The sequence below is a fragment of the Natator depressus genome, chromosome 2, assembly GCF_965152275.1.
Source record: "Natator depressus isolate rNatDep1 chromosome 2, rNatDep2.hap1, whole genome shotgun sequence".
Classification (NCBI taxonomy): Eukaryota; Metazoa; Chordata; order Testudines; family Cheloniidae; genus Natator; species Natator depressus.
Window position 1 is genome coordinate 244,270,273 of NC_134235.1, and position 121,896 is coordinate 244,392,168.

Consider the following 121,896-nt stretch of genomic DNA (forward strand, 5'->3'; position numbering starts at 1 on the left):
AGATGGTAGCTGTATTTGTGTTTGCAGATGAGATTACCCAGAGTTAATGCAGAGGAAGAAGAGAAGATGACCCAGGAAAGACCCCTATAAACACCCCTACAGAAAGTTGGAGGGGAGGAGATAAATAGGATCCTCGAAGGGCATGTTGAAGGAAAGATTAGCGAGAAAGGAGGACAACCAGGAGAGGACAGTATTATATGTGCTTTCACAGTATTTTTCAGATCTAAATGTTCACTCCCGAGTATTCCTGGTAGAGCATGATTTGCTTTGGGTATCAGATATGCTGAATACTTGGTTACTTTTAAGTGCCTTTAGTGCAGGGGTGTCAAACATAGGGCCCGCAAGCCAGATCCAGTCTGTGGTACAATTTCATCCAGCCCGTAGACTTCCTGGTGATCTTAGGGCTTGTCTGTATGACACTGGAGTCAGTATGACAGGGGTGTGGTTTGTAGAATGCACCAGTGTGTTATGCTGTAAATCTCCCAAATAGAATCTGATAGTGTGCATTGATGTAGTGCTGTCTCAAACAGGACGACATCAAGCTGCGATAAGGAACATTCAGTGCATAGCAGCAGGGTCCACATGGGGGAGTTGTAGAGCACACCACTGTGTTGAAATCTAAATCACACCTGCATAATCCAGACTTTGGTGCAGCAATCTAGCAAAACTTTGCATACAGGTGTAGAACCAACTGGTTGTGTTTAAGAGGTGCTGGAGAGACATACGTCTTGCGGAAGCTGGTAGATTTGGGTAATGGCAAATGGCACTGAAGAGCACTTACTTGATGGCTGCTCAGTTAGATACCCCAATCTGAAAATCAAAGAAAAGGAAACTTCAAATGAGTCAAAGGATGAATGCCTATTGTATCTACTGGACTGGCAGACTGATTTTTAAATAGAAATTTTTTTTAAAAAAGGGAAGATATTTTTCCTTCTACCCTTTCCTTTCTTCATTCACCTTGTGACAAGTGGCCATCATGTTTTTATCCAAGAAAAGAAAGATAGATCAAGATTGTCATGAATTTCAAGAGAGAGGGAGAATTTCATATTTCTTTGTGGGCATTAATGGAAAGCCCATGTGCTTGATTTGTAAGAAACAGGTAGCTGCGGTAAAAGAATACAACAGTCAGAGACATGATGATGCAAACCATGATAAAAAATATAAGTACCCAGGAAAGTTACGTGAAAGTAAATACTCTGAATTAGCACACTCGCTGAAAAAGCAGCAATCAGTGTTTACTAATTCTCATCATGTAAGCGATGCTGCTGTTAAGGCAAACTATATTATTGCCCATGAAATCCCTGTGTCATTGAAATAATTTTCTGAGGGAGAATTTTTGAGGCACTATATGCTAAAATCTCCAGAAATAAAGCGACTAACTTTAGGAAATATCAGCCTCTCAAGAAACACAATTTTCTGAGAGAATCAAAGACGTATCTGAGAATTTCAACAGTCAACCCTGGGACAAAGCAAAGTCCTTTGCTGCTTTGTCCAGTTGCAATTGATGAAAGCACAGATGTAACTGATGTATCTCAGCTAACAGTGTCCATTCATGGAGTTAATGAGAACATGGGCTTAGCAGAGGAGTTTGTAGAACTGGTGCCAATGAGAGACTGCAGCAAATTACCTCTTCAACAACTTGGAGGAATATCTGAACAAATTGCAGGTGGACTGGACAAGTGCTGTTAGTCTGGCCATAGTGGCACCATCAACGGTGGGCAAGAAAGCTGGAGTTGTGACAAAACTGAAGGCCAAATTGCAAACTATCAACTATAAACACACAGTTTAGCAGCTTTCACTGCATTTTACATCAATATGCTCCCTGTAGTAAGACTTTGAAAATAATCATGTGAGGATGTGGTTAAACCTGTACAGTTTATTTGAGCTAGAGGTCTCAAACACCAGCAGTTCAGCCAGCTGTTGGAAGAATGTGACATTCATGGTGGACAGCTATATCACATTGAAATTCGGTGGCTAAGTCAGGGAGCTGGGTTGAAGCACTTTTTTGAATTCTGTGGGGAGATTCAATTTTTCATGGAACAGAAAGGTATAGCCCATAGGGCAAGCTTGCCTATTATATTCACTGGTTTGCCTTCATTATATTTAGCTGCTCTATTCAGCTGTAACACAAGAAACCTACAGGCCTGTATCCTGTAAGACATTAGCTTATGCATTAGCATAGCTTAAGTAGGCCATAACCCTTGGCATAGATAAATGGCCTACGGGTTACCTGTAGATGCTGGGAACTAAGGAGAGCTTGCTCAATGGTAGGAGTTAGAATGTACCAGTCAGTGCGACCGCAAGAAACATGGAAGTAATGACCACAAATCTGCTTAAGCAAGAGGTGACTGGTATGATAATGAGCTAAGATAGCAGTTACACGTGTTAACCTATGGAATAAGTACATCTCAATACTATGCGGGTGAAAAGGCTAAATGTTGGCATGGAGGACTGAGCATGAGCAGATAATGCTCAGGTCCCATAACAGAGCAGCCATTATGTGATCTGGGGGCTTGTTCTTTTCTGGGCTTCTTCCATCACTGTTTGCTTTCTACTATTTGACCCTTTAACTCACTGAGGAACTTGGACCATTGGACACCATGGCATGCCAGAGACAGGACTGGCTCTTTTGTCTCTTTACACCAGGTCCTCAAGGAAGGGCATGAGTATGCAATTCTAAGCACTTATGCAAAGAATGCTACCACAGATAACCCCAATATTGTATTATCGCTACCTTTTTATGTATTTTATTATCTCTGTCGTTTTGGGGCCTTTTCTGTCTTTATTATTTTAATAAAGATATCTAGGGTTTTACTTTGCCCTCAGTGTGAGTGCCCTTGTCATCCACCCCAAAATCCCCAGAAGATATTGAACTCCGTAGCATTAGTTCCGTGTAGCCTGATTCTGGGGTAAGAACCTTATCACAGTCAGATCAATTGGCCATCGATCCAAACATTATTAAGCTTAAAAAGGGTCAGGCAACAAAGGGAAAGATGTCACTGAATTACAGGACAATGAATGGCTTCAAGACCTTGCTTTCATAGCAGGTATTACGGAGCACCAGAACTCACTCAACACAAGAAAGCAGGAGTACATACAAGTAGTCACAGAATAAGATGACAACATTCATGCCTTTGAAATTAAGCTTCAGCTGTGGGACAAGCAACTTTCCCAGAGTAACTTGACACATTTTTCCACCTTGAAATCACTACATGACACTGTTGGGACTCAGTGTGGTGACACCACAGACAGGTATGTTGGCAAAATTGTTAAACTGAGAAAAAAATTCAAGAATGGTTTTCTGACCTCAGGAACCATAAAGGAGAATTTGCAGTTTTCAGCATGCCATTTTCTGTCAACGTGCATGATGTACCAGAGGAGCTCCAAATGGAGCATATTGAACTGCAGTGTGACACTCTGTTGAAAGGCAGGTTTTCCTGATGTTGGCGTTCAAATTTTACTGATATCTGGAATCAAATAATCCCAATCTGAAGTCCTTTGCAGCAAGAACTCTTTCCATGTCTGTAAGTACATGTGTGAGCAAGTATTCTCCATCATAAATATCAACAAATCTAAACTCAGATAAGTGACACCCACCTGAATTTGAATACTCAAGATAGCCACAGCGTAGTCATTTGCTCCAAATGGCGATGTACTCAAGCTAAGAGATGCCAGGTATGAGGGAGCAGTCATATTATAATGGTGGGGCCATATAGACAGCTAGCCAGAGATGGACAGATACACATTACTTCAAAATTAGCCATATTTGAAACTGAAGCACAGAGACCTAATTTTACCTATGCTGACATTAACAATTTTGCAAGGATGGCCTAACGAAAAAGCAGAGTTAAATTCCAAACTGAGAACTTATTTAGGGAGAAATTAGTTGGGAAGGTAAGCTTGCCTGATAGAGGGGGGAAAGAATATCCTTCCAGCAGCGCTGTGAGGAAAAAAATGTTCCCTGAACTATGTAGATCAAAGTAGATATTTAAAAAGATAAGCAAAGGTCACAAGTTGTTTTGTTCTAGCCCTGGACAAGTGCTCTGATGGCACAATAGCTTATTCTGAGCCATATGATCACTTCCAAAAAACCCAAAGAAAGATGTTGATGCTGAATCTGGAATCACACAGTGGCCACGGAAAAGGCTTGGTGATGCTAATTTGAATTTAATCAAGACTCATTTACTGAAAAAAAATCTATTTGAAATAATTTGTAATAAGTGAAACAGAACCAGTTACTTGGAGAACTTCAAGTAGCAAAAATTGAGTGGGAGGGAAGGAATGTTGGTTTAATGACTCCACTATGGGAGAGGCTATGTAACTAAGATGATGTAAGAGTGTGAGCAAAGCTATGCAAATAATGCTTCATTTTACAGGAAGAAGAAAGTGGAATCTGGTCCCTTCCTCTCTGTATTCTACAGTGTGCACCACTACACAGTGCATCCCCTAAATTGGGTAATAATGTAGGAAGCAAATAGTCTCTGACCTGAAGGTCAAAGTCACTTGCATATTCAGAGCTACTGTTCCTGTCTTCAAAGTACCCACAATGTATCTATTTCAACCTTCCTTCCAGGTTACCAGGATAAGAACAGAACAGACCTTTAATGGTCCCATCTGGAAGATCTTAGGTTAAAGATTGCATATTTCATATATTATATAGTCTCCTTCAATCTTTGCAGTAGCTGCAATTGGTGGGGGGGCCAGCTTTCTGTGTAACTCCCCATAACAAACTGGTACACATGTGTTTTGATAGGCGATAGACTAATCCTCTTCTTGCTTGAGTGGTTTCTCCAATTTCTGCTGTCTAGCTGACACATCCCTTTGGTTTTATGGAAGTTTTTTTTGCTTTACTGATTTTCCCTCAAGGGAAATCTCTGAGATCGGCCTTTACCATAAGAAATATCTTCTCCTCTTTTACTTATTTAGATAAGCTATACAATTCCATTAAATGTTGCTATTGTTAGGATCTTTCTAAAGATTGCTTCTTCTGCTCTTGATTTCAGAGATCTCATAGCACTGTTGTAGCACTGCTTGGCATGGTCAGCTTGAGTTGGATTATGTTTTATCTAAAACAGAAAAAGACAGCTTAAACTGCTTTTATATGGGCACTTAGGGAGCCTATATTCTAGCCTACATTCTCAGCTGTAGCCAATAGGCACTGGCTGTACCCACAGAAGGCCTATAACATGGCACACTAATCCTCCTCTATACTGGCCTGGTTCCTAGAGTTTTTTAGATTAGCCTTAAGGCTACTTCAGATTATGTTGTTGACCATAGCGTCAAGGGGCCTCCGACTGCTGGAACAGAGTCGAGTTCTGGCCACGCCTTCTTTCTTTCAGTCACACTCCCACCACTGGGGGAGGAGGGAATTGCTACGCTGACCAGGGACTTTGGTAACACTAGGGGAATTCTCATCTGGTTGGATCTGTTGGCTTTACAACCCCTTTCTGCCACCATATCATAGGAAAGACCCAGGCCCAATGTATTCAGCATGTATAGATATGTTTGGGCTTCTGTTGACTACATGAAAGATCTAGTGGAGAGAGAACCCACTAAAGACTGAAACGATACTGGTGGGAAGAAGGAATCATTTCACAGAACTTTCCTTTTCTTTAACATCCTCTACACTGGGCCAGGGTCTTTCCTAGGATATGGTGGCAGAAGGGGCTGTAAAGCCAACAGATCCAAAACTACAGTGATTGGTATAACAAATACCTTGCTAGACAGAAAGGATTAGAAGATGTGCATTACCAGAAGGATGCACTAGATCACAAACAGACATCTCCCACCTCTATTTTCTATGACTTTGTGTTTCTATGATACTGAGAACATCTGCTTCATTCTTTTTATTGCTAGAAGTGGGAAGCACCTTATATATCTTTCCTAAGCCATATGATTTACGAATCTATATCCCCATGTGATGGCACAGGTTCATGTCACGTTATTTTACTATGTTTGTCCTACATACTAATGAAACAGACTCTGCCCCAAAGAGCTTACAGTCTAAATAGATGAGAGCTCAAGAGTGGGAGAAAGGAAGCAATGTTATCCTCATTTTACAGATAGGGAACAGAAGCATAGAGAGGTTAAGTGACCTGCCCAAGGTTCACACACAAAGTCTGGGGCAGAGTCAAGAATTGAACTCAGATCTTCTAAGTCCCAGCCCAGACTCAACCCCAAGACCATCTTTCCAAATTGTGGAGCTGTTCAAACATGCATGGCCCAATGTGGCCTTATATCATATCACTTGTTGACTCCACGTTCCCCAGCTTCAATGAATTTCTCACTTTTTACTTCAGATCTCTGAAGATCTGATTCCTCCAGAGCTCCAGACTGATAAATTCCACAGCATTGAACCCTTAGAAACTGCAGAAGACTGAAGTTGGGGGCAGGGAGGGTGACAACAGATCTGGTTGTAGACTTGATGTCTGATGTACTATTGTACAGCTATATCAAAATAAGAGGCAGATATGACAGAATGTGAAAGGTTCTTGGTGGATGCCAAGAAGAGATTTTTAGCATCGATTTAAATCTGGAGTCTCAGGAACATGATGCCATGGTTACTGAAAGTAAAGCAAACCACGGCTTTATTTATGAGCTCAAAAAATTGAACAGAGTACATTAAACTCAGTGGAGCAAACCAGCTCTTTCTAGGCTCATAAATGATAACAGGGCTTAGTTTTTACTAAATCAGTTTAAGTTAACTAATCCCAGTAATAAATTCCACATTCTGAGGCAATCCAAATTGGTTTGAGAAGGCTGGTTTATGTTAATGTGGGTTGACAGGATTTCTTAACTATTGCATCTGGAAGGAAGCTCATGATTTAAGTCACTGAATGCTTATCTATATTAGCAGGAATAGCCCAGCAACTGACATATTGGAAGAGGGGTTTGTCTAGTTTTGTTGCAGGTATTGCACGGAATGCAGTGCATAATTTAAACTGGAAGAACGTAGGATCTTTCATACAATGTGTCCATAACAATCTAGGTTATGTTCAGTGGCATCTAGAGTTCTTCGTCAGGCATTCTGTATTATTTGTTACCTAACGTAACAGTTCTGTTTGTCTGTCAAAATAAAACAGCACCCTCAGGAGTGAGATTTAGCTTGATGGCCTGTTTAACGTTCGTCTCTGTAACACATGCGAGGCCTTGTCTATGCATAAAGATTGTACCACTACTTCTACCGTGATAGTGAAAGCAATACAACCCAAGAGTGGACGTAGTTATACTGGTATAAAAATGCTGATACTGCTCTCGAATATTCCTGTAAATTTAGTAATAAAACACCTTTAGACTGACACAACTGCTCACATGAGGGGATGTACTGCTTTAATTTTTGGTAAATTGAATAAAATAAAAACCAGCCCGCTCCCTGAAATAGTTAAATTGATACAAACACTGTATCAATCAAACCCTAGACTTCTCCACATGCTTTCTAGTTTCTGAACCTCCTACTGCTGTGAAGAATGGCAGAGACTACACAACCGAGACAAATAGGCGGGGGGTGGCGGGGTGGGGAGCATCTTATTTTTTGGATTGAGAAAGGTTGAGGCATGTTCTGTAAGAAGATTATTTCTTCATAGTTATTATTTATTTAAATCAACTATATGTCTTCCTAAAAAGAGATGCTCTAATTGAAACATAAGCTACTGGGCTAGATGCAGGAATTAATAGGTGAAATTCTATGGCCAGGGTTGTGTTCCAGAGGTCAAACTGGACCACAGTGTTCCCTTTCTGGCCATACAGATCTTTTAAAGTGTGTATAAATCAGGATTGGAGCCCCATTGTACTTGGGGCTGTACAACCACAATCTCAAAGGGTTATGTTAGGATATAGATATTCAGGCCTGTCTGTAAAGGCCTGTACTCTAAGAATTTAGGTGTATTCTTATAACTTGGCTAGTTATAGAGGTATAAAAGAAAGAATCAAAATCACTGTCTGCTGGTGTAAGAGCTCTCTCTTACTGTGACAGTCTGAGGCCCTGTTCTCAGGCTAAGGCCTTTGGCTAAGCAGCAGAGGCAGCCATAAGCTGGGAAGCGAACGGTCACATCGTCACATTCCAAACCAGTCACTTTGAAATAAGGTGCTATTGGGCTGTTGGGAATACACTCCTGTCCTGATAATGCCTGTCACCTCCAGAGAAAGGGAAGTGCCTAGAAGATGTAAAAGGAAACTTAGTCTGATAGCATCCTGTCTGGCAAGAACTCACTTATCAATAGCTGGGATGTGAAATCCTCACTTCTGTATTGTTTTGTCATTATAGTTCCCACTTTGCTATTGTTTGTCTGTATAATCTCTGTCTGGTTCTGTGATTGTTTCTGTCTGCTGTATAATTAATTTTGCTGGGTGTAAACTAATTAAGGTGGTGGGAGATAATTGGTTACATAATCATGTTACAATATGTTAGGATTGGTTACTTAAATTTCAGTAAAATGATTGGTTAAGGTATAGCTAAGCAGAACTCAAGTTTTACTATATAGGTTGCAGTCAATCAGGAAGTGGGTGGTGGGGGGGAAATGGGAACAGGGAATGGGGGTGGGGAATTGGAATCATGTTTTGCTAAGGGGGGGATGGGAACAGGGACACAGGTAAGGCTCTGTGGTGTCAGAGCTGGGAAGGGGGACACTAAGGAAGGAAACTGGAATCATGCTTGCTGGAAGTTCACCCCAATAAACATCGAATTGTTTGCACCTTTGGACTTCGGGTATTGTTGCTCTCTGTTCACACGAGAAGGACCAGGGAAGTAAGTCGGTGAAGGAATAAGCCCCATAACAGGTTACATTCTAAAGCCCACTGAGAAAACCCCTCTTGACTTCAGTGGGCTTTGACCCAGGCCCTTAGGGGTATCTCTACACAGCCATGGCAGCAAGCCTCTCAGCCTGTGTTGATAGGGTGCATGCAGCTCAGCCTAGTGCTCCGAAAGTAGCTGTGTAGGCAGCACTTTGAAGTTGCAGCTTGGGCTGGAGATCAGGCTCTGAAGCTCAGGCCCCCTCCCTCAGCTTCAGAGCCCGAGCCCACTTCCAAGCGCTGTCTACACAGCTATTTCTAGAGTGCGAGCGTGAGCCCAAGTCTGTTGACCCACAAGAGGAACCCACAAGAGTTCGGTGGGCTGTGTTGATGTACCTTAAGTGCCAAAATTCAGTTCATTTTATTAACATCCCCTCGCTTCACGCAATTCCCATCAAGCATGGCACGGAACGGCACAAGGAGAAAGGGAAGATATTTCATAAGAACGGCCATACTGGTTTAGACCAAAGGTCCATCAAGCTCAGTATCCTGTACTCTGACAGTGGCCAATGGCAGGTGCCCCAAAGGGAATGAACAGACAGGTTATCGTCAAGTGATCCATGTCCTGTCACCCAATCCCAGCTTCTGGCAAACAGAGGCTAGGGACACCATTCCTGCCCATCCTGGTTAATAGCTATTGATGGACCTATCTTTCATGAATCTATCTTGCTCCCTTTTGAACCCCGTTATAGTATTGGCCTTCACAACACCGTCTGGCAACGCGTTCCAGAGGTTGCCAGTGCGTTGCGTGAAAAAGTACTTTCTTGTGTTTGTTTTAAACCTGCTGCCTATTAATTTCATTTGATGGCCCCTTGTTCTTGTATTACAAGAAGGAGTAAATAACACTTTCTTATTTACTTTCTCCACACCACTCATGATTTTATAGACCTCTATCATATCCCCCTTAATCTCCTCTTTTCCAAGCTGAAAAGTCCCAGTCTTATTAATGTCTCCTTATACAGGAGCTGTTCCATACCCCTAGTCATTTTTGTTGCCCTTTTCTGAACCTTTTCCAATTCCAATATATCCTTTCTGAGATGGGGCGACCACATCTGCATGCAGTATTCAAGGTGTGGGCATATCATGGATTTATATAGAGGCAATATGATATTTTCTGTCTCATTATCTATCCCTTTCCAGATGATTCCCAACATTCTGTTCGCTTTTTTGACTGCCGCTGCACACTGAGTGGATGATTTCAGAGAACTATCCACAATGACTCCAAGATCTCTTTCTTGAGTGGTAACAGCTAATTTAGTCCCCATCATTTCATATGTATAGTTGCAATTATGTTTTCCAATATGCATTACTTTGCATTTATCAACATTAAATTTCATCGGCCATTCTGTTGCCCAGTCACCCAGTTTTGTGAAATCCTTTGGTAGCTCTTCGCAGTCTGCCTGGGACTTAACTATCTTGAGTAGTTTTGTATCATCTGCAAATTTTGCCACTTCACTGTTTACCCTTTTTCCAGATCATTTATGAATATGTTAAATAGGACTGGGCCCAGTACAGACCCCTGGGGGACACCACTATTTACCTCTCTCCATTCTGAAAACTGACCATTTATTCCTACCCTTTGTTTCCTTTTAACCAGTTACCAATTCATGAGAGAACCTTTCCTTATCCCAAGACTGCTTATTTTGCTTAAGAGCCTTTGGTAAGGGACCTTGTCAAAGGCTTTCTGAAAATCTAAATACACTGTATCCCCCTTGTCCACGTTTGTTTACCCCCTCAACAAATTCCAGTAGATTGGTGAGGCATGATTTCCCTTTACAAAAACCATGTTGACTATTTCCCAACAAATTATGACAGGTTTTAGAGTAGAAGCCCTGTTAGTCTGTATCCACAAAAAGAAAAGGAGTACGTGTGGCACCTTAGAGACTAACATTTATTTGAGCATAAGCTTTCGTGAGCTACAGCTCACTTCATCGGATGCATGCAGTGGAAAATACAGTGGGGAGATTTATATACACAGAGAATATGAAACAATGGGTGTTACCATACACACTGTAACAAGAGTGATGGTAACATGCATTGTTTCATGTTCTCTGTGTATATAAATCTTCCCACTATGTTTTACACTGCATGCATCCGATGAAGTGAGCTGTAGCTCACGAAAGCTTATGCTCAAATAAATTTGTTAGTCTCTAAGTTGCCACAAGTACTCCTCTTCCAACAAATTATGTTCATCTATGTGTCTGACAAATTTATTCTTTACGATAGTTTCAACCAATGTGCCCGGTACTGAAGTGAGGCTTACTGGCCTGTAGTTGCCAGGGTAATCTCTGGAGCCCTTTTTAAAAATTGGCATCACATTAGCTATCCTCCAGTCATTTGGTACAGAAGCTGGTTTAAATGATAGGGTACAGATGGCCGTTAGTAGTCCTACAGCTTCACATTTTAGTTCCTTCAGAACTCTTGGGTGAATACCATCAGGTCCTGGAGACTTTTTGCTGTTTAGTTTATCAATTTGTTCCAAAACCTCCTCTAATGACACCTCAATTTGGGAAAGTTCCTCAGATCTGTCACCCAAAAAGAATGGCTAGGGTTTGGGAATCTCCCTCACGTCCTCAGCCATGGAACCTGATGCAAAGAATTCATTTAGTTTCTCCACAATGGCCTTACCGTCCTTGAGTACTCCTTTAGCATCTCAATCATCAGTGGCCTCACTGGTTGTTTAGCAGGCTTCCTGCTTCTGATTTATTAAAAAAAAATTTGCTATTACTTTTGGAGTCTTTGGCTAGCTGTTCTTCAAATTCTTTTTTGGTCTAATTATATTTTTACACTTCATTTGCCAGAGTTTATGTCAGAGTTTAAGTTGAGCCTCTATTATGGTGTCTTTAAAAAGTTTCCACGCAGCTTGCAGGGATTTTACCTTTGATACTTTACCTTTTAATTTCTGTTTCACTAACCTCCTCATTTTTTGTGTAGTTTCCCTTTCAGAAATTAAATGCTACAGTGTTGGGCCGCTGTGGAGTTTTCCCCACCACAGGGATGTTAAATTTAATTATATTATGGTCACTATTACCAAGAGGTCCAGCTATAGTCACCTCTTGGACCTGATCCTGTGCTCCATTTAGGACTAAATCAAGAATTGCCTGTCCTCTTGTGGGTTCCAGGACTAGCTGCTCCAAGACACAGCCATTTAAGGTGTAAAGAAACTTTATCTCAGCATCCCTTCCTGAGATGATATGTACCCAGTTAACATGGGGATAGTTGAAATCCCACATTATTATTATTATTACTATTGAGTTTTTTATTTTTATAGCCTCTCTAATCTCCCTGAGCATTTCAGAGTCACTAACACCATTCTGGTCAGGTGGTCTGTAATATAGCCCTACTGCTATATTCTTATTTTTCAAGCATGGAATTACTATCCAGAGAGATTCTATAGTACAATTTAGTTCACTTAAAATTTTTTACTTCATTTGATTCTATGCTCTCTTTCACATATAGTGCCACTCTCCTCCTCCCCCGCCCCCCACATGACCTGTTCTGTCCTTCCGATATATTTTGTGCCCTGGTATTACTGTGTCCCATTGATTATCCTCATTCCACCAGGTTTCTGTGATACCTATTATATCAAGATCCTCATTTAATACTAGTTCATGTATTTATATTCACCTCCAGAGGTGACTCCAGGTGCTTTACAAATGTTTAAAAACAAACAAATTCTGTTTTATAGATGAACAATCTCAAATTTACATTTGAAAGAAAACGTAAATAAATATTACCCACACAACAGCATTTAATATTAAATGACTAGTAAAGTGGCCTCTTACTTAGAAACTACATTGTTTTTTGTTGTTTTTTTTTTGTTTTTTTACACACATTACCATAAGTGTGCGTGATGCTTTACAGAACATGGAAAAAAGACAAGGGATAAATTCTGCTCTCAGCTACATTCATGTAAAAATCAGAGAAATTCCACTGAAGTCTATGGAGTTACTCCAAATTTAGGGTCAACTCTGCCCTGAAATGTGTGTGCCCCACCAGCATGAAAAGGAGTTGTGCACAGATGTAAGAGTAACACCAACACCTAGTTCTTACTACAGTGTTTTTCAGGGTAGAGGAGACAGGTGGCCCATTGGCTAGAGCACTAGCCTGGGACTCAGGAGACCTTGGTTCACTTCTCTGCCCCACCACCAGGGCAAATTGCTCTTCGTGCCTCAGTTTCCCATCTGTACTTTCACGATAATGGTACTTTTAAAGGGTGTAGAGTTAAAAAATATTAAAGATTGTGAATGGCTCAGGAAATGGGGGCCACACAAATACTATAGATAGATCTCAAAGCCCTTTCCCTTTACAAAGGAGGGAAGTATCACCCCTGTGCTACAGGTGGGGAAATGGAGGTCCACTGACATACTCAGCATCACCCAGAAGGGCAGTGACAGAGTCAGGAATAGAATCCCGAGTTCTACAATAGTGCTATACCTCAGAGGGCAGAATTTAGCCTTGAATGCAAGTGTGATTGGGGGTAGGACTGGTTGAAAAGTTTTTCAGAACAGTTAGATGGAAAATTGTGTCTGCTTTCCATGGAAAAGTTCATTTTTTCAACCAAGTATTTCAGACAAAAATCTTTCAATTTTCGAGTTGCTGCTGAAAACTCAAATTTGCATGGAAAAATTTTGGATCGGTTCTCAATGAGAGCAGAATTTAGCCCAGAAATGGATCACTGAGTCCTTTACACAACAGCAGCAGCATGAAGAAACCACATGAGTATGGTGAGATCCAAATATCCACGTTTACTAACTATATACACACCACATGCAAGGTCAAGATACAAATATACACAGCGGCTCTGGCTGGCTTCTAAAGAACAGAACACGGTGAACAACACTGTGAACTTGCAAGGAGCCCACTGAACTCAGTGGGGGGTTGATCTGCACTGAGCTCACTGTAGGATCGAGGCCTACCTCGGAAACATGCCCTGCATGTACCACCATACTGTCAGCCCCACACGTTCAAGAATCGTTAGCCAGAGCTCTACATTGTAGCATTTTATTTGCTTTCTGGTTTTTGAACCTGTAGGGTTCATGTTTCCAAGCTTTCCTCCAGAACTATGAGGGTTAGAAACTCACTTTTTAAAAAAATTAAAGCTGAGAACTTTCATGTAAACACGTGACTCCAGGTCTCTAAGATAAACACAGAGAGCGCACACACGCGCAACACATCACTGTTATGAAAATTCAGTCTAGCCTTTTTTGGCCAACTTGCCCTTTCACCAATGATGTTAAAAGACTGTGAGCAGCTCCTCAGATGTCACGAATGAACATTGCTCCACTGACAAGCTGAGGATCTGGTCCTGATTGTACAAGCTCTGGAGAAGCTGGCTGTCCAGTAGGTCCTTTGGTGGGACAGATTCATTAGAGGATCTTCCCTGGGCCCATTCCCACTGCTGCATAAATCTCTTGCCATTGGATTGGCATCACGTTCTCACAAAGTGCATGGGGCCTGTGGTCAGACAGCAGTCAGATGGCTCTGTCATCTCCCTGTAAAGCCATCATTCCTCAGAGAAAAGGATTACCTTTTTCTGTAACTAGTGTTCTTCAAGATGTGTTGCTCATGTCCATTCAACTTAGGTGTGTGTGCTTCTTGGAGTGGCATGCACATGCCACGGTATATACGGTGCTGCCGGCTCCCCCTCAGTTTCTTCTTGCTGGAAACTCCAACCGTGGGGAAGGAGGGTGGGTTGTGGACTGGACATGAGCAACACATTTCGAAGAACACCAGTTACAGAAAAAGGCAACTGTCTTTTCTTCAAGTGCTTGCTTATGTCCATTCAACTTAGGTGACTCCCAAGCTGTACACCGTGAAGATGGGTAGGAGTTTAAGGACGTGTAGATTGCAACACAGCTCTGCCAAATTCAGCGTCATCTATTGCTTGCTGAGTGATGGCATAATGGGCCGTGAACATGTGCACTGAGGACCACGTCATGGCTCGACAGATGTCCTGGATCAGGAAGTGTGCCAGGAAGGCTGCCTGCGCTCTGGTCGAATGGGCTCTGACGACTAGTGGCGGAGGGACTCCCACCAACTCATGGCACTGCAAATGCAAGAGGTGATCCCACTAGAAATCCTCTGCGCCGACACCTGGAGACCTTTCATTCTATCAGCTGTAGAGATGAGAAGCTGAGTCAATTTACAGAAAGGCTTTGTCCGATTTAAGTAGAAAGCCAGGGCCCTTCTTACATCCAAAGCCTGAAGGCACCAGTCTCATCGGGCTTAGGACAGAAGACCAGAAGGAAGATGTCCTGGCTCATGTGGAAAGCGGACACCACTTTGGGAAGGAAGACCGGATAGGCCGGAGCTGGACCTTGTCCTTATAGAAGACCATGTATGGCAGTTCTGAGGTCAGGGCTCACAGCTCAGAGACTCACGTTGCTGACATCACTGCCACCAGAAAAGCTACTTTCCATGATAGGTGAAATAGGGAGCAGGAGACCAAAGGCTCAAAGGGCGGGCGCGTGAGCCTGGACAGAACCAAGCTGAGATCCCACTGAGGGACCAAACTTGTGGAAAAAGTCTCTTAAGGCCTCTGAGGAACCTGACTGTCACGTCATAGGAGAACACCATCTGTCCCTGGATTGGCGGATGAAAGGTGGAAATGGCTGCCAGATGCACCCTAATAGAGAAGTGTGCCAAACCCTGGTTCCTCAAATGAAGCAGGTAGTCTAAGAGCGACTGCACCAAAGAATGCGAAGGGGAGATGCCCCATTGGGCTGCCCCACAGGAGAACCTTGTGCACTTTGCCAGGTACGTCTGCCGAGTCAAGGGCTTTCTACTCTTGAGGAGGACCTTCTAGACTCCTTCCAAACAGGCGCGTTCCTCAGGCTTCAGCTACGCAACATCCATGCTGTGAGGTGGAGGGAATGAGAGGTTGGGTTGCAAGAGTCGACTGTGATCCTGTGATAGCAGGTCTGGACAGTTCAGCGGGGGCCACGGAGGGACCAATGCCAGGCTCAACAGCGTCCCGAATGGGTACTGGCGAGGCCATGCCAGGGCAATCATGATAACCTGAGCCTGGTCTCTCAATTTTTGCAAGGACCTTGCTGATGAGCGGAATTGGGAGGAAAGTGTACATCATGCTTCCTGCTCACAGCAGAAGGAAGGCATCAGAGAGGGAACCCTTACCCAGAACCCACCTGGGGCAAAACCTGTGACACCCCTTTTCTGCCTGGTGGTGAACAAATTCACTTGGAGAACTCCCCACCTCTGGAAGATCATGCCAGCTACCTCCGGGTGGAGCATCCACTCAGGTGAGAGGCAAAATCCCTGCTTAGGTGATCTGCTAGCAGGTTCTTAGGACCCGGAAGGTGACACGCTTCTAGATGGATTTTGTGGTTGATGCAGAAGTCCCAGAGATGAAGTGCCTCTTGGCAGAGGGCCGAGGATCATTCTCCCCCTCGTCTGATGTAGAACACTGAATCTATGTTGTCCGTCAAGATGCTGACCACTCTGCCCGACAGGTGAGGCAGGAAAACCATGCATGCCCTGTGCACTGCCCTGAGCTCTTCAACATTCATGGTGTAGCCTCATTTCCTCTGGGGACCACATACCCTGTGTCTGGAGAGCGCCGAGGTGTGCCCCCTAGCCAAGGTCTGAGGCATCCGAAACCAACTCGACTGAGTGAGGAGTGCTGATGAAGGGAAGTCCTTCCAGGACTTTCCCAGGGTTGGTCCACCATCGCAACGAGGTAAGTACCGTCGCGGGGATGGTAACAACCTTCTCCAGGTGGTCCCTGGACTAGGAGTAGACCGACACCAACCATTGCTGCAGGGGTCGCATCCGGAGCCTGGTGTGGCCCATCACATATGTTCATGCTGCCATATGACCCATGAGGCTCAAGCAAACCCTGGCCGTGGTCAGGGGAAATGCGGAGACTTTCCCTATGAGGTCCATCAGTGCCCTGAATCTCTCCAGTAGCAGGAATGCATCCGATGAAGTGAGCTGTAGCTCACAAAAGCTTATGCTCAAATAAATTTGTTAGTCTCTAAGGTGCCACAAGTCCTCCTTTTCTTTTTCCAGTAGCAGGAACATCCTGGCGCAGGTTGAGTCGAGCACCACTCCAATGAACTCTATCCTCTGTACCAGAACTAGCAGGTTTTTGTGTCATTTAGCAAGTAGCTAACAGCATCGCGACATCCCTTTGGATCTAGAGCTGCCTCTGACTAGCCAGTTGCTGAGGTACAGGTAGATCTGGACATCTGAGGTAAGCAGCCCCCACCGACATGCACTTGGTAAATACCCACAATACTGTCGCTAGGCCAAATGGGAGGACCGCATATAGATAGTGGTTGGGTCCTACCATAAACCAGAGGAAGCGTCTGTGTCACATCGCCATCTTCAAGGGAAAGTATGCATCTTTCAGATCAAGGGTGGCATAAAAGTCTGCCGGATCCAGGGAGGCAATGATGGAGGCCAGGGAGACCATGCAGAACTTCAGCTTCGCTAGGAAGCGGATCAAGTGTCGCAGGTCTAGGATAGGTCACAGGCTGCCATTGGCCATTGGGATTAAAAAGTAACGGAAATAGAACCCCTTGTTCCTGTACGCCGGAAGAATGATCTCCACCGCACCTAGCTGTTGTAACCCCTCTAGCCTCCTGTGCGAGGAGACTTTTGTGAGAAGGGTCCCTGAAAAGAGGGCGGGTAGGAAGAAGGGGTAGAAAGCAACTGAAGGGTGCAACCCTGCGCCACTGTACTGAGGACCCATTGGTCCAATGTTATAGATGCCCGCACAGAGAGGAAAGAAGAAAAGTGGTTGGTGGGCCGAGCTTGACTGAGAAGCCTGCGAAGGCTGTTGGCAAAGACCCCGCTTGTAGCCTCTGGGTTTCTTATGGGGAAGCTCCTGACGAGGGTGGCTCCCCGGCCCTGAGGCTGCTGTGGCTTGAACCATTTGTGGGCAGGGCCGGGAACATACAGGCCCAACATTTTAAGGGTCATGTAGGAGTCCTTGATGCCATGGAGTTTATTGTCCATCCGTTCCACAAACAGGGCTTGCCCATTGAACGGAAGGTATTTCATCGACTGCTGAGCCTCTGTGGACAAGCCAGAGAGGAGCAGCCAGGATGCCCGGTGCATGGCGACGGCCGAGGCCATGGTTCGAGTGGCAGCATCCGACACTGCCTGGAGCATTGCTCTGGCTGCAGTCGTGCCCTCCTCCATGATTGCTCAGAACTTCTTCCTAGAAGCCTCAGGGAGGGAGCCCTCAAACTTGGCCATGGCTTGCCACATGCTAAAGTCAAAGCGTTCCGGGAGGGCCTGATGGTTGGCCACCCTCAACTGTAGACTAGAGAATGAATAAACCTTACGCCCAAACAAGTCTAGTCTCTTGGAGTCTTAGGGGTAGCCCTGGGTTGTTCCCTGTGGTTAACCGCCTCTACCACTAGGGAGTTGGGAGCAGGGTGGGTGTACAGGTACTTGTGGCCTTTGGATGGCACAAAGTACTTGCGCTCAATCTACTTGGAGATGTGGGGGCAGCGAGGAGAGAGTTTGCCGTAGGGCATTGATGATTTTTGAGACCCCTTCATGAAGGGGCAAAGCCACTCTGGCTGGTGCCGTGGAACAGAAGACATCAAAGAGAGAGTCCGAGGGCTCCTCTAACTCCTCCACCTGAAGACCCAGGTTGGTGGCAACCCTCTTCAGTAGTTCCTCAGGAGGGGGCCCCGTTAAGGCCTTGTCTGGCGATGACAAGGAGGATGCCAGTGCCGTAGGGTCCTCCACAACCATTGGTGGCCCAGTGGCTTGCTCCCCTACTCCCTTCTGGACCTGCGGGGTCCTTGCACCCAAGGCTTCATGCACTGGAGGAGGGCGGGAGAGAGAGGCAGCTGGTCTCTCCGAGGCTCCAGACACTGAGCAGGTGGCCTGGGAGGGCTGAGTGAACCCAAATGTGTTCCATGGGTACCACGGTGCCAGGCACTGTGCCTGAGGCCACAGGGCCGGTTTCAGTGCCGACAATGTAGCTGGTACCATGGCTTGTCCCACCATCAGGAAACCTCACTCCAAACCAGGGCTGGATCTTGAGCGGTTGCTCTTCAGGCAACTAGGACAGAGTGGAATGGTGGCTCTTCCCCGACCAATGCCGGTCACTGCACCTGGAGTCCGATCTGGAGCAGGGTCTTGGGGACTGGTGGTGCTCGACAGATCCGCTACAGCCTGGAGCTGGCCATCTGTGTCTCATACTTGACGAATGGTACTGGGATGAGGAGCAGGATTGGGAGTCTGAATGGACTCGGTGCTGGTAAGTGCCCACACCTGGTGATGCCCTCCTAGAGGGATCGGTGAGGTGCAAGGAACGGTAGCATCGATCCCTTGATGGGTCTCTGGAGCGGTACCATGGTCTTGGAAATACCAGGTGCAAGGACCAGTACTCCGGCTGGGGGGCGCATGCCTCCAGAGGTCTGCGCCCGGTAACTGGCGAGTTGCACCTTGAGCATCTCTGCCTGTGCCCAAGGTCCAGGGACTGAATGGGGCTGCGCTGGGTCTGCCTTTCACAGTCAGATGCATGGTGGTTACGGGAGGGCAAGTGCTGCTGGGACGTCCCCTGCCAAGGGGAACGGTGCTGCTGGGGTGAGGACTGTGGCGGTGTGAACACGGGTTTACCTTCTGAGGTTCCCCTTTCACGAGCCAGTGTGGGTGGCACCGGGAGGGACATGATCTCCTGTGCCACCTGCAGGGCCTCCAGAGTGGGTGGTACCTGGTGCTGGTGGAGGCCTCTGCCACTATCCAGGGTGGCTGGCAGGGAGCAAGCTGGGCTACACTGCTCAACAGGAGCTTGGGCGCGAGATGGGCGAAGAGTTGCCCGGCACTGGACCTTGCTTGCACCATGTCTTATCCTTTCTCTTGCGGGAGGTTGGAGACTGACCTTGCACCGTCTTCTTGGTCAGAGCCATTGATGGGAACCGGCGCTAGCCAGTGGACGGTCCTGGTGGGGGGCTACGTACCAAGGTCACGGTGCTTGGTGCCGTGTCGGAGTGTTGCTCCAGTACCGGCGTCAGGACTGACTCCATAAGGAGCATTCTTAAGCGAATATCGCACTCCTTCTTAGTCCTTGGCTTGAAGGACTTGCAAATCTTGCACTTTTCACTAATGTGCCCTTTGCCCAAGCAATGCAGACAGCTGCTGTGTGGATCACTAATGGGTATGGGCCTCTTGCAGTGATCACAGGGTTTAAAGCCTTGATACGGTCTCCCACAGTATTCTTGCCAACAAGTTAAAGTAGTATGGGCTGGATGAATGGACTATAAGGTGAATAGAAAGCTGGCTAGTTCACCGGGTTCAACAGGTAGTGATCAATGGCTCCATGTCTAGTTGGGGCACTCTGCTTGATACCGGCTGCCAAGGGTCAGTGTGGGGCCAGTTTTGTTCAGTATCTTCATTAATGATCTGGAGGATGGCGTGGATTGCACCCTCAGCAAGTTTGCAGATGACACTAAACTGGGAGGAGAGGTAGATACACTGGAGGGTAGGGATAGGATACAGAGGGACCTAGACAAAATTAGAGGATGGGACCTAAAGAAATCTGATGAGGTTCAACAAGGACAAGTGCAGAGTCCTGCACTTAGGATGGAAGAATCCCATGCACCGCTACAGGCTGAGGACCGAGTGGCTAGGCAGCAGCTCTGCAGAAAAGGACCTAGGGCAGGGGTAGGCAACCTATGGCACGTGTGCCAAAGACGGCACGCGAGCTGATTTTCAGTGGCACTCACACTGCCCCGGTCCTGGTCACCAGTCCGGGGGGCTCTGCATTTTAAATTTAATTTTAAATGAAGCTTCTTAAACATTTAAAAAACCTTATTTACTTTACATACAACAATAGTTTAGTTTTATAATAGACTTATAGAAAGAGACTTTCTAAACACTTTAAAATGTATTACTGGCATGCGAAACCTTACATTAGAGTGAATAAATGAAGACTCAACACACCACTTCTGAAAGGTTGCCGACCCCTGACCTAGGGGTTACAGTGGACAAGAAGCTGGATATGAGTCCACAGTGTGCCCTTGCTGCTAAGAAGGCTAACAGCATTTTGGCCTGTATAAGTAGGAGCATTGCTGGCGGATCGAGGGACATGATCATTCCCCTCTATTCGACATTGGTGAGGCCTCATCTGGAGTAGTGTGTCCAGTTTTGGGCCCCACAATACAAGAAGGAAGTGGAAAAATTGGAAAACGTCCAGTGGAGGGCAACAAAAATGATTAGGGGGCTGGAGCACATGACTTTTGAGGAGAGGCTGAGGGAACTGGGATTCTTTAGTCTGCAGAAGAGAAGAATGGAGGGGGTATTTGATAGCTGTTTCAACTACCTGAAAGGGGGTTCCAAAGAGGATGGAGCTAGACTGTTCTCAGTGGTACCAGATGACAGAACGAGGAGTAATGGTCTCAAGTTGCAGTGGGGAAGGCTTAGGTTGGATATTAGGAGAAACTTTTTCACTAGGAGGGTGGTGAAGAACTGGAATGGGTTACCTAGGGAGGTGGTGGAATCTCCTTCCTTAGAGGTTTTTAACAAAGCCCTGGCTGGGATGATTTAGTTGGGGATTGGTCCTGCTTTTCTATGAACGGGGCATGCTCCATCCCAAGGCAAAGTCCCATTCAGGACCTACAAAGTCTCTAACTATAGCTAAGGGAATTAATAACACTAACAGAAAACGATATACACTATAATACAAGAATTACCAAGTTCGTACAAACAAGAAAGCAACAGCACTAGCTGAAGCAGCAAGAGTTCCAGCATCGTCACCGGCAGCAAGGAGGAACTGAGGGTGGGGTGGGGGGCGCGGGAGACGGTCCCCTCCGGATACTGCTGAGGGAAAAAACTTCCGGCACCAGTGCAAGTGGTGAGCACACACACCTAAGTTGAAGGACATGAGCAAGCACTTGAAGAACTAGAACTTCCACCCAAAGGATTAGCAAGATCCAGGCCTAATGGCTAATTCTAGGCATTCTGTCGTGCTTATGGATGTCCTTAGGTATGTGTCCCTCCTCCTCAGCCCAAACTCCTGCTACTAGGCAGGAGCATTCTTCTGGCTGATCAGCCACACTCCCATTGATACAGGAGCAGCAGGTACCCCCTGTACTCCCTTTCCTGCCCATAACTCTTGGCTTCATGTGCCATGTTGGAACAAGTCCTTAAAACTACAAATGAGGTTTATTTCTGTCATTTAAAGTTCTCTTAATAAAATCTGAATTGTAACCAAAAATGCTGCATCTGTGCTGTGCTAAACAGCTGTGCCTCCCTCTTTATCACAGGTAATGACATTATTCCAGTAAAGCGCATGCCATGATCGTAAGACACAGACAGCTATTTGTTGCTGCTCTCATACATCAAGTTCACTTTCTGAACAACAGGAAGAGTCATTGTTTCCAGCCAGGCAGTGTCAATTGGTAAGAGGAGCCAGTCAGAGCAACCGTCATTTTTGTTTCCTAAAACGAAAAATTAAGTTTGTTCACTGAGTAGGATGAATGTTATTGATCAAGGGGAAACCAGAGATCAAAAAGCAAAGGAATTACGGAATGACGCAGGAGACATGCCACGAAAGGTCTGTCAACCCTTCCATTATCCAGGCCCTCCCCCAACACCTCATTTTTCAGGATCTTTAGCCACCTGTACTTAATTCTCCTTAGACAGGAGTCGCAATGGGTTAATGGACTGAACTTTTCATCTCTGGAGGGGGGAGTTCAAACTGCTGCAAAAATTAATCGAATTGTCCCCACCCCATGTCTTCATTTATCAACTCCACAGAGCATGTGGCAGGATTGGCAATTTCTACCTCAGTGAAACCTAGGGCTGGCAGAGCACAGAGTGCTGAAAATCAGCAATAGGATGTAGTAGCAGAGCTAGAGCAGGAGAAACTTGCTTCATACCTGCCTTGGTCTTGTGAAAGTGAGGGATTAATAACGTTGGCTCTAGCACTGAATTCACTCACATTCAAAATAAAATATAATCTGGACTGGAATTTGGTATACATATGCTTATTCGTCAAGTTAGCCACACACATTTAAATGTTCAAGAAATGCATGCACAAGTGTAACCAGCTCTTTGAATATGCCATCATGGCAAACACATTGCATTGCACAAAGGCAAAACGTCTTGCTGAAAGTCTCCCAGAATATCAGGGGAGAGGCAGGAATAGAGCCCAGGTCCAAAGTCTGACACTCCAGTGGGCCACACTACTTTGTACAGCCGTATGTATGGCGTGCATCAGCATGTGTGCACCCTCTCTAAGCATTGTGGCCAGCAGCCATGTAAATGCAAAGCATGCCTAGAAAACTCTTTCCCGGTTTGAGTTTCTTCCACTTCCCGAACCAGACTATAAGATACCAAGCCAGCTTTAGCCCTTTAAGCAACTCCTTTGATTTTCTGAATTTGACCCTAATATTTTAAATGGGGCTTTAAACTCTAAGATATGCAGGAAAAACAAATGAAGTCATACGTGGGGTAGGACATTTGGAACAGCACTGTAAAGATTAGTACCTTCTCCTAGGATCAAATCCTGTTCATTTTAGTCAGAGGAATGGGCATAAAGCAAGCCTTTAATAAACAGAGGCAACCTGGCCCACTTTCGGACATGCAAATGGACACATTTTAATTTGGATGACTCAGATCCTAAGAAAGGTGAATTCTAGCTGACGAGGGGCCTTTACACATGCAGATGGGAAAAGTGTGTGAGGTAGACCATTGTTAAACAATCTTTTATTTAACTTGCTAACCACGCAGAGCAAAAAATTCACTTAGTAGCATAGGAAATATTAGTCATTTTGGCATATTTGTTTCATAACTGGGGTTGGTTGAATTACTCCAGCTTTGTCAGCTGATGCACCACAATAAAACATGATACTAGATAGAACATGATACGAGTGAGTCAGTCACATTCCATCCCTTAATGTGACAGAACACACTGGCTGAACAATGTTTTCCTAAGCACTCATGATGGGAAAAAGGCGTTGTTCTGAGGAAAACGTCATCTTGTTGATTTGAGGGGGAAGAAAAAAAAAACAAACAATGTCATCCACCAAAAAAAGGCCATGGTTCAGCTGTGTATTCATACATTTTCAACCCAAAAGTCAAACCCCACCATTTTACAACTGCAACCTGGGATATTAAATCTGGTGGGCTTTTTTTCCCCCCCGTTACATTCAGAAACCTCCCCAGAGCATTAGGCCAGTCTGCACTAGAATTGAAGCTATGCTAGGCTAAACTATATTTAAACTAGAGATGGATCAGAAGCAGAACTTCAGACTGAAACACCTTCTGAAAACGGCAGCTCTTGGAATCACCTTTGGGTTTTGGAGCTGGATGCCAAATAGACAAATACTTCTGCAATTCAGGAGTGGAAATTAAGCTCAGTCCCTTGGCCCGTCCCCCTGCTTTCCATATCTTCCCCACAGACCCTTGCTTTTCTAGGAAACTAGGTCCGTAGTCTGGCCACTTCTCCTTCAGTCTCTCCAGGGGGGCTGCCAGGTGAAGTAGGCAGCCCTGAAATCCAGTGGGGCAATAGCCAACACACACAGGGGAATGGCATGGCCAGATCACTTCAGTTATTAACTACCAATGTGAGCTGGATAAAAAGGCTACTAAATTGGCCTAATGTTCCTTGGAAGTGACAGCACTACTGTCATTTCTGTACCCATAGCTCAGCAGAAATTCGGGAAGCAATAGCAATGCTTACTAGTTAGCATTCCAAGTACTGCCTATCTGATGAGACAGCTGCATAAATGGACATTCCAAAAGGAGGAACAAGTTACCTTTCCAAGGATTATTAGCACCTGACAGTCCCAGAGGTAGTCCTCATAGTCATAACCCTTTATTTCCTAGGATCAACCAGGCTGGTATTTTTAACATTACCTATTAAAGAATATTTACTTTGTATGCCTTGTGCTGTGACTGTCAGCACTCAAGCTGAGCAAGGAGATACTTGGCCAATACCACACGTGAGACATTTAAGGAGCCTTTAGATGCTGCAGGAGGTGATGTTCATAAACCAGTAGGTGGTGCTCCGAGTCAGCAGTGAAGGAATACCCAACATAGTGTTTTTGAGGAATGGGGAGGGAACGGGGGAAGTGCAAATTGTGTAATGAGGGTATCAGCTTTTGTACGAGATGTGAAAAACCAAAGCTCCTGATCATTTGTGGTCATGACGGAGTCTCATGGTGTATTTGTAAGAGTTGAGGCATTAGCCAATGCTACAATTTCAGTCTGTTTTCTTAAATTCCCTGGAGCCCCTGTAGTTCCAGTTAGATACACCATTCTTCACTTCCCGTCTCTAATTGGTGTGGAGCATGTGTTAAATTAGTCAGTGCTGTTAATAGGTGCTGTGCTTATGTGGACAGCCTCAAAATTCCAACTACAGCATTGGAAACACTACATAAATAGCCTACACAGGGGCAATACACAGCTTACAACAGCGGGGCATGTTTCAGGGCCTCTAACTGCCCGTTTGTCACTGGAGACACAGGCAGCAAACACCCTGACAATGCAAAAGGTTCCAACCAACCCACCTTTACTGCAGGTTACTCACATCAGTGTGCACGCCCGACAGCCACATCCAGCCCATTTCTGCTTCTTGTTATATAGAACTTTAGTATAGAGTGCAGCTGCTTTCAAAGGATAAAGAGCATGTTCTTTAGTAGAGACAAAGTAGGTGAGGTAATATCTTTTATTGGACCAGCTTCTGCTGGTGAGAGACGAGCTTTTGAGCTTATCCAGAGCTCTTCTTCAGGTCTGGGAAGGGAACTCTGTCATGGTTCTTTAGCAAAATACATATGAGTTTCTACTAAAGGAAACAAAGGATCAGAGAAATGTTATCTAGTCAGAGCTATGCTTCAGGTCGGTGTACAGCACATGTCAAATATATATTGAACCCCCAAAAACAGCTGATAAACTTGTGACTCATCAGGGGCTGCTAAAGCCAGGATCCGTGTCTTGTTTGAGAGTACAAGACAGAGGGCAGGTTGTTCCCATCAAATGTCACAAAGTCCCATGTACTTCATGGGACCTAAATTATGCAGCAAGAGGCCCCCCACCCCCACTCCCTTGTGCTCCACTGTGGCTGGCTAGACATTCTGCATCCTCATTTAAAGTTAAAACTATTGCAGTTTTCTGAATTAAATAGGAAGATGAATATATGCAATACAACAGTCCATGTCATTTTGGATACATTTAAATAAAGCATTTTCAGCTTTGCACATGGCAAAGATTTTCATAGTTGCACAGTCCTAGTGTAGAAATTGGCACAGGGGAAGCAAGAAGTTTTGGCAGTTGGATGGAGACAGCTGAAGCTGTTGGCAGCAGCAGAGGTATGGGAGACAGTTCAGGATAAGCACATCTGGAAAGTTGTTTCTTCTTAAACGATGATCAGTTAAATAATTAATGTGGACAGGGACATGTTTGCGATTAGGTTTCAGAGTCAACACTGCTCCCCTGAGAGGAATGGGGGCAGTTGGCTCATCTCAATATTGTTTCAGGATGTAATAAATATTAAATGAGGAGAGGGTGCTAAAGTCACTGATGACCAACGGGATACCTTACAAATCTGACATTAAAAAGTTAAAGATTTCTCATAGAAAAGGGGTTAGAAGAAGAAGGAGAAACTGAACTAAGCTCACACAGGACAATTGAATTTGCTGCAGTTTCAGACCTAGGTACCTACTCTTGTGCCCCTGTTGGGGACTGAGGTGCCCAAGCAGCCAAATCTAGAAATGTGAAGGCAGCTTCCTTTCCTTACCCAGTGACTCCTAAAACTAGACTGACAGGCAGCATGATTAGAGGCCTGAGAATTCCAGTAAGAGCCATGAGTGGAGCTCCTACATTGACTCATGGATGGCCTTGAGAAATCACTTAAAAAACTGTTTAACTCATCTGTCAGAAAAGGGGGATAATTCAATTTACCTAATCCCCACAACACCCTGTTTGGAAACTGTAAAGTGCCATTATTAGTTTGTTCTGTTTTCTGCCCCAATGCAAGAGTCAAAGAGAAGGGGAAAAAAAGAGTCAATATAGAGGAAAACATGGGAAGTAAAATTAAATTGTGCACAAAGCAATGCGATAAAAGATTAAGACTGCCTGCAGAGGATTGTGTATCAAATGATAGGAACCAAGATCTGAAATGCAGCTATCATACTCCTTTAGATTATCTATTTCTCAGATTCAGGAGGATCAGACTGGAGAATTAAAGTGCAATTAGAGATGTAGAAACATGCCAGGAAGAAAAACACTGGGCATTAAATGTAATAATTAACCAAGTCTCAGACTCAGAGACCAAATGCATGCTCGAATTTGGCGGTAGGTATCCTGAAATCCATGTTGGAGGGCAGGTGGGTCACAGCAGTTATGAATTTAAGAAATAGTTTGGAAAAAGGCAACGTAGAGCAATCTTCATTTTACGTTACAGGTAGGGGATATATGTTGCATGTCTTTAGGTTTCTGACTTCTCCAGCAATAGCCTTTTCCATAAGAAAAATGTGAAAGTGGCATCTTTAGAAACACACAGTACATTCCGAATCCACAGAAAGATCACGAACTCTTCCTGCAAAAGGGAAGCAAGGAGGGGAGCCTCGGTAGGGGCTTCCATGGTGACCAAATAAAACTGACTTATTTGAGTCAGTGTAATGAGTCTTCACAACCCTCAGTCAATTCAAACAACGAACGCACAGCTGAAGGCAACACTGATCACCCAACACTGGAAGTTAATCTGGGAAATATGCCCCTGCCCTGTAGCAGAAACAGTTGCTGAGACCGTTCTGCTAAGATCAAGTGCTGCCCAACCTCCCAACTGACCGAACATCAAGCAGCCCTTGAAGCAGAGGGTGTATTGTTGGCTGGAGTCATGGAATCCCAGTGGCCCGGCACTAGGCAAGAAAACCCCTCCCTAGGTTTAGGAAGGGCTGTGGGGTGCAGCAAGTCTTTTCTACTTTGCACTTAAATGCACTCCCCTTTCCTGCACTTGAGCCTACATTTATGCTGAAGCACAGGCAAGAGCTCAGTCCTTTCAGTATTACAGCTAACCACCAAGCGCATGCTGACACGCTCTGTACCTTGGGGGAGCGTGCTGTAGTCCCCATATTCCTCATTTACATATAAACGTGATCTTACATATAAAGCATGCCTTGTAAGGTATCAAGGGAAAGGTTACGATCTGCTGAAAGTCATTTCTCTATCCATGTGTGTGTATCATTAATGCATATGAAGTTAGAGAATTGTGTTGTATGGTTGTCACTAAAGCATGCTGTAAACTGGCAATGACTCACCTGCATGAGGCCACACCAGAGGAATTGCTCAGCCTTGCTTGGAGAGACTCAGCAATGCCCTCCAGACATGCCTGGACTTGTGTCCTAGTCCTACAAGCACCGGGACTGAGGGAATAAAACAGACAGTGGACACATACTGGGCCCTTTCCCTTCCCCCACCTATGCTGCAAGCAACCAAGACACTGAGAAGAATACAAGACTCCAACATAGGAGACTGGCCTAGGTTTAAGGAACAAACCTGTATATTAAGGACTGCAATATCCAGTGGGGTGAGAAAAACTCTTATCTAGTTGCTGCCCAGTCTAATGGGGTTGAGAGTTTAGACTGCGTACTTATATTTTCTTTTGGTAACCACTCTGACTTGTTATGCTTTGACTTAAAAGCAATCTTTATAGTCAGTAAATCTGTTTATTCTAGCTGAAGCAGTGTGTTTGGTTTGAAGCGTGTCAGAGACTCCCCCTTGGGAGAAAAAGCCTGGTACATGTCAATTTCTTTGTTAAATTGACGAACTCATAAGCTTGCAGCATCCAGCGGGCATAACTGGACACTGCAAGATGGAGGTGCCTAGGGTTGTGTCTGGGACCAGAGATATTGGCTAGTGTCATTCGCTTGCAACTAGCTGGGAGCAGCTTACATGCCAGAGGCTGTGCGTGAACAGCCCAGGAGTGGGGGTTCTCAAAGCAGAGCAGGGTCAGGCTGGCTCCCAGAGCCAAGGATTGGAGTGGCCTAGAAGATCACCGGTCCAGATAACACCAGAGGGGAATATCACACGTGCCATGCAACTTCTTAAGAATGAATATGTATATTTTCTCTCTCTCACCTCATACACCCCCACCAACCCACCCATCCTGCAGCCAGCATTTGAAATACTCATGAAAACTTTTCTTAAACAATGATGCAGTAACTATTGTTACCTCTTCTTGTCACCCTTCTGTTACTGTAACATACACGTGTAAGCCATTAGTACTCACCATTTGAAAGAATCTCAAAGTGTGTTGTGGGGAGGTTTTTCCAAAAACAAAAAAAATCCCCAAATGGAACAATCTTCAAAATCCCACAGAATAGCTGAATTCAAAGTAATCATGTGGTGTTAATATGAATGCCATGCTTACAGCAGATGCATTTCCATCAGAATGAACTCTACAATATTTCTAGTTTTAGCAATATTAACTATTTTAAGTGTAGGGAATCTCTTTGGAAATGATACTCTCTAAAACTAGAATTAACATTGTGTTCCCACTGTAGCATGTACAAATATACGGTATACTGTTAATCTTTGCTAAAGAAACCATTCCTTGTGGGTACTTGACTGTCTTGTGAATGTATAGCCTTCATTTTCTTTAGTACCCTGATGCTTAATACAGGTATAGCAAACTGATGTCAGAACATGACTATTTTTTATAGTTAAAAATGACAAAGAATAAAGAGAATTGTCTTTATTTTTAAATATTAGTAACACTGCACAAAACAATTAAGTGGTACTTAAGTGACAAACAAAAACTGTTCTCAATCTTAAATTTCAGATAAACCTAATTTAAGTACCCTAAATCTGCATACGGTTACATTTCCTAATGCAAGCATCATATGCTAAACCATCCAAATATTGTAGATTACCAAGATTTCTTATATTTTAACAGTCATTCTAGAACAGATTTTACTTCTCTTTAGCATCTTCTTTACATCGTGTGCATGGCTACATTTTGTAAATACCAAGGTGAGTGAATTTCTCCAGGAAATTTGGGTTTCCAACAGTGCCAGGTTTAAGTCAGTTACAACACCAACATAAAAGCAAAAAGAGCAGAGACAAAAGTACAAAATGAAAACATGTCTGATAACTAGTATTCATAGGTTAAAGAGAAAAGGCAACCCACTGGCAAGGAACATGCAGAAAAGTAGTTAAGACAATAGAAAGATTCTACTTAGTGCTCAGTTAAAAGGTTAGGAGAAGCAGTGTGACATGCACATAGAACAATTATGGGAAGCAAGGAAGCAATCTTGCCAGACTCAAAATATTTCTTTTAAAGTGAGGAAAATGTTTCCAAACTTAAAAGTTTAGTCCTGCCATATAACTGATGTAAAATATACTTTCCTCATGTGTGACTGACATTCTAGATATATATATTTCTGCAAAGAATTACTTGCTAGAATCATATGGAACCTGAAAACGTGTTCAGGATCTGAAATCACTCCGCAGAAATCAAGTGTAAATTTAAAGTAAATTAACATTTAGATAATTTGTCTGGAGAGACTTTGTAGAAATTGAAAATGATGAAAAATACAAGGAATGATTTCACTCAGTGACTCACCAGGAGTCTACCATGCATAATGAATCAGTATGAATATTTACAGGAGACCAGAATCACACTGGCTTTCTTAGATCACCAGATGTAACTTCAAAATGCAACATAAATGTGACAGCATATTTAAATCATCATACAGAAATAACTTTTTTCTGCCTAGATTAGAAAAAAGTTAATGTAAAATGCAATTATGAAGTTTACATACTTAATAGATTGTTTCTTAAAGCTAGTTTCTAAAGGCTTAGTCCTACTCTCACCGAAGTCAATGGGAAAGCTTCTATTGATTTCAATAGGAATAGGATCAAGGTTTAACTCAGATATGTTAACAGGCCCGAGGATACCAGAAGGAGTAGACCTAAAGAGACATTGTTACAACCCCTTATATCCTAGAGGAAAACACAAGACTACAGTAGATCTAGTTGCCAGGAAGGAAGAAGTAAGTGATTCTGCAAGATTTTCCAAGTTTCAAAACACAATGCACCTCTAACCAAGATCAGCCTACTTTGAAGTCCCCAGTCTGACTGGCAAAAAAGCCACTCTGTGCTGCTAAAGGGTAATACAGTGCAATTTTAGTGTAGTTTTAAACACGACTCCTCTTCCTTACTAAGAGTGTATACAATCAAAAAAAATATACACAAAAAAGTGTGCTCAAATGTAACATATGGTATCATTGTAAAGGTACTGAATATCGGAGGAGTCCATTTTAGTGATTCCCTTTGGTTGGCTTCTTCTTCTTCTGTTCCTCTCTCTGCTTCTGCTTCCTCCTCTTGCTGCCTTCTTTGTGTCCTGAGGAGATATGGCTTGTAAAACACAGTTCATAATATTCAATTGACTTTTCCTTTATAAATGCACACATTCTCTGAATGGTTTAGATATTCTTTCAAGAAGACTTGGTCTAATGTGGTTTGTTTCTTTAGTTACCAGTTTCACTAAGTCTAATACAAAGCTAGAAAAGAAAAAGCTTCAGTATTTTTGAAGTTTGGAAAGATGTAAAAACAATCAAAGAACTTCAAAGCCATTCAGGAAGAGCCTCAAACATAAAACTTACAAAATGGACACAAAAATAAATAAACCTAGAGTATATGCAGACAGTGCTATTGCCTAGTCACAGCATTTGAACTTACCATAGTACTTGCACTATCTTCCTCATTCTAAGGATAGAAAATAATCTTGAGTAAGAACGATTTGCTATATGTTAACATTTACTGGAGCCCACAGTGTATGCCGAACATCAGCCTGTGCATGCTTCATCAGCTAAACTAGGTGGATTTATATTGTACGCCTTGTGCAAGAGAACAAGGATTAGATATCAGGACTAAGCTACTTATAAACTCAAGTAACTATCTAGCTCCACTTCAGAGGAGCATACGCAAATGAAGTCTGTTTTTGCAGCACTTAATATGCTTTTTCCCTGAGTCTCCATCAGGTCATGTGATCACACTGCAAGAGTGGCCCTAGCCATTGTATCAGCCAGGGTGGAAAATCCTTTGGCCCCACTTCCACCAGCCAAGAAAAAAGGGCAGCCAATCAGAGTGGAGCAAAAAGGCGAAGCAGTACGGCACCGCCTAGAAGTTAGTGCCTGGGATGACTGCTCTGCTTGCCTACCCCTAGAACTGTCATGGTCACACTATCCCATGCATTTAAGGGAGATGTGAAAACCAGAATCATGTATCAGAACCCACCTGCTTCCTCTCCAACTTTGGGTAAAATAGAACTGTCTACTCAGGCTTTTGTTGTGTACAACTCACCATGGAAAACAGAACCATCTCCATTCAAGTCTAATGAATTCTATTAATTCTAATCTGAACTAAAACCAATAGATTTAGACTGATGTTTACAATTCCCTTCAAGATTTATTACACAAAGTTTTAAGAAAAAGAACGTGCTTCTAACTCAGCAATACTGTTTCACTGAGCAGCAGCATGATCTGGTGGACAGGGCAGACAAAAAGTCTCACCACTACATATCAGATATAGGGTTGATGAGGGAGAATGGGATAAGAAGGATAAAGCACCAGACTGGGAATGTGGAGACCTATTCTGATCCTGATTTTTCTAGTTAACTGCTACGTAATCATGAGCAGATCACTTCATTTCTAAATCCGTTTCCCTCATCTGTAAAAGTGTGAATAATGATACTTCCCTACCTGTGTACGTACTTTGAGGTCAACTGATTAAAAACACTAAGTAAGTATTAACCATCGTGCTTTACAATCTCTCTTGTGGGCTCTACCCTTAAGTCCTCTTAAAAGTAGAATGCCTATTTAAATCAATGGGAGTTTCACCCACCTCACAACTGCAGTACTTAAGGGAAAGTTTCCAGCTTTAGGTCAGCAGAACGATATGGTATTCTTTTGGGCCAAATTCACTTCAGGAACCAGCAGACAGCTTTTGAATTTGCTGGAGTTGAACCCATTTACGCCAATGGTGAATTTGTTCCTTGGCTATTATTTCAGCTCCTACACTGTGTACAGCAGCATTATTTCATAATATATGCTTAGTAACCATAGGATTTAAGAAACTGTGCTCCTTATTTAATAGTTCAGCCATGTGCTATTAGCCTGGGCAAGTTAAGGAGGAAACCAGTTTTGCTATTTAAAGGATGAGAAAAAACAGCAGTGTTCTGAGTGGAACTTGTGGAGACGCTGACTAAGCTTTTCCTATTCAAACGCACCATACCACCTTGATGTCCACAGATGCTGCCACCAGACACAAGTTATTGAACATGTGTTTACTACTAAGAATGAAGCACCATCAACAACACTTTGCTTCATGTATTAAAGTAGTTCACTCTGAAAATCAAGCCCCTTCACCAACTGCACTTGACCTACAATTGTAAAAACTCCTTGAGTTGCCTTATATCTGAATGCAACAGATCAGAGGGATCTTATCTCAGAAGGGCACTAGCAGCCCTCTTAGAATAGAGGAGAGAAGACAGTGCAGAATAAGATGGTCAGGCGAAGAATCTCCTATAAAAAAGAATCAGTTAGCAATGGGCTGAATTCACAGGATTTCCCCTTTTAGTGAGAAAAGCAAAATCAATAGCATAATTAGCCACTCCAAACTAGTCAGTTTAATGACTATGTTAGCAATGATATTCTGAAAGAACCATTACAGCCTAATGATTTACACCCTTATTCTCATTTTCCCTTCACAAAAGAAGGTCAGTAATTCTGAAGGGGCTTTTACATACAGGTGACACTGATTCTACATGGCTTTTGGAAAAAAACCTCATTCAAAAACATAGGAAGGAACCCTATATCACTTAACCAGGATGCAGACAATCCAATATAAGTTAACTTGTTGTATACGGATACAATATGCTTCATTACGTAAATAATTGACCAAAGCTAGCACTAAATGTTAGAATAGATGGGCACTAAGGAATTGAGACTGACAGCAAGATCTCTGACTAGTCTCTGGAATGATCTCTCATGGGAAACAGTGACATTTAAAACTAAACCGCCAAAACACTACAATAAGGACCACTCCTGGAAAGACAGGACTAATGGGTCTTCTCCACTTCTAAGCTTCTGTGATGAAGTCGTCCCTCTCCCCCCGTCAAAGTGGGCCAGAGTCTCTGCTGGGATAAATCCACGTCGCTCCACAGATAGTGGTGCTATGGTCATTTGCACCGCAGAGAATCTTCCCCAAACAGGCAGAGTAACTCCTGATGAGACAAGGTGCTCAGTCCTTTCACTCTTATACAAAGAGTCCCACTGACCTTCTCAACTGAAGTGTATCTAGTAATCTTCAATGGGATGCAAGATTGCCCCCAAAGTCAATGGAAAATGAAGTTATTTGAATGACCAAGCAGCAGAATTTAACAGCAGGCAGGCAGCTTACAAATCATGGTGAAATGATGACACTGCTGCTTCATTAGTTAATATTTGATTAATTTGAAAAATATTTGTCTCTGGAGAGTCAGAGACAGTCAGTAGCCAACAAGATGAGAAGTCACACAATGAAGATTTGGTGAAATTGGCTCAGGGTTTTTACAGTCTCTCTTCAGTCAAATAGTTTGTTTTGTTTTGTGGGGGATCAAGGGAGAGGAGAGGAGAGATAAAAGTCTCACATCCTGAAGTGACCATGGTACTTTTCTAAAGGTTAGGTATTGCAACACAGAGATTACACATGGATAGAGAGGCTGTAAAGGTGGTTTGTCAGAGCTTCCCAAAGCCTATTTAAAGACAGATGGCAGCCACTAACTTGGTGCTTTCTTGCTTTTGTCAACTCCTGACACAAACAGAGCCAGGTGAAGCAGTCCAGCCAATGTAACCATCGAACTGTGACCCATTTCTAGAACCTGAAACCTTGGTTACATGCCACTCTCCCCTCACCTGTCCTTTCTACTTCATGCCCCACCTGTATCCACTTCTCCACAAAGCTTCCACCTAATGGAAGACTTCAAAAGACTGTGAAAGCAGTTTTATCCTTAAAACCTACTGAAGTAAAACTGAAGCTTTCTGACTTCAAACAACCCCCACCCCACCCCCCCATCAGGGATCAATAAATCTGGCAGCCTCTTCACTGTGTCCAAGGATGCCTCTTACTTTAGTCTTTCCAATGCTCTGGGTCCTCCATTTAAGTGGGCTTCAGAGCACACAATGTTTCTGAATCTCTAGAAGGCATGAGATAGATGTATTTAGTCTAGGGCTTCAAAGCACATCACACCCTTGAGAAGCAACAACGAGTGACATATGGACAGAGTGTTTACCTAAATATATAGTGCCCTGCAGAGAGCACTACTACCCAGCTCCCCTACGGTCCTCTTCATCCTGATAGAATCAGGTGGGGGGGGGGGAGGGGAAGGGGGGAAGAGAGGCAAAAGTAGGAGGTGCTGAATCCTTTGCTCTGCTAAGACAGCAGAACTGTGGGATGGTGAGAGCAGCCCCATTCCCTCTCCCCTCAGCCCGCAGAGAGGAGAGTAAGCCAAGTAGATTGGCAGGCAGCAATAAGGAACAATACACTCAGCAGGCTGGTTTCACTGCCTGTAACTAGCACAAAGTGCATCCCCTAGAGCAGCTTCTTTACCTCTTCCTGCCCCCCAACCCATTGTGGTCAGCAGAAAAGAACACATCCTGATCTTTTTACTTTGGCTTTACCACAGAGAATCTCGGGGAGGCAGGGGATGGATGTGACTCACTCTTTCCTCAGCTCCAGGTTGGCAGCATTGCTCCCTGGCTGCTGCTACAGCCTGCTTGAAGTATGGTAGCAGCTGCTCTCCTGTGTGGGCAGAGGGTGGGAAGGTTAGCCAGTGGATTCAGTCACTGGCTCACTGCCTCTAGTCCCAGAGAGAGAGACATTTAAGTACTGCTCTCAGACTCTCATGAGGGTGGAATCCCCCTGCACAAAATCTTCCCATGAAGTGAAACAGCAGTGGCTCAGTTCTGCACATAGGGCTTCCTAGGCTGACATATGACTGTGTGAGGGGCAGAGGTGATTGGCCTATAAAAAGAAAATATTTTCTATGATGCTTTAAAATATATTTGATTAAGTCCAAACTCATCAAATGCTAACAAGGTGTGATTTGAAGGTTATCATTACTTTTATTTTGTTCACACCTTCTTATGAGCCATTACAAAGCCCTCACCTCTAATAAGTTATACCACAAACAATAATTTAGGTATGATTTGATTCAGAGAGACATTGTAACACCAGGAGGGTGTTTAACCCCCTGCATAACACAGGCCATAGAATTTCACCCACTAATTCTTGCACCAAGTCCATAACTTTGGTCGAGCTATAGTGTATTATTTAGGAAGACAATCTTTATTCAAAGACTTCAACTGATAGTGAATATACTTCATCCCTCGGTAAGTTGTTTCAATTGTTCACTACCCTCACTGCTCAAATGCTGCACCTTATTTGTAAGCTGAGTTTACCTAGCTTCATCCTTTGAAGTAATTTAGCGTCACTTAAGTTAAACAGGCTTTTAAGCAAAAAAGCTTTAACCACCTATTTAGGCCTTCCCTTTACATTCTTAACCAAGCTACGGGTTCCCTATTTTTCATAGTCAGCCTAGCAGAATTGCCATGAAAATGTAATGACCTAAACAAAAAGTCTACTTGCCTGCCTTTTGCGAAGATGATACTGCTAATGAAGAAACTGATTTATTTTTTTTTTAAACTCACCCTGGGCAAATGCAATGCTATGCAGCTTAGGAAGCCCTACCCGCACAAGGGACTCAACATAGCTCTCCATGGGGGACAATTGTGCAGGGGATGCCACCCTCATGAAAGCAAGAGAGCAGTGCCTGAAAACAGCTCCCTCTGAGCCCAGGCCAGGAGGCAGCAAGCCAGTGACTAAATCCACTGGCCAATTTTCCCACCCTCTGCCCACAGAGGAGTGCAGCTGCTACCACATCACATGTAGTCTAGCAGCGGCTAGGGAGTATTCATTCAGCTCTACCCCTGCCTTCCAAAGATTCCTGGGGTTAGGTCTCAATCCCCACCTTCTTCCCCTCCCCCACCCTCCCAAAAACCCCTCCAGCAACTCTGCTCATCCAGCTTGCCAAACATTTTTCCATCCATTGTACAGCTGAATCAAGATACCTTGGTAAATTAGAGAGTAATAAGTTGGGGGTAACATTATTTGGTGATTTTACTACTTAGTAAGATAATTCATGATATTTGCAAAGAAAGAGACTACATTGTGGATACAGTAAATTCTAGGAGCTTGACTTCTCACGTGAGGAATCCATGCCAGAATCAGATCAAGATTAGTTAAGCTAGGTTTTTTAAATGGTTTCCTTTTCAATAACACCAGCAGATGAAAATGGGTGTTAAGTAATGAATGGATTAGGGTTTAAGATATAGGTTAATACAGGATACTTTATCACTCAAAAGGGAAAACACAAACCTTGCAGTATTAATTTACAAGTTAAGAACTTTTAATTTATATGTATTATTTACACACTATTTTTAACAATAAAACATTTAAACCACTTCACTAGGCAACTCAGCTTTTTAAAGTTCAAACTCTGATATACCTGGAGAGTATTTGGACTTCAAACAGTTCTATAACCAGAATAAGCTCATTTGATATTTGTGAGGTAAATGTGGTTTCAACATGGATTTCTGTATTCTAAAAGGCAGCTAAGCCATCTATCCATTAAAAATCATTAGTAATGTGAGAGTTAACACATTTCTATAAGAAGGCAACAAGAAGCTGATAAAAATGTGAGTGCAGATTTGTTCCATCCCAACACCTTTCACACAAACAGAACATAATTTGGGTTACAAATTGTCCCACTGAATGGGAAACTCGCACTTAATTTCTCCCAACTACACTTATCAGGGATTTTTTTTTTTTTTTTTTTAATTTGCAACAATCTTGCACGATGGCCACAAATCTAATCTCACTTATGAAGATTGTTTGAAGTTATTTGGCTTCAACAAAAATAGTTAACTAAATTATTTTACCTTAATCTTATCTCAGGTGTTGTGCTGCAGCAGTGGTTCTTAAACGGTGGTCTGTGTCCCACTGGTGGCCTATGGACATTTGTTGGTGGTAACATTGTGCTAGCTTCTCCTCCTCATTTCAAAGCTGATTGATGTCAATGGTAAAACTTTCATTGACTTCAATGGGCTTTGGATCAAGCTCTAAAAGATGCCAATAGTACATTAGATCGTTTCTTAACATTTTTCCATGAGAGCAATTGATGTAGCTGCCACAGTGATGTCTGGGATCCCAGCCAGAGTGGAGATCATCTGCATAATCAAGGATGTGAGGGGCAGCAGGTGCACACAGAGTCCACTTCCTATCATAAAGGCTCATTATGCAGAGGTTTATAACCTAGCGGTAAGAAATGCATTCTTGGCTTAAACTTCAATTACAAAAAGTCTTAATGGAGAAGGGTGGGAGGTTTTTTTTGTTTTTTGAAATTTGAATCCTATCATGTAAACCTACAAACAGCTTATTGGGCAATCATGGTCTGCCAGGGGAACAAGCAGTAGCTGTAAAATACTTACAGAATGACAGGAAGTCCTGACCCCACTGAAGTCACTGGCAAAAACTTACTTTAATCGGTCAGGATTCCCCCCCACCCCAAGTCCTTCCATCTGTTGAATGAATATGAAAAAAGTGGCAAGGGATTATATGAGAGGTGAGAAGATTCTGTACAGCAGACAGTGACCTATAGTTACATTAGTCATGTTTAGGTCTGTGTGCACATATACTTGGGACTTACTTTAAATTACAGCCTAATGGACATAGGGGTGTAAGGAGATTTGCAACTAAACTTTATGTAAATGGTGTTAAGGTTGCAACAAGGAAATTCAAATGTTTTGTCAGAAACTTGGATACTGCTTAGAAAGTGTTCAGATCCCATTCCAGTTAGAGGAAATGGAATCTGAATTCCCTCAAAAGGTCAGATCTAGGGTTTGGGAAGTCACAGACACAGGGACAGCCACACAATTCAAATCCAGATTCATTTCAGATCTTCAGCTCCAGGGTTTGGTTCAGACTCACCCCTAGAAGAGTTTTTGCTACATCATATATACACACATTAAAGGCCTGATTCCGCAGTCCTTATGGAGGCAAAACTCCCAGGGACTACAGGATGCCAGGATCAGGAAAAGGAGGTTTCTCAAACATTCACTCATTTCTGCCGATTTCCCAATCTAAAGTAATTCTGTGTTTGACATCTCTTGGGCTGCATGCAAGACAATGTCACAAGCAGAGGATCATAGGTGGAGAAACAGCAGGAGTTGAGGCACTTAAGATAGGTTTTTTGGTCCATCAGTGTTGATGAGCAGGGAAATCGGATCCACAAATAGAAATATTTCCGCCAATGTCTTGGGTATTTTTAGGGAGTCATCACCTCTTCTACTAGGCCCTATTCAAGTTCATTTGCTCCTTAAGGCAAAACTCTTGTTGAAAGCTATGGCAGTGGGCCTGCTTCAACATGGCCAAAATGAAGGGTCTTTTTCAGCAATTAAAATCTGCTGACCTTGGGTAGGCAAATCTCCAGCTAATTTTAATAGGGGTTTTGTCTTATATTGTGCCGAGGACGGCAGGGCCAGGTTCTATGCATGGCCAAGGACTTGCTATTCAGACTAACTGAAGTAGTCAAATGGATTTTGTTGTCCTAGCTACCAAACTTATTGTAGCCGTAAATATTACAGGAGGCAAGAATACAGGGGGATCTAATCAGATCTAGAATCTGATGGTGACAGGATCACATGGTCAAAATTATGGCAAAAAGTATCCATGGCAATTGTTGGGCTTCCTTATTTACCTTTGGAGGCTGCTCAGTTCTCAGCACTAGATATCAAGATGCACAATCCATGCAAAGCACCTTTGGTATATCCATGCTACAACTGGGAGCCAGCCTCCCAGCCTGGGTAGACAGACCTGTGCTAGCTTCATTCATGAAAGCATACTAAAAATAGCAGTGTGGATGTTGCAGTGCTGATGGAGACTCAGGCTAGCCACTCAAGCTTAGACCCAGGGAGCTGGAGAGCCCGAGCCACAATGGTCACACTGCTACTTTTAGCATGCTAGTACAAGTCTACCTGGGCCAGGAGACTTGCTCCCAGCTGCACTGTAGACTTAGGCCTCAAGGAATTCCCACTTCCAGAAACAATACTCAGTTGCTGAAGTCTGGACTTATTCTCATTTGGGGAAGGAAAACCAAGCAGTTTATTTAAATAAATATGAAAGCACACTGTGATTAGTTAAGGACTTCCTGGTCTTTAAAGGCAAAAGGCATGGATATTTTTTGAGAGCATTACTTTTTGCTATTCCTACAGGGTCATACTCACCCCCTTTTGGAGGATGTGCCCTATACAGTCAGGACATTTGTGAATTTAGACTGAATTGCGGGGCACAGCTAGTACAGAATGAAAGCCCACAAGCTGGCATTCGTTACCCGCTGGGGAGCTAGCATTAAGTCAGTATACAGCAATGCTTTCTTTCTTGGGTTTTTGATTCTCTCTTTTGACTAAATGAGTCATTTTCTGTACATTTCTCATTAACCTTTATGTGCACACCTGATGTATAAAAAGGGGTCTCCAAGCTGCTTGTAACCCGAGCTCTATCTTGTTCTTCCACCTCATCATTATGATAGGCATGTTTGGGGAAAGTGGCAGGCTTGTGGGACTTCGGGAGGCGGATATTGGTAGACTGGAAAGGTAGGGCCTGTTGTCCTCTACGGCTGCACTCCTCAGCAAGAGCTTCCTCATCTGCCACACCTGAAAAGCAGACAAGTCAAGAGAAATGAGCTGGAAGCACATCAAGGCTTTAGCTTAACCTGAAACAACTGGAAATCAGGCTGGAAGTCAGGAACACTAAGTTACACCCTGATATTGACAAACTCAGTCTGTTGCCTTGAGCAAGCCATTTAAACTCTTCATGCCTCAGTTTCTCCATGGTAAAGACAGGGATAACATTACTCTCTACCACTGGCCCATGTTACTGTCCTCTGAGCTACTGCACAAAGTCTGGGAATGTCCCCTTCCCCCCTCGACACACAGAATCTTACTACAGTGGACCCACCCTGCCAGATTTTGGTGGACAATCAAAATACTCGAGCCCGAGCAGCAGAGCACACAAGCTGAGCCCCACTGTACTGATCAAGGGCTTTTTCCTGGTTTCCTCTGCTGCAGCTGAAAAAGCCATCCCACTACAGCTCTGATTGAGGCCTCCACAGAAGGGGTAAGCACTGCAGCAGAGAGAAGCACAGTCTACTGCCAAGAGGGAAAGAGTCCAGTTAGGCTGACTCCAGGGATGAGGAGAGGGTGAATTTGGCTCTCAGGAAGGAAGGAAGGAAGGAGAGCTGAGACTCTGAAACCGAAGAAAAAAGAAGGACGAAAGATCAGCAGGAGGGAGAAAATAGGGTTGAAGAGAAAGGGGGAGAGAAAGGGGGAGAGAAAGAGCACGCATGCGCACACATGAGAAGAGAAGGAACATGATGGAAATAAAATGAAGAGTTCAGGAAAATACATAAGAAAAAGTCGTACCACTATGGGAGTTCAAGTGAATTTGCCTGGCTGCACTAGTTGTGACAACATCAATACAATAAAGCAGAGAACTCAGCCCCTTCTGCTGGAGCTACCATATCAAAACATTAGCAGTAAAAACACTGATAGGAACACAATATTGAGGGAGGAAAAAACCCTCAAACAGGAACAGAAGGAAAAAGGCACAGAGAAGCTAAAATCTATAATGGGAAAGAAAGCTGACGACCCGAACAGTTAGTTACACATTAGGAAAAATACTGAAGGAAAAGAGGGAGGTAAATAGGAGACAAAGGAGCTTTTTTTGTTTAACTTTTATTAATCCAATTACTTGATCACTTAATATTTGATTAAATGTGGCATTTTATATGCATCAAAACTGGCATGTCACATTCCGTAAGTTTTTTCCACACTATTTCATGCATCAGCTGCATACGGATGGGTGTGTTGCATTAGTTAATGTCTGGAAAATGCTTTGAAGATAGAAAAGCACTATGTATGCATTAAGCAATAACAGTAATCCAGGGTCAGTTATCCAGTTACCTAAGCAACTCCTGTGTGCTTTAAAACAGTGCTGGGATACTTACAGGTGGAAGGATTATGGTTTTCTTTTTAAACTCATTGTTGCATATGGAATATTACATTTAGGGATCAGGAAGAGGAGATGGGGTATAAGTTTTTGCTTCTTGCATAGGACAATTCAGCTCTCAGCCACATGGAGCAACTAAAATCCTACGTAAGTGGCAGATGCGTTTATCATACTTGTATTTAAGTGACTTTAGCTTGCCAGCAGTTTTGAACATACACCAAGTTATAGTCAGGAGTATTATAGAGGTGGTAGAACCGATCTGTTTATGCTGTACGATGTTTTGGTTAGGCCTTGGCCTCCTTCGTAGATTTAACTGTCAAACCTCCCCCTATTTGAAAGGCAAGCAAGAGGGAGACACAAAAGAGAAGCTGTGTAAAAAAAAAAAGCCAGGTATTTCCACATGGAGGTGCAACCTGGCTGTGCCTGTTATATTGACTTTAAGAGAACGCAATTGGCAAGCTGTTCCCTCAAGTTTTACTGTGCTGTCAATAGAAGATCCCTGGCTGTATGGCTTCACCCAACAAATTCAATGGCCTCGATCCCATGTGGAGCAGAGTACCTTCAGCTGCCATTGCTATGGAAAGCAGCTGAGAGTGCTCTTCACTATGCAGGATCAAAGCCGATGAACAAACATTAATTCAAATCTTTAGCTTCCTGCTGGAGAAACTAGAATCCTTGTGAAGGGTTTCACGTCCACGCTATCATGTGAGATGCTGTCTATGCGGCACTTGGCACAGACACTTTACACATGTATCAATCTCATTACACCAGGTCTGTTAAGAGGAATCCTTTTAAAAAATGGTAAGAATAGAAAAATCAAACTCAGTGGAAAAGTCCAACGTACCAATTAAGCTATCATGGCAGATCAAGGGAGTTGATTTCCTAACAAATTACTTTGGAAGCTCGGTAAGAGATTCCTCCCCTCCTACAGGAACACAGCTCTCCCTTTGATGTACATCAAAATTCTCCGGTGCACATCTATAGTTTATATCTGAAAGCAGATGCACATATTAGAAATGTGCATTAGCCATTAGTTGTAGGAGTTTTATGTTTGTACCCCTTTCAGGAAAGGCTGCTTCTTACCAGCTGAAATGAAAATGGACACTATTGTAAATACTGGGGTAGCTATTACATTACCTACCTATATGCTACACAAACATGGACAAACTGAATTCACTGAACTATTCCAGCTAGGTCTCCGTCACACCCAGAATTCCAGAGTTTTGACTTTTATTCAGCCAATATGAAGGAAAAGTTTGAAAGACCCAGAATTCAGAGTACTGTAATCTCACTACCCAAGCAACACACTCCTCGGCATGATTTTGTGCGCAGCCTCTTACACCCTAACCGCCTATCCAGCAGTTACCCTCCCTTCTTTCTGCATGTGGGTGTGTCATACAGATACTGCAGCTCACTCCAGGAACTAGCAACAGCACTAAAAAGCGTTTAACAAAGCAGCAGAAAAGTCCAACAAGTCCTCTTGGCTCCAGGCTTATAAAATGACATTTCACACACACACAAAAAAGTTTTAAAGTAGACTAAAGTATTCTGAAAGATGCCAAATGCCCTCAACTCCCACTGAATTCACTTACATTCTCGGCAAGAGATAGGCTACAACTCTCTGGCTTCTATTGAATTCCACGGCAGATCCTCTTCCTATTAGACCTCAGTTGTACCAAGTGCTGAAGGATGGTCTTTAGTTAAAATGGTAGCCTTGCATCCAGGAAATCTGGGTTTAATCAATGGCTGTGCCAGACTGTGTGACCTTGGGCAAGTCACTTACTTTGTGCCACCATTCCCCATCTGTAAAATTCTCTTTATCCTTATAATTTAGAATAAGCAATTTGGGAAGGACCATCTTCAAAGAGAACACTGCCTAGCCCTTGAAGGTCTTTGGTTAGTTCTTTTAGGTGCTATACTGTGATACAAAACATTAGGAGATTTCTCTGGTACTTATTCGGGCTAGGGAAAACTATATAGCCATGTCAAGGGCATGTGAGTATGCTACTGCAAAGTGCCACAGGCCCACTGAAGCCAGCTGATTTCTCAGCCATGCCAGTTGCTGTGTACCAAAAGTTGCACACAGAAAGCTTCCTAATACCTGATCTGCCAAAATCAAGTCAGCAACACAAGACAGGTTTCAACCTGTCTGGGGCTTATCGGAGTGATGCAGCTGCACCTGAAGCACAAAAAGGCTTAGCGTTGCTGTGGAAAAACAATATGAGATACTTAGGCATTGTCAGCAAAGAGCAAAGCCGGTAAGGGATGTTTCCAAACTAGCTCAAGCCTATCTCTTGCCTAGAAGGGGGTGGCAATCCACACTAAAACAGAGTACAGCTCTGTGATATGGAATGCAGCAATACAGCACCTGTTCTGGAAATAAATACTTTTAACTTATTTATAAGCCCTGCTTACTATCCTGGATTTAAGGTTTCCTCAAGGAATTTTGATTAGTGTCTCATACATTCCCTCCAACAGAGGAGCTATACCCCTTTAGAAACTAATCTTAAACCTAGTTTAGTGAGTGCTTTATTGCAAGAAATTGCATTTTCTTACATACTGCCTAGTGTAACGATGCTGAAGGACACAACGCTAAGTAACTGCACATCACAGACATCCCATACATACCGAGTTAAAACTGCTAAAGAATACTACTGATGTGAAATATTTATCCTAATTAAAGTAAAATATACAGTTAGCTGTCTCTCATTAAGCTACAAACACCACCTCTCCCCTTCCCTCCCCTCCCCACCCAACCACACAGACTAAGGATCTCCACAAACTTCTGTGTTCCCTATTTCCAGTACAAAAGGATTTAGCTTATCTTCCTCTGAACCAAATGCACTGGAAGTTTCACTCCACTATACATGGAGAAAACACAGTTTCCCCTTCCTAGATTTATGACATCTGGAAGCATTTGATGTTCCTCACAATTAGCTATACGCAATACTATTAAGTGTACAGTGCACCAAATATTGTATTGATGACTGTGTCTGTACTCCCGTTGATTACTTAAGTTTTTGTATTTGTTTTCCATAGTATACTAAAACAGATTAAAGCTTACTTTGCATGTGCATGCTGTATTCTTTTCTACCTACTTCATTTTTTGCAGTTGTGGATCTTTATTTTGCCTGTAAAAATTCAGGCAAGTGGTGAATACAATACAATAAAAGTACTGTATAAAAACAGCCATTGCAAGACATTTAAAAATCAATATATTTGTGTGTACACACACACGAGTGTTTTCACAAACATTCAGAAGTTATTTGTCAGCTGCAATGCTTGTACTGAATAAATAAGAGCCACAGTATCTCTGTTGTTGTGGGAAAGGGTAATCTGAAAACTGATTATATCTTAGATCCTCAGTCTACTAAATACTACCAAAAGATTAAACATGCATGTTTATTTTGTGAAAACCGATTTTGGGGGGGGGGGGTATGTTTATCAGTAAATGTGAAATATTTAGACCCTTGGAATCAATTACTCATTATTTGCTACCCCCTAGTCAAAATACTTTCACAGTTTAAGGCTATACAGGCTGGGATTTATATTTAGAAGCACCGAACTTCTACCACTAGAACAAGGCTCCTGGTGCTTCACATATCTGAAAAATCAGAACCATGATAGAATGTATTTAAAACTAATCTAATTAGGGCCAAATTCTGCCTTCTGTTGCAGGCAGGTGAATCAACTCATTTGGCAGAATATGGTCTTATAAATTTGTTAGATCAAGGTGCTGTGTTCTAGAAGGGAAAAAGCCTTAAGTTCATTTAAGCTATCATTAACCAGCAGAGGGCAATATTGCATATCAAAGGGAAAAACTCACATCTGTCAAAGTAAAAGATAGCTGTAAAGCCTTTCATTTAATAAAAACAGTGTTTGCATCCTGTAGGTACTACAAACTTAAAACAGACTTTCACTAAATGAGCACTTTCAGTGAGGATGCCACCCAGGCACAAGCCTTCATTTGCTCCTGGAAAAACCCCTCTTCCCTTGTAACTTTCTTAAAGTGAAAGAAAAAGTACTTGGTAACCAGCAGTTCTACATGGTAGGTAATATTTTATGCAGGTGGGGCACAGTGCATTAGTAATTCCGTACCTTCACGTAGTTCATTTAAAAAATCATTCATAAGAGTAAGGTTTTTGGAGAGCAAGAATATAAGTTTTCCTGAGTACTTCACTAAAAAGCGAGTGATTATTGCATTTTAGTTTCTTCTGCATTAAGAGGTTTGCAAACAGTTATTTTAAACACACCTTCATTTAGAAGCCAAGGTAGAATAATTTTGGTTAAGGCACAGGACTGGGAGGCATGAAACCTGGGCTTGGCTCTGCCACAGGTTTTCCCCATGTCATTCTGGACAAGTCACTTACTCTGTGCCTCAGTTTCCCATTGTAAAAGGGGGATAGTGATACTTGCTTACCTCATGTGCATATTGTGAAATTAAGTTTATCTTCACAATGCACGTTAAGGTCCTTGGACAGAGGGGATATGGAAGTGGCAATTATTTTATTTAAATTTTCTTTGCCCTGTGGATTGCAGTTTAGAACTAGCCCTCGTTTAGTAGCCATATCTAAACAGAGAACGACTATATATTACAACCACAGGTAAGTTACACAGAATTATATATTCTCATTTCCTAGTTGCAAGCTCTCCCCAGCTCCAATGAACATTTGAATGTTCTCACAACATTCATAAGCCTTTTAAAGGGAAGGTTAAATTCTCCTCTACATAGCTACATTTTAAGAAGGCAAGATTAGTATGGGCACTGGCTAAGCATGACTGGCACAACCTGAAAGCACAACTTTACTGGTACAAAGTGATGTAAATATGCAACACCTGCATTGGTGGGGAAACCTTGAAGACATTGCACCATTTCCTTCCTTCTCAGTAGGAAATAATGACACACGGTAAAATTACCTAAGTTGAAAGAGGAGTTTGTTCCAGTAGGGAAGGGTTAGAGAATGCTTGTTATTTTCTTACATTACCAGTAGTGTAATGTCCTGTCTTGAGCAACAATAGTACAAACTGGCCTATGCACAGCCCAATGGAAGAAATTTTTTTTTTTTTTTTTTTGAGTACGTGAAAGTACATACCCTTATTGGGAGTACTGTTAAGAATAGGGTCACATTATGACACATGGAGACATAATGTACTAATTCACAACTAAAGTTATGCTGAGGCTCAGAAATTACAAAGTGTCATAAAAGCGTCTTAAAATTAAAAGATTAATTTTTCCCCTCGACCTTACCTTGGTTCTTCTAGTGGTGCCCAGAATATCTAAGCACCTTTGTTTAACATATATTAATGTTCCTCAAGAGCTGCTGATACAACATGACACATTAAAAAGAAAAAACAGTGTGGAAACAATTCTGCTTCTATTTGTTTGTAGAGATGGGGTAAAACTGGAACTATTTATTCAAGCATTGCCCCCTGGAGACTTCACTTGTACCAGTGGGGATGAATGACCAATAAGACTTTGTAAAAGACTACCAGCTTTGCTCATCTAGTTGTGTCCTTGATTTTTAACAGTGCTACAGAGGCACAGCTGCAGTGTAGACATACCCCACTCATTAATACCTCTGCTCCTGAGGAGATCAAGAGTCCATGACAACACAGCGGCTGCTGTGAAGATTAGGGCTACAAATGAAAGAGCAGAAACTCCTAAAGGAATAAAGCTCATTTTGCCAAAAAAAAATAAAAAAAATAAAACAATCTGAACTATAAAGCTTTCCAAAGTGCTGTCCGCGGCTCTTTATAATCAGTTAACAGTGGGATTTTTTGCAGCAATTAACATCTTCATTAAATAGTTTAAAGACATGCCTTGGTTAATAGGAGATTCTGCCATTCTGTTGACACTTAAGTGAACTGATCAAAAATAATTAGGAGTACACAAGATGTAATGTGGTGGATCTACAACCCTTGAGCCCTGATTGACTCAAGTCACTAAGCACAAGATGCCACCCAATGAGAGCAGTTCTAGGAATCAATAAGCTCAATGAAACACTATGGGGCTTAGTGTTGCCCTAGAAATGTTAGTTTTCATTCACCTCTTTCTAAGGATAAAAATTGTACTTTCTGGATATTGCCATGAATGAGGAGGCAAACAATGGACTCCAGTGCAGCTTCTTCTCTTAGATGGGGAGCACACACAGTTGCTCTGAGACAGGACAGAGCTTTAGCAGTATAATACCCTTGGATGCACTAAGATTTATTTGCTCAAACATCTTCCGACCCAATCTGAAATCAGCACACGTAAAAAAGTTAAATTATTTCAAATAAATCTGATTACAACAGCCCCTTAGAGCAGACAACTTATTCAATGAAAAAGTTACCAGAGTAGTCCTAGATTACTGTATACAGAAAAACCTAAGTGGATAAATTGGTTCTCCTGTTCCCCGCTTGAAAGCCACTTATAAATACACATGTTTTAATCTATATATTTAGCAGATGAGGGCACAAGTAGAAAGCAGACCATGTGAAGATTAGAGATATCCTGAAACCTAGAGACACACAAAACAGTATCAAGGCCAACTTTTAAAATTTCTGATTTTGGGTGCTAAATTTAGACCAAAATTTTCAGAGTTGCTGCACACCCACAGGTTCCATCAACTTCAACTGGAGTTACAAGATCCTCAGTTCTGGAAAAAAGAGCAGACCCCAGCTTTTTCTAAAATTTGGAACTCAAAGTGAACCCATTCCCCCCCCCCCCCCCAAAGAAAAAAAAAAAAGAATTCAGAGGCCACTAAGTTTTGAGCATACTTCAAATAGAGAAATGGAAAAGTCTGTGCTCAGGGTATGCTACTGCAGACTATATTGCCCAAGTTCTTTTGATTAATAATTGCTATGTTTGTTTTTTAAATTCCAGGAAATGCTAATACTGCAGCAAAGTTCAAGATTAAGAGAGTTATAAAATTCACTTAAGTACGTGCTCTGCAGATTTTTGCCATGCTCAACAGAAGCTAAGTTTTCATTAAATCTTTTTAGAAAAATGTAGCTCTGTGTTAGGTGGGCAATGAACGTGTCTTAAAAAAGATGCTTGATATTTGATAGATTCATATGAAATAAACAGCCATTTTAAAATCTACTGATAAAAATGCAGTTATAGCTTCTTAGCCAAAAGGGCCTGAAATCACTCAGAAGCTATCCATGGAATGTTAGAGCAGCTGCTAAGTCTGCACCATTTCTCATGGCAGCATTTCCACAAACTGTAAAGGGTGTAGCTTCAACATAGCAGTTTATCTGATAAACTACAAATGAAAGTGTAAACTTTGACTGGTCTCAGATAAACTGGTCACTTTGACCACTGTGCACAACTATGGATTTTCCTTTGGGCATAAGTAGCTCCACTTTAGTGCATATATTCACTATCATTGTATTCGAGAACAGAGAACCCAAAAATAATGGTTTGCTTGCAAGAACAATGTAATAAGCCTTCCTGTCTCCATGGAGATGCTGTTCACCCTCTTTGCTCAGTGGAAAACCCTTCACACACAAAACTCTGCAAGTGCACAATTTAATCCATTTCCAGGCATTTCTCTGATGCTCAACAGTTACTAGTCTGGGTAGAGATATCAGAAGGCCTTACTGTTTCTTGACCGACGTTCTATCCAGAAGCTTGCCCTGTCCTGTCTCTCTCCATCCCTTCTACCAACAGAAGTTGGTCCAACAAAAGGTATTACTTCACCCACCCTGTCTCTCCAATCCCTTTTGGAATTACCGCCCTGCTTTTAACTCACACAACACAGCCATAGGAACCTATTCCTATTAGGGTCACTTTCTTCATCCACAGAAAGGGACTTTATGAAGTCCAAGCTGGATTTAGAGTGGTTAAAGCTGCTCTCTCAAGGTTACTGCCTTCTGAGGTTCTGACATGGGGACCCCAGGCACGGAATCACACCACATTAAATCCTCACCTATGCAGTAGGAATACTGCTCAGAAAAACTCCCACCTCCACCAATCTTGCTGCATGTGCAACTGATGGTGTAAATTGGGGATTTCCCATTAGAGGCATAATAATGGAACCTTAGTAGCATGGGAATTCCAACAGCAATGGACCCACACTATAGATTGGAGCAGGACTTTGACAACCACTTACGAGCCAAAGGGGGTGGGGGAAGTGGCTAGAGGAATGTTACTTGTAACGGACATGGCATGGAGAGATTGGCAGTTGTGTGAATAAAACAGTAAAGTCAAGAGGAGAACAGTAGGCAATCTGGGACAACGAAAAGGAGTGGAGAGTGATGAAGCAAGCACTACTGTTCTATTTCTGTCATGGAAAGGCCATTGCTTCAGCATGGTTCAATTGCTGGGAAAGGGCAGGGCTCATGGTTTCTTGCTTAACAGAATCAAAGCAATCCTCTTCCCTTCCGGCTCTGAGAGCTGGCAATGGGCTCAGTCCTTTTATCTCTGATTTCATCCCCAGCTACTCCCATGCCAGCTCACGCTGTTCCTACAGTCCTGACTTTCTGTAATGGGATGAGGGGAATGGGAATTCCCATTCTTTCCCCTTTGCTGCTCCTCTCCCTTAACCGAGCAATTTACTCCGGTTAACTTTGCAGTCAACTCACCCCTTTCTTCACTTTATTCAGCACCAAAAGAATAATCCCATAGATAATCCCAAAGATAATCCCATAGATTCAAAACCACTGAGATAGTGCGTTCACCTTAACACAGACAGCATTTTCCAGACAGCCAAACAAATGCTTCTTAAAGACTAGAATGTGCACAGTAGTTTAAACACAACATGTGTTAACATGCATGCCACTTTCAGAATGAGAAACTATTTAGAAAAGAGCAGATACTGAAGAACACATTAAAACAAAGTTCCTATTGCTTTATATTATGAAAGTTAATCAGTATGCTGGATGTGAGCTGTACAAAAAACATCAGTACTAATTTAGCATGGTACAGTACTATAAATATGGTAAAAGTTAAGGTTCTGTTCCTGTAATGTTCTCAGTGAGCAGGTATTAGCAGGATAAGATAAAGGTTGCCTATTTGGTTTGCCTCCAGTGTGTGTTATGCTACTGCTCATGAGTTTTCCATCTGACAGCATTTGATAACATTGAAATAGTGCAGCCTACAGCATAGAAATGCCAGCAGATGAGTGGCAAATGATTCTGAATTTACCCTTCCACTGCCAAAGTTTACTGTCAGAGGCAGCTGAAGCTTTTCTGCTGAAGCTTTCACAAAGGAAGAGTCTTTGGGTCTGACACCCTCAAGCAGCTCTTAAGTTTACTGTAAGCACAAAAAGCAATGAAAACTTGCATTATGAAATGTAGTGACATGATTTTGCTAGGTCTTGGAGAACCACATGCAACTGTCACTCCTGTAGGAGGCTATTTTAGCTGTCCTTGTAAAGAAGGAAGGTCTCTGAGATGGCACATAGAGGGAGACAATATAAATCCTCATGTCTCCAGTAAGCAAGTACAGAGACCATTCTATTGACAGGCCACTGTGTGAGTTTAAGGGCTTGTCTACACTGATCCAGAGGGTAGTGGGCAGCGATCAATCCAGTGCGGGCGGGGGGGGGAAGGGGATGTCGATCTAGTATAGACACGATAAATCAACTGCTGAGCACTCTCCCGTCGACTCCGGTACTCCACCAGAACAAGGAGCGCAAGGTTGATAGCCCAGAGGATGAAAATATCAGTGTATCTCAAAGAAAGTCTGGAATACACACTTATACACACTTAAAACTTCCTTCACTGAACAAGGCCACTCCACTGGAGAAGGAGATTGCATCATGGAACGGGCCACCCAAGTATCCTGAGAGCCCCTGCATCGATACAGAAAAAATACACCATTGATCACACACCCCTAATTGTCACCTACTACCCTCTACCAAAACCTATACAGGATATCAAACAATTACAACCCAGTCGTGAGGGGGAACCATATCCTGAAAGACACCTCTCCCAAACCTGCAAACAACCCCCTAACTGCACCAAGATCATCAGAAACAAACTCCCCACAGACCAGGACACCACTCAAAGCAGCACCAGACCCTGTCAGACATATCTCCATTGCTATGATGATTAATACCCTCCACAACACACCTTTCAAGATCCATGAGCCCTACACATCCCTAACACAATGTGTGGTGTAACTCATCCAGTGGATCAACTGCCTCAACAACTATGTGGATGAAGTCAGTCATTACACTTTAGAACGAAAGTAACAAATGACAAAAAACACTCCGTCATGTGGGAGAACGTGTCACAAAATGATCATTTCATATCCCAACTCTCAGTCCTTCTCCTCAAAGGAAACCTGCACAACACCCTCAAAAGAGGAGCCTGGGAATTTAAAATCATAACTCTGCTGGAAACTAAAAAAAACCATGGACTTAAGAGACCCCAGTTTTGTGGTTGATTACAACAATTTGTAACATTTTACTGCCTGCTCACTCTTAATTGCCCACTTCATTTTAAACAGTCTTCTACAGTATGTGTGAATCCCTTATTCTTAACCCGTCCCATCTTGTATTTAGCTTGGACACCCTAGTTACCTTGTCCAGATCTGAAGAAGAACTCTGATAAGCCTGAAAGCTTGTCCCTTCCACCAGCAGAAGTTGGTCCAATAAAAGATCTCACCTACCTTGCGTCTCATATCCTGGGACCAACGCAGCTACAACATTGCAAGCTCTACAAAAAAGCCTTTAGAATGGTTTAACACAATCCTTTAGGACATTTTTAGTCGAGTTTTTCTGCTCCTCTGTGGCTGTCTAACAGGAAAGAGTGAACCAGCCTAACAGCAACACCAAACACAGGAGGTCCTCCCTCCATTTTGCTTTATGATTTAATGGCAAGTGTATTTCAGGTCACAGTTCTGAGTCTTTATTTTCTGTCTCTTACAACTCAGTGGATAAGATCTACTGTTCAAGTAGTTCGTGCGGATATTGATCAGCTCCCTTGTGTCCAATTTGCGGCTAATACTTGTTTCTGTATCACTCAGCATTTAACTGATGTGTTGGACAAACAGGAACTTTGAGTTAACATGAATAGAACAGAGGTCCTCTAACTCAGTACAGTGCCTCATCTGTGTTCCCACTTTCTTCATGGCAGGCTTTGATTCACCACTCCTATACTAGTTAGAGGTCAGACTGGAAATGGTGGTACTTTCCCAGGCTCTGTCTACAAATCATGCTCCATCCACATGACACTAAAATGCCATGCCACTCAAGAGAGGTGCAGATGTATATATTAATGAGCTGTTCTTGCATGCTTTCTCCCCCAGTGAAACAGCTGACACTAACATTTAAATAGTTATTAGGCCTCAGAATTGACACCTGGTGACACCCCCACAGGCAGTTCACACCTCTCAGCTATTTCAGGCAGCCTGCTGGCCTGCAGACTCCGGAATACCCCTCTACAACCATGCAGGCTGAAGAATTTTCTAAAAGTGAAATCTTAGGTTTGGGAGCACAAGGGCTATAAGAATTCAAAAACACTAAATGTCGCCAGACACTGTAGAGGATGTGTAGAGATTATAGACTTTTCAAAACTATAGTTTCTCACACAATTCTCCATTATCCACACTACTCATGCATCCTATTACTGACTCAATAGCTCCAAGACAAATGACAGTCTCCTAATTTCATGAGCCAACTGCTGTATATTTCATTCACAGAGATTCACTCTTGGTCACGTTCCTTTCCTTTATTTGTACTTTCAAAAGAGCGCTTGCACAGATACATTGCAAGATTAAAATAAAGAACTTCAGGAGAAGCAAAGAGGCTCTACATAAACACAAAATATTCCTTAGCCATCCTAGAGGAGAGCTCCTGGCTTTGCCCATCTCCCCTCCCCCCAGAGAGGGCTAGATCAATGATTTTCAGATCTAGGATTAAAGCCTGTTGACTTCAAATTAGTTATAAAATACCTTTCACTCAGGAGATTAAACTGGTGTTCTACTTCTATCAAGGTATATATTTATACCAGCTGACTGTTTTTAAAGTTAAAACGTAGAGAGAGTTTCTTACTTAAAACTGTCTTGGAGACAGAAAATGACAATTGCACTAAGTAAAGCCACCAACATAAATAAAGTGACAGCCTGTAATCTACGAAATTTACTTTTCAACTGATAGCAACAAAGGAAATTTCAGTGTTATAAGAGATGATTTTAGAGCACAATTATTTTCAGATTCTTAAGAGGTAGTGAAATAAACTTTGATTAAAAACAAAAAGCATTCAACGATAGCTTTAACTTAGATAAGAACTTTATGATTAGCTTCACAAAAGTGTGATGAATACTGGGTTTTAGAGTAATCTGTTTTGCCAACACTAACACACTAAGCTGGCAAATGCCTTAATTTTTTATTTCAGTAAATTGGCTCTTAAATCAGCTGAGACCTTATGGAAAGCTTGGAGAAGCAAAGAATTATACTTGCATGTTTTCAAATTCTGTATTGTATTGACCCTGCTTAGTTTGCAATAACAGTCTTCCAAGTTCAATAACTATTGTCATTTCAGCTTTCCTTATCTGTATGTTGAACTTTCATCATCATGCTGCATTAACAATTGTACACATTTAAGAACAAAATACAGCCCAATTTTCACCCCTGGTTTATCGGATCTGATGCAATTTCCCTTCTAACCCAGAGGATGTGCTCCTGAGTCACCCAACCCATACCTGAATTTCTCCCAATCCCCATTTCAAGTCACTAAGGAGAACCAACTCTAGCCCCACCACCTACAAAATCAGATGTTCATGTCTCCTGAACATCCTCTCTTCAAGTGCAATTTAACCTCTGATCTCCATGCATCAACATCTTCTCTAATTCCAGTATAGAAAAACACCTGCTTTAAAAAAAAGTAAATAATTGTTTGGACCCCCACAAAAAAAATCACATACCACCATCCTTTCAGGCAAGTGATTTTACGTTTAGGCTTCAAAGCAAGACCACGACCACCACGGCACATGAACATGTTTATACCAGTATGATGTACAACTTTTGTATACGAAAAAAGTCTTCCTCCAGCCAACTGTAAAGAACTTCTGACGCATAAGTATTCAAATTCTGGTGGATAGTTTCCTTGCTAGACTCTTCCTCTAATCGAATCCTCTAACTCAAACATCTTGTAGGGTAGAACACATTATTTCCTTTCTTAAAGAAAACTAATTCCACAGCTTGCCATAGGCAACTATCAGGAAGAAAGACATTTTCATCTCACTTAAGAGGAAAATACTTCGAAGTCTTCAGGGGCAACTGCAGAACAAAGTTACTAAGATTTGCACAGTGACGGGTGCTACAAGGTCAAAGCTAGATTTAAAAATCTAAACTTGACAGACTTATTGCTAGACAGGAATAACCAGTGTAGCAAAACTTGAATTATCACACAAAAAATGTGCACCTAGTAGCCAGGAAGAGAAAAGAGAGTGTAGCAGGAATTCATTCTTAAGTCAGCTAAAAATAAAGAAAAGGAGTACTTGTGGCACCTTAGAGACTAACAAATTTATTTGCGCATAAGCTTTCGTGAGCTACACAGCTCACTTCATCGGATGCATTCAGTGAAAAATACAGTGGGGAGATTTATATACATAGAGAACATAAAACAATAGGTGTTACCATACACACTGTAACCAGAGTGATCACTTAAGGAGAGCTATTACCAGAAGGGGAGGCGGGTGGGGTGGGGAGAGGAGGCACCTTTTGTAGTGATAATCAAGGTGGGCCATTTCCAGCAGTTGACAAGAACGTCTGAGGAACAGTGGGGGGTTGGAGGGGGGGGATAAACATGGGGAAAATAGTTTTACTTTGTGTAATGACCCATCCGCTCCCAATCTCTGTTCAAGCCTAAGTTAATTGTATCCAGTTTGCAAATTAAATTCCAATTCAGCAGTCTCTCGTTAGAGTCTGTTTTTGAAGTTTTTTTTGTTGATGTATTGCCACTTTTAGGTCTGTAATCGAGTGACCAGAGAGATTGAAGTGTTCTCCAACTGGTTTTTGAATGTTATAATTCTTGATGTCTGATTTGCGTCCATTTTTTCTTTTATGTAGAGACTGTCCAGTTTGACCAATGTACATGGCAGAGGGGCATTGCTGGCACATGATGGCATATAGCACATTGGTAGATGTGCAGGTGAACGAGCCTCTGATAGTGTGGCTGATGCGATTAGGCCCTATGATGGTGTCCCCTGAATAGATATGTGGACACAGTTGGCAACGGGCTTTGTTGCAAGGATAGGTTCCTGGGTTAGTGGTTCTGTTGTGTGGTTGCTGGTGAGTATTTGCTTCAGGTTGGGGGGCTGTCTGTAAGCAAGGACTGTCCTGTCTCCCAAGATCTGTGAGGGTGATGGGTCGTCCTTCAGGATAGGTTGTAGATCCTTGATGCATTGGAGAGGTTTTAGTTGGGGGCTGAAGGTGACTGCTAGTGGCGTTCTGTTACTTTCTTTGTTGGGCCTGTTCTGCGATAGGTGACTTCTGGGAATTCTTCTGGCTCTGTCAATCTGTTTCTTCACTTCAGCAGGTGGGTACTGTAGTTGTAAGAATGCTTGAGAGAGATCTTGTAGGTGTTTGTCTCTGTCTGAGGGGTTGGAGCAAATGCGGTTGTATCGTAGAGCTTGGCTGTAGACAATGGATCATGTGGTGTGGTCTGGATGAAAGCTGGAGGCATGTAGGTAGGAACAGCGGTCAGTAGGTTTCTGGTATAGGGTGGGGTTTATGTGACCATCGCTTATTAGCACTGTAGTGTCCAGGAAATGGATCTCTTGTGTGGACTGGGCCAGGCTGAGGTTGATAGTGGGATGGAAATTGTTGAAATCATGGTGGAATTCCTCAAGGGCTTCTTTTCCATGGGTCCAGATGATGAAGATGTCATCAGTGTAGCGCAAGTAGAGTAGGGGCATTAGGGGATGAGAGCTGAGGAAGTGTTGTTCTAAGTCAGCCATAAAAATGTTGGCATACTGTGGGGCCATGCGGGTACCCATAGTAGTGCCGCTGATTTGAAGGTATAAGTTGTCCCCAAATGTGAAAGAGTTATGGGTGAGGAAAAAGTCAAAGTTCAGCCACCAGGTTTGCCGTGACATTATCGGGGATACTGTTCCTGACGGCTTGTAGTCCATCTTTGTGTGGAATGTTGGTGTAGAGGGCCACAAAAATCAGAGGCTCGTTCACCTGCACATCTACCAATGTGATATATGCCATCATGTGCCAGCAATGCCCCTCTGCCATGTACACTGGTCAAACTGGACAGTCTCTACGTAAAAGAATAAATGGACACAAATCAAACGTCAAGAATTATAACATTCAAAAACCAGTTAGAGAACACTTCAATCTCTCTGGTCACTCGATTACAGACCTAAAAGTGGCAATTCTTCAACAAAAAAAACTTCAAAAACAGACTAACGAGAGACTGCTGAATTGGAATTAATTTGCAAACTGGATACAATTAACTTAGGCTTGAACAGAGACTGGGAGCAGATGGGTCATTACACAAAGTAAAACTATTTCCCCATGTTTATCTCCCCCCTCCAACCCCCCACTGTTCCTCAGACGTTGTCAACTGCTGGAAATGGCCCACCTTGATTATCACTACAAAAGGTGTGCCCCCCCTTCCCCCGACCCCGCTCCGCTCTCCTGCTGGTAATAGCTCACCTTAAGTGATCACTCTGGTTACAGTGTGTATGGTAACACCCATTGTTTCATGTTCTCTATGTATATAAATCTCCTCACTGTATTTTCCACTGAATGCATCCGATGAAGTGAGCTGTAGCTCACGAAAGCTTATGCTCAAATAAATTTGTTAGTCTCTAAGGTGCCACAGGTACTCCTTCTCTTTTTGCGAATACAGACTAACACGGCTGCTACTCTGAAACCTAAAAATAAAAGGTTGATAGAAATATGCTCTGGGGCAGTTAAAGCAAGATTAACTATAGAAACCACGTGTCAGAACCACATCTCCATTGATTCTGCTTGTACTCTGTCTTCAGTGATGGAGAGTAAAGGATCAGGAAATCAAGAGGACATTGATTTGACATCTCAATGCTTGCACGTGTCACTCATTCATTTCAAACCACTGTAAAGTCAAACCGGTACTGTACATACACTGGGTGTTTCTGCCAGAGTAGCTATATTGGTATAAAAATTGCCCAAGTGCAGACAAGCCCATAGGAAAAATAGTTTTAGATTAAAAAGTGCCTCAGAATCCTCTTTCAATTTTGAAGGTTTTCTGATTATATTTTCTTCAATTATGAAAATGTCTCTTCCGTATTGCTCCGCAAGACTCCTCCCTCACCCTCACACACAAGGAGAAACTGATTAAACAAAGAAATGGTCTAGAAATGTTGTCTAATACAGAAAAACTGAAATTTCTTTAATGTATCCATTTATTTGTCACAGAAGTTTACCTGCTAGTGTGTGATTTTCAAACACTAAGAGAGTGACTAGCAAAAGAAGTTTACAGTAAAGCCAGCAATCCATGAAAATATTTATCTTAAGATCTTTGCAGAACATTTTTCTTATACAGAAGTGGAAGTAGCATCGTAGTTGAATTCTTAAGTCAGACACTAATGTTAGTGAAGTGTATCAAAGATTACAGGGATGTTCTTTAAGCAGATGTGTTTAGTGTATGGATTTTTTTATATGCATAGTTGTATCCATAATGTTATACTGTATTATGGCGGTCATTTGTAGGAAAGCATATTTGCAACATGCTGTTAAAAAAAAAAAAAGGGCAAGCAGTTGCCCCTCAGGGTTAGTTACTTATGGAAACCCTAATTTGAACAAGATTCTGGAGTACCGCCTACAGAGATTCACACCTGGGCATCTCTATAATGGAAAAAACTTATGCAGGCAATTAACTCAGAACCAGTTCCAAGCAAGTTTCTTTGTTTTTTTAAGAAGGTTATTTTTTGAAAGGTATGATCCAAATTTGATGCATGTGAACTGAATTGGACGAAGGTAGACAGATATTCAGGCCTAACAGGCAGAGCCAAGCAATGCCTATGTATCCCCCCTGATTTATGGAACTGAAAATGCCATGATTCTCTATTAACTCCATCCAAGTTTCTTTCATGAGCAGAGCCTCAGAAGCTTAATCTGATCATTGGGTGGAAAGGAACAAACAAATAGCGATAACAAGATTTGTCCAGCCATTCATAGTGACGCTCGATAGTCAAAAGACACTTGAAATGAACCAAGTTCAAACCAAACCCTTTGTCTTAAATCAAAAACTGCCAAAGATTCTCCAGAGCAAAACGGAAAGCACAGAATCTCTCTCTAAAAGGGAATTTAGAAATATCTTTGAAAGAGCAAGTGTTTCGTTTGTGGGAAATCTTTCAGCTCTACAATCCTGGGGTCATAGTTTTATATGTTTATTGTGGTTTACAGTTAAAAACTGATAAAAAACGTTGGAATGAGAACCAGTCTCACTGTCCAGCATCTCAGCTAAAGTGTCAGAAAGGACACCTACAATAAAGCTAAGCAATTCTTGAGAGTCCTGTTTGATAATACTGAGACATCAAGGAAAGAGCTGCTAGTGTCTTGCAGATGAACTCCTTCAGGTTGCCACAGTGCCAGATCTCTATTTCATAGGCCCAAGATGACTTTTGACAATACTTTAGCTCTGATTGAATAGTCTTTATTTAAGGCATAATTTACAGAAACTCCTCAAAGAAAGCCTTTGAAACTGAGCATTGCAAATCCTTTCTACTTTTTCATTTCTCAGCCATCTCCAACTTAAGCTAAAAAAAGATTCTCATCCATTTTTGTTGCCCATGGCATTTAATCACTATTTTGGCATCAATGAACTGTTCTGCGTATGCCAATACACTAGGGTGACCAGATGTCCCAATTTTATAGGGACAGTCCTGATATTCGGGGCTTTCTTATATAGGCATCTATTACCCTCCTACCCCCCTCCCGATTTTTCACTCTATCTGGTCACCCTACAATAAGCTAGCCAAAAGCTCAATCTGGAGATATAAAGGGCTATCATTTTTCAGATATCAGCGCTGTAAAACAGATAAATTACCATAATATACATACCAGGAAGGCAGTTTTCTATGTGTGCACGCCTTGAGCACAAGTCATAACAGGAACAAGTGGGGTTTAGGAACCTGAGTAGTGTTAATTCCCTCAGTTTCCTTCTTATGTGAAAAGATATTTAATTCTTTCAACTATTATGATCAATGCAAAATAGTTTTTACCCATTATCATTTTCTCTGGCGTGACTACAGCAGAACTGATACTTGCACTCTGGCAGCAAATGCCCAGTCAGGATGAGCATATTACCCAGACTCCTTCCAGAGCGATAACTGATAATGCTTCAATGTGCGAGGTTATACTGCCTATCCTAGACTACACACCTAACCAGGATACATACAACTGGTGGAGAAGTGTTGCCAGGCCACGGAAAAGCAGGTAAGAACAAAATGTAGTTTTCTATGGAAGGTCTGCACTAGTACAGATTCTGCGTTTGATCAGCATTCAAGGGACTGCACAATTCCTTTCCACCCACTCCTATCCCACCATCCACACTTGCATCATGTCTCATCAGATTGTACACTGTGGGGGAAGGACTGCTGTAGGCCTGGGACTTTGCTCCCCCCCATACTAAACTGGCTTTGACTAGCCTTGGGTGAAACTCTGGGATTTCACCACTAAAATTAAGAAAAATGCTCCGCTGCTGCTAAGGCACCCCCACCTCAGGAACGCCCCTAACAGGAGTTATAACACCCAGGGCTGTCAAGTAGACACCTACGTGCTGGGAAGTTTAAGGAGGATACAAAGAGACCCAACAAACAATAAAATAGATAAGATAAGCTCTGACCAGCGAATTTATGCTGACCATCTGCACAAACAAAGGCGGTCATAAATAAGTTACAATTTGGGCAGGAGAGATAAACATGTAAAAAAGATTTTAGCAGGGAGGAGGAAACAGGTGCCAGTACAGGATAGGTAACAAAATTTAACCAAGGGGTATTGAATAACATGATAGCTTTAGTAAATCTGGAGATGGTTTGTTTTTCATTTACATTATATAGCTAAAACAAAGTTCTTTGGGAACCATTTCCAGACTGCAGTTCAACATCAAGCTGCTGGAATTCTGTCCCCGCTGCATGTCATGGTCATGCAAAGGCACGGCTGCCCAGACGAGTGGATCCTTACTGGCCATCAGGTGAAGTTTGTATATTGGGAGTAGTGAGCATAAGAGATTTGCTTGACATATGTATTCTGTGCGTGTTGCTAATAAATAGATTTTTATAGCACAGCTGTGTCAGGCTTTTTCACTGGGAAAAGATCCTGCAGACCTGTAGAGTCTTGAGCCCCGTGGGAAAGGGCGGTTACTTAAACTGACCAGGTTTTTCCATGAGCCTTGTGGGTAAAGGTGCTTTACAATCCAAGCCCTTGGTAGGGAAAGGGTGGGGATACCTGATCATGATCAGAGGCTGGGGACTACTGAATTATAAATACTGCCAGTGTCTAGGCTGAAGTGAAGAAGGGATTGAGAAGGAAAAAGTGAACATTTTACCAAGAATTGTAGATTTGCCATCACTGGCAATTTTTTAAATCACGTTGAGATTCTCCCCCCCAAGAAGATATTCCAGTTTAAACAGGAATTCAGGAAGTCTTATGGCCTTTGTTATGCAGGTCAGACTAGATCACCACAGTGGTCCTTCTGGCTTTAAAAACTATGAACAGAGTGACAGAGAAACTGGGGGAATGGAGGGAGAAGAAAGAAAAGTCCCTAGACAGGACTAAAGAAGGAGCACGAGGATTGTGCACATACTCAAACTTCTTTGGTGGGAAAAGAGGATCTCTCAAGGAGGGTGGGGGGAGAATAAGTTATTTACTTTATTAATTCCATGGATGACTCCTGAAATAAGGTTCTCATGCAAAGAGAAGAAAGCGAACATGGGGCAATATCCTCCCTTCAGGGTTCTCTCTGCATGTTTGTGGGAAACACTGTCCTCCACTAGGAGCCCTGAAGCATGATGAGCACATGCCTATTTTGATCCTGCTTTTGCGGTCAACTGGCTGCAGCAGCCTTATGTGGACGTAGTCTGGGCCTGCAATAAAAAGGATGGCAAGAGGTTGGCAATCTGGTCCCCTCCTCCATTCTCTTGCCTTACACTTTCCTGAGGTTTCCCTCTTTTGTTCCGTACCATTTCTTTGGTCTAGGCCAGACCAAAGGTCACTAAACCTAGGAGACATGGCTGCTTTGTCAAGAGAAAAAAACAGGTTGGAGAAGCAGTACAACTGGGAACAATTTCTTCATTTGAATTGGTCACCAGATGCCTGAATGACAGGTGAAAGTGACAGTGGCATCCACGTGATGAAATTATATTAAAATAAATATGGAGCTAGAAGAGCCTAAGTTATGTAGACAGGATTTTCAAGAATGGATTTTTATTTTTAGGTATCTGAAGAAGTGGCCCGATTTTTAAAGGTGTTGAACACCCAGCAGCTCCTATTGAATTCCTGTGTCAATCTAGGCATTGAAATGGACATGTGTTACTTAAAACACACACACACACACACACACAGAATAACCACAACTAATTTTTTTAGGACACATACAACAGGTTGTGCGCCAATATATTATAGTGGACTTTCTAAACCCTCTTAGACAAACAAGTATCAGTCAGATTTAATATGCAATTGGAATCTATTCTTGAAATAAAAAGTTTTGCACAATTTCTCTTGATTTGTCCTATTTCTGGATGAAACTTCATTCACATATGAAAAAGGTCAATTATTGTCATTGTCTGGAAACCAGGCTGAGGAGTAAGAAAATTGATTTAGTATTGGTAGACCTCTAGAAGGGTCTAAAAATGCTACTTTAGAATTCCTCTTAATTGCAGAAAGATGTGCCAGGGGTTTAAGTATACTTACAAATGCGAAATGCATCTAATTTACATGATCCATACCTAAAAGTTGTCCTCTAGTTCATTTTAGCAAGAGTTACAGAAAAAGTTGTACTAGATTCATATAGTCAATGTTTTGACCTTAAAGCAGATTCAAAAACAATATGAACAGAGAAAACTGACAATACTGGGTATCTTGCATATGCCCGTTACTCTTTGCCACATCCTGGAGTCTGTACTACAAAAGAAGAAAACTAAACTGAGAAATTTAGTAGTTTTCCCCCTATCTAAGTTTGCAGAGAATTAGGTCAGAACCTGGGCACTAACATCAGGGTGACATTCCTGAAAGAAAGGCTTGATCAAAACAAACATTGTAAAGAATGTTTTGTTATAGAATTGCTGTTAACCATAATCTAAACATTTAAAACAATCTTGTGTTAACACTATCACAACCAGAGCAGGTGCATATTGCAAATTTTTACAGCACATAGCACTATAATTTTATGTATACACCTACCTCAGTTCTACCACTAAATGAATGACGAAAGTCACCATTAATGAATGTCTCCCTGGGATTATCTTCTATCCAGAAATAGAAAATTAGTGCAGAGTTAAATACTGCATAATCATTGCAGACCCCCAAAAAAGATTGAATTAAATTCTCTCTATGCATACACACTTATGTACTGGGTAAATTAAAGACTACAGCCCAAGAACAAAGTAGTGTTAATACCTGAAGCTTCTATCTCAATCTAAAAAAGTTAAGAGTTTATTTTAGTCCCTTTGAAGTTAGGAGACTAGCCAGAAACATCAAGATAATGTAAAACTGAAAAAGCTATGCCCCACATTGCGTGGGTGTTCTATATCCTACATATAAATTGTATTTCAAATTCCTTAAATTGGCTGTTTGCCATTAACAGGCCCATACATGACACTTAAGACAGTAGCAATTTACGGAATTTTCTTACCACGCCTAGAAAAAAAAACTAGCAATGAACTTAGATCTGGAGTCAGATGCTAATCACTTAACAGTTAAAGTCTGCTATTTACGTACATAGCTGAGAGATGTAAGACAAAACAATACTTCTGAAATGTCCTTTTATGTAGGAAAATTTTGTCCAGAAGGGAAAAAAAATACAATACACTGAACATTTGAGCACCCAGCCACAGTGATTTAGTGTAATAAAATATTACCACCATAGATGTAATCTTATATAAGCTTTCCAGGGACAAAGCACATATGTGGAGACAGTAACTCTTCAAGTAGCAAGCAAAGTGCAAACTATTTTTTTTTAAATGGGAAGGCTTAAACAAACATCCTCACATTTAAATATAATCACCCTTCCATCTGATTTTTTAATTTATTGTAACAAACACCTAAGATTACTGTAATCTAGAAAACATTAAGTTTATTTAGTGACCTTCACAACACTTTGCTTAGTCTCATTTTCTTTCACTGCTTTGTGAAAGAGCCATACTTGCAAAAGGAAAAATCTAGATAAGAAAATGTGATTGTAAAGACCACAAATTATGTTAAGGGGATTCAGGGACAAACAGCACCTAAGAACTTTTAAGTCCCATTAAAAGGCTGACTGTACTTGATTATATCGTTTTTATTAGTACTTTCAAGATGGCTCAAAGTCAATAAGAAACTCAAACCTGCTGCTCTAAACATGCAGTGCTTTGGAAACGTGATCTTAACAGTCATGTACAGCACTGAACACAGACAGCATTTAAGTAACATTTCAAAAACCTACATTAAATAAAAATGACCAACTGTCCTTAAAAAGCTGGGTCACCAGTTCTGAATCACTGGGAAGTGTATGCACATTTTGTATTGATAAAAATTACTGAAATCTCTAAAACTTGTTAACATAGTTAAGTAATGCAATTGGTATAATGTATTCTCTTTCCCGCAACGTAGACACTTTTATACTGGAAGAACTGCTTCCACACATGGGAGTTATACCACTTTAACTATAACAGTATAGTTAAGCAGAACAACTTGTGTTTAGACAAGGCCTTATGAACAAATTTAAAGATCTGATTAATGAAGTGTGGATAATATACTACATCTGAGGAAACTTATGGTAAACTCCAAGGTAGAAAGGTTGTATTAGTGTTCCCTAGGCTTTAAAGGTAGTATTTGTTCCAAAAAAGTGAGGAACCTGCACAGAAATTATTTCTTCAGATTGTATTGCAAAATAACTGTGGTTTCAAAGGTTTAAGGTTAAACACTTTCTGGAAGAAAAAAAATAAGTAAATATGTACATGACTGGCTGAGTGATTGTTCTTAGGCCTTGTCTACTCACAAACTTGTACTGGTTTAGCTAAATGAATGTGTTTTTAAAAACAAGCCTTTAAAGTAGCGCAAAGCCCTGTGGTAAGATAGGTAGGATCAGAGACTAAAACTGGGAAAAAAAGTTAAAGATTTAGACAAGTTGGATGTCTTCAAGTCACCAGGGCCTGATGAAATACATCCTAGAATACTCAAGGAGCTGATTGAGGAGATCTGAGCCATTAGCGATTATTTTTGAAAAGTCATGGAAGATGGGAGAGATTCCAGAAGATTGGAAAAGGGCAAATATAGTGCCAGTCTATAAAAAGGGAACTCAGGACAACCCCAGGAATTACAGAGCAGCCAGCTTAACTTCTGTACCCGGAAAGATAATGGAGAAAATAATTAAGCAATCAACTTGCAAACATCTAGACGATAAGGTAAGTAACAGTCAGCATGGATTTGTCAATAACAAATTTTGTCAAACCAACCTGATAGCTTTCTTTGACAGGATAACAAGCCTTGTGGATAAGGGGGGGAAGCGGTGGATGTGGCATATCTTGTATCTTTAGTAAAGCTTTTGATACCGTCTCACATGACCATCTCAAACAAATGAGGGAAATGCAACCTAGATGGAGCAACTATAAGGTGGGAGCATAACTGGAAAACTATTCCAAGAGAGTAGTTATCAGTAGTTCAGAATCCTGCTGGAAGGGCATAATGAGTGGGGTCCCGGAGGGATCAGTTCTCAGTCCAGTTCTGTTCAATATCTTTATCAATGATTTAGATAATGGCATAGGAAGTTATATTTCTGTAATCTTAGACACACAAAATCCTACCAAATGTGATTAAAACAATTTGGGACAGGCTATTTAATTGTAACAGCACAAAATTTAAGGTAAGCTTTCAAAGCTTTACTAGAGAAAGCTTTAAGACGTACACACACGAAGGCAGTATCCAAATTAAAATATACATTAAGTGCAACCTCCCAGTCATGATCCTTTTTCTACCTCAAAAGCACCACTTGGCAAGAGATCTCTTCACCTCAGGAGTAGTAATGTTATCTTTTCACCCTCTGTAGCTGCAGGGTGCTCCATTGAGGGCCGAGATACAAAGAATACAAGGGCATCAGGTTCTATGAAAACTTCTTACAACTACCTTCAAGGTCCTAGGTATACCGTTGGTCCCTTCTTATCACCATTTAGAGTTTTCTCCACTTCAGCAATACCAACAACTGCAATGTTTTGTTTGTCCACTGACAAGGAATGGTTGCCTACCTTACAGTACGTGTGGTTCAAGATGTGCTGTCCACATAGATTCCACTTTTGGTGCACATGCGCCTCATGCATGCAAGATCAGATCTTTTTCCATTGGGGTTCTATTTGTACTCTAGAGGTCCCCTCGCCCCACCACACACACACACACACCCCCCCACCCCCACACCTACCTTAGGGCAGAGAGGGAGGAACAGTCCCAATCATCCCTCAGTTTCTTCACACTTACAGAATCCTAGCGGGGTAGGACTCCATAGTAGCAGAAAAGCAGGAGAGGCCACGGAATGCATGTGGACAACACAGCTGAAAAAAAAAATCAGTTCCTGTAAAGTAAGTAGCCATTCTGTTCTTTGAGAAATTGTCCACATGGATTCCTCTTGGTGACTTACACACACTTATGTTTCTTGGGTTCTAGGAGTTATACTTAAAACAGTGACTTCAGGATGGCGCTGCCAGAACAGGCATCTGATCTGGAAGCCTCTACCAAAGAGGAGTGCCAAGTGTGTGGACCGAGCTCCATGGAACTGCCTTACAAGTTTCAGAATTAGGGACTTTCAGATAGGCAGCAGAGGCTGCCTGAGCTAAAGTGGAATGACTGGCTAGATGGATCTAACTTTGTTAACTCATAACATGTTCCCATACATTTGGAAACACATTGATAATTTTTAATATTGCTTGACCCTTTGCTGATAGGGCTAAGGCAATGAACAGATTAGGCAACTTCCTGATTTGGAACTGTTAAAAGATAGTAAGGGAACTGCCAAACAATTTAAAGCGTATGAAGTTTAAATTCTCCTGGGGTTGAATGAGGCATGGGGAAGAAAACTGGGAAATAAGTTGGTTCCCACAGAACACTGAAATAAGTTTGGGAAGAAAATTTAGAGGAGGCTTGAGTGTAAACCTCATCTAATAAAACACTATATAAGGGGACCCGTCCCTGAGCACCTCACTCTCCCTTACCCTTTAAGTAATAGAATGACTAAAAAGGTATCCTTCACTGAGAGATGGTATAAGAAACAGGTTGCTAAGGGCTCAAAGGGAAGATCTATTGAAGTCCCAAGAGGGAAGGGGGCTCCTAAACTAGGGGGAAACCGATAAGGCACTTACGGAATCTAGCTAGTAGGGGGGGGAAAAATAGTGTGGCCCTGATAGGAAAGTAACGTGCAGATATTGATGCTAGATGGACCCCTATGAATAGAAAGTGCAAATTGTTTCAAGTCTAGTAAATAGCCAGTTTTGCTGAATTGAATGCTGTAAAGGGAGAAAACAGATGCTGAGATGCCAAGCTGTAAAGGTATGTCAGCCTCAACTAGACTTTTTCCTTTGGAGAAAAATATTCTGAACTTCAGCTGAACTGCTTCTCTCTATGGCTATCAGCAAACCAGCATCCAAATGTAACAAAGCTGCATGTGTAGGATCTGGCTATCATTCTCAGACTGTCAGGCAAAGTAATCAGAACTGTGTTGAGCCACCAGATTCAAACACCTAAACTGCCTGGCCCAAGCCAGGAATACTGTTATCATTGATTCAGCATCTTGCCTCAGTTTCCTCAGGACTGTGGGGCCAGCAGTGTAATCCAGTGACAGATACAACTAGTCCAGAGCCAAATGGCCTCCTCACAGAGTAGAGATGACCTAGCTCCTCCTTGTCTACGGACATAATGCATAGCTGTGGTGTTGTTTGTCAGCACCTGAAATAAGGGCACCTCTTTAAATGCTCCAAGATGCAGAGAGTTAGCTTCTTGCTTCAACAGTATCTCATACGGGGTCCCTGAAGAGAAACAGGAACTGTATGCAATACACCTGTTGCTGATAATCTCTTGGTCCCACTTGTCCACGGCGATTCTAGCCCAGGTTCCCCCCTAAAAAGGCCATTGCTAAATATGATAAATAGGGTAGAGATACTCCAAATGTTATACCAGGCTCTGAACTGTGGCAAGAAGCCTGCTATCAAGTGAGTCATAGCAAAGAAAGAGGTCATGGGTTATCTGCACTGGACCTTTGCTTCTCCTTCAGTGGCTCCAATTCCCTCCGAGTTGTAAAAGTATGAAGGAGAGGGATGCTGACTGAAGGAGGTTTGTAGTCTGATGTGCTGTCTCCTTTGGTCTGGTGCATATAAGACCAGAGAAGTGGCTCTCAAGTCCTCATGAGTGGAGGGCCTCACCTGTAGTTGAATTGATCACAAGTCCTCAAATGAAAGGTCCGTCTCATGGTTTGCATTCCCCTTAGTATTCCCCATGACTGGAGCCAGGAGGATCTTCACATCTCCACTGATGTGGCCATGGTGCAGGTGGTTGTATGAAATGTATCCAAAGCAGCCAGCAAGGAATCCCCAGCTATCAGATGCCCTTCCAGCATGATGGATTTTAATTCTTCCATGCTCCTGCATGAGTCGTTCCACAAATGACCATGTCCCAGAGGAGAGTCATTTTGCCAGAAGCACCTGAAAGCTGGCAATGTTCCTCCTGAGACTGGCAGAGTAGAATTTTCTGCCAAACATTTAAAGTAGTTTTATTTAACAAAATTCAAATGTTGTTCTTGTACTTTAATCCCAGTTTCCACCCAAATGCACTACAACACAAATCCTGACCTGGAAAAAAAAAAAGTACACCTCTACCCCGATAACACGACCCAATATAACATGAATTCGGATATAACGCAGTAAAGCAGCGCTCCGGGGGGGCAGGGCTGCAGGCTCTGGTGGATCAAAGCAAGTTCAATGTAACGCAGTTTCACATATAACGCGGTAAGATTTTTTGGCTCCCGAGGACAGCGTTATATCGGGATAGAGGTGTATTCACTACTTTCAAAATAAAGATTAAAATTAAGAATCTCAAGAAGTGTAAGCTATATAATTAAATGTATATCAATATTTTACGCTAAATTTAGCATAATCCTTCTGGTTCACAGAAAGACAATGAATGGTGGCAAAACACCATGTTTTAATGGTTATATCAGCCAGTGAGAATGAACCTCTTTAGGAAAAAGTACAAATGCAAAACGAGACTAAAACCAGTTCTTTAAATTCAGGTTTCCTGCTAGCTGATTTAAATCAGTTTTAATCATGATCTAAATCAATTTAAAAATCAATCCACCTTGCTGCAAAGCCACTATTCTTATTTAAATCCCATATGAAACACAGTTTCCCATTCACAACATCCATAACTAAAGGGATGTCCACACTTAAAGCTGCAGTGATGCAGCTACTGCGCTTCAGGCCTGGTCGACACTGCATGGTTAGGTCAACGCAAGGCAGCTCACATCACCCTAGCTCCGGATGTGTGACCACTTAGGCCTGGTCTACACTAAGTCTATCTAAGTTACACTAGTTAAGTTACAGAACTTAAGTAGACTGTTTAGATCGACTTCCAGCAGTATCTACACCACACTGTTGGTGGGAGACACTCCCTTCGACTCATCACATCTTCACCAGACCCACTAAAAAAAAAAAACCACTATGCTCGCTGCATCCATCGCAGCAGTGCCGATTTAGCCCGTAGTGAAGACAAGCCCTCAAATTTGACTCCCGCCAACAAGTGTCCCGCTACACTGACTTAATAACAACCTTCCTGACTGGCAGAGAGTCAAAGCTGATGCAGTGAGGTCAACACAGTGAGTTTAGACACCACATTACTGACATCGACTGTCACTGGCCTCCATGCGCTGTCCCACAATGTCTCACACTGACTGCTCTGGTCACTGATGTGCACACTGCTGCCCAGGGGTCAGACAGACAGGAAGCTGCCCTTCCTCTTTAAAGCTCCACAAAATTTCTTTTCCAGGTTGGCGAGCACACGTAGCAGTTCTCCTGTTGAGTGTAGCTGCCCAGCTGACCAGGCTGGCTACACGCTGCAGACGTGCTCCTGCCTGGAGGACACAGGAGATATTGGATCTCCTGGGCCTGAGGGGAGAAGAGGCTGTACAGGCACAGCGCCAATCCAGCCATAGAAATGTGGACAAATATGAGCAGATTGCATGGGGTATGCAGAAGGGCTACAAGAGGGATCAGCAGTAGTGTTGCATGAAAGCCATGGAGCTACAGCAGGCGTACCAGAAAGCCAGCGAGGCCAACAATTGATCTGGTGGAGAGCTGCTAGGGGGATCCAGCATGCAGTGAGGCAGGATGTGTTTTTGTCTCCACTGCAGTCCTGCCAGCAGAGCACGACTGAGTCTGACAGAGGAGAAGGAGCCTCTGGGAAGTATGTAGTTTGCTTTGACATTATAGGGATGGAACTCCCGAAGTAGCAGCTCATCTGCCGATTTGCTCCTTTTCACTTGTGCTAGAAGCAGCAGTGGAACTGCTGAGAGAGATAGCGTTCCTATCTACTTTTCATTCCCCTCTAGAATTAGGCAGAGCAGTTTATGTCCACCAGGATGTTCTACGAATCCTCCACAGAGATCTCAAATGAATCTTTCATGGAGGTACTCTGCAATCCTCTGCCAAAGGTTTCTGTGGAGGGTTGCCTTCTTTCTTCTGCCACAGCAGGACACTTTCCTACACCACCCAGTAACTACTTCAGCAGGCACTATTGCAGTATACAGGCTAGCAGCATACAGTCACAGGTGTCATTGGGATGCCAACAGCAGCCTGTGTTACCCTCAGGAGTGAGATATCAGCTAAAATCATCACTGCCTGTGAAAAACTGTGCCAGTATTCAGTGTCCACCGGGAAACTGCCACTCGCTTCTCCACTGTCAGCATGGCTGATTTTGTTGTCCTTGAGCTGGAGCGAGCTCAGCACACAGATCCAGAAATGCGGCCTTGTGCATTCGAAAGTTCTGCAGCCGCTGCTCGTCATCCCAAACCTGCATGACAACGTGCTCCCACCAGTCTGTGCTTCTTTCTTGGGCACAGAAGCAGCGCTCTACCATCTCTAGCTGCTCCATGAATGCCACCAACAACCTTGAATTGTTTCTTTCTACATACCATAGTAATCTAATCTCCAGTGAATCATCATCATGTTCCCCACGGCTCCTCTTGCAGCTCTGCAAATACTGCAAGATTGCATGCCCTGCGCTTGCAATGCTCATGACAATAGTGCAGAGCTGTGCAGGCTCCGAGCTTCTGTCAGATATAGCAGACAGTAAGGTTTGTGCAGATTTTGAAAAGGTGCAAAAATACTGTGGGATACAGATAGAATTATAGGATGGAGAACACTGTGGACCCCATGCTCCCAGTCATCCCTATATGCCTGATGGGGCCAAAATGAGTCATTGCAAAAACTTCCCAAAACACCCTGCACTGGACAGTAGTGATTTACACAGTCGGTTACCTACCCACAGGTGTACCGCACATCAACACAAGCACTCTTGGTGAGGACGTACCACCACCACCACCGAGCAAAGTGTGCACATGCACAAGCAACATACTAACTACAATGGCTGTATGCTGACATAAAACTTAGGCAGGCAATTTTGTAGTCGAGACATTGCCACAGTGAAGACACTAGCTTTGCTGAGAGGAAAGCTTCTCACATTGGCGCAGGTAATCCACCTTCCCGAGAGGTGGCAGCTAGGGCAAAAGGAAGAAGCCCTCTATCACAGTGCTGTCTACGCTGGCAGTTCGATGCAGTTATATTGACCTCTCAGGGGTGTGGATTTTCCCCATCCCTGAGCCATGTAGTTATACTGATATAAGTTGCTGGTGTAGACTAATCCTAAATCTTCTATTTATCTTTGTCCATTTTGTCCATCCTTTGGATGAGCTGTCTCTCTGCACTCCCACCCACCAGCCCTTGCCTTTTTAGACTGGTACTGCCTCAGGAATGGGACAGAGTCTTCCTCTGTGTGAGGAAACCAGAAGCACATTTTGAGCACTACTGCATTCTAAGGGCTGGTCTACACTGGGGAGGGGGGTGGTGGGAAGAGGGATCAATATAAGTTATGCAACTTCAGCTACGTGAAAAACATCACTGAAGTTGATGTAATTAAATCTACTTACCACAGTGTCTCGACAGGAGAGTGTCTCCCGTCGATTCCCCTTGCACTTCTCTTTGAGGTGGAGTACCAGAGTCAACACTAGAGCATTGGTTTATTGCATCTACACTAGACTTGATAATCGACCCCTGCTGGATCAATCGCTGCCTATCGATCCAGCCAGTAGTGTAGACAAGCCCTAAATATAATAAAAATAGCACAGCAGAGAAGGCAGGAATAATCCCTTTGTATAGTGAAGGCAGATAACAGAGCTAAGCATCACTGTAAAAAGGTGCCAAACTCAAAAGAAGTGCATTGAGGCAATTTGATCTGTCATTCCCTTTTATTACAAATGGGAGAGTTTTACTAAATCCAAGTTCAGAACAAACAATAAATCCCACTGTAATTAGAAGCCTGAAGATAAATTATATCTTATGTGGACAACCTCACGTAATGCATGTGCACTGTACAGGCCTTAACAGTCCAAAGTCTAAGATCTTTCTGGGTCTTAGCAATAAAGCAATACAAGTCCCTATTTGCAAGTAATCTTTAAGAGAAACCCATTTTCTAAGTCTCTTAATATTATTTGAAGGGTTTGGGTGGGCCAAGAGAACTGAATGAGGGGGTGAAAACCTTTTACTTGTAGTCACTTCAAACCCAGGGATAAGAAGCAAGCTATATAGTTGGTAGTCTAGGAAGTGAATTTTTGTCACAATTCAGTTCCAAAGTAAACAAGTCTTGGACAGAATAGATAGATTCAACTGTTTTTCCCTTAAAAAGGGATAAGCCTTAAAGTCAGGGTTGCAGCTTGCTGGCAGGATAACTAATACCTATAATGCATCCATATTGTGGAATTTTTTTTTATTATTATTAAAGCAGCAGTGCTAAGCATTGATGCAAGAGGTGTGTCTTCCCAATACTCAATCTGGGTAATTATTCTTCCATTTAAGTGGAAGTTTTACCACCGTCAATGGAAGCTTAGCTAGGCCAGCGCTGAGTGCTTTTGAAAATGCCATCCTATATTTTCTTAAAATAAACCTTAACTACAAGTGTAACACAACCCTGGTATAACCATTTTACTTGGATTACAGTCTCGAAAGTGGGTATTATGCCTACGTTGATGAAAAAATTGAGGCAGGAGACGTGAATCCACTCACTATGACAACAGGATACACGCAGACTTAGAGACTCGAGTCTCCAAACCTCCTTGACCAAAGCTGCTTCCCACAGACAACACTAAGAAGCATCACTTTTACATAAAACCCACTGTGCTTAGCCAGGCAGACACAAATAGGAAAGTTGAATATGAGCATGAACACAGACAGGAAGGTGTCAAGCTATTACTGACTTGACTTTTGATTGAATTTTATGAAGTTAAAGTTTCATATCAGTAGCTTTGCAAACAGTGACAATTTATTGTTACTGTAGGACATGACAAACTGCAGCAGGGACAAGTTTTTCTGAAACATGCTAGACATCAATCCCATGGTAAAATGACATTTCATCTATTGACTAGACAAAACAATTTAATTCAGAGTTATAACTGCAGCCCAAACACTATGTTATACAACATATGTGCAGAGCTGTGTCATTTACACCATATAGCTCAGTGTGTTTTAGATTCCTTATGGATTACAAATTAAGACTGCTTCAGTAAACAAATTTCAAAGATTAACAAAATAGTATGTTGCCACCTAAATACATTCAGACAAAACCAAAACCATTAGTTTATAAAGCAGTTTGTGACTGTGTCCTACTGAAAGCTGGATAATCCAACCCCCCACATATTATATAGTATAACATGCAGTACTTAAATTACTGCCCTGTAAAGAAGAATTATCTAGTTTTGCACAGAAGGGGCTGAGATGTTTCACCAAGTAAAAGCATTAGTAGAATACTATATGCTATGGATAGACTGAAAAGTATGAAAGTCCAGATTACAGAAAGGATAGTAGTCCTAGAAACCACCTCTAATTTTTCTAAATCTGAAGGAAGCTTTTTTTTTTTTTTTAATCTTAGCATATGTCCTGCCCTGCTTTTTCAGATGTCCAATATTTAGCATTTTATTCTCTATCTGCATGAAATTTCTTACTTTTAGGCAAAAAGCTTTAAGAGGACAAGTTTCCATTTAGTCCCATTTTACTCTACACATTTGATAAAGCATTGTACAGATATCTGCTAGCACTGAAAAAGTTTACCAGTTACTAGAAATTTTTCTATTGGCCATGCAGAAGGGAAAGTTAATGAGGCTTTAAATTTGGTGCCCGAAGTAACCCTTCACTCCTAAGGAGCAGGTCTTGCATGAAAAGAATGTATTAGTAAGAAAAGTGATGCAAAGTTCTTAAACGCGTCCTAATAAAAGTGGGTTTTCAACAGAGCACAAAATAGCCATGTATTTCTGTATTACAGTAGTGAGACAATTCTAACACAGTAAGGCTACCAGAGACATGCAGTCACAGGGTCTCAGGCACAGAAGCCTAACTTACACCCTTGTGTTGCAGGTGCACAATGGATCTATATGGGGGAGGAAGGGGTGGAGGTCAGGATTTGATTTTTATATCCAGAATGAACAGCAAGTGACAATTAAAGAGTGAGAAGTATGACTTGATTCTGAAACAGCACTCTGCATGTTGAAACAATGTGGAGCCTTAAAGTCTTTACACCACTATACATGGAAGTGGGATTGCCAGTCAAGTAATAGAACCGGGACCAAATCAAAAACAGTTATTTGGTTCAAGGGTCAACTCCCTCAGATGACTGTGTGTAGGTTTTTATTTTTTAACTACTGTGCAGGTCTTACTGATTGACTAATTAGAGTGATTGGACCAACTGGCCAGCTTTTTTTATTGGGGGGGGGGGGGGGTTATTTTCTCTTTTTACCTGAGGAGTGCAATGTTGCCATGTTCCATAACCACACGGGGCCTACCACTGAAAACATCAACTATGGAAGTCTGAAGGCAGAGAAAGCACCATCCAGACTGGGTCGTAAATGAAGTCACCATGTTAAGCTCTCACTATGCAATTTACAACTCAGCTTATGCCAAACAGCTAAATGAAGAGCCACATGTATTTCACAGGTAGGAGTTGTAACACACTGAAGTCATGCCAGTAGAGGGGTGTGTGTGTGTGTGTGTGTGTGTGTGTGTGTGTGTGTGTGTGTGTGTGTGTGTGTGTGTGTGTGTGTGTGTGTGTGTGTGTGTGTGTGTTGTGGCTAACATTTTCAGACCTAATTACAAATGTATTTCAAACCATTTTAAGTAACTTCTTGTTTTTCTGTTTAGTCATCTTTTGGGCAACAAGTGCAAGAGAGGAAAAACTGACAAGGAAACAATGCAGAGTTGCTAGATTAAGTTTTGAGCTTCTATTACAAGGTCTTGGCATATACTTTAAAAATGTACATACCTTTTGATCTCCCAACCTTAAACTATAACTTTTATATTTCATTCCTTCTCCTACCCTCTTTAATTGTTTGACTATAAAATTGAGGGGGAGAAAAATTTAAAATTTTGTAACCTCACAGTGTTTAACCTCACTGCAGTCACCAACAATTAATACAATTTGTTAGGTTATTTGTTCTTGGTTTAAGTTGAATCAGTTATCCTGAAGAATAGTTTGCCAATTTTTTCCATCTACCTCCTGAACTTTAATTCTCAGACATTCATTAGTGTAACATCACAGACAGTATTCTCTAGAAAGGATTAACTGATCACTTCAAAACCATACACTTTGAGGTTTTACATAACATATCTGGAAGTTAAACTAGCCTAAATGATTCACAGTAGGCCAGATGTTCAGAGCTAGCTGCATGCATAAAACTGCACATGCATCACTTCTACATAAATACCCAGTGCACAAAATACCTGATGAATGAGCATAAATACCTACTATATAAAGCAGGCATAGAGGAGCCTTGCAAACCATTGCTTTTGCCTAGCTTTGAAAAAAACAAAACAAAACTATAAATTTTCTACAAATCATCTACAAATTAGTACTTTGCCTCACTCCCCATTCCATTAATGTAAGTAGGCACTTTTCTGCATTTTTAATGTTGGTTAGTAAGTGTGTAAACCAATGGTACTCAAGTCTATGCAGCTGAAGACACCGCATTAATAGCAGGTTTATATAGTTACTCACTTCCTTGACGACTCAGTTTTGAAGATGCTGACATTTATGAATCACAGTTACTCTTCCTTTTACATCTATGCCAGAACATTAGAAAAAACACTGCTAATATAGGTATTTTAGGTTTGCTTTTCATTTACTGACAGATATCGATAATTTTGTGGAAGTCTATCTACAGATGGGCATGTTGCCCCATATATGAAGAAAAGGACTTTTAATGCAGTGTTTTCAGAGATATTGTATACTTGTGTTCGACATCTTAGTTACAAGACAATGCAGAGTATTACTTTCGGACAAGTTGAAATGTATACATTCGGGGGAAGTGACAGTTATCCAGCCAGTTCTGGGGAAAACACCCTATAGATAGATACTTCACATATAGGTTTGGAAAGGAAACTACAAGCCATGTTTTCAGTCACATTGAAGAAAACATTTGCAAAGAAAAGCCCCTCGGCCTGAAGCTTGAAGGAAGCAGGTGTTGAAAAGCAAAATATGGTTCCCCACTTGCCCAAATCACACAGACACAAGGCGGCTACAAATGCCATCCATGAAAGAATGCACCACAAACATCAGCATTTATTCATTTTGAATTTAGCAATTGACAAAAGACCCAGCTCACCAGCTTTACTTTTTGTTGTTTTCCTAGGCTTAAACATTACATATTTAAACATTGTCAGAACTTACTAAGTTGTTGGCATTCATGCACAACTAGAAAACATCCTTAATTTATTTAAACCAGAAATGCATTACTAGGAACGTATTAACATCTTTCACTACTAAATATTAAAAAAAAAAGTTGAAATTATTGAAGAGTTCATCCTTGAAATGTTAATTTCACAGCAGACAAACTACTAGTTGGCTCACATTTCAAACAAAATGGGAAAAGCAAGATTCATGCTAGTGGTTAGTGTACATTTTGCCTAGCACTACTGAAGGATCACGGCTAACCTTGGATCATGTTTAATAAAAAGCAAAGTGCATACAGAAATTTACAACAATTTAAGGACAAAAAATGGTCCTACTGATGTGGTCCCAACAATTAACTCAAAAGTCTATGACAAATACCATGAGCTCCGATGAGCTGTTTATAAATACTTTAGATTAAGTACAGATACTGAAAGAGTTCGTTTGAAATCTTCAAAAAAATGTTCCTGTTACTCCTCAAATGGTGCTTGTTATAGCTTAAAATTTCTGTTAACACGTGCGTTGAATTACTTGTTATCCAAGCGTAGCAGCTGCTCCTTACCATTTACTGTTAATGACTTTAACTGGCCATCTTCTTCAACTTCCACTCTCTCTTGTCCATTCTCAACAATTCTGTAGGACAAAAATTCATTTAATCATAGTTTTAAAGCATTTTCAATATGATCAAAGTACACCACACATGTCGATATTTAGGTAATGAAATACATTGCCAAGTCTAGGGCCAAAGCTTGGCTGATGCAACTGCAGTAAGTGAGTGATCACATTCAACAGTGGAGAAGCCACAGTAATTAGCGTCTTCTTTCCCACCCCACTGAAAAGCCTTTCTGGAAGTGACTCCTAGTCACTGCAGCTGAAGTGGCACTCTATTCTCCATAATCAGAGTTCTCCTCTTAGGCTGAAGTTCTCATCTCTTTCCTTTTCTCCCCACCCTCCCATTCAAAAAGCATCATATGCAATTTTAGTTTTGAGTTTCAGTTAAAAGTAGTAGTTAGGAACTGTGGCAGTTCAGGCTCCGACAGCTGTGTTCAGCATAGTGTGTTTTATGGTGTATATTTTCCCCACAATATTACACTGATATGTTTTAGTTAAGCAGGATGAACCACCACAGAGAACATGTGCAACAGCACCAAAATAGTGCTACACAGCATGTGCTTAACATGGCCAAGTTAAGGTTCACAAGCAGGATTAACTTTTGCATCTCTTGATTGGTTTTCAGCAGGCAATCTTGACAATGCATGTAGGGTTTACCTCCCCTTGTTAAAATGTTTAATGTGCAATTCTGGGTTTGCAAAGCAAACCATTTTATTCCCTTGTCACTGAATTATAATTGCTTGTTCAAAGCACAAACATAAGCCATATTTAGGGCTGGTCTGTATTACATACTATCCGTAAGTAACCTGTGTTTAGAGTACAGAAATATGTAGAAGCTTTTCACTTCATAAATCAAGTGATAGAATTCTGTTTTGATGATCCGACAGAGGAAGGATCTACTCAGTGAAGAATCAGAGACAGTTGCTGTGGTTTGTAGGAAGTTTGATGAACAGGCAGATGCACTCTGTTCTCTCCAAAGACAACTACCTGCTCTTTCTCAATGTCGACTGATCAATGTTTGCTTGGGTTTTTTTTAAAATTATATAACTATACCCAAATTTCAGAGAGGAAGTAAGTAGTAGTAGTGGCCAGGAACTCTTCCTCGCTTGGTCACAAGATGGTAGTTTTCTTTCAAAAGTATACTATCATTGTCATCATTCAAACATCATCCCTTTTCTCAGAGTGCTAGTTATGTTGAGCACAGTACATCTGTGTCCTGTATGTTGCACAGCTTCTTATCGGCTTCGGGGAGCAATTCAGTCTTATTTCTACTAAACTTAAAGATAGAGATCTTGTCCACCCTGCACCTTAACATTTGTAACAAGTTTGTGGCCTGGGTTGTTCTAAGCATCGTTTGTTACATGTAGAGAGTTACCACTTTGTTAACCACCATGTCAGCTAACAGCATTTTGCTCCTAGACTGAAACAATTGTCTTCCTATAAGCAGTTAGCCACACTTGTTTGCTCTGTGGACAGAATCTTCTAATCATGTCTGCATAAAGTAATTAATTTGGCCTGTTCTTCCCAAGTCTATGCAACAGGACACGACATGAGGTACTGCCCTGCTTTCTGTTTGAATGTCTTCTGAGCTATTGATTCCTTCATGATGCACTATGAAACAGCTGTCCAGATTTTCCCAGAACCCACTATACAATGGTTTGACCATATGAAGTAGTTGTGAGGACTGAAAAGCTGCTGTGTGGACACAAACTGTACCATGTTACTTTTAAGTGGTTGAGATGACTGCCTCTTAACTGGTTACAAAAGCCATGGGTAAAGTTATGTAATGGATTACAGACACGGAGACAGCCTCCCAGCCAACAGCAGAGACTTTCTACTTCATAGTCCAGATAGGTCAGTTCCTCCAGGCTGACAGAAGGTCCTCAACCTTTTTTCCCTGAGGGTCCCCACATACTATAAAAACTCCACAGCCCAGCTGTGCCACAATAATTGGGCCAGCATTAGGAGGTAGTAAGCAACTGCGTGGGGGTCCCACATCAGGGGGAACTGTGAAACTAAGCTGCTCAGGCTTTGGCTTCAGCCCTAGCCCTGGGTAGTGGGGCTGGGTGCTCTGGGCTGCAGTCCCATGCAGCAGGACTTCGGCTTTCTGCCCTGGGCCCTAGCAAGTCTAACACTGGCCATGCTTGGCGTACACCCCCTGAAACCTGCTCATGGCCTGCCAAAGGCCAAGGACCCCTGGTTGAGAACCACTGCTCTATTGAAATTCTTCCACAAGGGTTTGGCAGGGCTTGATTTTGCTAACTTACAGGGCATGATGCAAGGCCTATCTAGTTACCCAGGCCTTGTCCAAGCATCATTTTGAACGCAAACTGTAGCTCAATGACTGGAGGAAGGACTGCAATTTCTGTGTCATGGTATTTGTCCAGCTGACACTGCATAAATACCAAAAAACATTGGGTTTTCGGCACTGTCACTAATTCACTTTAATTACAAAAATGTGTCAAGAGGTTTGTTCTAAGGGACACCTCTCCAGTTAACTTATACAGTAGAACCTTGCATTTTTGCTAGTTTACAGATTGCATAATTCAAACAAAAACCTAGAGGTCTCGCTCCACTTCTTAAAGATTTAGTACGTGGTATTAGTATAGTTCATTGGGCTGAGACCTCATAAGTACTAAGAACACTTCAGTTTGACAACTGTCAATTACAGTTATGATGCATATCCTTAATTTACTGCATGGTATTTTGTCACTACTTCATATTTGCAGAGGGTTTCCCCAAGGACTGGTGTAAAATAGTGAGGAGAGGTTCTGATGTGTGTAGTGTTTGAACATTCACTCACCAGTAGTGAGCAATATGTTTTTCCTGGTGGAGAACCTTAACTCCTGCTCTTAGCTTACCTGACAGATCAGACAAGACTATCTGCACTTCAAATCCATACAGTCAGTAGGGACACTGAAAAGTTCACTTTCACTGATGTTGCTTGGGAAGCCTACTGGATGGGAGGGTCAACTCAAAACAAAGGCTGGGGAAAGTTGGAGCATAGCTTAGACCATCTGCTACGCTTCTCATGCTACTTACAACCAGAAAGCTGGGGTTGGAGTAGAACAGTGGCCTCCCAATACCCAAATCAGTAGCTCCACTGGTGAAGGGAAAGCAAGAGCATACTCCTTTTCTCTTCCAGCAGCCTGGAGAGGAGGGCTTCAGTTTTCAGACGCTTACTAGCTAAAAGCCAATACTAAAAGATGCATCACCCCTGAGCAAGTTCCAATGACAGCAGCATTTTGGGAATCCCAGTATCCACTCCCTGCCCAGCAGCTGACAGGTTGCTGAGCTTCTCAGCAAGTATACCCAAGCATAAAAAGAGATCACATATATTCAGGATATAAAGGGGAAATAAAAGAATTAATGTTGTAACATGGCCTATAGCCCTCAGGCCTGTAAGATATTTAGCTTAGCCAAACAAGGCCTCAGGACTAAAGACACACTTGACATAAAGCAACTAACCAGTAAGTGACCTAGATCAAAATTTGTCACAAGATAGCAATGACCCTACATCACAAGATATCATAAAATTGTTCCACTGCTGCTAAACTTTCTGCTATTTAGGAAATATATACTGTAACGTACTAGTGAAAGCTGGTTATAATATTTTTTGGATTTTGAAGCCATTTCAGTATGCTAGCCACAAGTTATGGTGACTCAGTAATGTAAATATTAATAGAATAAGGAAAATTAACAAACGGTCCCATTTTTCATAGGCTATTCCAAAGGTAGTGGGAGATGGAAGTTCAAATGAGGAAAAGGGGTGGAAACCTTCATAAATATGCATGAACCCCTGTGGGCATCAGCCTAACACATTATAAAAACTGTATTCTAATCTACATGCCGTGGATGACTCCCACTGGTGATAACAATGACAATGAAGATGAGTATATTGACCGACACTGTGGGGATCCCCGCAGAAGATGTGAGTGATGCCAGTTACAGGGCTAAACACATTACACTCTATCTGCTGTTGTATTTCAGTGTTTGTGGGATTACCTATCTGTTTAGTAGATTTGCTAATAAAAAGGGACTTGTGATAAACTTTAGTTGTTTGTCCTGTACTCCTCAGGTCTCATTCTAACAACATTGGTAATCTTCCTGATGCTGTAGCTATTCAAGAAACTGAACCCTTATCAACTACTGTGAAAGAAAAGAAGTTAATCAATACACCAATCCATCAATTAGGCTACACAGGATACTGCTGCTAAGGGTTTTCCCCACTTTTGAATAAACTCTTGGCTACAGGGCATTAGGTACTTTTTGCCCAACCTCTGCATCCTTACATATACTGTAGCAGGGAACCATCCTGTAATGGCAGGGAAAGAAAAGAGAATCAAATAGGTCTAGCATTACAATTCACACAGAATTGGATATCTAAGTTATTACATTTTGGGAAACCAAAACAGTAAGGGTAAAGAAAGTTATCAGAAAAATATTGACGAATTCTATTACAACAACTTGCATGGTACCAAGTATCAGATGGGTAGCTGTGTTAGTCTGTATCCACAAAAACAATGAGGAGTCCGGTGGCACCTTAAAGACTAACAGATTTATTTGGGGACGAAAGCTTATGCCCAAATCTGTTAGTCTTTAAGGTGCCACCGGACTCCTCGTTTTTGTTACAACATTTATCTTGTTTATATCACTTACCTCTTTGTAGTAATTTTTCTGCCATTAACTATTTTAGTAGAAGTTGATACCGATTTGAAGCTACCCATCCCACCGCCACCAAATGACGTAGAGGAGAACGAAGTAAGGCCCCCATGTCCCAGTGAACCAAACGAAGTAAAACCTGGGGGGAAGACATGATAAGTATTTGACTAAAGCACTGTAAACATAATTTCATCAGAAACCGTTTAACAACTGTTCTACTTTAGGAAGGTCTGCTGGACCATCAAATTTTGATCTATTAATTGTAGCTCCCCAATTTCAAATACCAAAGTTACTCAATTTCAGAGTTGCTAGGTAACGGTCACTCCCACTGAATTCAAGTGGAATTGCAAAAACTAGGCCTTTAGCATTCAACTAGGCTCCAATAATTGAGAGCACTTGGAGTTCATAATCTTGTTTAAAGGCACACACTATTGCAGTCCCTTTTTTGGAGACCTCAAGAACACTGAACACACCCCCTGGTAAGGCAAGTAACACTGATATAGAAACTGATGTACTGAGAGGTTAAGACTTGTCCAGTGTAATGGTGTCAGTAAAAGACCAAAAAGCAGAATAGAGCCAATTTCTTTCTAACAGGGCTTACGCTCTCTTTTCATGAGATTTTAGCTATATCAAATAATACTTTACAATACCGCGGCTCTATTTAAACTAGGGGACTCTACAGGTAGATGTAACAGGACTCAGTATTGTATATGATTTTTTAACTGCATTGTACCAATTTACTGTTCCAGAGAAACTCCCTCTCTAGCAATATTAAATTTGGCTTGAAGTTCGCTTTAGAATATTTACCTGTATCAAATGAAGAAAAGCCACTCCCAAATGCAGGAAATCCACTAAATGCAGAGAAAAATGGCCCACCACCTCTGTTTCTGTTCCCACGTTGACCTCGTCTGTTTCCAAATAAGTCATCAAAAGGATCTTCTACAAACAAAAACCAGGTTTTTATACAGGAGGTTGAAGTGATCAGTTTTATTCAGTAGTTCCTATATTTAATAAGTATGCGGACTTCTAGTAGAGAAGGAAATTTCTTGCACCTTCCTCTGAAGCATCTGGTACTAGTCACTGTCTGACAGAATATCTGAGCACAGATCTGATTCAGTATAGCAATTCTGTGTTCCTTTGATACCTGTAAGAGACCAATATTACTCACACACCCCCAACTCTTTTTGGTCTCCAGAACTTTAAGTACTATTATTAAAGTAATGGCATGCTGAGAATAAAGTCCTGCTTCCTTAGTGCTGTGCCAGTTTGCAAATGACGAGTAATCAGGGGGAACATGCAGAAATTCACTTTTCAGCCGAGAAATGTGTTCCACACCAGTTATGCTATATAATCAAACCTTATACAATAGCTATGTATGTTCATATATGCACACAAAAAAAAATCCACGTTTTATACCAAATTCATGTAGGTTAGATACCAAATTCACGTCAGTTAACATCTGGGTAATTAAGAACTTGTCTCCTCACATGGCCATTAACTATAAAACACACTTTGCTTTAATTGTGCTATCAAGAAATGAGGTCTATCTGCTTGCTATTCATCAGAATGTCAAACATCTGAAATTACAGCAAGAGAAGCCCTTCTCTCCGTAGAACACCTTGTCTGTCAAGCTGTGTTTTGGGGCTTAAACTTAATATTGTTGATGTGATTAAGTTTGATTCAACCCCTAAATATTCAAGACTTCTTGTATAATTTCATTCAAGGTTTATCCAAGAACCACGCCCACCACGACTCTACTTAAGACAGGCTCAACGTATGTTAGTGTTCCGTTAAGACTGAAATTTAAAGGGTATTGGAAACCGGGAATTAAAATAGTCATAATACAACTTTAAGGGATCTGCAAATGTTTTAGTTTAGTTTAAGTTAGCTAGTTGGAGGGTTAGATGCTTAAGAGGAAATTCGGACAATAAGAGCTTTATGGGAAGAAAAAAAATAAGGGCTGAAGGCAGTGCTTAATTTGTAATGAAAGAGGTCCTGGGGCTCAAGCAATTTTTATTTATTTTTTTTTTAATAAAAACCACACACTTTCATAACTGGTGTAACAAGCCCAGAGGTGCTGGGGCTACGAACTGCCAAATCTCAAGGTGCTGGGACTCGCACAAATTAAACTTCAAAATGTCCTTCAGCCAGTGCTTAAACTCAAAAGCCTATAGCTGGATTTAAAAAAATAAACTGGCAGGCCACTGGTTCTATTCCCTGGCACAAATATGATTTTTTATGGTTATAAAACACTGGTCAGAGACTAATAAGTAAATATGGAATACCTATATGGAAGTTATTACTTCATAGAAAGTTACAGAAGAGGTGTCAGGATAAAAGGGAAATTCCACTAGCATACTACAAATAAAGAAACTGAAGTTTGAGTTTTACATCATACTAGCATAACATCAGCATTTTGCAGGACCATGATTTACACAATGTACCATTAAGGTGGAGTTCTTTAATGCTGAACGTAAGCTATGTTGGATTTCAGTTCCCATTGCAGCAGAACTTTACAAGACCTATATTACACAGCACAGGACACTGGCAACATTTACAAAATATTTTACAAATATGAGTTATCTACAGAACAGTTTTAGGCATGTTAGCCTGACCTGTGATGAAATGTTGTTGAAAAATGTAATGTTGCAAAAACAATAGTTTAAAAGTGAAATGTAAGAAGTTATTTTCCAACATACGAGGTCTGTAATAGCATTTATATTTTCTTCAACTATAGAATTTTCCAATTCTAAAACCAATCTCAGTGTGATGTTGCAGAGAATGGAAGATATTCTCATGCAGGATAAGAGTTAAGCATATACTTAAGTCCCATTGAAGGCAATATCTAAAGTTAAACATGTCTTTGCTTTCCTGAATCTGGGCCACTGTCATTTTCAGTGAATTGAGAATAATCACTGTACCAATTAGAATTCCAAGTTGATTTTAAATGAAGATCAGAAACCAAGAGCAGGTTCTCTCCCTCCCCCATTAAAATCCAGTTCCCACCTCGGCTGGAAGCCCGATTACTGAGAGCTAGTGAAATGACTACATTACAAGTTCCAAAAAAAAAAAAAAAAAAAAAAAAAAAAAAAAAGATGAACTGAAAGGAAATGGGATTTTTAACCACAGTTTAAACCTCTGTTTGGTTTGCTTACACCTACTTAACATGAATGACAAAATGAACACATTTTGAATAAAGGAAGCCTTTGTTCGAGAGCACCAATACTCTTACCCCCATCAAATATGATGTTAAGAACTCACAATAATCCCTTACAACTCTCACTGGTCCTCCCACAAAACCAAGGAATACAAATTTATAGTCTGGTCTGTGAGGTAAAATATAGGAATTGTTTTTCTCCCCCAAAAGGCTTTCAGCTTCTCTTTTCCATCAAAAACCCCAAAGATTTGTAACAACCTCAATGTTTAAAAAAAAAAAATCCTTTGTAGGTTACCTTTAACACTATATGTGCGTTAGCAAATCTGACAAACTCTTGGAAATATTAAATTCTAATAATATTTTTGTGCCAAGTCATCACACTCCTGGAGTAGTAATTTCAAAGACTAGCATATGTGAGTCTCACTCCAGCATATTAGCTAGCAAATAAAGCCACTGCAGTTAACAGTGCTATAGTCCAATTTATTCCTGCTAGTTAGAGAATGACTCACTAGTGAGTTATGAAGGTCATTCACTCATGCATACAAGTGATCTATATTATATTACTGCCCACTATTATGCTTTCTATTTATAGTCCAGTTTATCTTCAGTTACCTGGCATTAAAATAAAAAAAAAAAGAAAACACACTCATGTCAAAGCTATACTATATATTTTTAAAATCCACTGCATCATTGGCCACTTACAGGTGACCTGTGTCAGACCCATTATCTCCTTATCCCGGTCACAACAGCAACACAAGCTAGGAGAAGCATGAAGGAGATGGACTATGGAAGTCTCCGGCTCTTGCCATCACTACTCATGATACATGGGCTTACCCTACATTTAAATTATATCAGCAAAGCTGTGTCAGAGTGTGAAAATAAAACCAAAACCAAAAACACCCCACCATACACTCAGCTGACAGAGCTACACCAATAAACCCCAGTGTAGACAGAGTTATGTTGACAGGACAATGCTTCAACAGATGTAGCTAACACTGTCAAGAAAGGTGGTGTTCTGACCCCAAAAGAACAAACTCCTTCTGCCAGCACAGGTTGCACCTATTCTAGGGGGCTATGCCAACACAGGGTCCTTAAGATAGCTGTAGATTTAGACTCCGGGTGTTCCCCCCCCACCACGTCCCTGCCCGCTTCCATCGCTGCAACCCTGAAGCTGCCCAGACCTCATTCCCCATCTTTAATGCTTAGTCCTCCACTTTCAACCCTGTAGATTACACCATGCACACTTCACCAGTGCCTTACTCTCACTTAATTTTAAGTGCCACCCAAAAGACACATTACAGTCTAATACACAGAACAAGCACATATTTGTAAAAAATGGAACTTGACATGCTTATGATCACGTTGCACATAATATTGCCTTTCCCTCCTCAATTTTAATTGTTTTCTTAGAATTGCAAGCTCAGAGACTTGTTTCCTTTGCTTTTGTACAGAGCCTATGCATGCTTCCAGAACATACTGATTGTTGGCTGTAATCAGCATCAAGCTACTGAAATTCAACTATTTTGGAATTCAAAGACAATTATTTAATGTATACATAAGTTGTGGACAGATGTAATTTTATCTTGGTTTCAGACAGTAGTATAGATCAGGGGAGCACCGAATTATGTACAAGCCCCTCCCCTCATATGTACAATCTAGGTTTTATAGTTCTCCTAAAAAATAAAAAATTTACTGAGATTATATTAGTCATTGGGAAAGAGTCAACATGGCTTTTGTAAGGGGATCTATTAGAATTCACTAAGGGAGTCAAGAAGCACATGGACAGGGTGGTCTGGCTGATATAATGTACGTGGAATTTCAGAAAGCCTTTGACAAGGTCCCGCACCAAAAGCGCTGAAGCAAAGTAAACAGTCATGGGATAAGAGGGAAGGATCTCTCATGGAACTGATTAAAAGATATTCCTACTTTTGTTTCCTAAATTATCAATTTTCACAATGGAAAGGGGTAAACAGTTAGGTTCCCCAAGGACCTGTACTGTTCAACCTACTCATAAATGATCTGGAAAAGGGGTTGAACAGTAAGGTGGCAAAATTTGCACATGACACAGTGATTGGAGTGTTACTAGACCATCTCACTAAACAGGGTGACTGGGCAACAAAATGGCAGATGAAATTCAATGTGGATAAATGGAAAGTAATGTATACTGGGAAAAAGTCCGAGCTATACATACAAAATGGCAGGGTCTAAATTAGCTGTTGCTGCTCGAGAAAGAAATCTGACTCATTGTGGATAGTTTGGGGCAGGGGCAGGTGGGAATCTACTCAATGTGCAGAGGCACTCAAAACCTAACAATGTTAGGAACCATTTGGAAAGGGATAGATATTTTTTCTTACTACCATAATGCCACTATATAAAACCATGGTACACCCAGATCTTGAATACTATATGCAGTTCCAGTCACCTCATCTAAAAAAAATTTGAACTGGAAAAATACAGAGAAGGGCAACAAAAATTAGGAATATACAACAGCTTCCAAACAAGAAATTAAAAAAACAGGATCATTTCAGCTTAGAAGAGAGGCCTGGGAGAGGTCTATAAAATCATGAATGGTGTTGAGGAAAACAAAAAAAGTGTTATTTTTATCCCTTCATATAACACAAGAACTAGGGGTCACCCAATGAAATTAAAACAAACCAAAGTACCTCACGCAACGCGGTCAACCCACAGACCTCCTTGCCCATAGGATGTGAAAAAACAAAAGCACAAGTGGGTTCAGAAAATAAATTAGATATCTTTGTGGAGGATAGGCTCATCAATGGCAATTAGCCAAGATAGTCAAGGACACAACCACCATGTTCTTGGGTGTCCCTAAACCTCTGACTGCTGGAAGCTGGGACGAGATGACAGGAGTGGATCACTTAATCAACTGCCCCGTTTTGGCCATTCCCTCTGAAGCACCTTGTACTGGCCACTGTTAAAAGACAGGCTATTGGGCTACACCAGGGGTCCTCAAACTGTGGGTCAGGACCCCAAAGTGGGTTGTGACCCCATTTTAATGAGGTCACCAGGGCTGGTGTTAGACTTGCTGCGGCCCAGGCCTGAGACTGAAGCCCGAGGGCTTCGGCCCTGGGCAGCTGGGCTACGGTTACTTGCCCCCTTAAGTCACTCATAAGAGCCAAAGAAAAATACATATTGTGTATATAGGTGTTAAAGTGGCCTCAGTTGGCGAAGCAGGGAAGACCACAGATATAGTTCTGTAGACCATCCCATCCCTAGTGTTGCACATGCTTGGAAATGGTTCCTCAGTGTTCTCTCATACACCACCACATCTAGTTTTGCTTCTATCAAATGTATTTTTTACATTCTTCTGCTGTGTTCAGCTGTCACTATAGGTCTTCCATCAACTAAAACCTCATCCTTTTCCATTCCTGTAATTTTAAGTTGGAGACGATTTACATATACACCAACACTACATAGGTGTATGAAAGATTAAGCTAGGTTGACAGAAGAGGCCAATTTATTTTACAGACTTTATGCAGAGTCTACCAAAACATACTTCCGGGTACAAGATAGTCTTTGAATACCTTGTGATTGTATACTACCTACCCCAACCTGAGAAACACAGCTGTTTCACACTTATCTGCAAATGGCTGTTCTCCTACCTGAAAAGTATTCAAAACTACTTGTGATTTTTCTGAATCTCAAATCTTCACCTTCTTATATGAAGAACCCAATTGCTGGTTGTACGTTTAGCCACAAGTATTCAGATTTTTACAAACACTGAGTTAATCTTTTGTGGGTCTTGTTGTGATTGAGAGCTGAAGAACAAATTGAATCCAGAGGGCTGAAGTGCTGATAGTGAAAATATTTGTTACACTTCTTCCCACAATCCATCTTAGTAAAGAAACAATGTAAAGAGGAATCAAAACACTCTTTTAAAAATAAAGTTTGTTTTAACTAAGAGCTCTTCAGCAGGGCTCCTCCTCCCATTCTCCAGAGAATTCCCCCTCTGATCTTCTACTAGGCTCCTCCCCTCCACTCTTCTAATCCTACACTGACATCCCTCCTCCAATATTTCATCAGATTCTTCCTCCGCCTATCCTACACCAAGTTCTTCCTCCAGCCCCTCCGCCACTGGATTCTTCTTCCAGCCCCTCCGCTGATTTCTCTGCCATTCCTCCACTATATTCTTCCTCCACAAACCCTTCCTTTGATCCTCCATTAGACTCCTCAGGCAGCCAACTGATGACCACTGAGTAGAAATCTAAAGAAACATGCCCACTGCAATTAGTAAGTTAGTTCACCATTCTTAGCTACTTTGTCACTTACCAGTATATTATGTCAATGAAGTTGCATGTCATCTTAAAAATTTAAGTCACTGTACCTATAAACTTCTTCCTCCTTTATAAGTGGCCCCATTATCTGGCCACTTAAATAGGAAAACGGCAATAATAAATGACTTCTATATGCTAACAAAATGGTTTAATATTTGTATTGAACAGTTATTCAAATTATGGATACTTTGTTTTAGAAGCTGATCACTAAAATGAAGATCCCATGTGTTTAAGCATTTTTACTCTGTTATTTTTCTATATATTATACTGAAATGAAATAGTCTGAGTACAGGGATGCTGCAGTTAGTCATATGATTCCTTGAACTCAGTTTAACTACTTAATTTCATACTCTCAACAGTTGAGAAATAACTACACCACTCATCAGTACCCAACTTGGAAGTAACTCCCTTTGCTCCTGGATCATTTTTAAGTGTTGCCAGTACTAAAGCTGTCATCTTCAGCTTCACTCCTTCACTAGAAGCAGAACACACTTCCTACCCAAAAGTGGAGGAAGGGGAATCTAAAGAGCAATTACAAAAAACAGGGGGGGGGGGGGGGCCTAGCTTCTGAATAGGAAACTAAAATCTTCTGACTCCTTTCCCTTTCCTCTTCATTTCTCCCCCACCTAAGCCTTTTTTTCTTCCTGCAGGTCAATGGGGCTCATCTCTGAAAGAACTGAAATTTGTTTTTTTCCATTATCAACACAGATAGAATCCAAGCCTCTCTTCCGCCTTAAAAACTAAGGTAAAAGAAATAAGGCCATTAAAAAAAAAAAAAAAACAAAAAAAACCCACATTTCCCTCTTCTTTAAAGCATTAGAAAACAAGCGTCCCCCCTTTCCCAGGATTTCTTCATTTTTGCATGTTTTGGTAGACTCGGCACAATCTCCGGGAAACAAACTGGCCTCTGTCAATCTAGCTTTATCTTTCATACGCTTACATAGTGTTGGCGTATATGTAAATAGGAAGGCATGGGGAGAGGAAGGAAAAATGGGTTCTGATTAAGATTGTGAAAAGATGTTGGGGCATACGTGTTAGTTTATGGGAAGCTTCACTGCTCTCAAAACAAATTCATGGTACAAATCTCTCCCACTGCACACTCAACCTTAACTGTACATGTGTATCGTGAACATGTAGTAGACAAGCTTCCTCTGACCCACTAATGAATTTTTTCAAAGATTCCTAGGATAAGACAATGATCTGTGCTCCTTTCCCATTTTGGAGTTAATCATAAAAGTCACCTACTGTTTGCAGTAGTGTTGCATTAATTCCTCTTCAGCTCTATGGAATAATCAGGAGGTCTCGTTTCACATGTCTTGTCTGTAAACAGGCAGAGAATTCTTCTTGCAATCCTCAAGATGTTACTCCTTCTGGTTCCTTTAGGCAGTTCCAGGAGTGAAAGGCTGAACACAGGATGTGTTCCTTTTATGGATCAAAAGGGGAAACCAGCTGCACTTGCAGAGATTGAATAAGATCCATAGCAATTTGGCTGAGATCTTTTGTATGGCCGAGGGTGCCTTCACAAGCATACAGTTCATTGACATGATGCTGGCAAGCATAAAGTATTTTTTAAACGGCTTTGTTTGCCGCTAATTATTTATTTTCTTTAACTCCATGGTAGCCAGAGGCTTCGGAAGGTATTGCTTATGCTTTTTCTTTTGGTGGTGGGGGTGTCATTTTTTCTGACTGTCATGCAGCACCAGACTTGGGAAGAAAGTGTTTTTACGCCATACAGACAGCAACCCACATTTACTAAAGCAGAACTGTTGTGTGATTTATTAGTTTCTTCTTTTAGAAAGACGATAGCAAACTTGATATACTATTTTTAAACAAATCAGACCTTGACAGAGCAAAAACTGACCACAAAACCCTACGTGCAACAGCAAAAAGCAAGGAGGGAGACAGGTGAAAAAAAGAGACTTTTTAAAACATCCAAGAGATCACTTATAGTTTTCACTCCGGTGAAAGTCAAATTACACACATCTGTTATGTAGAGATGAATTTTAGCCACTACTCAGACGCACCACTACCCCCCAAAAGCTGCTGACTTACCAAAGAAGTCAAATGAGAAGGGGTCCCTTCCACCAAAAAACTCCCTAAAGACATCTTCTGGGTTACGGAATGTAAATCCATATTCAAATGGGCTGTCAAAATGACTTCCACCTGCAGAAAAAGAAGTCACATTTCATAACTCTTCACACTACAGAAGCACAAAATATTTGAGTTGTATGTATAAGCTGTATGTGTTGCTATATTTTCTAACACAGAATTCTAGTTTTTCCACAATAGTTCATTCCTGGCTCATTGGATAGATTCTCAACATATTCTTCAAACCACATTTAATACTGCTGAGTGAGACTTTCATGTTAAAATTCTCACATTCTGCTAAAAAGGATCTACTGTATCTAGAATTACTGTAATCAGTTTTTCTACAGCAAAGGATGTTTCCATCTTTTACTAATTGGACAGTCAAAGAGGTCATCTGTAGTTTATTAAACAAAGTTTCAATTTCTCCCCCTCCCGTCACTTGCTAGATATCCCTAAAGTTAACAGTAGCCTACAAGTTACTTCTATCATTTATGTTCTTCTGCAGGTTTCTAGACATCAATATTTATTTCTCATTATACTTAAAGGAACACATCTGACTAAAAATGAACAGTCTTATTGTCGGAGTTTGGAAAAAAAATCAAAGCTCTTTGTTGGTGTTGAAGTCTGGTGCATCTTTACTTCTGAATCAGTATAATCTTGTGATGGCTTATTTGATAGTCTCACTTGCCAGCTTTTGAATTAGGTCAGTGGTTTTCAACCTTCGTTCTTGTGCAGATCCTTCAAATTTTGAATGGAGGTGCAGAGCCCTTTGGAAACCTTAGTCTGCAGACCCCCAGGGGCCTGGCGAACAGGTTGAAAAATCACTGATTTATATTACACAAAGAATCTCTGACTTACACTTGGCAAATACAAGCTAAAATTAGACATTTCAGTTGTTAAGACTATACTTATGATTGTAGACTCTCCCAGCAGAATTTGGGAAGAGTTTCTCCTCTGATTTATTATTTGACTACCTGATAGTCTTTCAAAAAGACGACTTTATTATTATTATTTTTTTTAAACAAACATGACCAAGTAAAAATGAAACTTTCAGTTTCTGCTTTGCAGGTTAATGTCACATTTGTTTAAAAAGCAACGGATAACAAAGACATTTTAGAAAAATTGTAGTCTCTTCTTTTGGTCTTATGTTTTATAAAAACTTTTCAAAATTTAAATGTTGGGCCAAGTTAGAGTCTAACTTGCTTTTCCTCACTTACTTTGACTATACAGACTAATTCCTGTTACATGTTTAAAATACTGTTTTGGACTAAATAGGCAAATTCACTGGCTGGAACTAGTCCTATCAGGGGTCATGTCAAGTTGCTACTCTATGGTATGTGCTAACACAACATCCCCAGTGGCTCTGTTTCTACATAATTTAATTGCATTTAAGAATATTTTAGCTCTTATGGCTACAAATGCTTTTCAGAGCATGAACCAATCTAACTAAAATGAGTCTGCAGAGTGGAACAGTTAAAATCATTCAGATGATATGGAAGAAAAAACATGCCAAGTTTACATACCTCCACCTCCTCCATTTAAGCCTTCTTTTCCATATTTGTCATAGATGTCACGTTTTTTAGCTACAAAAAAAGTTAATTACATCAGTTAAGCTGCATTTGGAAGCAGGAGAAATGCAGTATGCATCACTAATGTACTCAGCTGAATTTTATCACAGAAAGTTTATTTAAGCCATGTTTGTTACAGAAAATGCAGAGTACAAATATTTTGCTAATCATCATCAAAGCACTGCGGGTGAAGAAAAAACTGTTCTTAAGTGTCAATAATTTAGTTCTAGTAGCTACTAATAAGGTGTCATGTTCACCATTCTATTTCACGACTTCCATTGAGAGATGCTTTAATATGCTGAAAGGTAGCTCTTTTTTTGGAAGGAAGCCTATGGTCTTCATGTTTGTATATTCAGCAAAATAACTAAACGCATTGTGACAAAACTGGTAAGAGACTTCGCCACTGTGATATCAGATTGTGGGAAGGCATTTTTCAAAGACTGCTAGATATGGATGCAGGATGGAAAAGAGCATAAGTCAAGGAGGGGCCATTTAACACACACAAAAAGCTGATGAATTATTTGCTTGCCATATTCCGGAGTCCATAGATATGCAACTTCATTGTTAGTAGTCTTTTCCCAGGGCAATTTTTTTTTTTTTTGGGGGGGGGGGGGGGGGAGGGGAAGTGTGGGGGAGGAGAGAAGTAAATCAAAGTCTGCATTATAAGAGTTCAGGCTGCTGTCTCAGTAATCAAAGTTCAGAGTGAAGAGTTCTGCCAGGTAGAACATCAGGCTTTTTGCTCCAGCAGCTCAGACACTATTCTGGAAGTGAAAGCAAGAGACTTGCCGGAGCATTTGACAAAACTAGACACACTCTGATCCAACACCTATCGTAGTCTTCTCATTGGACTTTAATGGGAGTCTGATCAGGAACTTCAGGACTGTGTTTTTTCCCCTGAAGACAATCACTTTTAACAGTTAACATATTGGGACACTATAAAGAATTTAGTAAGACACCATTTCTATAGGCACCAGCCACCATTCACAATCCAAGTCCAAGACAAAATTATCTCTTGGATATTGAAAGCTCTATGAATTCCTTCTGGCTTCAGGTGCTTCACAAGTCTGTACATTAGCTACAACACTACCTTTCAATAGAGTGATTTCCCGAAGAAAAAAACCTGAGTATTTTAAATAGCTTGTTAAAAGAGGGAAAGACAACCAATGAAACAAGAAGTTGGGCAACCTAGAAAAAAGCAGCAGGCAAGAGACAGGAAGTCCCGCATGTGGGCTGGCAGAACAGAATGTTTATTTTTGAGAACTTCATGTTCTTGAAACTACAGGCACAGTGTCTACCAGTCAAATATTCTTTGCATAGATAATCCTTAACAGAACTACTCTTGCCAAAACCCATCTCTGTTCAAAATTGTAATGACAAAATGAATAAAATTATAGGAGAATTCATTGCATCTCACAGAAGCACAGAATCTCAGGGTTGGAAGGGACCTCAGGAGGTCATCTAGTCCAGGGGTCTCAAACATGTGGCCCGCGGAGCTTTTTGCTGCGGCCTGCTAAGCTCCCCTCACCTGCCGCACCCCCCCAGCACGCCTCATCCCCGTTCTTCTACCTAACTCCAGGCACTTCCCGGTGCCAAACAGCTGTTTGGCAGCACTTAGGGGTTTCCAGGGGGAGGAGCGGGGAGCCACGTGCTCAGGGAAGGAGGCGGAGAAAAGGTGGGGATTTGGGGCAGAGGTTGGAATAGGGGCAGGGAGGGGGTGGAGACTTTGGGGAAGGGTTGGGAAGAAGCGGGGCAGAGCAGTGTCAGTGATGCAGCCCTCAGGCCAAATGTATTAGTCTTCATGCAGCCCTCCTGGTAATCTGAGTCTGAGATCCCTGATCTAGTCCAACCCCCTGCTCAAAAGCAGGACCAATCCCCAACTAAATCAAAAATCTCCAACCTCTCTCCTGGGTTAAATTAGCCACGTTGAATCAAAGCTACAGTACCTGACGTGTGGATATCAACAGTATGATTTGCGCAGACTGGTTATGAAAAATAACCAAGTTTTATATGCTACATTACACTGAAATAACCATCTTAGTGCAACATGGGAATAGTTGTACCAGATCAGACCAGATGTCCATCTAGTCCATTATCCTGTCCCTAACAACGATCAGAGGCAAATGTTTCACAGGAAGGTGCAAGAAACCTAGAGGATGACAGTTATGGAATAAGTTGCCCACAGAGAAAGTTTCTGCCTAGCCCTTATAAATTAGACACCAGAAACCAAAACAGGAGGCAGGGTGAACAAGTCTGTAGCCTACCAAACCAGGCCCTATTTTGAGAGGCAGACTAGACAAAGGATGGTGCTGCTCTAGCAGAACTTTTCCCATAGTCACTTGCAACAAGTGACGTTCACAAGGACATTTCTGGGGAGGAGGTGGTGTTACTCCTCTATTAACCTGAACATTGGAGAGAAGGATAGGTCCATCAATGACGAGTAGCCAGGATGGGCAGGGATGGTGTCCCTAGCCTCTGTTTCCCAGAAGCTGGGAATGGGCGACAGGGGATGGATCACTTGATGATTACCTGTTCTGTTCATTCCCTCTGAAGCACCTGGCACAGGCCACTGCTGGAAGACAGGATAATAGGCTAGATGGACCTTTGATCTGACCCAGTATGGCCATTCTTATGTAAATCAGACAAGCATATGGAAAAAATGGGAGACGTTTCTATATTGTAGGTCTTATACAAATAGTCAAGTTAAGGCTACCAGCAGGAATGAACTTCCTATGACCAACAACCCATGTGCAATGAATCTGTCTGGCAGGATTAATGCATATGGAAAACGTGAGTGGTTCCCAAACTTGTTCCGCCGCTTGTGCACGGAAAGCCCCTGGCCGGCCGGGCCGGTTTGTTTACCTGCCGCGTCCGCGGGTTCGGGCGATCGCGGCTCCCAGTGGCTGCGGTTCACTTCCAGCAGCTCCCATTGCCCTGGAGCAGCGAACCGCGGCCACTGGGAGCCGCGATCGCCCGAACCCGCAGACGCGGCAGGTAAACAAACCGGCCCGGCTGGCCAGGGGCTTTCCGTGCACAAGCGGCGGAACAAGTTTGGGAACCACTGGAATAGGTGAAGGGGGAAATGCCCAATTGTACCAGTTTACTTTTTTGGGAAGCAGAGAAGGGAGATTAGTAGGGGAAAATGTTCGATGCTTTTAAATACATACACACAAAAAGACAGCTGATAAAGATCTTCCATGGTATAACATCCAGATATACATGCTATTTCTGATCTTTATCAGTATTTTTTAAAACACTTTAAAAAAAAAAAAAGGTTAACAGCTCCAGTCAGTTATCTGAGGATACAGAATATAAAAGATGCACAAACCCTTTGGTTTATGGTTCAGATTAGCTGCTGACAATGCTCTGACCAAAAAAAAAAAAAAGATGCTTCCTTCCAAGTCAAGAATTTACATTGAAGGGAACGAAAGTGACCTCTTGCTTATAGTAGCTCATACTATACAATTTTGATTCTGACCAATTCTAATTAAATGATTCCTACAAGAGGTTAATCAGTACAATATTAAAACTGATTAGAATTTAAGGCTCCCAACCCCCATAACAAGTAGTTTCCGACAATTCTAAACACTCTAAGTCTTGTCAGCACTCTTATTATGGAGCCCAAAACAAAGCAAGACAACTGTGGAATTTCAGCAAATGCTACACTAAATTTATAAAGTTAACTTTATAAAGACAAGTTAGACATAAATACACCATCCACACATTCTTTCAAGTTTCTTATTGTGACAAACCACTTGCCAGTGAGCCACTTCATGGATTCTTCCATGTACATTACCCACCATGCTAGGTGGGAAGGCTGCATAATTTGTTTAGGAGATTCCCTCATGATGTATCACCTCTCCCACAAAATTTTGAAAGCTACAAAATCCTTGAAAAGGATACCGCCCTTCTGACAGTGTATCAGAAATTAAATTATGTTATATTTAGAGAGTTACCCTATTGCTCGTTTTGACTACTGCAAGGAGAGGAAGGGAGGCTTTTGGTATTCAGCTCTCTCTCTCTCTATATATATATCTATGAGACAGAGACACCCCTACCATGATCAGTTGCTGCATACAGCTGGCTAGTTGGTAAAGAAAAATATTTGGACTAGTTATCCCAATTAATAGATCATGAATTAGAAAAAATGTAGAACCAAGTGGTGAGAAGAAACTTTTAGGGGTTTAGAAGGAAGTATGACCACCATGGCTAATTGATTCCAAGGATATATTTCTCAAAATTCCATGCTTTCAAATCTTTATGAACTCCTGTAGAGAATTCATTCTTAAACACAGGTCTCTGTAGACTCAGGATTTAACATGTAGGCTTAAACTGTTATATCAACTCAAAGTATTTCTTATGTCACGGAATTTCTCCTCACCACCCCCCATCCCGGCACCGCACTGTACAACTACTTCCACTTCTTTCCAAGAGCACCACAAAAAAAGGGCCATTTGGGGACCAATTTAAGAAAACCCCTTTAAAGCACGATGCTTCAACATTTCCACTACAGCATTCCATAACCAAAGATTACCTGCTGCCAAGATCCCTTTTAAGACACTTACCATCTGACAAAACCTCATATGCTTCAGCTACTTGTTTGAATCGCCTCTCAGCTTCTTCTTTGTTGTCTGGATTTTTATCGGGGTGCCACTTTAAAGCTAGTTTGCGGTACCTAAAATGAAAAAGGGAAGATAAATCATGCTCTATTTCAGTAAACTGCACTCATAAGCACCAGACAGATATACACAAGAAATACAGGTGTCAAAATAGAAATCATGAATTAGGACACTTAGTCGCTCAAATCTTATTTGTAGACCTATTCCAAGAAATTTTGCTGATAACACAGATCAGTAACTTAAGCCGTCAGGGTACCCTCCAGTTTTGCTAAAGAAATATTTTACTGGGAATCAGTTACTCCTGGGTGCTGCTGACTGATGGAGGCCTGTTTGCAGCTAAACTCCTTTAGCCGCTTCTGTGATTCCCTCTGTTCTCTCAGTAACCTTGCTACATCTGAGTGGATTGGCTGCTGACAATCTGGTTTTCAGAGGCAATTCTTGCAAGGGAAGTTAGCCCGACCTCCTCCTCTGCCAATGACTGAGTGGAGAACTGGGTTGGCATGTAGGAAGGTGGAAGTAGGGAGGGTACAAAGAAACCTCTTTGCCCAAGCCTGTAGATCTGGAGGCCACAGACTTGCTGTTGCATGCTCTCCGCAGAGTTCTAACAAACATCCAAGTAGGGTTTAATGCTATACCGTAGTAGCAACTCTTTCCGTGTAATTAGTGTGTTTTTGGTGGACAGACAACACCTGGAGGAACTACGTTGAAAGATTTGGAGGCTACACCATATGCACAATTCCTAGCTGGAGGAGAGGACCCCAAGAAGAATAATTTAGTGTAAAGCAGTTTTACAGTCTTGTGCCCCTCAGTATTTAAGTGTACAGATTATATCTGGGGTAGTTTTATGATCGAACAGGAGCAGAAGCTTGAATGTTTGAGTTAAGTAGTTATCCATACAGGTATGCACACCAAATTAAAGCTCTCATCCACTATCAGGGTTTGATCAGCATAACCCTTCTATACTAGGCTGTGACAGGAAACTGATACAGCATGTACAAGTTACTGGAAACTAGAAATGTTGCATAATATTTAGCAGCCCATGAAAGGAAGATGTTCCACAAGGAAAGCTTCCTCCCAGTTGTTTCTGAAAAAAGCGATTGGAAACTAAGATGTGTTACTCATTCACTTTAGCATTGCTGCCAGACAGCTATTTTACAGCTGCAAGTAATGCACAAAAGTCTAAATTAAAAGATGATTGCTCTAAAAAATTTCCTAATTTAAATGTGTTCACCTTTTCATTAGTAGATGTTCAATCCATTAAGTCAAAGCTTGGAAAACAGATCTCATCCAATAAAACTGGAGAGTTAGTATATGAAGCAACTTCCTTGGAAATTTTTTATTTTTTTTTTTAAATAGATGAGACTTCATCTTGGTTTGAGGCATTCTGAACATTTTGCAGTGGGAAGGAAATGGAGTCAGAACAACTTCAGCTGATTCACACAGCAGATGTTGCCACTACCTCTGCTGTTTCAGGAGGGAGCACTTCTAGGTACCATGCAGTTAGAGTACTACACACAGCTTCTTCAGCCTAACAGCTCAATGTTATTCTTGCCCCATTCAGTGCTCTGTGGAAATCACCTTTAACAGTATTTGAAATCATTACTCCACATTTTGAAGAGGTATCTACTAACTGATTTACAACGATAATCTGAAGCCAGTTAAAAACCTAGTATAAAAGGAAGTTGCATATAGCAGGGTAAGCCAATTCTCAAATGGTGGACCATGGTATACTTCCAGGAAGTCCTCAGTCCGGACACAGTGACTATTCTGGACACAGTGAAATTCTGAAAATTCCAGAACCTTAAGGGTTTCTAGAAGCTTTTTGCCCAAAATCTAAAAAACAGGCTCTTCTCCACACGCGTGAATGGCTGCATCAGGTCTTTTATTGTGTTTGTTCCAATCTGATCAAGTTTGGAAGTGGCATCAGACAGTGGACAGATGCTGCACTTCTGTGTATGCACTATCAGAATGCAAAACGACTGAGGCAGTGGGTGTTTGCAGGAAGCAAGAGGAGATTTGGTACTGGTAAACATGCAGTCTACACCAAGGGAGAGAAGAAAATTGATGAGAGGCCGAAGCCAAGGAAGCATGAGGGAGCCAAGAAAGGTTCTAACCTGCAATGATCTACAATAGGAAGATTAGAATCTACAGAGTTAAGTAATTTAGTCTAAATGAGACAAAATTGGCATTGTACACTAGAATGAACAGTTGATCATCTAATCTAGTGCATTTTATGTAGACTGCCTCCTTCATTTCATAAAACCTCTATCTGAAAGTGACTGACAAAAAAGTTTATCTTTTTTTAAAAAAGAGCTTGGGATCAATTTTTAGAATGGTTAATGTGCTTTATTAGGATACAGAAGTACCTTATGAAACGTTTCTCCTGACATGTGCACATAAAATGAAAGATGGATTTTCTGGAGCACTGCTGATCTCACTAATAATGAAACTCTTCTGAATTACTACTTACCAATACCAATAGATTGGAAATTTGATATCTAGAGATCAAGTGTATACATTTATTATGTATTATTATGAGAAGGTGCGCAAGATTTGACTTGAAGAAAATGGTACTTACGCTTTTTTAATGTCTTCTGGTGAGGCATGCCTATGCACTCCTAGAACATCATAATAATCCACCATGTTTTAACAGTTGTCTTGTTAACAGCAAGTCCTGCAATTACAAGAACTTATTACTAAATGGGTACAGTACTACTACTGAGTAACGTGACATCTCTCCCTTTACATGATTTAATAGAAGGGATTTTTTTTTAAAATCCAAACATTTCCTACAAACAGTAGTACAAGGAGGACTAGTCTGTTCCTATGTTGATAGAAAATAAGTTATACTGATGCAATTTGGTTTTAGGTTCTCCAATTCCATCATTTAGGTAGGTATCCTACATTGGACTAGACAGGGAGTTAAGTCATTTCTCATTAGTGGATATGAAGTACTGACAGTATGTAACTGGACAGTAATATATTTTCTTGCATGCTAAAATTTGTCATGATCTATTGCTAATGCGGACACTTTTTACGCAGTATGTCTATAGTGACAGGCCATTAGGAAGTCTGGCTACCCTATATTTCCATAGCACCTTCTTCATACTAGAGTACTGCTGCCATTGTAAGGCCTTGTTTACACTACCAGGGTAAGCTGACTTAAGTTACACCACTCCAACTACGTTAATAACATAGCTGGAGTAGATGTAGCTTAGGTCGACTTATTGCTGTGTCCACACTGCTGCATCAACAAGAGATGCTCTCCCGTCTACTTGCCTTACTCCTCTCATTCGGGTGGAGTACTGGAGGCGACCAGAGTCGCTCTGCGGTTGATTTAGCAGGTCTTCACTAGACCGCTGCTGCTGCAGCAGCATTGATCCCTGGTATGTGTAGATAAGTCTCCCTTCCAGGGGAGCATGCAGAACACATAGTTGCCTCAGAAGCCTGCAATGCTGCCAGTTTTTTTAAAAAAAACTAAAGGAACTAGACAGGTGCAATTTCTAGTAGCCATTCATAAGATCCCAAGGAAGCTTCAGAATGGTATTCTTAAAAAAAAAGGGACACAATCATAAGTCACTTGAGAACCAATTCAGAAAGTTAATTATCTTAAGAACATATATATCCAAACCCAGCCATAAAGTTACTACAGACAACATTGGTCTATAAAGCATTATTAAATTCAGTTTGCTAGTCATTCATCTCTCTTTTATTAGGAAAATTATAGCCAAATGAGAAGGACCCACTAGTCTGGCCCAAATCTAGAAGATTAAGGTTATTAACAGTAAAATACCTAAATGGAGTTTATTTTAAGATTAAGATTAGATGTATAATAGCCAAATAAATAGTTAAGCATCTTATGGTATGTAATTTTAGTGAACACCATTTTGACTTATTTAGCCTAGAGCAATAGTCTTGGCCAGTTTAAAAAAAGGCCATGATGTTTTTGGTCACTATTAAGAGACAGAAATATAATATTAGAGGGAGTTTATGTAAATAAGCTGAATGGTCTCTGGAGTACATGGAATCCTGCCAGAGACCTCAGCTAGCTTTTACCTCCTTGCTTTATTCTGTAAATAATTTCCATTCCTTTCAGCATTAAAACTACCCCTGCTTATTCCTCCACTTTAAGTTTTCCAGTCATCTCTGAACCCAATTGCTCTAGTTCTGGTATTTTTTTTTAAAAAAAGTTTTAAATCCTGAATGATAATTCAATGGAACATCAAGCCAACATTTAAGAAATCATGAAATACAAAGTCACTCAAGTTAAATGGCAAAACTTCATTAACGCAGAGTAAAGGTTGCTCAGTGATAGCTCTTGCCCTTCCAGAACGCTGCATTCAGCGAAACTAAAATTTCTAAAAACCAGAACAGAGTTACGGTAAACATCCATACAACCATAACTCTGTCCTCTGGAGCTGGCAATAGCCGCTGGATATTATCTGCGTGCATTCCAGCTACATTTACTGTGTTACGTGTAACTATACTGAATGGTGGAGGAATGAATTGGAGTAGTTTGGGGGCAACTGTGACAGTGATATGAGGAGATCTGGGTTTGAGTCGTCCCACCAACCAACCTGTATGCGTTACCAAAGGAAAAGAGTACATATGTACCTTGAGGTTCCAGTCTACATCATTTGTATCCTGCACAATTCTTTATTGAGAGTAGTCTGTGGATTTAATGATGGGTGGGGAAAGAATAACTGTTACAGCCCCTTCATACTTCAACAGAGGGTAAGAGGATATGAAGTGGTTGTTAAAAATAGAACAACGCAGATTTCTGTCAGCAGAGCAAGCTCAGGTGTTTCTATAGGGCAAGTGCAGGCACTGTATTACAGTGAAGTGGAAAAAGTGTACGTGATATGAACATATTGGAGCATTGCTCAAAGAGGACAAAGTCAAGGCTATATGGGTGCTTATCTTACCTCTATTTCCTGGTTTTCAGATGTTTTAGTTTCACTGAACTTTATGTTAAATATACTTTCAGCCTCCTTTATTATGGACAGTGGCCAAAGGTTACTTGCTTGCAATAGGAGTCCAGATGTGACTATGTCTAAGACAGAGGTGGGCAAACTACAGCCCGCGGGCCATATGCAACCTGTGGGACTGTCCTGCCCGGCCCCTGAGCTCCTGGGCCTCGAGGCTCACCCCTGGTGGTCAGGGGTCAGGAAACAGGGGGAGTGGGGTGGGGTTCCGGGGGGCCTGTCAGGGGGCGGGGGTGTGGATAGGTTGGGGAAGTCATGGGACAGGGAGCGGGGGCAGGGAGGTTGTATAGGGGGTGGTCCCAGGAAGGGGCAGTCAGGGGACAAGGAGTGGGGGTTTGGATGGGTTGGAGGTTCTGAAGGGGGCAGTGGCCAGGCTGTTGGGAGGGCACAGCCTTCTTTACCTGCCCCACCATACAGTTTTGCACCCCCAATGTGGCCCTCTGGGCCAAAAAGTTTGCCCACCCCGGTCTAACAAGACGTGAAGTTATTGGGAAGTCCTTGTTGCTCATAAATCACCAGTATGTTCAAATAGAATCAACGTAGGAAAAAAGTGTCTTGGCATAATTCTCTAGTACAATGTTTCTCAACCTTTTTGATACCAGGAACCAGCTTCATGCCTTCCTAAACTGTAACAGTGAGATCGCCGGGACCACTACTGGTTCACGGACCAGTTGTTGAGAAATACGGCTCTAGTATACAGCACTAAAAGCATACTGTTCCACAATCATGACAATCCCAGAGTATATACACATCAAGAAGTGAAAAATCCAGTGATAGTCGAGGCAGGAAACTTCTCTCTGAGCACATGTGATTGTCACTGTAACAAAAGCTAAATGAGGTGAAAGCCAACCCATCAATGATGAGACAGGCTGCATGAGGAAGATCTGTTGCAAAATCCACCCTTGGAGCTAAAAGGCATGTGTTACTGAGAGTCAGTTTTTGAACAAGAAAAACCACCCTATAATCCACCAGTTGAGAAAAATCTGACATCTCCACATCCCTTTTGATGTAGGCTTGCAAAATGGTCATGGAAACTTACCAGCCAAGGCAAAAAGTCAATCTTTGCATTCTACCATGATGTAGACCTACTGATATTTTATTTTTCCTTTAGAACGAAAAGGTTACTTGCCCATGATAAAGTAGAATTTGCAAGGATGTTTAAGTAATTGTTCTGAACACCTGGGATTGTTTCATGTTTGAACTTTCAAATGACTTAGAAAAAAAAGAGTTGTCACAGATCAAGTTATCTTTTGTTTGAGATGGCACTGTACACAGTTTGTCCTTGTCTACATTTGCAGTTGAATGCTCCGCATTCAGTTCAGCTGCACCCAGTCATGGGTCCATTTTCCCAAGGTAAATACTAATATTCAAAATAGACCTGTTGCTAATTCATTATTTGCTCCAAACAAGTAGTTTGTGGATTAGGGTTGTAAGGAAGTAGAGACACAGAGGGCCACCAATGGTAATGAGTATTTCATGTTCCTCTATATGGGTACTTATACAGCCCCCATGACCATTTGTGGACAGGGATACATCCACCTCACACTTGTAAGGCAAGGAAGCTAATCCCCATTGTACAGATGGAAATGACAGCATAACAATTAAGTGACTTGCCCAAAGAGTCACAGGAAGTCCACATTAGAGCAAGAAATTTGAGCCAGGTGTCCAGAGTCCCAGTCTAGTGCCTCAAACACAAGGGCATCCTTTCTCCTGTACATATGGCTTCAAACAGTAAAATTAAATAATCTTTTTTTCCTACTTCATTTGCTTGATGGTAAATTGGCAGGAATAGGGCATCCTGCAGAAGAATTCAGAAGTGTGGAAAGGAGGAAGCAATAGAGCGGGAGAGAAAAAGAAAATTAAAGAACATGAATCTCTATTAGCTACTGCACATTAGGTTAACAGCCAGAAGTCACTCCTTAAGGGTGCAGAAGATGGGCTTCCACCTTAAGTGCCTGGAATGGGAAGCTCTGGTGGTGTCTAGCTAGAGACGAAAACTCCTTTTACCATCTCTCCCCTAACCTTGGTTTTAAAACTTAGAAAATTCAACCCAAAAGACAATGTTCTGCACCCCTCCTATGTTGAGCACATTATAACTGCAGGATTGTTTTGCAATTTACTTCACTCATTTTCCTGGAGAAAAGTTGATTCTCATTGGCTGGCATAATCTGGTATTTTTTCTAACCAGAAGGATGCACTCTATACACATTTATTTAAGCAATTACACAGCTTTACATACACATCTTCGGATTGTTTACATTTTTATTACACTAGAAAATGCTGAATGATGCATTTCTTATTTACTAAATAATCTGCATGCGACACTGTCAAGCTGCATTTGGATGAAAACTGAATTAAAATGCACAAAGACACCACTTTACAATTTGATTTAACTAATATTAAATGTTACTTTTATTGTGCTGGCCACAAAAAGTTAGAAATGGTTTGCATTTAAAACGGATTAAAAAGTATTATCTGTAATTAATCAAGCTAATTGTTCCCAGTCATCATATCCGTTGAGATTTTAGAACTAGAAGATCTAATCCTTTTAAATCTAAACATTATTCACAGATTGAACAGATTTTCAACTTCCTATCAGTTTCTCAACTTTGAATAAGCAATTAGTCACTGAACTGAACTAGCTGAATAAACTAAGAAAGTAAGTTCTCTTTACACCTGCAGAAAAGGCTACGCTGCAAAAAGCTCGTTTAGCACTTCAGACTAGTTCCAGGTGACTGGCCAGTGACTTCCACTAGTTCAGTGGTGAAATTTAGTCCTTAATATAGGTTGCCATACTTCCCAACGTTTAGAAGCCATTTAAGATTTATACCAAAAATCCAATTTTAAAGGGGTTGTTTAAAATTTTTATCCACCCTGACAATGGGTTATGTTATTTAACATGTAGAAACTAAAAACTGAAAGTACATTTGAGTATTTCTCAGAAATGGTTCACATGCTTTACTAGAAAAGGAGTACTTGTGGCACCTTAGACTAACACATTTATTTGAGCATAAGCTTTCGTGAGCTACAGCGCACTTCATCGGATATGCCAGTACATCTAACTAGAGTTCTAAAGTCCTCGTAAACATCTTCTTACAGAAAGGATCTACAGCAGAAGTAACAAAAGCAATCCTAACTAATGACTGCTGTGTCCTACAGTAGTCATAATTCCAGTCTAAAACTATACAATCTAGAAATAAGCAACTATAGGGAAAACAAGAAAAGCAGGTTGATTGTGTGACAAGCTAGGTCAAAGGATTCTATGATTAACTTATATCAGTGGGAATCGTGCCTTTCAGAGAACAGCTGACCTTTCCTAGAAATAGGAACTAGTCCCCATTTTTAAAAACACAGATTTAACTTAAGTTTCATTTGTCATTGGGTGGTAATGACTATTGGAAGTCTCCTCAAGGAGCAACTATAGCTCATCCATAAATTGAACAAGTTCTAGAACTACAACTGAGAAAAATTTCTCCACCTTTATTTCTTTTGTACTATCTTCAATCATGTTAGCTCAACTGACTGACGTAACATGACTGAAAAAAATCCTTTGTCCGATTATGCATCAAATGAAGTAAGCTGTAGCTCACGAAAGCTTATGCTCAAATAAATGTTAGTCTCTAAGGTGCCACAAGTACTCCTTTTCTTTTTGAAAAAAAATTCTGTTTAAGATGCCAGCTAACGAATCTGAAGTTGAGTTAGCTGGTTCCCCTTGAGACTCAAACGCAGCCAGTGAGATTAAGGTAACTTGAGTGAGCTAACAACTGAAATGCACCACCTTTCTGCTTGTCAAGAAAGGCCCTATGACAGAGGGTTACTGAAAGGCCATGAACTGCCTGAAATTGTGGGAACAGGAGTATCAATACCACGCTTATTACTGCCCCAGATATTGTTAATCTAAAATGCAGCTACTTTGTTTTGGGCTAGGTTTGTTTCAGAGAAATCTTTAGGGGATTTAGTAATATCCCAGGGACGTTAGGGGGTGTTTTTATTTTAATATATTTAGTGTTGGCTGGAGAAAAGCCTACAAAAAACTTTATATAATTGACATTTTCCCCGTGGTACATTACCATCAAGACAGAGGCCCTGTGTTAAGCACAGCTGGGTCTACAATTTCCCTGAGAACTGGGAAGTCTGTCCTTTTATTAGACCATTTAATGTATGTCTAACACTTACAGCAGCATGTACAGAAACTGCACACCCAGCTAGCACGGGTATAAATAGCAGTGGAGACAGTGAGTCATGGATTAGGCAAGTAGAGTGCCCTACAGTGCCTGAACCCCCTAGAGAGTACACCCTACACAGCACCTCAGACATGTACACTGATATTTTTAGTGCTGTTGTATCCCATTGCCTTGCCTTGCTGGAGACTTTCCTCACTGCATGTAGCTACACATCAGCAACAAATGTGGACACAGCCTGCCTTTCACGGCAGTATATAGCTACATGTGTAGTGCCTGTACTCTGTACATTGCTGTAAGTCTTAGGTGGCGAGAAAAGACCTGTGAGGCTTAGTCTTTAACGTAACCTGCTTGTTTTGTAACTACAAATTGTCTTGTCTTCACTGGGATTTCACTTCAAGTTAGCTAACTGGAGTTAAGGATACATCTTTTTTTCCTTGGGAAGACAGCTATAATGATGCTGAAGAGGAGCAGATATGTCTGGGGATCTGGTTTATAAGAGTGAAAGTTTATAAACAATATTTTGTCAGTTGGAAGTGTAGATTAAGTTCCCAAGGCTTCTGGCATTTAACACAGTAAAGCAGGTTTAATTAGAATGCTTGTAAATCCAGAGTAAAGGGTAGGAATTATTTTCTTTTTTTTTTTCCTCTCTCCTTTTTTTCCTTTTAATGTGGAAAAGGCCTAAGGGGAAAGTTCTTAGGCAGTAGCTCTTTATCTTTGGAACCAAGATCTACCGATAGAAGTGTGCATGAGGTCCTATATCCACTATTTTAACTTCATGCATCTGTTTTGTAAAGACTGCAATTTAAGCTTTTTATTAACCCCCCAATTCAGCAGCTTACTCAGCCCAGTACTGACAGGAGCAGGGAACAGAGCCTCCAAGCTAGCTATTTAAAGATTATAGGTGAAACTTTGTTAGTTCTCTTTTTGTGGGCTGCACATTTCTTAATATGTGATCCTGTCAGTCTGAGTCATAACTGGAATGGAGAGTGTGAGAGACCAGAGTCCAGTCAATGCATCAAGGGGCAAGCAAACTGCTGGTCCATGGACCCTTTCCAATTAACCTTCCCAAATATGGCTGTTTGGATGCCAAAGCTAGTAAACAAACCTAATATTGTTGCTTCACTAAAAATGGCTGAATGAGCTGACTGCCCTTTACAGAAGGAGCCTGGGTGTGAAAAATGCCCTCCATACTATCATGCTAGGTCAAGAAAAAGCAGAGGAATCGCTGTATAGCTCAATTGTCAGGTGCAGAAGAGACCCACAACTCAAACAAAATCCATTTTAATGCATTTTCAGCTAGCATGAATCCAGATGTTTTCATTTCAGTAGCATCCACAATATGGTAGGTGTTGTTCACATACTTAGGAAGAGAAAACACCTTGAAATCAGTACATAATTTCTCTTAATACACTTTACCCAGAAGTGCTGTTGAAAAACTAACCGAACCAACAGACCTCCCACCCTAGAAACGATGTTGAGGATTCACCTTTAGATACCTAGATATCCAAGTGGACCCCTAACCTTCCAAACATATACACCTCTACCCCGATATAACACGGTCCTCGAGACCCAAAAAAAAAAACCAAAAAACTTACTCTTATAGGTGAGACCGCATAATATCGGGGTAGGGAGAGGAACTGCTCCCCGCCCCAGCTCACTTCCACTCTGCCTCTGCCTCCTTCCCTGAGCATGCCACCGCTGCTCCGCTTCTCCCTCCCTCCCAGGCTTGCCACACCAATCAGCTGTTTGGCACAGGAAGCCTGGAAGGAAGGGGGGGAGGGGAAAAAAAAAAAAAAAAGAAGTGGAGCAGCAGCGGCAGTGCACTCAGGGAGGAGGCGGAGTTGAGCACAGGGCGGGGAGTGGTTCCTCTGCGCCCTCCCTCCTTACTTGCTGCGGCCCGCCCACCCCAGCTCACCTCCGCTCCGCCTCCTCCCACGAGCACGCAGTAGCTCTGCTTCTCCTCCCTCCCAGGCTTGCCGCGCCAAGCTGATTGGCACGGCAAGCCTGGGAGGGGGGGGAGGGAGAAGCGGAGCTGCGACACGCTCGTGGGAAGAGGCGGAGCGGAGGTGAGCTGGGGCGGGCGGGCCGCAGTAAGTAAGGAGGGAGGGCGCAGAGGAACCGCTTGCGGTAACACGAAATCGGATATAACGTGGTAAAGCAGCCCCGCTCCCCAGAGCACTGCTTTGCCATGTTATATCCAAATTCGTGTTATATTGGACCGCATTATATTGGGGTAGAGGTGTAGTATAAGTGAAAGTTTACAACTACACATTTGCCAAATAAACTAATGAAAGCTGCTCCTGCACTGATGCTAGGGCACAGGAATGCAGCAGAAAAAACTTTTCTAAAGATTTATCCAACTAGTGACATGTTGCTTAAATGTTGCTATCATCTTCAGAAATCAATTATGTGTTAACTTTGTGACCAGTGGTCACGCATGCAGATTAAACTGTAGACTGGGATACCTTAAAATACAAGAAATTTCAATGCTATCTGACCACTTAGCTTGAAGAGATACTACCCCTAACATAGGTTAACACACATACATCTGTGAAACTCAGCTTCAGATTCACATGGGAAGAAAAATCACTAATTTTAAAGTAAGGTTATTAAACATGAATGTCAAAGATAATTGAATACCTAGACCAGGGGTGGCCAACCTGTGGCTCCGGAGCCACATGCGGCTCTTCAGAAGTTAATATGCGGCTCCTTGTGTAGGCAATGACTCTGGGGCTAGAGCTACAGGTGCCAACTTTCCAGTGTGCCAGGGGTGCTCACTGCTCAACCCCTGGCTCTGCCACAGGCCCTACCCCACTCCACCCCTTCTGACCTCCACTCCTGAGCCTGCTGTGCCCTCACTCCTTCGCCTTCGGGAGGTACATGGAGGGAGGGGGAGACGCTGATTGGCAGGGCTGCCGGTGGGTGGGAGGCGCGCGCGATACTGACATATTAGAGTGGCTCTTTGGAAATGTACATTGGTAAATTCTGGCTCCTTCTCAGGCTCAGGTTGGCCATCACCAGCCTAGACACAAACTAAACCAAAGTTATGTCTACTTGACTTGTGTCATTCAGAGGTGTGAATATTCCACCTGCGAGTGACATAAGTGCTTGTGCGCACAGTGCTATGTCAGCAGGAGAGCTTCTCCCATAGAGCATAGACAGCGGACCCCAAAGTTTTTAGGTCATGCTCCCCCCTCCCCCAACCTGTAATGGAATCTGTCCATGCCCCCCTGAGCTGTGCTGAAGTCAGGGATAGGGCTGCAGGCAAGATCAGAGCAGAGCTTGGGGGGGGGGGGGGGGGTAGTATGGGACTGTGTGGCACTCCCTTCCCCACCCCCTGAAACATTCTTCCTTGCCTCCTAGGGGGCACACCCCACAGTTTGGGGACCACTGGCATAGAGCCTCTTCACTAGAGGCACTGCTGCATCAGTGCAGTGGTGCCCTGATGTGCTCAATATACAGATGTGGCCCAAGTCAAAACAAACTAAAAGAAACTTTTGGAAGTATGATATTTACTTCTACATTTACACAAGTTTCCCTTCCATACAACATGACTCTGTGTCCAAAAAATAAAAATAGCAACATATTTGAGTAAATAAATGTGTGGAATAAGCTCAACAGGATGATTACATGCCTTCTAATTCTGCTTCTCTAAAATAAGGCCAACTTTGCTGTACTCTCATTTTCAGAGCAAGATGCTCAAAGGAGGCCCCAAATGAAAATGAGTACAAGACTATACTGGCAGCAACTGCAGGCCACAGCCAACACTGAGAACAGGAAAGCATGCGGTAAAATACACAAATCCGTAGAAGGCATTACAACTAAGAAAAACTCACATAAAAATCAGCCAACTTAAAAGTGAGAAGAAATGAGACAGGAGTGAAATCCTCTACCCCAGAACCAAGGATAACAGAGGGAAATTCTGGAAAGGGATAGTAATGCAGAGCCCACACCTCAAATACTCTTGGTTATTATTCTACCCATTAATTACTTCTTATCCATAAGCTAGCTAAATCAGAGCCTCTATGGCCAGTTTTATAAAGTTCAGGTTTCGGTTATATGAAGCAGACACCATAAACCTAAATACTAGGGCTGCGATCAATCATATTTAACTCGTGATTAACTCAAAAAAATTTGTGATTAATTGCAGTTTTAATCCTACTGTTAAATAGGATACCAATTGAAATTTATTAAATATTTTTGGATTTTTCTCTACATTTTCAAATATTGATTTTATTACAACAGAACACAAAGTGTACACTGCTCACTTATTTTTGATTAAAAATTTGCAGTGTAAAAATTATAAACAAGAGAAATAGTATGAGGTGAATTGAAAAATACAAGTACGTAGTGCAATCTCTTTATTGTGAAAGTGCAATTTACAAATGTAGATTTTGTTACAAGTCCACTCAGTCCTACTTGTCTAAGCAATTGGCTGAGCAAGAAACAACTTTGTTTACATTTACAAGAGATAGTTCTGCATCCTTCTCACCTATTGGGGACATTGTAAATAAGAACAGGCGTTCGCATTGGACTTTTGTAACCAGCATTGCAAGGTATTTACGTGCCAGATATGCTAAACATTCATATGCCCCTTCATGCTTCGGCCACCAACCCAGAGGACATGCTCCCATGCTGATGATGCTTTTTTTTTTTTTTTTTTTTTAAAACAAGAGTTAATTAAATTTGAACTCAGTGGGGGGAGGGGGGGTGGGGAGGAGGATTGTATTCATCTGGCTCTGTTTTACCTGCATTCTGCTATATATTTCATGTTATAGATCTCAGGTGATGAATCATCACGTTTAAGAACACTTTCACAGCAAATCTGACAACACACAAAGAAGGTACCAATGTGAAATTTCTAAAGATCACTTTATCACTCAACCCAAGGTTTAAGAATATGAAGTGCCTTCCAAAATTTGAGGGGGACAAAGTGTGGACCATGCTCTTGGAAGTTTTAAAAGAGCAACGCTCCGATGCAGAAACTACAGAACCAGAACCACCAAAAAAGAAAGTCAACCTTCTGATCGTGACATCTGACTCAGAGGATGAAAAGGAACATGCATCAGCCCACACTGCTTTGGATCCTCTGGAATGGTGGTTGAAGCATGAAGAGACATTTAGAGCAGCTGGCATGTAAATATCTTGCGATGCTGGCTACAACAGTGCCATGCGAACACCTGTTCTCACTTTCAGGTGACATTGTGAACACAAAGTGGATAGCATTATCTCCTGCAAATGTAACCAAGCTTGTTTGTCTGAGCGATTGGCTAAACCAGAAATAGGACTGAGTGGACTTGTAGGCTCTAAAGTTTTACATTATTTTATTTTTGAATGCAGGGGGTTTTTTGTACATAATTCTACATTTGTAAGTTAAACTTTCATGATAAAGAGACTGCACTATAGTACATGAAAAATACTATTTCTTTTGTTTTTTATAGTGCAAATATTTGTAATCAGAAATAAACAAAGTGAGCACTGTACACTTTGTATTCTGTATTGTAACTGAAATCAATATATTTGAAAATGTAGAAAACATCCAAAAATATTTATTTAAATGTTATTCTATTATTGTTTAACAGTGCAATTAATTTTTTTAAATACACAAATGCTGGGGAAGGGGGGAGAAACTATATTGATGCAAACATTTTTTCTTCCTGCCAGAGAAACCCCCAAAACAAAACTTAACTTATTGTTAACGTTATGCAGCTTCTTTTTTAACCAATGCAATATTTTTCTATTATCCACGCCCACACCCCCCCCCCCAAAAAAAACCACAGGTAAGCCAAACATCCAGGCCAACCACAACTCATAGGATCCAGTGAGCAGTTTCTCTGGCAAATTGTAAGAAGATCAGTAGACAGAAGGGGCTCCTGTACTGGGACAGCTACTACTGCCACTTGACAGACACCTTCACTTGAACTTAAGCTCCTTCAGGCAGGGGAGCCATCTTTTTGCTGAGTTTGTACAATGCCTTGCACTATGGGGTGCTGGTCCCTGACTAGTGCTCATAAGCACTATGGTAATACAAAGTTAATGTTATTAAAATCATCACTTCCCTTTTCTCTGCATTGCCCACTACTGTTAGGAACTGGGACTTCTTGGGAATTGGGATGGAAGTGTGACACTGCACTCCATATTCTTCACAATGATATGTGATTATGACGTAGTTATGATGTATTTTATGCAAGTCATGTGAGAGGTCATTGGGAAGTTTATGATTTGCTGAATGATTATCCTATTTGCATGCATGGATCATTTTTGTATCTGCAATTATGAATATTGACTGTATCTATTTCACATGTAGCTATTCCTGGGCAACGCCCACTAGGCAAAGGCTCTCAGTCTAGAATGGGTCCTTCCCAGCCAGCCATCAAGTTAATTAGCCATGAGAGAGAACAACAGGCCTCAGGGGAAGCTTATCTCCAGCTGGGGAGCCTTCCTGAGGATGCTACAGACAGCCTCCAATAACAGCTGCTGTTACACAACAGGGACATGTGACCAGGTCACCTGGTGCTGGACTTCATCTTGGGAGGTTTATTTTTCCACTGACTTGCGTGGGAGCCAAGCTTTGAAACAGTGTTCCCACCATGTGCAAAAGCTATAAAAGGCAGGGGAGTGACATCATCTGGGTTCTTCAATGACTCCCCACCCAAGGAGGCTCCTGGAAACACGTGAGGAACAAAGACTGAACTAGGGGGAAGTGCTAGACCCAGGCTAAAGGAATTTTTAGCTTGTGAATGGAACACCTGGGGATTCCAAGCCATAAGCAAGTGCAGCTTACCCCTTAAGAATCTGCAGTCTGCTTGTATCGTTACTTAGCGTGAGAATTTGCTATTCATATCCCATCTATGTTGTATATTAAGCTTAGTTTGCAGTTTGTTTATTTGCAGGTAATCTGCTTTGATCAGTTTGCTATCCCTTATAATCAGTTAATATCTTTTATAGTTAATACTTGTTTCTGCTTTATCTAAAACCAGTTTGTGGGAGTCATAACTCAGGGCAGAAAGCGGTTGTATATTACTCTCCACATTGAGGGAGGGGGCGAATTTCATGAGCTTATACTGAACAGTTCCCTATGCAGCACAAGATTGTATAATTTTGGGTTTATACTCCACAGAGGGTGCATGCCTTAGGAACTGGGAGGTGCCCTAGCTGAAGCCTTACCATGCAGGGGCTGGTTAAAAAGCCTGCATGCGTGTACTGCAGCTAGGTGTGTCCTACCTGTGTGCGTGCTGGTGTAAGTGCAGGCTGGAGCCTGGAGAGGGCTTGGCAGCTTGTCACAGCAGTACAGTGTCAAGGTTCCTTCCCCACTCTGAACTCTAGGGTACAGATGTGAGGACTTGCATGAAAGACCCCCCCCCCCCCCAAGCTTATTCTTACCAGCTTAGGTTAAAAACTTCCTCAAGGTACAAACTTTGCCTTGTCCTTGAACCCTATGCTGCCACCACCAAGCATCTTACACAAAGAACAGGGAAAGAGCCCACTTGGAGACGTCTTCCCCCAAAATCCCCCCAAGCCCTACACCTCCTTTCCTGGGGAAGGCCTGATGAAAATCCTCACCAATTTGCATAGGTGAACACAGACCCAAACCCTTGGATCTTAAGAACAATGAAAAAGCAATCAGGTTCTTAAAAGAGAATTTTAATTAAAGAAAAAGTAAAAGAATCACCTCTGTAAAATCAGGATGGTAAATACCTTATAGGGTAATCAGATTCAAAACATAGAGCAAAACCTTAAGTTACAAAAAGACACAAAAACAGGAATATACATTCCATTCAGCACAGCTTATTTACCAGCTATTTAAACAAAAGAATCTAACGCATTTCTAGATTACTTACTAACAAGTTCTAATACTTCATTCCTGTTCTGTTCCTGGCAAAAGCATCACACACACAGACAGACCTTTTTTTTTTTTTTGCCCCCTCCAGCTTTGAAAGTATCTTGTCTCCTCATTGGTCATTTTGGTCAAGCGCCAGCAAGGTTAAGGGGTTTTGCCTCAGGCCAGGAGGGATTTTACAGTTCTGTATAGAGAAAGGTGGTTACCCTTTATATTTATGACAACAGTGTAAAAGGGAGTCCAGCCTGGTGGGTCAAGGGGGCTCAGTGGTACCCCAGTTCCAGGTGGCACCCCAGGGGGAACCCATCATAGGGAGAGTTGAACTTGATGTCTCCTCTCTGTGCACATTCCATCTACATCCCTGTTGCTGATAGAGCGTGGTGGGTGGAGAAAGTGAGAAAGGTACAGTTACAGCCAAAGTTAACTAAGCAGCAGAAAGTACAGTTTTTACATCTGGTGAACTGTGATGTCATGTTCAGAACTCCCAGAACTGTGAGCCACTGTTTTATCACTCCGACTTAGCAAGAATGAGAGCACTGACATAACAGCCTGTCTGCCTTGCCAGCAAACTCTTCAAGACTCTGTCAGTCTAAACTTTGCCTAACAGGTAACAAATCAGTGAATCAGAGTTTCCAAGTTCACTCAAGACATCTCCCTGCAGCACGTAGTCCATCTCACTGGATACTCAGAAATTAGGTTCTCTGCCTCCAAAAGGGCAGAGCACGCATCTGTTAGGTTAGCTGAAGACTTACCCCTTACACCAAGATGGTTTTGTAATAATCAAGAATAAAATGTATGAACAAAGAACAGATTTAAAAGTGATTCTAAGCAAGGAGAAAAGACAGATATGGTTACAAACAAGACAAGCTCTCTAGCAATTAACACTTAATTTTAGCAAGTTACAATCTCTGTCTAAGCAGATGTTACTTTACTCCTGGGGGAATTCTGCACCACTGCATGCATAATTCATGGGCCGCACATTTTGTGTTTCCCCGCAGAAAACTTCTGGCTGAAAGATATGCAGTTCCACCTATTGCCCACCAGAGGGTGCTGTGGCACTAGAACAGAGCAGCTGCTCCTGGCCAGCCCCAGGTACCATATGGAAGAGAAAGAGCCTGCAGTGCCTTCGTCACAGCGCCTGTCAGGCCAGATCAGGAGACAGGGGATATGGAGAGACAGACAGCATGGGGCACATACAGGGGTTCATAAGGGCTAGTAGGGGAGGACAGAGTTGGGCAGGGCCACATGGGGAAGGGGATGCAGGGCCACATGGGAGTGGAAGGAAACAGAGACGGGGGTGCAGGGACACATGTGCCTGACTGAATGGGAGAAACTAGGAATCAGCCAGGGTCTGCATGGGGGAAGCTCCCTAACAATCCCTCCCGGCTCCCCCAAAAATCTGTTCCATACTTTTCCCACCCATACCCAAGAGCCCTCCAAGTTCAGACCCAGGTTCCTTCCCAGCAATTTACTTCCCTCTCCCTCAGCTTATCCACTCCCCTGGATTCCCCCAAGCCTTTGCCCTGCTTCCAAAAATACGGTTCTGTACTGTAGTTTAAATGAATTACTCAGTTCTGTATTAATATGCCTAGTAAGGAATTTGTCAAAAAACATTTCATGAATCTTTTGTTGTCTGTATTGTTACAGACATACTTGCTGACAGGCATTTTGAAATAAATTACCAAAATAACTGAAACTGGAGTGACTGTACTGTTACTTTGACAAATAAAATATGCAGAATTTGAAAATATTGTGCACAGAATTTTTTTGGTGCAGAATTCCCCCAGGAGTATTACTTACCTCAAGTTACCAGCCCACCAGATATGGGGATCCCATATTCACAGAATCAGAGAGTGCTTTATTCCCCAACCAATAGTTAACTAGAAGGTCTTTTTACTCCCTTTATGTTTTCCTAATTCCTTTGTCTTTGCCTCAAGAACCAGGAAGACCTTCCGGGGGTACAAACTTTAGTGTGTCCCCTGGCATACCAGATATAAAAGAAAAAGTTTAACATGTTTTGCATTTAAAATGAACTGATTTATTAAACAATGGTAGTATTATCTGTAGTTAGTGAACTGAGGTGATTGTATGTAGATTTGGGCCACGGTGACTGGAAACAAAGGTATTTAGGCTCTTAACTTCTGCTGAATTCAGTGGAAGCCAGACTAAATACTTCTGTGGACACCATGTCCGTCAAATATTTAAAAACTAGCAGAGTTCATCCTCTTGCACCTAGTTTTTATTATTTCTAAATTAGAAGAGGAAGACTAGCTTTCCTGCTTTTTCAACTTCCAATTGGTTTCTTAACTTTGTACGAGCCATTGAACTGAACTAGTTGAATAAACTGAAAAGAAAATATTCTCTATGCACCAGCAAAAAAAGCAACTGGTTTTAGGCCTTCAACGGACTTGGATTCCAGGTGCTTAACCAATGACTTCCACAAGTTGTGGTTTGACTTCAATTTTTTTTTTTTATTTTGTTTAAATGATTTCAATATGTTAAGTTTGGGGACTTAACATAGACTGTCCATTTCCAATTTAATTTGGAATAGATGTTTTAAATACCCTGTATTAAAATTTAAAATATTCTGAAGTGTTATCCACGATGGAAGGCAGCATTGGAAAACAATTAACTTGTGGAAACCAAAAGTAACTGTGAGGCAGAAAAATACGTTATGCTGAATAAAGGCAATTACTTGTGTGTGAAGCTGGTTGAAATTGATTTTTTGATGAAAATAACTGAAACTGTTTGTTTGAAGAAAATGGTTTTGAATTTTTAAGATTTTCCTTCTCTCCTTTTCTCTGCATTTGTTCATATTTTACTTCCCTTCCTCCCCCCCCCCCCACTGCAAGGGGGAATTTCCCCACTATGACTAAATAAAACGTTTCAAACTTTCAAAAAAAGTTATTTCTTCCAGAGTTTTTTAAAAAAGATATTGTTTGATTAAATTTGGGTGGGGGGGGTTGGCTTTTTTTTTTTTTTTTTGAGAAAATTGACCTTGGGTTTATTTTTGATGTATTATAGTGCTCTGAAATTATGCTAATTTATGTGTGATGTTTTGATTTTCCTGTAACTAGTTGTTTAGCTACCGGAAGTCAAAAACCCTGCTGTTCTCACTTCTAGATTTCATGTTTTCACAGGACATTAGTGATAACAATTTTCTTGTGGCAACATATAAACAATTCCATGGTCCACTAACAAACTGAATTCAGTCTCAGAAACTGGAAAGAGGATTTAAACAAAAAAATTATGTAAAGATCTGATAAGAAGGGCTCTGTGGTCATAGCCAGAGCTAACACAAGGACTATCTATAGAGCTCAAATGAATGTTATTAACTACCTTATAAAGCCAACCTTTATGTAATTTGTTCATTTTTTGTTCTGCGCATTTAAAAAGAAAAAAAATCACAAGTGTCCTGGTAATCATATTTGTCCATTGCCTTACACATACTTCAGCTGACTATTTAGTCAGCCCAGTAAGGTAACACAACTACAGTTTAACTTAATTGCCAAGTTCTTACACCTCCCCATCTGGAAACAAACACCTTTTCTAACTGGAGTTAGATGATACCTCATATCCCAAAACCTGAAGAATCCAGACCCATATGATTATGCACCCCTCACAAGTACATAGCAATAACTGCCAAAGGACCATATAATCAGAGAATGGAACTAGCAGAGCCCAAGGCCATTTGAATCATTCAAACTAGGCTAAAGCCATGGTTTTTTTTATGATATTCTATATACAAGACCACTGTGGATTTGATTTAAATCACTAGTCAAGCAGACAATTTAATCATGGATTTCTACATAAAAGTGCATTCTTGTGGGTTGTAACCTTAATACATATTCTTCACAACTCGAGATAGATGTAGGTTTCATTTTTAGAAGGTACACACTATACATTTTTGAAAACTTTTCAAATTAGTTTTACAGCTATATCAGAAAATGAATGATTGTTTGGTTATTTCATTTACCAAAGGTAACAGAAGCAGATATTTATGAAGTCACTGGGAGGTGAACTATCATTAATATTTGGAGGATTTTCTTGCCATGATGTATTAGGAGGAGATCACCACCAGACAGACATTTAAATTGTTTTATTTTAACTAAAAACAACAATGTTAAGTATTCTGGATTTTTTCTTCGATAGCAAGCATATAAATATTTTAACAAAACAAGCACATGAATTTTTGAATTTAGTTCAACATTCAAGTTTTTTAAAAATCAGGTTTGTTTTCGTTAAAAAATTGTTTAAAATAGTTAAATGAAATATTTAAAAAATGAAATTGTCAGCCAGTTCAACATGAGAAACTTAAAATATTGTTTTTTGCAGCTAACTCAGTCATCTTCATCTTCATTTTCCTGTTTATTTATACTCCTGTTTCACTTTTGTTCCTACTGCCTGTCTCTCCCTTCTCACACTTATCTCCAGACTTCTTGTCCAGATCTATTCCACCCCCAACAATCTTCTATTCACTGAACTTTCTGAAACTTTACACTTTGAGAGAGAGGTAAGGGATTGACCCCATGTATGCAAATTTGCAGAGGGACAATAGGGTTGAGGTCTGTTATTTCTCACCTTTATATATTATTTTAAAACATTTTTGCTGTTAATAAGCATATTATCTCTGGAAACACAAACCCAGTCTGAGAACTACAAAACTAAGCATCTCTGACAGTATCTGCTAGACTGAGCACCATTGGGCAGATGGAAAGATTAACGTAAATAATCTATACAAAAGCCCCTGGAATCCCATAAAACTGGGTCCCTAAATCCATGAACTACTGGAACTCATTTACAAAACTTTTCTTAAACATTACATGAATATATAGTCTCATACTATAGAATTAGAACTTCTAAACCCTATTCCACGAGGAGATATCTTTGAGCTATCATGTATCTTAATTAAGACTACCTTTAGATAGTTTTTTTCCCCCCCTCAAAAAGGAAAATAGTTTTTTTCCCCGATTTAAATCGGAAACTGGATTTATTTTTGTGTTTTTAAATAAATCACTGATCTTTATCCACCCTGCACAAGACCGACAACTAAATTGCTATACCAGGTCACAAGCTTGACCACATACATTTAAAACCTTGTTATAAAAATTTAGCTTCTATAATGTCATCTTGGCCCCCTAAGAACAATGTTCTATGCTAAACACTCCAATTTCTACCTATGGTTATAAAGTTACTAGTTAAAACATAATGAGAAAGGGCTTCAATGATCTTAACGTCTCGAATAATTTGTTCCATGTTCTTCCTGCCTCAAAGAGGAAGCCAGTTTTGCAGACAACTTCAAATCACATTAAACTCGCTTCAGGGTGGTCACAACTAAAGTTTTATTGCCAGCAGGAAGACCAGAGACTCCACTTGCCCACTCACTACCATCCCAGAAATCCTGCAAATAGTGATGACATGAACCATCTGCCTCACCTTCACAGGGACACTGTGCGTGGGAAACATGGCAACATCATATACAAAACATCCAAGGGCCCCTCGGCTTTGCAAACACACTAGGCTGCTACCATTGCCCTTACTTACTGAAGAAGGGAACTCACAGGTGCGTGGAAGTTTTACTGCAAACAACTAACGAAAAAGAACTCCAGTGGTACCATGGGGCTCAGTAGCCGCTTCCCTCGCTTGCTTTTTAAGGAAAAACTAGCGCCCAGAGCCACCCCAAAAAACGTGAAGCGGACTCACAGCGAAGAGACGGCTACACACCGGCCTCGTGAATCACCTCTTCGTTACCTGCGAGCGTGCCGGGGTGCTCGGAGCTCCCTCGCCACCCCACCCCCGCGCAGCGTTAGATTCCCCCGGAAGTTTGGCGCGATCTGAGTTTGCCTCATTGCGAGGCATCAACACGGGCCTTGTCCTCGCTCAGCGCTGCGGCGTATCTCCCCGGCACCCAGCGGCCGGTCAGAGTAACCGAGCCGCCGGGGCCCTCCCCAAAGAAGGGAGCCTATCGCCGCATCCGCTCCCTTCCCACGGCGACCGACGCCTGGGTCGCGCTCCACGCCAGTCCCGCCGCACCCCGGAGCTGGGGTCAGGGCTCACCACAGGCCCGCCCGGCACCGGGGCCCGGCACCCAGAAGCGCCCCCACAGCGGCTCGGGCGCAGACAGCAGCGGTGGCCTCCGCTCACCCCGCCCCCGCTCTGCCGCCAGCGGGAGATGGGGGGAGGGGGGGGGAAGCTCCATCACCAACAACACTGTTGCTGAGGGCGAGAGCCCGCCTCGTATTCCCCCCCACCCCCACCTCCACCTCCACCCCCACCGTCCGGTCCGGCCCGGCCATCGCCGCCCCGGCGGGAACAGCATAAATCGCCCCCGCACCCCTCCCCCGCGAGCCCCTGGCTCACCCTGCCCAGGCCTGCACGGCGGACGCGCTCCCGTCTCTCCCAGCAGCAGCGATTGCACCAGCTTTGGCCGGCCACGCACAAACAGAAATTGCGTCGCACTCCGGAACGTCACTTCCGCTAACGCCCCCTATTTCCGGAAGTTTCTGGAACGACCTCGCCCTCTTCCCTCGAAGCGGAAGTGTGTGTGTGGGGGGGGTTGACAGGGAGCGCGAGCTGCAGCGCCACCTGCTGGCCGTTGGCGGCGCGCTGCACAGCTGGGGTGCGGCGGGCGGTGTCGCGGCTGACGGGGGAGCCGGTGCGGGAGGGGAGGCATGGGCGAGGCCGTCACGAACTTCGGACTAGAGATAAGATGTACATTTTTAACAGGGAGGGTAATTAACCATTGAAACAATTTGCTAAGGGTTATGGTGGATTCTCCATCTCAGGCAATATTTAGGTTGCGATTGAATGGTTTTCAAAAAGATATGCTCTAGGAATTATTTTAGAGGAGTTCTAGAATCATATGTAATACAGAAGAGCAGACTAGATGATCACAGTGGTTGCTTCTGGTCTTGGGATCTAT

The 121,896-nt window shown here is 41.8% G+C and overlaps 1 protein-coding gene across 4 annotated transcripts; it reads right to left on the reverse strand.

Annotated features, from left to right (window-relative positions):
* Positions 1-30,912: 30,912 nt before the first annotated feature.
* On the reverse strand, positions 30,913-121,469 carry DNAJB6 (DnaJ heat shock protein family (Hsp40) member B6). 4 transcript variants are annotated; one of them, XM_074946273.1, is made up of 10 exons: positions 121,335-121,469; positions 100,544-100,639; positions 97,912-98,021; positions 93,305-93,364; positions 91,746-91,856; positions 83,049-83,180; positions 82,239-82,380; positions 77,530-77,600; positions 40,329-40,529; positions 30,913-31,120 (listed from the first exon to the last, which is right to left on the reverse strand). In XM_074946273.1, exons 2-10 carry the CDS (start codon positions 100,606-100,608, stop codon positions 31,038-31,040), a joined length of 975 nt encoding a protein of 324 aa, XP_074802374.1. In that variant the 5' UTR covers positions 100,609-100,639; positions 121,335-121,469; the 3' UTR covers positions 30,913-31,037. The 4 variants fall into 4 exon arrangements, with proteins under 4 accessions (XP_074802374.1, XP_074802375.1, XP_074802372.1 ...); XM_074946274.1 differs by lacking the exon at positions 40,329-40,529; XM_074946271.1 differs by lacking the exon at positions 30,913-31,120 and having other exon boundaries at positions 40,210-40,529.
* Positions 121,470-121,896: the final 427 nt, after the last annotated feature.

Excerpts from the sequence above, each read along its gene's own strand:
- DNAJB6 (XM_074946271.1), bottom strand. The coding sequence starts at position 100,608 with ATGGTGGATTATTATGATGTTCTAGGAGTGCATAGGCATGCCTCACCA. Across the intron at positions 93,365-97,911 it reads ATATGAGGTTTTGTCAGATG|CTAAAAAACGTGACATCTAT; the intron begins GTAAGTGTCTTA and ends CTTTTTTTGTAG. Across the intron at positions 91,857-93,304 it reads CTTAAATGGAGGAGGTGGAG|GTGGAAGTCATTTTGACAGC; the intron begins GTATGTAAACTT and ends CTTTTTCTGCAG.